The 144,179-nt window shown below is 40.7% G+C and overlaps 1 protein-coding gene across 4 annotated transcripts; it reads left to right on the plus strand.

The window, feature by feature from the left end:
• Positions 1–9,228: 9,228 nt before the first annotated feature.
• LOC148015626 (nuclear pore complex protein NUP58-like) lies at positions 9,229–75,159 on the plus strand. Of its 4 annotated transcripts, none has more exons than XM_087665834.1 (7): positions 9,230–9,508; positions 9,870–9,984; positions 28,488–28,961; positions 29,733–30,237; positions 32,457–32,606; positions 71,937–71,995; positions 74,900–75,159. In XM_087665834.1, the coding sequence occupies exons 1-7, from the start codon at positions 9,297–9,299 to the stop codon at positions 74,945–74,947; spliced, it is 1,563 nt and encodes a 520-aa protein (XP_087521960.1). In that variant the 5' UTR covers positions 9,230–9,296; the 3' UTR covers positions 74,948–75,159. The 4 variants fall into 4 exon arrangements, 3 of the variants coding, with proteins under 3 accessions (XP_087521959.1, XP_087521960.1, XP_087521961.1); XM_087665835.1 differs by having other exon boundaries at positions 9,231–9,508; positions 74,903–75,159; XM_087665833.1 differs by lacking the exon at positions 71,937–71,995 and having other exon boundaries at positions 9,229–9,508; positions 74,903–75,159.
• The last annotated feature ends 69,020 nt before the right edge of the window (positions 75,160–144,179 follow it).

Genomic DNA, 144,179 nt, shown 5'->3' on the forward strand with positions numbered 1-144,179 from the left:
TTCTTTATTAATAGATTTCTCTATCTTTTCTCATCTCTTTATGGTTAATTTATGATACTTCTTTTGTGAATGTTTCTTAGTGTCTAGTATTTATTTAATATATCTTTGTCTTTTCTTTTATTTTTTTGTAATCAAGTGACTACCCTAATGGTAAGCCACTTGTTTTTATTAACCCACTGACTCGGGTTCAATTCTCACTATTGTAACACCTGCACAAAATGACTTTGTGGGATGTAGGAGTTGAACTGAAGACCTTCTAGTCAACTTGTTCAACTTGACCAACTGAGATATAGCCATTTGGGTGTGTGTGTGTGTGTGTGTGTGTGTGTGTGTGTGTGTGTGTGTGTGTGTGTGTGTGTGTGTGTGTGTGTGTGTGTGTGTGTGTGTGTGTGTGTGTGTGTGTGTGTGTGTGTTTGTTTGTCTTTTGTAGTCACATAAGCCTTGTTGTTCTCGTGTTTCGATCATGTCTAATGCCTATTGTATGTCTCTTTACAGTTGAAAAACTTCATTTAGCTCAACCTTTGTAGCTTCTTTTACACCTCATTAACTACTTAGCAAAACGTAGGCACACATTGTTACATAACAACAATTTTGTGATATATATCTTCAAGTTACAGCTTTATAGACACACAAAACCTCATGCACACTTGTTACTTATCTTGCTTCTTAATAATGTGATTTAATTATTAATGGGTCCATTCAGGTAGGCAAACCTTTTTATTAATGCAAATAAATGATAATTGAAATATTTGTAAGCATCACTTAGGATGCATTGAGCATTTTACCCTAAATGCCCTATCTTATATCCAAATCCTTTCTTCATCAAAGACCTAAGAATTGTTAAGACCCCCTATCTATCATTATTGCATTTCCTTATTCGAGAAAACTCTATTCCTTATTCTTCCAAATAGGCCTAATTGCAATAATCCTTATCACATTCCACAAATTTTAGAGATTCATCATGGAGATTTTTATTGTCATCAATGAACCTATTTTGAGAGTGATATAAGCTCTCACATTTGTAACTTGAACACATTTATTTATCCTTCTCGATTATCCTTATGATGCTAAGCACAATGCCATAAGGCCATAAGCCATGATAGATATTTTCCTTCTTTTTGAGGCACATAGGGAACCCCGATGATACTCACATGAACTTGGCTAAATAATCATTAGTACTCAACTTCTTAGCAAAACCACCTTCCATAATAGGAAATTCAGCCTTAATGAAGGGGTGCTATATGAAGCTCTTTTCATCCTACACTTCCATGTTCTCAATTGGTATTCGAATATAGGACTTCCCATTCCACCTTGGCCTTCATAAAGATATAATATTTCATGGGTTCAAAGTCTTTCTTCCCTTTCAATGTTAGGGCCTTCTTGCCCTTAGGATTGATAAGTGACTTGAGTGGTTCACTTAGGTTTATGGTTGCAGAAGTGGGTTGGTGGTTGGTTAATAGAGTGATGCAACACATCCTACATTTATCTACCTTCAACATCATCTAGGTCATGGCTTGGATATCATTGACTTCACTTCCATCCACTAAGCTTCGTGAAAGGTAGAGTTCGAGTGGAAGCACAGAAGTGAAAGTAAGAGCAAAGCAAGAGCTATACACACACACACACACACACACACACACACACACACACACATATATATATATATATATATATATATATATATATATATATATGGAGAGAGAGAGAGAGAGAGAGAGAGAGAGGAAACTCCAACAGTCACTATGTGTGATTTGCCTTTCCTTATTCAATCGTGATGGGCACTGCCACCTACATGTATGGGTGCACGGTGTGTGTGAAGTAAATATAAGATAGTATAGGCACATGTGCCTTTACCCCCAACAACCTCCCATTTAAGGGTGAATGTGCCTCTAATGAGGAGAGAACAAGAAAAAATGTGACAAAGTACAAATATACACAAAGTATAATTGGATGAGGAATAGATGTCATCTCATCCTACACCCATAATTTCTCTAAGGCAAAATGTTATGCTAAGAGACTTTTAGTGAGGAGATCTACGAGATTCTTGTCAATCAAGATCTTGACAATCTCAATAGACTTGTCATCTACCACCTCCTTGATGAAGTGATAGCGCACCTCAATGTACTTTATCTTTGTATTAGTGTAGGAGTAATAGTAATATCAAGGTCTACCACTAGGGGGCCTAACCATAAGGCTTCCTTGCAAGACTTAGTGGCTACAACATACTCAGCCTCAATTTGGATAAGACCATGCATTTCTATACCTTGGATATCCAAGAAACAACACCTCCAACAAAAGTGAAGACATACCCAAAGGTGGACTTCCTACTATTTGCATGTCTTGCATAGTTGGAGTTTGTATAATCCATGAATATAGTATCCTAACCACCATGGCAAATGCTCATATTTGCAGTGCCTTTCAAGTACCTCATGGTACCCTTTACAATGTCCCAATGTCATTAGCCAAGTGTAGCCATATAGCGGGCCACAACTCCCACTGCAAATGTTCCATAAGGGTGAGTGGCTGTCATGGCATACATTAAACTGCCCACTAGAGATGTATCAAGGATATTGGCCATTTTAGCCTTCTGCTCATCTGACAAGGAATAATTAGTTTGATTGACCTTCACATGGAAAGGAAAAGGACAAGCAATCAATAGGTTTAACATCCTACATAGGGAATTGCTCAAGCATCTTATGTACACTTGTTATGACAGGTAAAGGAGCCCCTTAAAGCGATCGTGCATGATGCGCATCCCAAGAACACGTGAGGCATGTCCCATGTCCTTCATCTCAAAGCTTTTCTTGAGTTGAGTTTTCAAAGCATCCAGCTCATCATGAGCTACCCTAGTAATCAACATATCATTCACATAAAGTACCGATATAATAAGACTACCATCACGAGCCTTCTTTGTGTAGAGACACATATTCGTATCACTATGGGAGCAAGATTGCGATTGCATAAATGCATCGAACTTATAATATCGTTCCCTGAGTATTTACTTAAGACCATAAAGGCTCTTTCTCAAATTGCATACTAGGTGCTCTCTACCCTTTTCTTGAAAGCCCTTAGGCTCTTGCATATAAATCCCATCATGCAAGTTCCCATGTAAGAAACCATCTTAACATCTATCTGATAGATATCTAGATCTAACTAAGCAACCAAGGCCAACACCAAGTACGGGATAGTCATCTTGACTATAAGAGAAAAGACCTCATCAAATTCGACACCATGCTTCTACTTAAAATCATCAGCAACCAATCAAGCCTTAATATACTAGCTGGGGCATCCAAGGGTACTCTTCAACTTATACACCCACTTGCACAATAATGCATATTTCCCATTGGGCAAAGAAACCAAATCCCATGTATGGTTTTTTTATAATGAATCAAACTCAAACTACATGACCCTCCCCCAAGAGTGACCAACACCTTTGCACATAGCCTCCTCATAAGTAAGAGGCTCACCATAATCTATCACCGTAACGTAGTCCATGGAGGGTGCAAACCAATCAAGCTAACACCTATCTCTCTAGTAGAAGGCTATGGGGCCTGTACATCCTGTCCAACATCATGATCATGGGCCACTAGAACATCAGTAGCAGACTGCCTAGTTGGACGTATGGTTACAAGAGGCTTTTCTAAAAATATCGCCATGTGTACCTCAACTATGTGATCAAGCTACTTATGCATCTTCTCCTCATGAAAAACAACACCTTTGCTATGAATGATCTTCCTAGCCTACGGATTCCATAAGCAATAGCCCATCTCACCTATATTCCCATAACTAAGAAAGATAACATTTCACTAATTCAGGAGCTACCTTATTGTGTTTGTCCTTGAAAACATGGCAAAAAGCCTCGCATCCAAATATACATAAATAAGCATATGGTGGAGGTTTTCCAAACCATACCTCCTCTACAACTTGACAACTAATAACAATGCATGGGGATATGTTTATCAAATGTATCACAGTAGTAACCGCCTCAATCCAAAAATGATGCGATTAGCTTGCATGGCTAAGCATAGTATAGACTCTCTCTTGAATTGTCATGTTCATTCGCTTTGCAACACCATTCTAGGGTGGGGTGTAAGGGGTGGTCAACTAGCACCCAATATCTTGCTCATTGTAAAACTGCTCAAATGCTCTAAAGACATATTTACCCCCATTATCTCACCTTAGGCATTTTAGCTTGTACCCAGACTAGTTCTCAATAAGGGCAAGCCAATGTTAAAAGGTAGCCAATACAAATGCTTTAAAGACATATTTACCCCCATTATCTTACATTAGGCATTTTAGCTTGTACCCAGACTAGTTCTCAATAAGGGCAAGCCAATGTTAAAAGGTAGCCAATACATCTAATTTCTGCTTTATGGGATATGTCTAGACCTTATGCAAATAATCATCAATGAGAGTCACATAATATTTCACACCACCTAGTGACTCATAAGGCATGGGACCTCATACATTAGGATGAACAAGAGCAAGAGGCTCACCATGCATGTAATGCAAGATGTCTAACGAGAATTGCATATTTGCTTGCTAAATAAAGATAGTGATAACATGAATCAAAACTTTTGTAGTGAAGGGGTGAAAGATATTGCAAATGAGAAAGTATTTTCATTCATTTTAAGGATATGTGCTTAAGGCAATGATACCATAAAGATACGTGTGGTATGTCAACCATAGCCAAAGCATGGTCAATAGGCCCAGATACAGGCAACGGATAGAGGCTACCAACCTTGGCACCTTGTGCAAAGACAAGATTCCTAAAGGTAATCTTCCAAGTAGAATCTCCAAAAGATACATGATATCCTGCATCATCCAACTGTCTAGCATAAATTAGTCAAAGTCAAAACATGGTAGATATAATGAAAAAAAAAGCGCTATCTAAAGAAATCTATATTCTAATATCACAAATGCCAATAATATCCAATGGCAAGTCATTTCCTAGTCTCACAAAACTCGTCACACTCTGATAGGAATAGAACCAATCCCTATGCGAGGTAACATGAAAAGAAGCCTTTGAATCGAGCAAACAATAGTGAGAAAAAGTAGACGAGGTATCAATCAGTTGGTTAGCATCAAGAGAAAAGGTTGCAGGATGTAATCATCATCAGGTTTAAGCTCTAAGACATTTATCTTCTTAATTTTCATGTTGGACTTACTAGGAACAATGTTGCAATTATCAGACTTATTCTGCACTTTGCCCTCACCCTTTCTTCTTATGCTTATCATCGTGCATCTTATGGCATTGTGGCCTAATATGACCTTACTTTCCACAGTAATGGCATGTAAGAGAGGCCTTATGACTGCGTGACTTACTACAAGACAACCTGCAAGACTGAGATCTCTGTGTCTCTTCCACGGCGGTCATTATTCCTCTTACCATCATGTCTGCAGCTAATAGTCAATGCATGAGAAGTAGGGCTATATCCATATTCATTCTATTTATCTCCTCTATGAGTAAGGCACCCTCAACATCCTAGGGTTTCAAACCATCCTTAGGCATATTAGTATGATGGTCATATAGAAAGTGTCCCATGACTCAAGAAGTGGCAAAAGTAAGAACAAGGGAGGGAGTTTATCCTTGAACTTAATGCCATGTAAAGTCAACTAGCTAAAGATAGAACGAAATTCATTCAAATGCATAGACACACTAGTCCCTTTCTTCATGCGAAGGTCCATGAACTATTTCAACCAGTACATTTGTGAAGTACGACTTTGCTTGTCATAATAAAGATTGCAATCTTTTTCCATAATTGGCAATCATTATCCCTAGGTGTCACAGCACTAAAAGAAACTTGTTTTGACAATACAATATAAGAGTGGATTTACATAGCTCATCCTACTCATCCCAAGTATCCTAATCAATGCCTTCGGGCTTTACACTCTTGTTTTTCCAACACCTAACCTACTTCTTTTGAACTAGCATCTATCATATTTGCATCTTCCAATATGTGAAATTTGATCGTTAAGCTTTTTAAAATTGATAATAACATTATCATTTGAAGAATTAGCCATAATGATAGTTCACCAACGTAAAATCCAAGAGAATGGACTATTGTAAATGATTGCAAATCAGCCCCCAAAACTCAGTCAAAACAAGAGCAAAACAAGAGGGAATATTGAAGTATAGAGTTATCCACCAATTGCAAGCAATAGACTACAAGTATAATGTCTACTCTCCAAGACAATGTTGAAAACTGTAATTACAACAATATTGAAATAAAGACAATAGCATGTCAATCCAACTATGGGAAAATAGCCAAGAAAGCGAGTTCCCATTGCTAGGAATATCTGAGTAGCAATCGGGATACAATGAATACAACTAGCAGTGACTACGCATAGACCACTGGTACCAAAGACTAATGTGAACTCAAAGTGTGATAAACCATATATTCCATAAGCATATATATAACTAACAAAATGCTAATAGATGTAAGTGCTAGTGTCCAAAGCATATGGAGTCAAATCAATCCACAACTGGATATAGCTATGTCCAATGGCATATAAGAGAGCATATACATGAACCAAGAGTCCCACTATCTCAAAGAACCAAGCCTTGCCAAGTAAGTATAAGCTTCTCTCACTAAAAGCAAATCCAAAACACAAAGTGAGCAAGCAAAGCTCAAGACATATACATCAAAGCATCTGGGAAGCCCAAGCACATCACAAATATATTTGGGAGCCTAAGTCTCCAATGAAGCTTCATATATCCATAAGTGAGTAAGCATGGAAGCTTGAAGCAACTAACCAAAGCCCAAGTATATCAAATGTAGCTCAAATCCAAGTGTCAAAGCATATCATAACTATATTAGGGCACGTACATCAATATAGACATAATTGTAGACATGCAACATACCTGAAATACCATGTAGACATAACATGCATTCAAAGTGTGAAGCTCACTGCTATATGCTTGTTGTCCAAATTATTATACAAATAATGAAATTTTACAAATTTAAGCTAATCAAGATCTAAAAAATCCTATTAAAATCTCAAAGCATAACCATACCATTTGAGGACCAAAATAGCATCCCCGAGACATTAAATATGCATAATGGAGCTCACTGTTTATTATCCAAACCAAAACTGTTCTATTTTACATGAAATAAATAATTGAAAACTACATAGATTCAACTCCATCAGTACTCAAATCTATAGCTCTCATGACGCTCTTCTTTTCAGCTATAGAACACCTGAATCCGATATCATATGCAAAAGTTATGGCTAAAATACAAAAGCACTATCAAGTTGCCATAACTATCCACGACTTCTACATCATTCTATGTATCCACTCAAAATTGGTAGGATGGTTGCTTCTTAGCTCAATAAGCACTTAATGAGAATTACCTAAGCCTTGGGAAGCTTCTTAACAAGCTTGGAGCAAGCTAAAACAAGCCGGGAGAAGAGAAAACTCAATGCATACCTTGGGAGGAAGAAATAATGGTTGCCATGAAACCTTGAGCTAAAGCTTTGAATCCAGGCTAAAGCAAAGGATGAAGAAGCTCCTCAAATACTAAGTTTGATGCCTATTGAAAGGTAGAGCCCGATTAGAAGCACAAGTGGAAGTAAGAGCTATGGTAGATGGAGTGAGAAAGCAAAAGAAAGACACCATACGTGGGAACCTCAATAGTCACTATATGTGATTGGCCTTCCCTTATTCAATATTCAATGAAAGAATAAAAAATAAAGTGACAGTGATGCCCCCCTGGCCCCCCCCCCCCCCCCCCCCCCCCCCCCAAATACATGGTTGCATATGCATAGGTGCCTTTACTCCTAACATTTCATAGTGGTGCGCCTTAAACAACTTCCAATGATAGCCACTTTGTGGGGGATACTATCTCAAATTGCAATTGATGATAGCTAGATGCTCATTGCTAGCGAGACATCACCACCTCTAGGCCTATTCTTCATGCATTTAAATCGAGCGAGCATTGATTTCCAACTCTTCAAGATGCTATTTGCTATATTTGAATTTGGTATTTTGAAGATAATCTACCCAAAGTACACCTTAGACCATCTATCTTTAATAGATCATACCTTCACTATCCATTGCCTCATTATGGTGGCCCAAGGAACACCTAATTGAAGTTGATGGAGCAAATTGAAGAGAAACCTTGAAGCTTTATCTACCAATGGGTTAACACCCATGCCACAATTATCTTTGCTTTCACATAGGATATCCTATGTGATTTTGTACGAGTTCTTGGTATTAGCATATTCCCAAAACAAACTCTTTAAATTTCTTATTCAATGCACAACAATTAGCTATAGTAAATTGACAAATTGTCATAACAGAGGCAATTAATAATGGTATTCAACATGACAATCTTGCCACTTAGCGCTTGATGGTCAAGGCGATGCCCATAGAGAATCCAAGGAATTTGAATATCCACACGAGATGGTTTAGCCAACGTTGGAAGCTCGATGTTCATTTAATTGGGCAATTTAGAGACGAAACCCATACTGAGTAATCATGAGATAATGTGTCTTTTCGCTAAAATCAAAGGGTCCATGGTAGGACACACATGCAATTCCCTTAAAAACCCATAAAGATGTAAGGGTCCAATCCCTCTCTTGCCTAAATCCATCTAGGGAAAATAAAGAACCCCCTTCCAACAAACTTAAATTACTGGAGGGTGGCTTTATAATAGAATACATAAATAAAAACCATCTCTCGGATTCATCTTTTGTAGGAATTCTATCCATGAAATTAAAAACATATTAGTAGATGAAAAATCAATGGACCACTACTTGATGCGTTAAAGCAAGAAGGCCACATGTGTTTGATAGACTCTCTTCGGGTCTTCGACTAGTCCCCCCCATTTTTTTGAGGAGGCCTTGAGCTTATTACGAAGCTCTTTAATGCCCATATAGTCCATCCATATCCAAAAAGTCACCATGCTTTGTGATGTTGCTCGCTTGCTCTTACTGTAACATCTCCCTGTTCCCTTACCTCTTCCCAAAGATGGTAACTTGCATGCGTAGGAGGCCCCTTTATTTCACTAGTCATATATATGGAGTAAATTGGCTTAATGGTATTAAATGTAATAAAGGGCCTTAATAGCCCCTATGCTGGCGTAGGGTATCTGCCCATCTTGAGGTACGAACCTTGAGCTCCAAGGCTTGAACCCAAGACCTCCCAAAATCCAGACGCGTTTATTGATAGTTAATATTATAATTAATATTGTATTTTAGTGTTATATTATTTACACAAACTTTTCTGATTGTGTTTTGACAGCCCGAGGCTCGAAATACAAATCAACCGAAAGCTTGGAGGGAAGGCAGCTATGGCGTTCGGGCTGGGCTCTAGTCCTTTCACGCCTCAACAACAGTCGAGCGTTTCCTTCTTGAACCCGCAACAGCAGCAGCTTTTGCTGCAGCAGCAGCAGCAGCAGCAGCAGCAGATCCATCTCCTCACTAAAGAGAAGACGCCTGTCACTTACCACACAAAATGGGCCGACCTCCACCCTGAGAGTCAGAACCTGTTACTTCAAGTAGAGTAAGCTTCTCAAAATTTCCATTTGTTCATATTCCTGCGGAGCGTCAGTTGTTTCCTCAAGGCAGTATACTCTTTCAGCGGATATAAATGGCTGCCTTACAATTGCAACGGAATTCTTGCGATGAGAATCAATGCAAATCTTCCTAAATACTTAACCATGCATGTACTGAGAAGGAATTTTGAGCCAGTGTTTTCGTCATGTTAAAAAAGAACAAAAAAAACTTGGGTGTTTTTGAATTGGCTAATTTCCTATCCTAGATCAATTTGAAAAATGATGTTTTTTGGGGCAAATTGAACACACTATCATATTTTCTCAAATCCCGAATGAATGTTCACTCGTAGTATGATTGCCTGTTGTCAGGACGAGAATATTGGAGTACAGGGATGAAAGCAGGCGGCTGGATCAGTGCGAGCGGCTGTTCAACTCACTTGCTTTAAATGAAGGGTTTGAGGCTGATGCTGCTCAAATATCTCAGGTAGGGATTCTACAATCCATAGTGGTTATTTGCATTTACTCTCCTTTAGACTAAGTACTGCTAAGACGTTCCAGTTGGATATGTCCATGTATGTGAATCGTTGTATTGTGTGGATTAGAAAGTCTATTTGAAGGCAAAAATATGCTGCTTGTGATATAGATTTAGCCCCCAAGTAAATGTAATCCAAGTGTTAGAGCAATGAAATACAACCGCTTACTTTTGGTTGTACTTCATGGTAAAGTAGGTGGCATGAAATGTAATATTAAAAGAAAATAGTAAGCTAAAGATAACAACTTAATTATCCAGCTAGTGCTTGATGAAAAAGGGGACAAGTGGATACACTTGTTATACAAGCTTACAATGTTCCATCACTTGTTCCACTTTCCAATGTGTGGTTAGATAGTTGTCCCATTTGGCCTTACTTACAAGAAGCTTTATTTTCCTATAGACAATAGTAAGCTAAAGATAACAACTTAATTATCCAGCTAGTGCTTGATGAAAAGGGGGACAAGTGGATACACTTGTCATACAAGCTTACAATGTTCCATCACTTGTTCCACTTTACTTGTTCCACTTTCCAATGTGTGGTTAGACAGTTGTCCCGTTTGGCCTTACTTACAAGAAGCTTTATTTTCCTATAGACAATAGTAAGCTAAAGATAACAACTTAATTATCCAGCTAGTGCTTGATGAAAAAGGGGACAAGTAGATACACTTATCATACAAGCTTACAATGTTCCATCACTTGTTCCACTTTCCAATGTGTGGTTGGACAGTTGCCCCATTTGGCCTTACTTACAAGAAGCTTTATTTTCCTATAGACAACAACCCCTCTCTCTTTATTTATACACAATCCATTTGTTGAAATAATTATTTTCCTCTTGCAAATATTCACATAAGTTTAAACAAGTTTAAACCAAAACTGCATGCATGTAATGGCTGTGAGTTTATTGGGTTCGCGTCGAGTAGCATGCTGTCTCCTTTGCTGTTGTAGCATTTCTAGAGCGGACCTTGGGGAACACTGTTTGGATAGGTGTGTCTAAGGCAAGCTGTAATGCAGCTGGGCACGACTCATATACATGTGCTCATATGTTTGATAGGCGATGAGACGAGGTTGGATGACGTGATAGGAGAGCCATGTGGATAGAGGGATTGCATGAGAGGTGGAAGGCATGTGTAGCACTAGTGAAACATGGTGAAACAGGTCACGGATGGTGTGTCAGGCTAGGCAATGTATTGTGTGGAAATGACACAAAAAAACATGATGTTTTTACATTAATGCCTTTTGATAATGTGGCATTCAGTACATTGGACAATTTTATGTATTAAAAGTGATAAAACAAATTGTTGGGTTGCATTGTTCCCCGCATCATTCCTTGGAAGTGCTGGGCGGCGTCTTCTAGATATATATCTCAATGGACTGCTAAGACGTGTCCCGCGAATTGAGGAGCGGGCATGTTACAATAGATCTCCAACTTTCTCACGAATCACAAATTTGTTGAAGTATGTGTGCAAGGGGGAAAATGGGTTACTTGGTTACACTAGACGGCTCAATGATCATGCATTCAAAGTATTTACAACTTGCCGAGCAACCATAAAAAAATATCATGATGTGATCGCTGCACACCAACTTCATATACAAAAGCTCATAGGATAAGTGGTATAGCTAAATGACACTATAATTCAACAAAACAATCAAATTATTTCAATGTAGGACATTATCCATGACATTGGTATCTCATATGAGGAGGCAAAGGCACAACTAGACAACTTGAGAAAGATCAACATCAAGCTAACACAAGAGCGCAAATGAAAGAAGAAGCCAATCAATGAGTGAATTGTGAATAGCGGCCAGGAAAAGCAAGTTAGTTGCATGTCTTTGGAAGTTGGAATAAGAATAGATTGCTGGCAGCTGAAATAAGGATCATTGTAGGGTGGAACGTGATCAACAAATGCGTCTTCTACTTCGGTCTTCACCTTTTGTTCATGCCTATTGTGAGGATTAGCAAATAAAAGTCTAGTCGGTGAACTAGAGCGTTTGTGAGATTGGCAATCCGGAGTGTTTGTGTTAAATTGTAGTTGAAGAGTGATCAAGAATGGGCATGTGACGCATAAGAGCTAGCCTAGATTGGATAGTGAGGCAACTTCAGGGAATTGAATTGTAGAGTGTTGGTTTAAGCTTGGGCTATTGGAGCCAATACTTGGACAAATCTTAGTTGATTGTTGTAATATAGACTAGAGATTTGTAAAGAGTGTTGGGATGTGCATAGTGCTTGATTGTGCTAGTGCCTGCTGATTGAACTCGTGACTAGAGAATAAATGAATCAAGAGAGTGAGGAGGAATATGTATTGACTCTCAAATGTAGGAGTTACTTAGAGATAGGCACATGCGTGTGCACATAAACACATAGAAAGTTGTATTAATGTCTAGATAAGGTCAAATGGCAAATTAGCTTATGAGACAAAAATAGATACATTTGTAAGTTCGAAGAATTGTCATGTTGCTTGAGTAGAATAAAGAAACCATATTTTTAAAGGGAAAAATCTAGCTTGGAAACAACAAATAACTAAAAATACTAAAACTAATATGGGGATCAATACCATCCCAAGATATCTCTCATGGCTCCATCATTAGTCCAATATAGATAAGCTAAAGCGTTGAGCGAGAGTTGCTTGATGATGTGCCGGTATTGTTTTGTATCCTCTTGTGGTGCCACAGTAGGGATGTGGTCTGACAAGCTACGGGAAATGTGCTTTGCATCTCTTGTTGGCTTTAAGGGTGCATCTTAAGCTTAAAAACATGCATTCACCTTAATTACCTCATTTTAGAGAGCCCCAAAACTCAAAATGCTACAAAGTGCCCAAGCACTTAACCCATCCCCTGTTGCAAATTTTCTCTCCATTAGCTGGCACCTTGTTTCCACTGCTGTCTACACCCCTCATGGAGGTCATCTCAGTTTGTGAAGTGCATTTCCAGCCTATTCTAGCTGAGGTGTCATGGGGGCAGTTGTCGCCCATCATCAATTCATCATCTTAGAGGTGTTACTCTGCATTGATATGTGCATTTTGGTATATAGCTATCGCCCAATTGATCGGAGCTAACTCTTGTCTAAAGATGATGTACCAGCGAGACAATAGGGTTTGCGGGGAGGAACACGGAGTGAACTCGGCAAACATGGAGAAGAGAAGAGAAGAGAGAAAAAACTCTGATGAATGGAATGATGAAGTTCTGAATCATGGAGTGAATGTGATACAAGGGAACAAGGGTGCCGTAGCACAAGGAAGATAATGAAGACAGCCACGAACCACAAACCACAATGTCCTCTTGAAGGGGTGTGAGGGTAAGGGAGAGGCTGGAGAGAAGAGGTGACGGATTGAATGAATCAACTGTGAAGAATGAGTGAGAGAGTGGCCTATAAATAGACACAGCCAGTCTAGGATGGCGCCTCTTTTTGGGGATGCAAACCCTAAACGCAAAACGCAGAAACGCAAAAATGCAAACTTCAAGTGAAGGGTTTCTCAATAACTCTTGCTTGTTCCAGTCAAGCAGGAGCTGCATTTTCTCTCTTGCTGCCACTCAACAAACTAGCCATCCCTAGGAGTAGTTGCCTCTCATTTGGGATTGACAACTGCATTTTGAGAGCTAGGATTGTGTTTCGGAGTACTTGTCTTGTGTTTTTCACTCTATGTAGGCTGCCCCATTGCTTGTAAAGATAAATAATACATAGAAGACAAACACAATCATACGACAAATCAATGATAATGGAATCGAGTAGGGTTAGGGTAACTCAGAGACAATGAACACAGGTGATGAATGATGAATGAATAAATACAACACTTAATGCAATACACATAGTGCACACTATACATACATACACTATATAGAGTGAATACAAAACCTATGCTCGTGTCCCTAAAGGATGAGGGTAGAGAGGATGAGCTGGAGAGTAGTAGGCAGCCTCAAAAATGCGATCAGCAGCTGCAAACATAGATTTGGAGAGTTTGGATCAGGCTGAAAATGCCTAGAGGAGCTTGAATAGTGGGCAGTAGAGTGTAGAATGTCAGAAAGAAGTAGGTGATTGTTGAAACAATAAACACAGCTATAGACATGCTTTTGGAAGACTAGCATTAGGTGAAAGACTCCTTTTGCGAATTGCGGATATTAGGTTGCAGTAAATGCAAGCAACAAGGGCATCTCAAATTGATGGTGATGGTTGGAAACTGTTGCTTGTAGGTTGAAAGACAACTGCCAATAGTTAACACAAGTCTTGAGGGCTGGAGATTGATCGCCAAGTGTTGATGAAGGCTAGTCACCATTATGAATTGAGATATCCACTAAGAAGGGGTGTAGACAATAGTGGAGTGAGATAGGTTCAATGGATAGGCTGCCTCCTATTTATAGATGAGTAGATCCTTCCAAATTAGGGTTTGGCTTATGGGACACAGACACTCTCTAAGAAAGTTTAATTTAATGAAACTTTGGTAATTAAGCATTTTTGGGGCTATAATAAAGAGCTAGTTTGTAATGCATTAAGGCATCCCATCCCAAGGCAGCTAGGGTAGTGGACAAGGGGTGCACGTTAGCTACCCAATGGCCTACTAAGACTATAAAGGTGATTATTATCTTGCCTTGGGAGCCCAAAGGGTCACCCTAGGGAGACCAAGGCATTAGACAAAGACTGCTTATTGGTTGCCCAATGGCCAACGAGGACCTACAAAGGTGACGGAAAAACGAAAAATACTTTATTTGTTTGTTTGTTTGTTTTGTGTGCCCTAGGGGGAAAGAAAAGGAATGGTTAGATTTAACACATTAGAAAACAGAAAGCAATTTTGTCTACTTGCGTGTTGGCGAAGAAGATAGTATGGGGAGCATGTGTGGATGCTACCATAGAGACTGCCGTGGGAGATTGCCATGTGAGCTGGTTCGAATATGGTGGATCTAGAGTTTCACCGAAAAGGGATAAATATGTACATATGCTTGTTTGCAAGAACAGAACGCAAATGCAAGAACTCACGTCAAGGAGGGTTCATGGCCCTATTGATCATCGCAAGAACTCGTTTAACATCATCCTCCATTTGCTAAATCAAAAGATGTTGAAGTAAAGGTTGAATCAAAAGCAGGGCTATTAGGATGCCTCCAAGCAACCTCTCTTTAATGAACGAACAGTTTTAAACATCAGAAACAAGGGATATCCAACCAAGACCTTGCTTGATCTATAGGTGGTGCCATAGTTCATTGCATGCTTTAAGTAGTTTAGCACCCATGTTCTTGCTCTCCAATGGTTCTCTTGTGGCTCATTTGAGAACCTACCCAGGGCTTCAATTGCATAACTAAGATCTGGCCTACTATTGCATAAAAATAGAAGGCTTTCAACGAACTTTTGATATTGGTTGATTTCTTTAAGTGGTTATGCATCTTCTAAGGTGAGTTTTGCATTTATTTTTATTGGTTAAACGGTAAATCACTACCTTACACTTAGTTATCCTAATGCCTTGAAAATCTCCCTCACATAATCTTCATTGAGAATGAAGGTTTTCTAGGTTCATTAGACATCTCAATGTCCAAGCAGAAATGCATGAGCTCCAAGCCTGTCATTCAAATTCAGAGCTTGACATCTCTCTAGTTTTGTAAAGCACATACTCATGATCTCTTGTGATGTCAAGTCATCTACATACAAAACAACCTCTATATATGTGCCATCTCACCTATACACATACAAGTTAGCATCAAAAGCACTTCTAGTAAACTTAATGATTGTGAAAAATCCATCTAATTGCCATTTAATACAGCTTTCTCTCTCATCTCCCAGCCATTTCACAGCCTTGCTCCGAAGATCTTAGCATTTGCACCCTTGGAGACTGAGAAATTGCAAATTTCTTTGCTGTAAACCCTAATTTACAGTTGAAATTAGAGTTTAGCAACAGCCTCGGGAAATGTGCCAAAAATTGGAAGCTCCAAGACTTGGATTTTTAAGGGTTGAAGGTGAATTTCAGCTAAATTCAGGTGGAGAACTAGCTAGCCATTGAATTTGGGGCATTTCCATTGTCTATGAAGTGGATGAAGGCCAATTAAATGCCCGAATCAAGGGGCAAATCAGATTGAGGGCTTGCTGGTCACTTTGGAAAGCAAGGGGAGTTTCGATTGCGAAGGGGATTGGGAGAATCCCATGGTAAATCAACTTCTTCTTCAATAAAGCTAAATAAATACCGAAAGGGGCGCCAATTTTGGGGCCAATCGGGTGTGCATCGTCTAAGATCAGTAGGTAAATTTGTATTTTCAGATTTGCATTAATTGTTTGTTGCTATAATTAAGTTGTAATTAGGGATTTACCACCCTATCTGAGGAGGAAGGCTGGTTTCATGGTTCCATTGCCGGGATACCATTAAATCCTTTGAATCGGTGGGCCCGTGGTACTTGATTGCAACTTGGGACTATTGCATTATTGCTGAAATTGTTCTCAGCAGTGAATTACAGCAAGCATGTCTTCACATGGTGATATTGGATCAAGTAGAGAGGATGCATCACTCCTTGGTCAATCACGTGGTGAAGGGGGAAATGTAATGATTGATTTTGGGCATGGTTCTCTGCATGGACAGCATGCTGAAAATGTGGGAAATGACCCAAATGTTGGCACTTCAATGCATAGAGAGGCTGATGGTGCAAGGGGTTGAAGAATTTGATGATAGCTTCAAGGATTGAATGCACACAACAACAAATCTTTTTGTTGAATTGGCAAAGGATCCCCAATTTACTCGATTCTTGAATTTCCCAAAGAAGGACAATAAAGGCAAATAGAAGAAGACACCTTCTACAGCTTCGAGACAGCCACAAGAACCAAAGGAAATGCCTAAGCCTTCTTTAGAAGAGCCCAAAATGCCCGATGAGCACAAACAATTGGTATCCATGGGATAGCAAGTGCAAATGCATGGCCAACTTGGTAGTGCTAATCCATGGGAACATGGGCAGCAAGGCAATTATGCACATGCAAGCATGGGACAGCAAGGATACTTTGGTGGTGGTACCATTTTTCATGCTATGGTTGGACAGGCACCACATATGGGAATGTACGGCACAAATCCCTATGGTATGCAATAGCCAATGCATGGCTCACAACACCCAATGTATTCGGGTAATGCAAGTGGAATGCCTAACCCCATGTATGGCAGCATAGGCATGATGGCTGGGGCACAAAACGGGCCATATGAATATGTATCGGCACCCCCAGGGACTATTGGAACACAAGGATTTGGTGTTTCAGATAGTGCTGGTTTTTATGCAAATACAGCCAATGCACCCTTTTTGCAGCAGCCCGTTTATGATAACTTGACTCCCATTGGTCCATCGAAGGACTATGATGAAGGTGGAAAAAGTGTGAAGTTTGAGCCTTTCAGTGGTGCACAAGATAGGGTGAAAGCACTCATTTTTATTCAATAGTTTGATGTAGCCTATTCTGGAGGCAACTTCACAGAGGCATCTAAGATACGCAAGGCAGCCACATTTTTAAAGGGAAATGCATTGTAGTGGAGGACTACACTTCTTATTCAAGGGAAGTCACCTACCACTTGGGTCTAGTTCAAGCAAATGTTTGCTTCAAATTGGTTGACAAGTATCTTTGAAGTAGACATTATGACAACTTGGAATTAGTTGAATTCCAAAGATTGCAAGAACTTGGATCAGTACAATAAGAAGTTTTGGGATGCATTGTTGCCAGTTACTTTATCGCACAATATCCTTTCATGAGCAGGTGGAGAAGTATATTTGTTGTTTGCCAAAGGGTATTCAGGACCACTGTTTCCAGCATGTCTTAGCTTATAGAAATTGCTACTACAGCCGACACATTGCTGCGCGGAAAGGATGCAAGATTCCAAGATGATGATGCCAAGTCACATGTCAAAGAGGCAAAGACTGAGAAAAAGGGTAAATCTGAAAATAAAGCTGAAAATCAAGGAAGATCTGAAAATAGGGCTAGAAAGAGGAACAGATCGTAGAGAAAGATGAAGGGCAAAGAGCGATTGTATCCAAAGCTGTCTATGAGATACTATGGGCCATTTCAAGTGTTGGAGAGGATTAGTGATACATGTTATAGGCTGAAATTGCCTTCACATTGGCGGATACACAATGCCTTTCATGTGAGCTTTCTTAGACCTTTTCATGGAGATGTGCTAGAGGATGTATCTGCTGAAATTCAACCGAAGGTTGAAGAGCTCGATGAAATACTGGTACCAGAGTAGATTTTGGCACACAAAGAGAGGAAGATCAGGGGTAAGGGTTCCAGAAGATACTTAGTGAAGTTTCAGAATTATTCACCAATGGATGCCAAATGGATGGAGGAGGATGACTTGGCAGACTATCCTCAGTTGTTGCAGCTTTACCTTGATGCTTTCCAGCCCGAGCTCTAGTTCGGGCTCAATCAGGTTCAATAGAGCAGAGGTCCAGAGTATTACCTGATGCTTGTGAGGGAGCTAGCACCTCCGCTCCTTAGTAATGGACAGCTCTAGAAGTAGTGAATCTTGAATGTATTCAACATACATTCAAAGTACTGTAGCTTAATAGTGTGTTTTTCAGGAGATCACTATTCAATGTACTAGTCACTATGTTTGGTATGCAAATCAGTATGATTTTCATTGCAGCTCTGAAACTGTACATTTGCTTCCGTTATGCTCGGTGTGTAATTAGTTATGCTTGGTATGGCATTGGTTATGCTTGGTGTAGCATCAGTTAATGATCATTAGCGGCTGATTATTGAATGTTGGTTTTCAGCGTATGATCATTAATATTCAATGGTATTTAGCTGGTTTTGTGGACAGCAACATGTCTTATGATGCCATTGATGTTTCAGCCATGGTTTATACCTGGTTTTCGCTATACAATGGTTTGGTTTTGCCAGATGAGTTGAGTTCATGAGAAATGAACATGTCACATGATAATCTGACAATGTTTTTGAGATTCTTTGTGAGTCTTATGTTATGATTGCAAGGATTTCAAGCAAGAGGGTTGTCACGAGGACATGTATTTTTGAAACCTCACTTAACATGTGGATTAATTTTTAATCACATGGTTCGGTAAATGTTGCACATGTGATGTGTAATTTGGGTTAGAGTAAATTTATGAGTCCGAGACTCCAGAAAATCACGAAATGTTAGAGGTAAAAGTTGCTATAAGTTATGTTGCATAGGTATTTGGTGGTATTTGGTCTCAATTGTTGGCCAAGGTTATTCATTTGGCCATAAGTGTCAGTTGGTGACACTAGAGATGTGGTGTTTAATGGTACCTAACATGGATCTAATGGTCAAAGATGGCATAGAGAGACTCGGGAGTGAAAGATGCCTAGCCAATTTAATTATTGGCCAGTCAGATTATTTTTCTAGGCACCGAAATAATTATTAGATTGATTTTTTACAATTAAAGGCTGAAAAGTAATATTCAATGATGGATAATGTTAGAAAAACCATTTGGGAAGGCTGTCACTTGGCAAACTCGCCTATATAGGCTAGTAAAAGGCTAAAGAAGAGGAAGAATGAGATCATTCTTGTTGAGGCAAAGGTGGGAGAGTTGTGAGTAGCCACGGCTAACCTATTTTCAGCCATTGCAACTAGCTACGAGTGAGTTTTGAGGGGGCAATTGCAGATTCGGATCCTCCACAACTGGGTTGAGCGATCACATCCAGGTACAAGGTGACAGTTGATTTGGATGTCTTAGCTGTAGGTGACAACATTTAGTGCTGTTGTGGTAGGGCAGCAGCTGCATTTGAGTGATTTTCAGTCATTCTTTGCAACAAAACTCTGAAGTTTCTCTCTCAATAGCTTTCTCTCTCATCTCCCAACCATTTCACAGCCTTGCTCCGAAGATCTCAGCATTTGGACCCTTGGAGGTTGAGAAATTGCAAATTTCTTTTTTGTAAACCCTAATTTACAGTAGAAATTAGGGTTTAGCAGCAGCCTTGAGAAACGTGCCAAAAATTGGAAGCTCCAAGACTTGGATTTTTCAGGGTTGAAGGTGAATTCCAACTAAATTCAGGTGGAGGACTAGCCAACCATTGAATTTGGGGCATTTCTATCATCTATGAAGTGGGTGAAGGTCAATTAAGTGCTCGAATCAAGGAGCAAATTCGATTGAGAACTTACTGGTCTCTTTGGAAAGCAAGGGGAGTTTGTGTTGAGGTAAAATATGCATTACTTGCTGATTAGCCTCTTCAACAACCCCAAAACACACTAAAAATGCTATTTTAGAGTAAAACCCTAAAACGGGAAGCGGTTCGAGAGAGTTGAGTGGAAACCCTAAAACGGGGAGCGGTTCGAGAGAGTTTAGTGGAAACCCTAATTTTTGGGGTGCCCTTCACATCTATAAATAGACAGGCTGTCCCCATTCAGCCATTATCCTTATTTGCAAGTTACAACAGTCCACACACCCTCTGTTGCTGTTGGCGCCCAGTTTCCAGCTTGCAACCTATCTCCATTCGCTGTCCAGCCATCATCGACAGCAGCCACATTATCTTCAGCCGGTCCATTGCTGTAGGTGACAGCTCTCAGCTGCTGGTGATTGCTCCAGATTGTCCCATACTGCTGTTCAGCTTGCTGTCCATCATCTCCAGGGTCAGCCAGCTTGCGTTTTCAGCATTGCAGGCCTTGACACTCTCAGACACTGTTTCAGCTTGTTGTTTAGAGCAAATTGTGCACAGTTTTCAGCCTCCAATCGGTGGTTCATTGCTGCGTTTACCAGTTTCTAGCCTCCAGATTGCTGCATTTTGGTGACCAACCTGCTGCCATTCACTATTCAGCACTCCTACACTCCGACTGGTGGTTACAGACTTGGGATTTGTCTTCTGTGGACGTCACACTCCGACATTGCTCTGCCCTTGAGCACACTATACACTCTTACATTCATTTACAACATTCATTCACTTCAGAGCTGTGTTCTCTCTCTTCCTTTTTCTATTTGTGTTTGAGTTTTGAGTTTTGCATTTAGGGTTTGAGTTTTTGAGTTTTGCGTTTAGGGTTTGAGTTTTGCCCTCTGTGTCTATGTCTGTCTCTTTGTGTTTCTGTTGTGGTCGTTCACTCTGTGTGTCCTCAGTGCAAACCCTAGCAATTTCCTTCATATGGTATGAGAGCCGGTGCACTTGTAAAGAGTATCTTGTGAATATTGTGGAGAGCTAGTCTTTGTGCGAGGCACACAATATGACTCCTAACCAAATAACAATGTCCCAGACACCTTCTTCTCCATTTCCTATGATGTCTTATCAGGCTTCTCCATCATTGGAGGCCTTGAGACAGCATTATGGACTCAGTGAGGAGGACGACACTCCACCCTCACCAGATTTCACGAACATGATAGAGGACTTTGAGGAGTACTATTGCAACATGTATGGTGATGTCTACATCCCTCCTACCAGTTTTGCTACCACATTTAGACCGTTGGCGATCCATCATCATCATATAGCCAGGTCCAATGTCAGGTCTGTTCAATTCTTTTGTGTTGCATGAGTCTAAATCCTCGCTTGTTTTTTCTGTTGAGGTACAGGATCCGGATGGCTTTGCGTATGTGAACTTCAATAGAGGAGACTCATGAAGCAGACGAAATTCTGGTATATCTACAGCTTCTGTTTCATTTGAGCATATCACACACACTTCTCACTTCCCTTCCATTCCACCCTCTTCTATATCACACCTCTCATTATCTTTACAAAACCTTGGATTATACTCCACATCTGCATCACACACCCTAGGGGTTGGATCTTTAATCTCCGCTCCTAGCACCTTTTCCTTCTCCACCCCATTCTGTAGCTCTTTGCACCATGGTACTTCATTAGGGGGAATGCCACCCTTTAACATAATGCCTCTCACCTTTCAGCACATGAGCACACCCATAACTCCTGGGATGATTGTGATGGGCATCCCTCTCACTATCCCCAGTTTCACATCTCCCATGACCACTCATACGTAGGGGTTTCCATCCTTAGCTTATGGTGCATCTTCACACTCTCCTTGGGTTACACCTACGCAGGGATTCCCATCTTCTGCTCACCGTGTTTCCGTCCCATCTCCTTGGGTTCCTCATGTGGCTACCATGCCTATGCTTAGTCAACCCATCCCTACCTATGGATCCACCCTTGCACACTACACGCATGCTTGGTGAGCACTATGGGGCCCATTCCCAAGTGTATTCCACTTCCCCATCCTACCCACACTATACTTTTTCACACTATCTATCTCCAAGCACTACCACTCCTGTTGCAACGGCCAAGAATGCCTTCACGGATAAGATACGTTTTAACGGGTCAAATTTCACCACTTGGTTAAATTTCATGCAACAAGTGCTTGAGTCTCAAGGTGTTTGGGATCTCGTCATTGGTCTAGAGTCTATGCCGGACCCTCGTCTAGCTCACCCTGATTACATTCGTCAATGGAGAGCTCGCAATGCCACAGCCAATGTTGAACTGATGCAGGGATTGCTTCCTGAGTTTCACTCTCAGTTGTAGCACTTCTCGCTCGCGTCAGAGCATTGGAGTCATCTTCTTGACCGCTATGCGGCTCGTGATCGTACTCGATGCATCAATCTTGACTTTGAGCTTCAAGAGTTCTCTCTTAAGAAAGGGGATGATCTGAAAGTCAAGCTTGCTGACTATAGGCGGTTACTTGTTGAGTTCGCTACTACTGGCTCTCCAAAGTTAGATGACGATCAGGTTACATTCTTCTTGAATAAGTTGCCTGACAAGTACTTCAATTTCATTCAATACATCATCTCCCAACCTAGATTGCCAACCTTCTAGGAGTTTGAGTGCTAGTTCTTACATTACACGAGGCTGTTTGATCAAGTCCACAAAAAATCCTCATCATAGCCTTATTCAGAGCAGAGGCGGTTGGTTGTCTCTTCTTCGGGAGGGACAACCACTAGTGGAAAGAACTCGCTAGTTCCGACGACAAGCCAATCAAAGGGTGACTTCTCTTCCTTAGATAGAACCAAAGAGTCTAGACCTATCTGGTAGCAACTCCCTAAGAAAAATCAGTTTTGCACACATTGCCAAAGACTAGGCCATGTGGACGAGGAGTGTCGCTCCAAAGCCCAAGGTCTTCCATCTAAAAAGCCTTAGCAAACCGTTGCGATTGCACAGTCCAGTGGAGCTACGCCCTCCGCTCTTGCTTCATCTGCTCCTTCAACACCCCTTGTTGCTGCTGTTGGAAATGTGGCTCGAGTCCAGCCTCAACGGCCCATCTCTTTCACTACCCTTGACGGATTGGTTGATTGGTTTGCAAGTTCCGATCCCGTTGCACTTCATGTATCCTCTCACCTTCCTCTCCACCTCGTCAGGTGTTCTCTTGGCAAAGCCCTGCTACTGGACATCCACGATGGTAGCCACCTTCTTCGACTCGCATGCCTCTAGGTCCTTTCGGATATCCTAGGTCAGTCTAGCATTCATTTTTTGCACTCTTAGAGTCGGGCCCATAGATTCATTATTCTTAGTTTTTACTTTTTTTTTTTTGTCTTTCGTTGCATTTCCTTACACACATAGACATTCATTGCAATTATTTTGAGTTAGATTTTCTTTCTGTTTTGCTTTGCTTTGGAGCATCTAACCACTAATCTTTGTGTTTGTAGATTCTCATCTCTTTTGCAGGTTTTTGTCTTTCAGTATAGGGCTAACTTGCAAATTGCTTTGGTTTTCCTTGGGCTAGAGACGTGGGGATGCGCACCGTTCCTTTCATGGTTTCATTATCTTAGGAGTGCTTGCTGTTCTTCTAGTATGGCGGTTTTCCCTCCTGAGGTGGATTGTGCAGCATCTCTCTCGATGCTGTCATGGCGGTGACTTCTACGTTACTCTCCTAGCGGGGTGCTTTATTCACTTCATCCACTTCATCTTCTTTCATTCCTTATGGTTTTCGGCACCATATGAAGACTGACATCAGGCTCCTTTTCCTTATGCGGCATCTATATCCAAGTTGAGAGGGGGTTTCTATCCTTCTTGGTATTCTACAGGCTTCAGCACTTTGTCTTCGACATCGGCTTCTCCCCCCTGTTGTACCTTACCCTTTGCATTGCATGATTACATCATCCTTGTACTATGGCGCTTGGGCAAGTGAACAATTTTTCCACGAGGGACACTGTCCAAGTGGCACCTGCTGCATGAGCATTATTTAGCATGTAGCATACTTTGCATCTCATTGTGCAGAGCACCACTTGCGCGGATCCTAAGCTGTTTCCACCGACGGCTGTTGTTAGCACATCACTCTCCTTCATCACATGGATATCTCATCACCTATTTTTCCTCGTCATCGACACCTTGAGTGGATGGGTTAGCTTTTACTGTTTTGTGATGTGTTGGGTGTACCCTCCCTACTCACGTTTTCTAGGTCACTTTTGTTCAATCGGCCGTATCCCATCAAATTTACTTCACTTATTAAAAAAAAAAAACATTCCATGTAGTTCCATCCGCCTTTGTAGGGCTTGGTAGGCCATTGGGCAGCTGACGTGTACCCTTTGTCTGATGCCTTGTCCTCTCTAGGGTGACTACTTGGATTTCCTTGGTACGATAACCATTGTCTCTGTAGTCTTGGTAGGCCACTGGGCAGCCGACGTGCACCCTTTGTCCAATGCCTTGGCTGCTTTGGGGTGGGATGTCTTGGGGTACATAAACATCACAATGGTTGGCCTAACCTTTCAGCTCAGTTTTGGTCCTGAGAGGAGGTGTTGAGCTAAGATATGCATTACTTGTTGATTAGCCTCTTAAACAATCCCGAAACACACTAAAAATGCTCTTTTAGAGTAAAACCCTAAAACGGGGAGCAGTTCGAGAGAGTTCAGTGGAAACTCTAAAACATGGAGCGGTTCGAGAGAGTTTAGTGGAAACCCTAATTTTGGGGCCGTGGTTCCACATCTATAAATAGATAGGCTGTCCCCATTCAGCCATTATCCTTGTTTGCAGGTTACACCAACCCACACATTCTCTGTTGTTGTTGGCCCCTAGTTTCCAGTCTGCGGCCCTCCTCCATCTACTGTCCAACCATCATCTATTGCAGCCACATTATCTTCAGCCTGTCCATTGCTGTAGGTGATAGCTCTCAGTTGCTGGCGACTGCTCCAAACTGTCCTAGACTGTTGTTTAGCTTGCTGTCCATCATCTCCAGGGTCAGCCAGCCTGCGTTTTCAGCATTGCAGGCCTTGACACTCTCAGACACTGTTTCAGCCTGTTGTTTACAGCAGAATGTGCACAGTTTCCAACCTCCGATCGATGGTAAACTGCTGTGTTTGCCGGTTTCTAGCCTCTAGATTGCTGCGTTTTGGTGACCAGCTTACTGCCATTCACTATTCAGCACTACTACACTCCGACTGGTGGTCACAGACTTGGGATCCGTCTTTGGTGGACGTCACACTCCGACATTGCTCTGCCCTTGAGCACACTGTATACTCTTACATTCATTTACAGCATTCAAGTTGTGTTTTCTCTCTCTCTTTTTCTGTTTGTGTTTGAGTTTTGAGTTTTGCGTCTAGGGTTTGAGTTTTTGAGTTTTGCGTTTAGGGTTTAGTTTTGCCCTCTGTGTCTGTGTCTGTCTCTCTGTGTTTCTGTCGTGGTCGTACACTCTGTGTGTTCTCAGTGTAAACCCTAGCAGTTTCCTTCACAGTTTGGATTGCGAAGGGGATCGGGAGAATCCTATCGTAAATCAACTTGTTCTTCAATAAAGCTAAATAAATACCGAAAGGGGCGCTAGGGCAGCAGCTTCATTTGAGTGATTTTCAGTTATTCTTCGTGACAAAACTATGAATTTTCTCTCTCTTTAGCTTTCTCTTTCATCTCCCAGTCATTTCACAACCTTGCTCCGAAGATCTCAGCATTTGGACCCTTGGAGGTTGAGAAATTCCAAATTTCTCTGATGTAAACGCTAATTTACAACAAAAATTAGGTTTCAGCAGTAGTCTCGCGAACTGTGCCAGAAATTAGAAGCTCCAAGACTTGGATTTTTTGGGTTTGAAGGTGAGTTTTTCAATAGCTGTATGGGATCGATTGAATATTGGAGCTTGCTCTCTTCTCCTTTTGAGTTGTATAGATTCTATGCTTGTGCCTGTTAGACATCTCTGCACAGGTGCAGAGATTTGGAGGAGATTGGCATCTCTCTTTCGGATCCAAACATTTGGGCATCACTTATCTTTTGAGTTGAAGCTACGACAACTCTTTATCACAAATTCTCCTATGATGAGGGATCACATCCACAAGATGGAGGAGATTCGGGATGAGTTTTCAATCCTTGTGGTACAGACATTTCTTTGGAGGACCTAGTTGTGACACTTCTCTCACATCTTTTGTCATCGACATATGATGTGTCCTACGCCAGTCTTCTCACTTCTTGTTGTCGGGAGACTCACTTGGGAGGAGCTAGTCCCATTGGTACTTGAGTAGGATGCGCATCATGGTGAGCTGGTTTGTTGCGAAGCGCGTGCACATAGCCGTGCTTATGCATTTTTCTCTACAGGATAAGTTAAGTAGAAGAAATGGAAGAGGAAGAAGTTGGAGTCATCTTTCGACTTTGATATAGCTTTTGTGGGAAAGCATAGAGGATATTCCATGTGTCCTCATTATGGGAAGACCTCTACCTTGAGGAGAATTGCTGGAAGATATACCCTCACCTTCATTCGGGAGCAAAGGGTGGATTTATAGCGGAGCCTTCGTCTACCTCTACTTCATCACTCAGTATTTCCACTAAGTCAATGTTTCTACACATTTATTAGGTGGAGGAGCCTTCTTTGACTGTCTTTTCCTTTGAGTAGCATTGGCTCATTGCTAGTGGTTCCTTGAATCTATGACTCCACAAGGCGTTTTGTTGTAGGATCTCTGTCCATCAGAGGGTATTGTCACTATTGGTGACATTTCTTTGGTGCCTATTAGTGATGTTGGTACCTTGCCTCTATTGTCTGACCGTCCATCGAGCATTGTTTCAGAGGCTCTTTATGTCCTTGACTTGGGCTTCCCTCTCCTCTAAGGTTATGGCCCTCCTCTTCCAATTCGCGTTGTCTTCATCAAGCTAGTCATCTTTGTTGGGGATTCTTCTATCGAAGCCACTTTTGTGACTAGTTGGCTAGAGCAGGGGCTATCTATGCTCCCTTCCCCTTCCATTGTGTAGGGTGCTTCGATGTATCTTTCTATAGTCCCACCCGTTCTTGATTGTGCACCATCTATTCCAAAGGTTCCATCCCATCCCCCACCATCTCCTTTAGTGGTTCCCTTGTACCTCCCATTATCTCTCTCCTGCATTCTCTCTTTGTCTCCTTCTCTTCGTGTTCACTTTCCTCTTTCCATTGCGCATTGTCACACAAAGATGTTATCCTTACTTTGCAAAACATGGGGCACTTTCTTGCCGCCCTCTGCAACTTCAAATGGAGCCTTACCAGTGAAACTATGCATTGTATTAGCACTTCAAGAGATCTAGGACTGTGGAGTTTGCCTCTTCGGACTGACCATCTATTTGGGGATGGAAGGACGAAGAAAATTTTAGTGTGGTACCCATGTTCTCAAACAATCCCTTCCAAAACAGACCGGTTAGCGGTAGATCTTGATCACACTAATGATCTCCTTTGGCATGCCATGATACTTAAAACACATGCTGCATGGTTTAATGTGCATGTCTCCTGTTGTTATGCCTCCAGCCATAGGAAACTTGTTTAATGTCTATGGCATCAACTATCTGAGGTATTTTATAATTGTCAATTTTGCAAGGTCAAAACAATTCTAGGTGGTTTTGGCCACAGATGGAAGCAGTTCAGATTTCAGCTTCCAGATTTACTTTTGTTTTGATTATGGTGTTTTCTAGTCTTGCTTTTAGCAAAAGGCATGTTCAGAGGAGGAAGAAGCATACATTAGCTGGGAAAGCAAAAGAATGACGAGCAAATCAAACTTGAAAACTGAAAATTAAAAGCAAAACTCTGATTTGTAAAAAGGTATGTGTCATTGGTTGAAGATATTGCATGTTAGTTAACTGTTGAAACTGAATATCCAATTGGTCCTTTCCAGCCTACAGACCTTTGCTATCTAATCCCTCTGCTCTATATAATCTCACTTTCACTTCTAGGTGTCCAATTTGTGTCATTGTTACTCCCAGCTGCTCCAGGACTCATTGTTGGTTTACGCTGCGCACAGCCCACTAGATAATCTTGTCATTGATCCAGGCTGCCACTGTAGGCATCAGAATGCTTGCAGAGTTGTCCTAGAATACATTTGGAATTCCAGAAATGTTTTGTTTCACTGCTGTCAAGACAAACTGAAGTCCTGCTGGTTATCAAGGGTACGTTGTCCATATGTAGAAAGGACCAGAGTGTTGTTTTCTTGTTTCCATGTCTGAGAACCTAGGCTTTGCAAGCCCGGCATCCTCTTGTAAATTTTTTTTCTTCAATCTTGAAAGAAGCCCATCCCCCACTCAATGCTGGTACCTATCCCAACAACATTTTATTTGCAGTTGCTCTTCTTATTTAAGTTGTGTGAAAGAGTGATGATTTAAGTCGTGGCCTGTTCTGTTGGACAGGAACTTGGACAGATCACTACTGCAATGGATCGGGAGAAAATCTCTCTTCAAGAGCTCATGAAAAATGCTAAGGAAATGATGAGAAATGCAGAGGTTGCAGTTAGATCATTCATGATGTTACGGTCACGGTTTGTACGAACAGTAGCTCCAGTGACTGTAAGCAGTAACACACTTGCACTGGTTCCGTCTTCAGGAACTGGAACTCCTGGGATTACTCAGGCTGTGGCTTCTTCTTTACCAATTGTGGACTTTTATAGTGGTGTACCTACAAAACCATCAGCCTTCTTGCAACAAACTGTTCACAGATTTGAACATGAACTTCAGGAATATAGACAGTGGATCGAAGAGCTTGAAAGGTTATTGTTTGTAGGATCTGAGGAGAATGAAAAGGATAATCATCGGTTGTCCCTTGTGCAGTCCCTGCCAGCAGTCATGATGAATATTCATGACTTCCTTATTTATGTTGCTGCAAAGGTAATTGAAGCTTCTTGTCCTTTGTTTGTGTTTTTCAGAAAAGTTCAAAGTGATATAACATTTTTTTGTACCTTTTCGCCAGCTTCATTTAGATGATTTATTGTGTCTGCTATGGTAAGATTGGATTCATTTTTGCTGTAAAGTTTCTTTTCTTTTATTTAATTTTTATTTTTGTACTGTATTTACCTCTAGACAACATAATCTTTTTATTTTGAAAAGCTTTATATGTATATTAGTTAGCACTTCTTCTAGCTATTCCATGCCCTCTGATTGGGCAATTTCATAGCTTGTGTACTATGCAAATTAATATGTTATGTGAAAGAGTCACATTTTCTATAAATCCACTCTCAAGATGCAGTGGTCCTTTCTATCAGAGAATGTCCGATTATTTTAATTGAAAAGAATGTTAAGCTGTGCTGCGGGAATCAGTGGTTGTAAGACTTTTTATTGACTTTTTCAAAATATTAGACCCTAGACATTGCATCTTGTTTTCATTTTAACTAGGATCTGGATGCATGGGAAACTAGTACTGATAGCCAGCCCATGGGAGCTGTAGGCTTGAATAAAATTGCTAGATCTGCTTCATCATCGTGCCTCTGCACTCAAAAGGTCTCTTTGAATATAGGGAACTTCCTTCATTTGCTTTGAATGATTTGTGATGTAGTTTTTGTTCCTTTCCGAATAGAACCATTCTTACTTAACTTTGAGCTCTATTGATATGTCATAATGTTCTCTATTGATATGCCATGGTGATGCTGTGGTGTTTTGCAGGTTGAAACATTGCACCAGCAGATTGGTTCATTGCGTGTTGCCTATTTGGCACATCAAAAGAGACGAGGAGATGATAATAATCCTTTTCTTGAGGCTGATAGGCGTGAGATTGCAAAAAGAGAAGCAGCTGCAAGGCGAGTGCATCCAACTCTGCAACCTTCAACAGCTAGTCAGCCAATGACTCAGCCAGTAGGCTTGCTAACAAGTGTCACACCAGCTACAGCCTCTAATCCCCAGTCTTCTGTGCTCTCTGGAACATCACCCTTTCCTGCATTTGGCACTTCTTCACCATCTTCCACCAGCTCAACAATTTTGGGAACTCCATCAACTACTGTACCGACCTTGAATCTATTTGGATCCTCATCTACCTCTGGGTCCTCTATTTTTGGCTCTTCTGGAGCATCAACAGCTCCATCATTGTCAGGTCCAGGGACTTCACCATCCATATTTGGATCTGTTCCTGCCAGTGGCAGTTCTTCTTTGTTCTCATCAACATTTGCAGGAGGTACTAAATGAGAATTGACAGAGAGGGTACCTAATAAGAATACGTCAAATGCTGACGTGGAGACTGGAGTATGACTTTTTACACTTGCTTTGTGTGCTTTACTGCCCTATTGGGATTTGACAGATTGTAATAGTATTCAACTGATCAAATTATTTTAAACATATTGGTGTACATAGATGTGCATTTTGCACTTGCCTTGAGATTCTTGATCCTTATGTTTTATCAGATTTTGAACATGCTTTTTTAAGTATGTCTGAATACCATGAACCCAGAATGATGAATTTTCTTTGTTGTTTCTCTTCCTAAGCATATGAATAATTGAGAGTGGTGGCTCTCTTTATGATTCTTAGGGCCAGGCTCAAAGGAAAACTACAAAAATTGATTATGTATGACTTGTTCTTCATCTTTTGTTGAGGGATGGCTAGTTGTGAAGCATTCCCTTTATAAAGCTTAAAACTAGTCTTTATGGACTGGCAAGAACCAAAGTAACTGGTAAGTCTGTTGGTACATCAAGTATTGGAATACTTCCAAGGGCTTGTATAGGGTATGGAGCATATGGACTGCTTATGTGCTGTTGGCTCAGAGCTCTCTGTGTGCGTGAGCTTCATGCTGATACATCAATGTCAACTTCTATGGTAAAAACTGTCATAGAAAGGCCTCCAAATTTCAAAAGCGTTTGCATACATATATTCAACTTGTAAGCATCTTGAGATTGGAAGTTGATTGAGTCTTCTAGACCTATGAGAAAGATTGCACCTGTTTGCAGCATCCTCAGTATTAAAGAGTGCTTTTGAAGATGTTCAATGCGAAGATTCCAGGTGGAGTTAAGTATGTCCCACAATATACCTGAAACAACTGAGTTGCACCTGGCCCATGAATCTGGAAGCTTTAATTAGTTTAGTTTGCACTGCAAACTTCACCTCGTTATACTGTAGAGAAACCATGTTCTAGCGGGTTCGAGGCTGTGTTTCATTGACAGTACACAGAATGGTTGTCAGTCTCTTGATCACTTTCCTCCAGATATCACTCTTTTCTTGTGAATCTAACGAATAGTGAATGCTACCTATTCCAGTGTTTCTGAATTTACAAAACCAGATATTTGACAAACAAATTTAAGCATGCATTTTGTATAATTGTCAGATCTCTACCACATTCTGTATGTTAGACTCCTCATTGCAAGCACACAAGGTTAAAATTGGAAACCTTGACTTCTTAAGGCAAGGAAGGAACCACTGCATCCCTCACATATTGTGCTGAGATTAGCAGCAAGGTCTCAATTCTGCGATGCTTTTATCCCTCTTTGCATATGCACATAAAAAAATTCTATAGCATTTACAATTGTTCAGTGGGCTTTAGAGTTTCAAGCCAGGCACTCAAGTAGACTGAAGCCAGTGCCAAATGCTCTGTTTCTCTGCCTTGAGGGCTTTGGGAGTAATTGCCTCCTCCTGATGTTGAGGTTTTGTCTTTGGTTATTAATGGTTTGCTACCTGCACTTGGGTTTGCAATTATCACACTATTTACTGAGTCCTCTTTTGAAGTTTTTGTACCATCTGTATTTTGGTCTAGATGTATTGTTCTTACTCTGTAAGTAAGGTCATTAACCATTTTGTTCATAAAATGGTGTCTTATCCTTCAGTTTTTCTTGCACATTGTTTTGTGATTTCTATTCCTATGGCATGAAGATCAAGTCCTGTAATCTAGGAGATTAGCTTCATGGTATCTGGATTTGAATTTAAATCCATAAGGACTTCATCCATAAAACAAGGCATTGTTCTGTAGGAAAGGACACACTTATGTTTACAGCTGGTTACAAGTGGCTGTGAAGACTGATACATCATTTGCTAACAAGGATCCATTAAGTTCCTTAAAATAGCCTCTGCTTTCAGCCTCAATTGCTGAACCTTGCAGGAATGCCATCTTTGTGAAAATCAGACAATACACTTAATTTTGATACCTGAAAGTCACTGTTTTAACATCTTCAAATCATGTGAATCATGCTTGGATTCAATCTCTCTTTTGTAAAGAGAGGACAGTTATCTAAGCTAGTCATAAAAGTCAGTAGATGTAACTCTTGTATTACAAAGATAGTAAGGTTTTTGGATGATAGTGTAGCTTAAGAAAAGTGAATACAAATTTTTTGTTAATTTTACCTTTCTTGGTTTCAGCTTGATGAGTGAGTTAACTAGACTGTTGTCTTTTCCTTGTCATGTGGTTGGCAGCTTCTGGTGCAAGTACCTTGCCAGGTTTATTTGGTACAACATCTGCAAGCTCTGGTGGATTGTTTGGGAGCTCTGTGTCGCCTTCTGGGGGGATTTTCGGTGGGGGCCAAACAGCTGGAAATCTATTTGGAACTCCAGCACAACCATTGGGTATGATTAAAAACTTTGCACCTTTATCAGAGTGTTTTCAATGTTTATATTATAAGTTTTGGTCATTTTATTGTTTGCTTTGTGTGCGGGAACTCCCCGAAGATTGCCCTCAATTTTAACCTTAGCTTTGACATGACCATACCCATACTATAGTCCGTGTTAGTGGAGAGTTTAAAGTCCATTTTCCTGGTTTGGTGGAAGAATATACGGGTGTTTGTGGGAATGTAGAGTAACAATGGTACTTTAATTTAAAAATTCAAGACAAATTATGAACATGATGTATATTATTATTGTGTTAATTGCATGCTTATTTTCTTCTTACTTTACTCTCTCTTCATAGTGACACTATTTTAGATATTTTAGATAGTAGGAGAATCCGGAGCTCTTGCACACATACATGAGACTACTTTCTTCTTTTTGATTTTTAGCAGTAAGGAGGGGGTGGAAGCATGTGTTTTGAAATTTACATCTAGTTAAGTGAAGTTTTGTCCCATTTTTCCATGCAAAAAAATATGTTTTTTATGGCCTTCTTCTCAGCTGCAGCACACCCCATCCTATATCTATGAATCTCTATTGATACCTATTTTCTCTGCAGCGAACGATTAATAACAAACATGAATTTACTTCACTGTTCATGTCCTATGTCTATGAATCTCTATTGGTCCCAATTTTCTCTGCAGCGAACAATGAAAAACAAACACGAACTTCTTCATTGTTCTGTCAGGCCATAGACTTCTGTCAGATCATGTGAAGTTGGGTTTGCTTTGGTTTGCTCTATGTGGATGCAGCACTTCCACCCTGCAGTTTGCACAAGGCTCTTCATCTCATTGAAGTTAGTGCGAACTCTTCCCCACCCTTCTCTTCTCTATGTCCCCCTTTGTTGTGCATGTGCGTGTGCACACACACAGAGCACCAACTTCTTTTTATTGAATTATAACCATGGGCATCGAGTACCTAAACCATATACAAAATGGCTGATTTGCTGCAATTTTGAAAATTAGGGTTTTAAAACCCTAATTTTTGCAAACTTTGAGCAACAAACTAATTTTTTTCTGTAGTGCTTGGATTATATTAATTGTATTAGATTAAGCTAAGTAGAAAGTGCTTCTTGGATGAGAGATATATAGGAGAGTACAAAGCGTGTGGCTGAAATTTTAGCACGAGAGCTTATTCCAAATTAAGAGAGAGACCTCTAATATATAGGTGTGGGGCTCGGGTGCTCAAAAGTGAAAAGTAGAGGCTACAAACGACTATTGTCTGTTGAAAATGACAAGTCTAGGGACACATGTCTCTTTAAAATGACACATGTCAAATTCTCGATATCACATGTCACTTTTCTAGAGAAAGAAGCTTCTTAATCTTCTATTCTAAAAATCTCTTAAATGGTTAAGAATTTGAGATAATTATTGCAGGTAAAATTGTTTCTTGTAAAATCTTGGATTCTTTGATGCGAACAAAATCTTCATTTGAGCGACTTTCAAAAATAGGAATCTCCTAAATTTTAGGAGTCTTCAAATTTAGATTATAAAGCGCTTCATTATATAGGTTCACCGGTTTGTGATTTATTTCTTTGATCATGAGCATTTGGTTTTACTTTTTGAAACCACTCATTATATAAGCTTCTAGTCAATTTGATTATCTGAGTGTAAAATTCTTAGTCATCTGAGCATTTTTGTTAATTTGATCGCTTGACTAAACTTATAATTTCTCTTGGGTATCTTGTCAATGATGACCCAATATAATTATAGGGGTTCTAGTCATTGGCGACTATTATATAGAAAGATGAGCATTTAATCATATTTTAAAACACTTAAATAATACAAATTGCCTTTCAAAGTACATGAGCATAAATTTATTTTGAATCATTCAGTCAATATATCTTGGTAACGATTGATATACAAAAGGTTTGTTACATTTTCTCTCTTTCTCAATCCGTTTTATTCTCAAGACATTACTTGAAGTATTTTTAATCCTATAACTTTTTCATAAGCTGTAAGTATTTTTGGATAGTCTTTAAAATACTCTTTTGGTATCCATTTAGGATTTAAATGAGAGTAATTGTTAAATTTTAAAAGAAAAATTTTAGAAATATTTTACCTTGTTTCTTAATCATATGAAAGACTATTTGTTTTGATTCAAGTATCTCATTCTGTTCATCTACTTTAGGTCAATACTCTATTCAAGGTTCTAATAATGGAGGTCCTTTATAAGGCTTCAAAAGATGGATATAAAAAGCATTGTGAATTTTCCAATGCTTTGGAAGTTGTAACTTGTAATAAACATCATGAATCTTTTCAGTGACTTGAAATGATCCATAATTTCTTACTACGAGCTTAGTGACTTGGAATAAAGGCTTGTTAGAGCTTCTTAGACGAGCTTTGTCAAATTTCAGCCGCACTCAATCTCTTTCTTGTAAAATGAAGTGCCTTCGATGCTTATCTGGTGCTTTCTTTTGTTTTTCTTGAGATCTTTGGATAGCTCGTTTGACTTGGGCAAAAGCTGTATTCATTTTATGCACGAACTTATCAGCATAAACTATCTCATTGTTTCTTTTGAGAATAGGCAATAAGAGTGGTTTTTACAATGAAAATTTGATAAGGATTCATTTTATTCATGTCAAAATATAATGGGGACTTAGAAGGGTCATTCTGTTTGGTCATACAATTTTTGGCTTTTAGCCATGGAATATCTATCATACTATATGTAGGTGGCTCTTTAAAGATGTCAAGAATTTGATGTGGATATATAAGTTTAAGAATTTTTCTTTTAGTAATGTGCATATCAAGTATGTGAGAGACATGCTTCATGTCCTTTATCTCTAAGCTCTTCTTGAGCTAAGTCTATCTTGTTTGTTTAATGTTTAATATTCAATATTCTAACATTTTTCTATCTCTTTCTCTCCCTTCTCTTCATATTCAGTATCTATGATCAGTGGATGCATATACTTTTGTATGCACCGATCACATCACTACATTATGATGTGGTATTAGAGCAAGTTCGGAGTTGATAAAGCATAGATAGATCTAAAGTTGGAGAGCTTTATTATATAGGTTCACTGATTCATGGCTTGTTTCTTTAATCATGAGCATTTGATTTCACTTTTTGAAACCACTCACTATATGGGCTTCTAGTTAATGTGACTATGTGAGTACAAAAGTCTTAGTCATCTTCTAGTTAATCTTACTGCCCAACTAAACTTTTAATTTCTCTTGGATATCTCGTCATTGACGATCCAATATTATTATAGGAATTTTAGGCATTGACCACCCTTAAATAGAAAGATGAGCATTTAATCATATTTTGAAATACTTAAATAATACAAATCGCCTTTCAAAGTACATGAGTATCAATTTAATTTGAATCATTGAGTTAATATATCTTGGTAACAATTGATATACAAAGGGTTGGTTAGAGTCACAAAATGCAAGAATAGTTGCATCCATTTATGCAGGTTATCATCTTGCAAAGGTGGACTTCAAGGTTTTTCAGATTACTTTTCTTATCCCATTGAGAGGGCAATAATGCATCCATCATCAACGGAATGAAAAAAGCTTTTATGGGCAGCTGTTTTTCTTCAATGTGGACCATGCAATGTGGAAGAAGGGAAAGAACTCATTATTATCTCTTTTTTTGGCCGTATAAGATCCTTTAGATTTGGGATGATTGCATTTCACATTTGTACAGAATATACCATGTAATTCTTAGGCAATGAAGCACCATGAACATCTAAATGGGAGACAATACGTTGAAGCTCAATTTTAGTTTTCAATTTCTTGATAAAACGACATTCAGGCTACTTCCATTAATAAAAATATTGAAGATCATTGGATTGTTAAGCTAAAAAATGCATTCTAAACTAACTAGCTCTTTAAAACAGTCCCAAAATATGATTATTACCAAAAGTGTCTTAAGTGAGTGCTTTCCTAGAGACTATCTGTGTTTCATAAGCCAAACACTAATTTGGGAGGATCCACTTATTTATAAATACACAAATTGCCTACCACTTAGTCTCATTCCTTGTTTTGCAAGCTATCCTAGTTTTTCCTAGCCTCCATTCATCAGGTGCCTCATTCAGCCATGGTCTTGATTTGGAGGATAACGCATCTACTAACCTTTGTTCTAGGGATCATTCATAGAGATCTAGCTTTGTTGTGTCTCATATGTGTTCACAAGGTATATCTCAGTTGAAGCACTCTGTTGACAAGAGTGAGCATCTCTTAGTTCAAGAAAGACTATCCACTCAGGCGTTTAAACTCTTCACAAGCCGAGTGGTGGTAGGTTCGTACAATCCATTTTTGTGTGAGTCTTATGACGTTTATATTGCTCGTTCATGTTATGTAGAAAGTAAGTCACCTAGGAGATTCAGTTCGGTATTAGTATAGATTAGGAAAAAAAAATCTATGATCAGACATGTTTCACATGGATCCATAGTACCCCATTTTTTGTTTCATTTGAGTTTGAGTCTAGTGTTTCACATTCACCTCCATATTTCTTGTCATTTTCTTCAACTTTCACTTTACTTAGATTCATCTCCCTTTTTTTAGACTTAGTCGTGCTTTTACTTTTCAAGTCTTCTGCTACACACTTCATTACCTTTCATTCACTTTCGACATATCTAACACTCAGCTTTTTCTTTTGCTAAACATAGTATCCAAAGTATCTCAATATGAACCATCTCTTTTGTAGGTTTTTTTAAAAATACTTTCATGCAAGGCTTTGTATTTTAGTTAAGGACTAATATTGTAGATTCTACTTGGGTTGAAGGTTTGTTTTTCAGTTCTTGCCTTGGTGAGTATTGTTTTCATTAGTATGGAGATGGAGACAATATCTTCTCTCTCGTGATTAGGTCTTGGGCATGTTTTTTCTCTTGGCATTCGTTTGAAAGGTGGAGCAAGAGTGAGAGCACAAATGGTAGCAAGAGCTATGGAAGTTCAAGCAAGAAAGAGCAAGCTGATGTGTGGAAACTCCAACAGTCACAATGTGTGACTTGCCTTTCTTTATTCTATTATCATAGAAAGAATAAAGAATAAAGTGATACTGATTGGTGGCTACCACCTGCAGTGTGTAGGTGTGCGGGTACTGTGTATAGGGGGCTAGGCACAAGTGGCCTTTAATTCCCAACAACCTCCTACTTAAAGGCAAATGTGCTTGAGTGTGGAGAGAACAAAAAAAGAGTGACAAAGTACAATGTGTATATATATGTACAACCAGGATGAGGAATAGGCCGCATCTTATCGTACGCCCATTAACTTTCTAAGGAAGATATATATAATAGTGATTTATCCATGTAGTAGTATCTATGTGAATTGTAACATACACTTGACTTGAAGTGATTTATACGTACATCTTACACATTTCAGGAACATACTTTGTGGATACACTCCTTTCTTAGAGTGATTGCGCATAATGCACACAGCAAGTATGTGAGAGGCATGCCCCATGTCTTTAATCTCAAAGCTCTTTTTGAGTTGAGTTTTCAAAGCATCCAGCTTAGCGTGAGCACTCCTAGCAATCAATATATCATCAATATATAGCACTAAAATGATAAGACCACCATCACAGGCCTTCTTTTGTAAAGATATAGATTAATAGTGTTGCGGGAATAATCTTGCGAATACATAAAAGCATCAAACTTGTAGTACCATTTCCTAGGTGTATACTTAAGTCCATAGAGACTTTTTCTCAATCTGCACACTAGGTGTTCCTTGTGCTTTTTCACAAACCCTTAGGTTGTTGCATATAAATGTCCTAATGCAGGTCCCCATGTAAGGAAGCCGTTTTCATATCCATTCAATAAAATTCCATCCCTAACTATGCAACCAAGGCTATAGGGTAGTCATTTTGACCATAGGGTAGAGTATCTCATCAAAGTCAACTTCCTTTTTGTATTTAAAACCCTTTGTAACCAAACGAGCATTGTATGTTGGCTTAAGGCGACCAAGGGTAATCTGCAATGCATGTTTATCATTTGTCAAGGAAGCCAAGTTCCACGTATAATTTTTTTTGTGTGAATCAACCTCAGATTACATGGTCCTCTTCCAAGAGTGACTATCACCTTTGCGCATAGTTTTCTTTTAAGTAGGGGGCTATCACCTTTACACATGGCCTCCTCATAAGTAAGAGACTCATCAAAATTTGTCACCAAGACATAATGTATAGAGGACTTAAAACAATCACAAGGATGTGAGGTTATGGGAAAGCATCTTAAAAATGGCTTTGGGGCATGTATTGTCTGTTCTTTCTATTTAACATCATGATCTTGCACAACAGGTGGGCTCAAAACGATTAGGAGGATGTGAGGCTTTGATAGAGTGTCTCAAAACCGGATGTGGGGCACGTATTGTTTGTTCTATCTATCTAATATCACAATCTTGCACAACGGGTGGATCCTAGGCCACTATATCATTTGCAGTTGTAGGTTGTGTAATTGGGATGGATTGTATTGTAATAGGAGAGTACTCCTGAAAGATCACTCTGCGTACCTCAATCACCTACTTTGGTCTCATATGCATCTTATCCTCATGAAACATAACATCATGGCTGTAGATAACCTTCCAAGCCTGTGGATTTCAAAGGTGATAGCTCATCTCACTTGTATCACCATATCCAAGATCGATGCATTTGATGGACTTCGGATCCAACGTGTTGCGTTTGTCTTTGGAAATATGGTAGAAAGCCTCATATCCAAAGATTCGTAAGTATGCATGTGAGGGAGGTTTACTAGACCATCTTTCTTGTGCAACTCTACCACCAAGAGCAAGGCACGGGGAAATCAAATGAATTATAGTAGTAACTACGTCAATCCAAAAAGGTTGTGATAAGCTTGCTTGACTAAGCATATTGTAGGACTCTTTCCTAAATAGTCTTGCTCATGCACTTTGCAACACTATTTTGGGGTGGGGTATCAAAGGCGGTCAACTGATGCTTAATATTCCTCATCACAAAATTTAGAGACATATTCACTCCCATTCTCAAATTGTAGGCTTTTTACCCTATGCCCAGATTGGTTCTCAACCATAGCAAGAAAGCATTGAAATATAGGCAAAACTTTTGCCTTTTGCTTTATGAGATTGGCCATCTTAATGCACAAGAGCCAGTGGCTCATCCACGTGCGTAGAACTGGACTGTATTGTTCGATACGTATTTATATGGACCCATATGATAAACATGCTTGCTTTCTACCGCCACGTCTAGCATGTTCTTGCATGGCGTAAAGGTGTTTCGACTTCTTGTTGGATGTTCCGTGTTATCCTGTGTGGCTCTTTAGGGAGGTGGGAAGCCTTGGATACTTCAGTCCACCCCCTTTTCCAGCTATGCACTCCTCCCCCAGTCCCCTTGGATTCCATCCAGCCCTCTTTGATTGTTTGACCCTTCTTGGATCCCTCTTTTCTTCCATACTCCTCTCTGATCTACAAAAGGTGCTCCTCTCCTCTATGCTTCTACACCAATTCAGCAAGCATTTGTCATTCTCATGTCCCTCTCTTGGATCTTGATTCTTGGTGGTGTTTCGTGAAGCTCTTACTCTCTCCATTTACTCACACCCCCTCTCTCTTCAAGTATCAATCTATCGAGGCTCAAGGCTCAAGTCTCTCCCATCCTCTCTCTCTCTCACTCTTGCTCTTTCAAGTTCACCCAAAACCTCTTCCTCTCTTTTAACTTTCAAGAGTTGAGTATCTTACTCTTCCTCCCTTTGTCTCACTCTCCCTCAGTATCATGATGCGTGAGAAGTACAAGGCCTTCAATTTGCATGCCATCCATGTGGAGAGGAACACAAAGAAGTTCAACTTCTACCATTGGATGGGATAAGTATTGTGGGAAGCGCTATACAAGTGGTGTGACCCAACTTCTTCAACATCTTTCCAAGATGCGCATTGGGGGGGGGGGGGGTGTTACTCCATGCAATAAAATCCCTTAAAACATTGTGGATGAGATTCTTGCCAAGATGAGAGGGGGATCCACTAGAGAAGGAGAAAGTGGCATATTGGTACCAACTCCTTGTTGAGCTAAAATATGCATTACTTGCTGATTAGCCTCTTAAACAGCCTCAAAACACACTAAAAATGCTATTTTAGAGTAAAACCCTAAAACGGGGAGCGGTTCGAGAGAGTTCAGTGGAAACCCTAAAAAGGGGAGCGGTTCGAGAAAGTTTAGTGGAAACCCTAATTTTTGGGGCACCCTTCTACATCTATAAATAGACAAGCTGCCCCCATTCAGCCATTATCCTTGTTTTGCAGGTTACACCAGCCAACATACCCTCTGCTGTTGTTGGCGCCTAGTTTCCAGCCTGCAGCCTGCCTCCATCTGCTGTCCAGCCATCATCGACTATAGCCACATCATCTTCAGTCTGTCCATTGTTGTAGGCGACAGTTATCAGCTGCTGGCGATTGCTCCAAACTGTCCCAGATTGCTGTTCAACCTGCTATCCATCATCTCTAGGGTTAGCGAGTCTGCGTTTTCAGCATTGCAGGCCCTGACACTCTCAAACACTGTTTCAGCCTGCTGTTTACAGCAGACTGTGCACAGTTTCCAGCCCCCGATCGGTGGTACCACTGTTGCATTTACTAGTTTCCAGCCTCCAGACTGCTGTCTTTTGGTGACCAGCCTGCTGCCATTCACTATTCAGCACTCCTACACTCCAATTGGTGGTCACAGACCTGGGATCCGTCTTCCGTGGACGTCACACTCTGACTTTGCTTTGCCCTTGAGCACACTATACACTCTTACATTCATTTACAGCATTCATTCACTTTAGAGTTGTGTTCTCTCTCTCCCTTCTTCTGTTTGTGTTTGAGTTTCTATGTTTGAGTTTTGAGTTTTGCGTTTAGGGTTTGAGTTTTGCCCTCTGTGTCTGTGTCTGTGTCTTTGTGTTTTTGTCGTGGTCGTACACTCTGTGTGTCCTCAGTGCAAACCCTAGCAGTCATCTTAACATGGTATCAGAGCTGGTGCTCTTGTAAAGAGTATCTTGCGGATGTTGTTGAGAGCTAGTCTTTGTGCGAGGCACACAATACGACTTGTAACCGAATCACAATGTCCCAGACACCTTCTTCTCTAGTTCTTATGATGTCTTATCAGGCTTCTCCATCATTGGAGGCCCTGAGACGGCATTATGGACTCGGTGAGGAGGATGACACTCCACCTTCACCAGATTTCACTAACATGACAGAGGAGGACTTTGAGGAGTACTATCATACCAAGTACGGTGATGTTTACACCTCTCCTACCAATTTTGCTACCACATCCGGACCGGTTGGTGAGGCTGGCTACCTCTCCGATCATGGAGGACATACGGCATTTGGAACGTTTGGTGATCCATCATCATCATCTCAGCCAAGTCCAATGTCAGATTTGTACAATTCTTTTGTGTTGCATGAATCAAAACCCTCGTCTGTTTCTTCTTTTGAGGTACAGGATCCGGATGGTTTTGCGTATGTGAACTTCAATAGAGGGGGCTCACAAAGCATACGGAATTCAGGTACATCTACAGCTTCTGTTTCATTTGAGTATATTACACACACTTCTCACTTCCCTCCCATCCCACCCTCTTCTATATCACACCTTGATCATCTCTCATCATCTTTTCAAAATCTTGGATTGCACTCCACATCTGCTTCACACATCCTAGGGGTTGGATCTTCCATCTCCGCTCCTAGCACCTTTTCCTTCTCCACCCCATTCTCTACCTCTTTGCACCATGGTACTTCGTTAGGGGGAATGCCACCCTTTAACACAGTGCCTCTCACCTTTCAGCAAATGAACACACCCATAACTTCCAGGTTGACTGTGATGGGCATTCGCTCACTATCCCTAGCTTCATATCTCCCATGACTACTCATACGCAGGGGTTTCTATCCTCAGTTTATGGTGCATCTTCACACTCTCCTTGGATTACACCTACGCAGGGATTCCCATCGTCTGCTCACTGTGTTCCCGTCCCACCTGCTTGGTTTCCTCATGTGGTTACCATGCCCATGCTTAGTCAACCCATCCCTACCTATGGATCCACCTTGCACACTACACGCATGCCTGGTGAGCACTATGGGGCCCATTTCCAAGTGTACTCCACTCCCCCATCCTACCCACACTATACTTTTTCACACTGTCTATCTCCAAGCACTACGACTCCTGTTGTAATGGCTAAGAATGCCTTCACGGATAAAACATGTTTTAATGGGTCAAATTTTACCACTTGGTTTAATGTCATGCAACAAGTGCTTGAGTGTCAAGATGTTTGGGACCTCGTCATTGGTCTAGAGGCTATGTTGGACCCTCGACTAGCTTACCCTGATTACATTTGTCAATGGAGAGCTTGCAATGCCACAGCCAATGTTGAATTGATGCAGGGATTGCTTCCTGAGTTTCACTCTCAGTTGTAGCACTTCCCGCTCGCGTTAGAGCGTTGGAGTCACCTTCTTGACCGCTATGCGGCTCGTGATCATACTCGGCGCATCAATCTTGACTTTGAGCTTCAAGAGTTCTCTCTTAAGGAAGGGGATGATCTGAAAGTCAAGCTGGCTGACTATAGGAGGTTAGTTGCTGAGTTTGCCACTATTGGCTCTCCAAAGTCAGATGACGATCATGTTACATTCTTCTTGAATAAGTTGCCCGCAAAATACTTCAATTTCATTGAAGACATCATCTCCCAACCTCAATTGCCAACCTTCTGCGAGTTTGAGTGCCAGTTCTTGCGTTACTCTTGCGTTACGCAAGGCTACATGATCAAGTCCACAAGAAATCCTCATCATAGCCTTATTCAGAGTAGAGAGGGTTGGTTGCCTCTGCTTCGGGAGGGAAAACCACTAGTGGCAAGAACTTGCTAGATGCGAAGGCAAGCCAATCAAAGGGTGACTCCTCTTCCTCAGATGGAACCAAATAATCAAGACCTCTCTGGCAGCAACTCCCTAAGAAAAACCGGTTTTGCACATACTGCCATAGAGCAGGCCATGTGGACAAGGAGTGTCGCTCTAAGACCCAAGTTCTTCCACGTAAAAAGCCTCAGTAGACCGCTGGGACTCCACAGTCTAGTGGGGCTACGCCTTCTGCTTCTACTTCATTTGCTCCTTCAGCACTTGTTGCTGCTGTTGAACATGTGGCTCGAGTACAGCCTCAGCAGCCCATCTCTTTCACTACCCTTGAGGGATTTGTTGACTAATCTGCAGGTTCCGATTCCGTTGCACTTCATGTATCTATCTCACTTTCCTCCCCACTTTGTTAGGTGTTCCCTTGCAGAGCACTGCTACTGGACGTATGCGATGGTGGCCATATTCTTAGACTAGCATATCTCTAGGTGCTTTCGGATACCCTAGGTCAGTCTAGTATTCATTTTTCGCACTCTTAGAGTCGGGCCCATAGGATTTTTGTCTCTACATTTTAAGTCTTCCGCTGTATTTACTCACACGCACATACACATTTGCATCTTTGCACTTGTTTCTTTAGTTAGCTTTACATTTTAGTTTAGTTTTGTTTTTGGAGCATCTCACTATTGACCTCTGTGATTGTAGACTTTGATCTCCTTTGTAGGTTTTGTTTTAAGTGTAGGGCTAACATGCAGGTTTGCCCAGTCCTACTTGGATTGGCGACTTGGGATGCGCACCGTTCCTTCATGGTTTTATCATCCTTGGAGTTTTGCTCTTCTATCAGTATGGAGGCTTCCCCTCCCGAGGCGGATTGTGCAGCATCTCTCTTGATGCTATCATGGCGGTGACTTCTACCCAGCTCTTCCAGCTGGGATGCTTCCTCCTCCTTTTCATTCCTTATGGTTCTCGGCACCACACGACGACCGACATCAGGCTCCTTTTCCTTCTTCGGCATCTACATCCAGGTTGAGAGGGGATTCCTACCCTTCTTGGTATTCTACAGGCTTCAGCACTTTGTCTTCGATATCAACTTCTCCCCCCTGTTGTGCCTTACCCTTTGCATTGCATGATTTCATCATCTTTGTACTAGGGCACTTGGGCAAGTGAACAATTTCCCCATGAGGGACATTGCCCAAGTGGCACCTGCTGCATGAGCATTCTTCAGCATGTAGCATACTTTGCATCTCGTTATGCAGAGCACCATTGGAGCGGATCCTAGGTTGTTTCCATCGGCGGCTGTTGTTACCACATCACCGTCCTTCTTCATCACATGGATACCTCATCGCCTATGTTTCATCGTCATCGACACCCTGAGTGACTGGGTTAGCTTGTACTGTTTTGTGATGTGTTGGGTGTATCCTCCTTACTCTCGTCTTCTGGGTCACTATTCCTCGATCGGCCGTATCCCATAAAATTTACCACACTTATTCAAAAAAAAAAGAAACACACACACACAAAGATTCCATGTAGTTCCATCCGCCTTTTGTAGGGCTTGGTAGGCCACTGGGCAGCCGACGTACACTCTTTGTCCGATGCCGTGTCCTCTCTGGGGTGACTACTTGGATTCTCTTGGTAAGATAACCATCGCCTCTGTAGTCTTGGTAGGCCATTGGGTAGCCGACGTGCACCCTTTGTCCGATACCTTGGCTGCTTTGGGGTGGGATGCCTTGGGGTACATAAACATCACCATGGCTGGCCTAACCTTTCGGCTCAGTTTTGGGCCTGAGAGGGGGTGTTGAGCTAAAATATGCATTACTTGCTGATTAGCCTCTTAAACAGTCCCAAAACACACTAAAAATGCTATTTTAGAGTAAAACCCTAAAACGGGGAGTAGTTCGAGAGAGTTCAGTGGAAACCCTAAAATGGGGAGCGGTTCGAGAAAGTTTAGTGGAAACCCTAATTTTTGGGGTGCCCTTCCACATCTATAAATAGACAGGCTGCCCCCATTCAGCCATTATCCTTGTTTTGTAGGTTACACCAGGCCACACACTCTCTGCTGCTGTTGGCACCGAGTTTCCAGGCTGCAGCCTGCCTCCATCTGCTGTCCAGCCATCATCGACTATAGCCACATCATCTTCAGCCTGTCCATTGCTGTAGGCGATAGTTCTCAGCTGCTGGCGATTGCTCCAAACTGTCCCAGACTGCTGTTCAACTTGCTGTCCATCATCTCCAGGGTTAGCCAGCCTGCGTTTTCAGCATTGCAGGCCCTGACACTCTCAAACACTGTTTCAGCCTGCTGTTTACAGCAGACTGTGCACAGTTTACAGCCCCGGATCGGTGGTACATTGTTGCATTTACGAGTTTCCAGCCTCTAGACTGCTGCCTTTTGGTGACCAGCCTGCTGCTATTCACTATTCAGCACTCCTACACTCCGACTGGTGGTCATAGACCTGGGATCCGTCTTCGGTGGATGTCACACTCCGACATTGCTCTGCCCTTGAGCACATTGTACACTCTTACATTCATTTACAGCATTCATTCACTTCAGAGTTGTGTTCTCTCTTTCCCTTCTTCTGTTTGTGTTTGAGTTTTGAGTTTTGCGTTTAGGGTTTGAGTTTTGCCCTTTGTGTCTGCGTCTATGTCTTTGTGTTTTTGTTGTGGTCGTACACTTTGTGTGTTCTCAGTGCAAACCCCAACAGTCTTCTTAACACTCCTATGTCTACTAATGAGAAAGTATCGAATGTGGATCTATCTTTAACTGTTGTGGGTGAGGCCTCCAGCATTGGTGATAGGGGTTTCACAATATCCGGCTCTGGCAAAAGACAGAGTGGAGGCTCATGCTGCACCGAAGAGGCAATCCTTTCTTAAGCTCCTAGTTATGTGCGTGGATTGATTGTCTTTTCTAGAGAAAGGAAATGAATTACAAACATTGAAATTGCACACACTTGGTGGTTGAGTGCAATCTCGCATTCAATGTCCTAAAGCAAGAGCAATGGAAGATAGTAAAAGCCATTGCCAATGTGGGTCCATGTGAAGGATGGACCGGTGTCACATACAATGACATAAGGACGAAAAATATTGATGGAGAGAAGGACAAGATTGATAGAGCTCTCGATTCTATTTGGGCCTCATGGACAAAATATGGTCACTTTATTCTTACCATTGGATGGAGTAATGGTGAGAAACGGGCCATCATCAATATGCTTATCTTATGTTCACTTAGCACTTATTTTTTTGTGGGCCGTAGACACCGGCAAGAGGGAAAGAAAAATAACGGATGCAGTCATCTATCGCCACATTTAGTAAGCTATCATTGAGGTACACATTGTCTTTTAAATTTTTTTCTTTCATTATTCATAATTTTGAGTTTGATATTGTAAATTATACTTTAATGATTATGATTCGTGAACTTTGAAGCCTCTCTCTCTGTCTCGATTTTCTCTTTTTCCCAAGTCTCTCACTTGATTCTTGAAAGTTGAATCTTTCGAGGCTCAACTCTCTCTCTCTCTCTCTCTCTCTCTCTCTCTCTCTCTTTCTCTCTCTAAGTATTGTAATTTGTGGTTGTAGGTCGGCCCCTCGAATGTGCGTGTAAGTTGTTATCGACAATGCATTGAATTGTCGGCGCACGGGCCATTTGCTTGAGGTCGAGTTTTCCACAATTGTGTGGATTCCATATGCAAGTCATTGTTTGGACTTGCTTATGGAGGACATCGGGAAGCTCAAGTGGGTGAAGAGGATGGTTCACAAAGCTATCTCATTTGTCACCTTCTTCACGGTAAAGGTGAAGGTGCTTGCGATGTATCACGAGCATAGCACACTCGAGTTGAAGAAGCCTTCTTCAATTTAACTCGGTTTTCTTATATGTAGTTGTTACTTGAGTGCCTTTATGAAGTGTGGTCTGCTAGACAATGGTGTCCACTCTATGGAGTGAGTGGGATGAGCATGAGACATGCGAAAGCCATACAACGCTTATGCCTTAACGAGGAGTTTTGGTAGTAAGTGTTGAGCTAAAATATGCATTACTTGTTGATTAGCCTCTTAAACAGCCCCAAAACACACTAAAAATGCTATTTTAGAGTAAAACCCTAAAACGGGAAGCGGTTCGAGAGAGTTTAGTGGAAGCCCTAATTTTGGGGTGCCCTTCCACATCTATAAATTGACAGGCTGCCCCCATTCAGCCATCATCCTTGTTTGCAGGTTAGACCAGCCCACACACCCTCTGCTGCTATTGGCGCCCAGTTTCCAGAGTGCAGCCCGCCTCCATTTGTTGTCCAGCCATCATTGACTGCAGCCACATTATCTTCAGCCTGTCCATTGCTGTAGGTGACAGCTCTCAGCTACTGCTGGCGACTGCTTCAGACTGTTGTTCAGCCTGTTGTCCATCATCTCCAGGGTCAGCCAGCCTGCGTTTTCAGCATTGCAAGCCTTGACACTCTCAGACACTGTTTCACCCTGCTGTTGCTGTTTACAGCAGACTGTGCACAATTTCCAGCCAGTGATCGGTGGTACACTGCTGCGTTTACTAGTTTTCAGCCTCCAAACTGCTGCGTTTTGGTGACCATCTTGCTGCCATTCACTATTCAGCACTCCTACACTCCGACTGGTGGTCACAGACTTGGGATCCGTCTTTGGTGGACATCACACTATGACATTGCTCTGCCCTTGAGCACACTGTACACTCTTACATTCATTTACAGCATTCATTCACTTCAGAGTTGTGTTCTCTCTCTCCCTTATTCTGTTTGTGTTTGAGTTTTGAGTTTTGCATTTAGGGTTTGAGTTTTTGAGTTTTGTGTTTAGGGTTTGAGTTTTGCCGTCTATGTCTGTGTCTGTCTCTTTGTTTTTCTATCGTGGTCGTACACTTTGTGTGTCCTCAGTGCAAACCCTAGCAGTTTCCTTTACAGAAAGTCTGTGCCATTGTCATTGTCGTGAGTCCCTTTTATAGAGTGTTATGCATGAGTGATTGCGAGCGGTCCATCATGGGCCTTCTTGTTCATTTCTTTAGAGCCGTATTGGTGGAGGCACGTGCTTGCACAGTGATTGTAGAGATACAACATGCATATGTTTTAGAGATAGCAGAGAGGAGATAAGTATGGATGCTTAAGTCTATCGATGGTTTTGTAGCATTGGTACATTTGGCCTACGAGTCTTCGGCGGTCATGAACGATAGAGAGCTCGATTTAGATCAACTTGCATATTTGACTCATGTGGTCCTTGTGGATGGTCACAATGCAGTGCTAGAGGACCTAGAATGCTATGCAGATCAGAGAGGGCATGTGGCATTTGCTTCTCCCACTTGTTGGAGAAGAGAGTCACTTGTGAAGTCTCTATTTTGGTGGCAAAACTTTGGATACGTGCTAATAGACCCTTCTGTCCTTAGCCATGAGAGTCCTTGCTTAGGATTGCTCTTCAGGTGCATGTGAGAGAAAATGAAGTGTCTATTTTCTCATTCACATGAAGATTCACAATTGGCTTAGAGCACAACAATTAGAGCAGCTAGTCTATTACTGTACTAACTTACACATGATGAGGGCTATGATGAGCATGGGTAGTCTAAAGTAGGTAAACACTTAACTATAAAATTTAAAATTTTTTGGTTTTAACTTTAAAGTTTATACTTTACAATTTAGACTTAAGTATTTACAATCTTGTGTGCATTATGTAGGTGAATGTTGATACATTCAAGTTGATAGCGATACTCTTTTGAGTGTATATTAAGAGGTGAATGAGGAGGAGCATATGAACTTTACAGAGACCTATAAAGAGCTTATAGCGGCAAATACTTCTGACACTTACAGTCAGTGTGCTCATGGGCGAGGAGTTCGAGTAGGTGGTGGCAGGGGTATGGTCATTCGGCACCCTTAGACATTGAGGAGGGTTGGTTTGAGTGGTTTGCAGACATATGTGAGGCGGAGCTCTACTAGCTCCTATCTCGTGCCTCGTGATGATGACATCCCCCCCCTTGCCTACATAGTTGGCGCCTAGGGAGCCATTATTTGATGATGATGGTAACCTCATTAGCGAGGATGAGTATGAGAGTATCTCATCATCCGATGTCGAGGAGTCATTCTTAGACTCTCTTGATGAACACTCAGATGGTTTAAATGATGATGATGATATCATGATAGTGATGCCTCATCATAGGCCTCCTCTTTTTTTGTATATATTGTCTATCAGAATGTGCCAATTTCGGGTAGTATTCATGTAATTTGTGTGGTGTGGACACTTATTAAAGTGTCAATGTAGTGTGTGTATATCTAGTATCTCAGAACATTAAAGTAGTGACACTAAGGTCTAGAGTAAATAAACCTAACTTAGTTAGTTAGTGGAAGGCTGGTTAGGTCAATCTATGACCTAAACTGGAGTTGCACTTTCACTCTTTCTTTCAGTTTAGCAAGTATACTCTACTCTCTTGCTTCAGCTCACTCATTGTTACTGTCTCTTGTTTCTCTCGCCTCCATAGCTGGTGCCATTTCTTGCATTCAATATCAGACCAGATTTTGTGCATAGGTTTTGCTCATCCACCATCAGGTGGTGTGCTCCGCCAGAGGTCTTGTTGCCACCAGCTTTCGTATATGTGAGGAAGAAAAGGAGATGTGAGCTGCTCAGCTCAACTGAGTTTTTGTTGCTGCTTCCGTCTCCACAGCCTACAACCATCAGGGCACCAACGACGCTACTATTGCCTGACACCACTGGCAGTCTTGCCCAGTCTACCTAGACCACTTGCAACATTGCCAGCCACCAATGCTCAACCTTTGCTGCTAGTTCGGCCACCTGCGACTCCTCTAGCTTTGCTTCCACTTTCTGCGTCTGTTTCGCCAGCATGTTGTTGCCTTGTCAGGTGCAACTGCTACCCTATAGTCATTGCCACCTCTTGCATCAGGTCTGCCATTGCTCAGACTATTTGCTGTCCTGTTGCGCCTTCTGTCCACCTCCTCCAGTTGCTGTGCCACCACCATGACTGCCCGAAGGTCCTGAATAAATTTGGGTCTTTTTGGTCTATAGGATCCAATGTGTATCATGAAGCGGATTACAATTGCTAGTTCCTGATGGCATGCGTTGTGAGGCAACATTTTGGCAAGTTTTGAGACTTTCTTTAAAAATTTGGGGCTCTTGTTTGACACACATTCCAAGGCAAACAATAGGTGTTTCAGCAGCATTCTTGCTGTGTCAATGAGATTTGGCAGAGAATATTGGGGATTTTTAGTGAACTTTGGAGAGATTCAGCATTAGATTGCTGTGAATTGTCTTTTGGCACACATTTTGAGACAAGTGCGCTACAATAGTGTATCCTTGTAAATTGTAGGGTGAGTACTAATTTATGCAACCTTGGGCACATTTGTCAAGTATTGTGACTATTTGGTACTTGCATTCTAATCCCATGTGGGGATTTTTGGTACTCAATAGAGTACATTCTATAATTCAACATGGAGTATTTGATTGCTGATTTTTGTGCATCATTGGCAGTATGGCATATCAAGGGCATAATGACGAGAGCAACATCCTTGGTGTCCTCACTCAAGAGGACAAGCTCAATGGCACCAACTACCCTCTATGGAGTTTTATGATGCGTAATCTTCTTGTGGCAAAGGATTTGTTGGACTATGTCATTGGTGATTTGCAACGACTAGGAGGTCTTGCATCTTAGATACCTTAGCCTAAAGCTAGAGGACAAGCTGCTAGTGTCGGTGCTACTACACCCCCTCCCCCTCCTATAGAGGATCGGCCGAGGTAGGACTCCAAGGATGCACAAGCCCTATCTTTGATTGCCTTGTTAGTAAAAGAGCTATTATTCTGCATATTTGGTCTTGTAGGACCTTAAAAGTAGCTTGAGATATGGTAGAACATATGTTTGCAACACGTAATGAAGCTAGGATATCTTATCTATAGAGAGAGTTGGCTTATGTAAACATGGATGAGGGTGACGATTTGAGATCACCTTACACATAAAGGATTTGCATGGGCGGTTGCTTAATGTTGATGAGGTCATTTAGGATGTAGAATTGGTAAATATCACATTGAACTCACTTCTTGAGTCGTATCTTGGGTTCCACACCTCGTTGATGTTGTCTTTTTTTTGGGGCCCGGGGGGGGGGAAACAACAGCCCCTTACATTTTTGGAATTGGAAATCCTCTTGCTATAAGAGGAACAAACTCGGAGAAATATCGCATTGCGTTCAGGTGATGTGACTATGCTCTCAAAGTACAAAGGCAAAGGAAAAGTCAAGTAGAGTGTGAAAAATCAGCAAAAGGCTGATGTGGGGCAGCCATTGAATAAAGCTTCCCAAGACACAGAATAGTCCAAGAAAAGGGGAAATGCCAATATTGCAAAAAGCCGAGTCATTATATTGATGAATGTAGGAAGCGATTGGCCACCTTCTTGTTTTACCAATTTGATAGTTGGAGAGAAGACGTAAGGATATAGAGCTTGCAATGATGAGGTTGAAGAAGAAAGCTAGGATAAAGAAATAAAGATAGATTTGATAAAAAGGATAGACTTTATGTCTGAGAGCCATGGAAGGAGATTGGATGCTCATATATGATATTAGCTTGAATAGTCATCATAGAACCATCAAGAAGGTTTTGAAGAGATGGTTTGATCCTTACATTGGGGGTCATGTATATGACAATGCTACCTATTCTCATTGCAAGCTTGATACGATAGAGTTGAATTCCTATAGTAAGAGAAGAAAAAAGACTCCGGTTTTGGTTTTCTAGGAGACATCACCTTGCAGATCTTCTGATAGTGATGCTTAAGCCAACTTTGTGGAGGAGGACTATGCATTTCTTACATGTAGTTTTGATTCTCTTTTCATCTTTGCATTTCGCCTCTACAGGGGAGCATGTTACATGTGCGAACAACAAGAGTTGTGATGTATGTGGCATTGGTTTAGTCATGATTACTATTGCAGATGGTTCAGATTTCATGTTTCTAGATGTTTTTGTTTGTGCTTGGAATCACAAAAAATACGTTTTCCATATTTATTTTCAATAAGCATGGCTTTTAGGCTATCTGGCACCATGTACGAAACACGCACAAAGAAAGTATTTGTCATTCGGGATGTTATATTTGCTGAAAATGCTGCATTTTCACATGATTAGTTTGAGATGCAAGCCACCCAAGACATTGGTGATGTCTTTGTGGGTCTTCTACCACTTTCTTTGGAGTCGGTGCTTGCTATAAATCGCCAGACAGACATATTACAGCAAGTTGCTGTTGCATCACATGCTCTTGAACAATAGGCACTTGACCTTAGATTGCCTCATGTAGTGGGAGATACAATACAGCATGAAAGGTGAAACCAGCCTTCATTCTTGGAAAGTGTGGTAATTCCTTGATCAAGCACATAATTACAACAATCAACAAATAAACATAAATTGAAATGCACAATTTACCTTAATGATCTTGGACAATAGACACCTTGTTGGTCCCAAGATTGTCTTTAACTTCAATTGCCAATGGATGTATTAGAAGTTGAGATTTCACAATGTCCTTGGCTGATCCAAAAGCCCCTTGTTGATCCAACAATTAGCAAATAAATTGGGCAATTTGCCTCTTGATTTTTACCCAAGACTTGCTCTAATTGGACTCCAACTACCCAAATGCTGTCCCAAATTTACAATGGATGGTTGGGTATCTGAACTTCTTGACAATACAACAAATTGCAGGTGTTGATTTTAGTGTATGAAGCCTTATCCTATTAGCTCGGGTTCCGAGATGGTTGGCAAACACTAATTTTTACAAAAATTTAGGGTTTACAACAAAGATCTCTTTGTTGTCCATCAAATTTGGTTGAGATCTACTCAAAATGGTTGAGAAATGCTGACATTTCCTGAGAATGGATTGGAGAAGAAGAGAGAAATCCAAGATGAGAGAGAAGTCTAATTTTCTTCGCGAGAAAACCCTACAATCTATTTGTTACCTACTTCAGCTTGCATTTAATGTAGCCACCTATTGCCATGCACCTCCAAAATGTTGTCACCTGATCAGTAATGCTGTTGCCAACCCCTAGAAGGTGTCTCCTTGCTATCCCATGCTTGCTGATTTCCTCGGATGGTTTTCTTCTGCAACAAATTGTTATTCCTTGATTAAAAAACAAACTAGTAGCTCCCTCTCTCTCTCTCTCTCAGGCTGTAAATTGACTTAATGGTTGAGAATCAGCCCCCAAAAGCATTTTCTCGGTTTACATGGACATTTTTGCCAAGTGGCAGCTTTCTAAATCCATTTTTCAGCATTATCCACCCATTTAATTAAATTTTAGAATTAAATAATCTTGAAAATTAATTTCAACCCTTTTGACTTTGCCCAAAATCAAATGTGTCCATCAATAATTAAATTGGCTAGGCCATTTGCAACTTGGAGTGGTTCCCAACCTTTGTTGACACTTAGATTGTCATTAATTAATTCATTAATGCTAGTCCCTAGTGTCACCACTGCCACTTAAAATGGGCTTTCTTCATTTAAGATTATGGTGAGGCCATTTTCTTTTCTCACCACCATAGATACATCACCTAACCCAAAAATCACCATATTTATTATATCAATCTCATTTTTTGCAAAAAAATATAAAAGTAATGCCTTTCATTATCTTGTCATAAAACTCTAATAAACGAGTAATAACCCAAGAAAGGAGACATGTAGTCTATGCCTCCACATATAGCTAACATAAACATACATGTCTAGTATGGCTGAATTATCTATCAACTTATCATATAAAGTCCAAAAAAGGGGTGAGTTTCTTTGATCCTATTGACTATATTGTTTCCCATAGAGTCTATCATGAAACACACAAGCATTATCACAACTTTTGCCTTTGATAGTCATTGCATCCTTGGGGTCCTTGACCTGTTATTATAATTGCCATGTGCATCACATGTGCTAAACAACCTTGCATATTTGATTAATAACTTAATCAAATATTATCGGCAAGATTAAAGTATCTCAAAGTTTCACACCCTTGTGGTGACAAACCTCCCCTTGAAATCCTTGCAATTGTCCTCGATTGCATTGCATTGGGCCAAAGGAAAATACTGAACTGGAATTTTCATAAGGCATCACAATCACAACATTGGCCATTGTTGTCTAACCATACCATATGCCCCAAACGTTGCTGAAAATTTCAAGCTCATATAAATACCATATAATATTGAGAAATAGTCTAGAACTGTTGCTAGAAACCCATTGGATGCATCCATAACTCGCGTGTCTCAACTGTTCTGACTTCACAACCATAGTACAACATATATTCAGTATAAACCATGGCTGAAATTGTCAATGGCATTCACTAACATGTTGTTGTCCATGGAACTAGCTACAAGCCGTTGAAACTGGGCATAAACTAATCACTTGTTGATTTGAGAACTGATCACAAATTGCTGCAAATTGAATCCCAAAGTGATCATAAACTCATTGTAAAAATTGATTAGTAGTTAATGCAAAAACTGATGCAAAACTAATCCCAAAGTGACCATACATGGTTCTCAAATTGATCAAAAGTTGAATTGAAACTAATAAGAATTTGATATTAAAACTGAGGCAAAAGCTCATGCCCAAGTGATCCCAAAGTGATATGAAACTGAAGCAAAAGTATAATCTCAGAGCCACGGCAACAACCATACTCGTATGCATATATCTCATAGTGGCTAGTACACTGAATAGTGACCGCATGGTAGACATACTGTAAGCACAATACCTTATATACATGCGAACTGTCCACAACTAGAGGACTGGAAGTACTACCTCCCCTTGAAGCATTAGGCAATACTTTGGACCCCTGCTCTATTGAACGTGATTGAGATTGAATTGCAGTTGACTCTAATTGAAAGGCATCTCGGTAAATCTGCAACAATTGAGGATGGTGTGCCAAGTCATCCTCTTCCATCCACTTTGCATCTATTGGTGAAACAATGCTTAAGCTTCACCAAGAAGCATATGGAAACTTTACCTTAGACTTTACTTGCCTCGAAACCTCCACTAGGTTGTAGGCCTTTCTTCCCTTTACACATTGCGATGCTTTATACTTTCATATTGTTGCAATTCTAACTTTAACTAATATGCAACATTGCATGCAATTGACTCGCTTCTCATGTGTAACTAATATGCTAGGAGCACCAAATGCATTAGGAAACATTCTTGTTTGCATACTTTGGACCATTGGAATGTGACTGTGCATGGGAATTTGCATACTACCAGCCATACCAAGATACATTTTCCCATACATTGCATGGATGAATAGCTGTATTTTTTCTCATGACCAACACTATGTGGAGCATTTGCATGATTGGCATTAATACCATGAGTCCCAAACACAGTGGGTTGCATATATAGATTGCCAAACTTGCCACTTTGTGTCCCAACATCATGCCCCCATTGTTGTACATGGGGTTATGCATATTACCAGCCATATCCGGATATGTTGGGCTTTGCACACGACATATTAGTTGCTACATATGATAAGGAGTTGTATCATGCATTTCTTTATGTAGTCCCTAATCCACCATAGTTTGGAAACTAGTGCCACCACCAAAGTAACTTGGCTGCCCCATAATTGCATGCGCATGCCTTGATATCAAAATAAACATTGGATTGGCACATCCAAGTTGGCCTTGTATACGCATCAATTGCTCCACTAGCATCATTTGCTTATGCTAATTACCCACGTTTGGAATATCATGCTGCTATATTGGCTCTTCCTTGATTGTATATTGTTGTTTCGAAGTTGCCTTTAAAGTGTGGCAATAAAGCGTAGTAGTAGGATGCCGTAGTAAAACACGACAGTAAAATGCAGTAGTAGGATGCTGTAGTAGAGGAGCAGACAAGGTGATGGTAGTAGTTGTGAAAGCTAGACTGCCACGTGGTAGGAGATTGATCGTTGAGATTTGCACACAAGGGTGAGAAACTTGCACGGAAGAGAAAAGATTGAATGGTGGGCAGTGTGTCTATTTGTAGGCATTGAAGGGTGCCCCAAAAATTAGGTTTTTGGGGGATGACTGCAACTCTCTCGAACCGCGTATCAGAGTTGAGTTTCTCATTAATTATGTTTTGAGGCTATTTAAAAATGCTAATCAATTGTAAAACATGTTTTAGCTTAACATCCCTCTCTTAGGCCCAAAACTAAGTCTAAAAGGGAAGGCCAACAATGTTTACCCCAAGGCGTCTCACCCCAAAGTAGCTAGGGTATCGCCCCAAAGTAGCTAGGGCATTGGACAAAGGGTGCACGTTGGTTGCTCAGTGGTCCACCAAGACTATAGAGGTGATGATTATCTTACCAAGGGAGTCCAAGTAGTCACCTTAGAGAGGATAGGGCATCGGATAAAGGTTGCTCGTTGATTGCCCAATGGCCTACTAAGCCCTACAAAGGCGGATGGAACCACATTGAACTTTTTTTTTTTTTGGTATTTGAAAGTTAATTTTAGGGGTGGTGGCCGATTACGTAACAGTAACCTAGAAGACGGGAGTAGGGATGGTACATCAAACACATCACAAAATAGTACAAGCTTACCCAACTACTTGAGAATGTCGATGATGAGAGAAAGGGTGATGAAGTATCATGTCAAGAAGGATGGTGGTGTAATGCGTCGGTGGAAACAACTTAGGATCTGTCCAATGGTGCTCTGCACAATCGGATGCATAGTAAGCTACATGTTGAAGAATGCTCATGCAATAGGTGCCACTTGAACAGTGTCCCTTGTGGAAAAATGGTTCACTTGGCCAAGTATCCTAGTACAAAGATGATGAAATTATGCTATGCATAGGGGAAGGTACAATAGGGGGTGGAGGGCCGATGTCGAGGACAAGTGCCCAAACCTATAGAATACCAATAAGAGTAGAAACCCCCTCTTAATCTAGGAGCTTGAAGATGGCGGTCTTCATGTGGTGTCGAGAACCGTGTGGATGAAGTATCCCTATTGGAAGAGCAAGGATAGAAGTCACTACCATGATAGCATCAAGAGAGATATTACATGATCCACTATGGTGGGGGAAGCCTCCATGCTGGTAAAAGAGCAAAACTCCGAGTAGATGGAACTATGAAAGGAACGACATACACCTCCTCTCCCTAGCTTAGAAAGGACTAGTGCACTCCAGCATGTTAGCCCTACAGTGAAATACAAAACCCTACAAAAGAGAGAAAAATCTCTAAGCATAGAGGTGAGTAGTGAGATGCTCCAAAAACAAACTGAAAATAAAAAAAGCAAAGCTAAGTGCAATGCAATGTATTTAAGTGTGCAATAGAAGTCTAAAAAGGGAAAGGCTAAGTGTGGGGCTATCATTGCATATGTCGAGGCGGGGAAGAGATCCTAGAAGATACAGTGGATGTGTAACTAGCCTTTCTCCTCGGATAGGGTGGTAAATAACCTGATTAAGCACTATTTACAACAATTAACAAATTCACAAAACTCAAAAGTAAACTTTATCATATAATCTTGGACATTGGACACCTTGTTAGCCCCCAAAATTGGCGCCCCTTTCGGTATTTATTTAACTTAATTGAAGAAGAAGTTGATGTACAATGGGATTCTCCCAATCCCTTTCGGTATTCCAACTCCCCTTGTTGTTCAAAATGGCCATCAAGTTTTTAATTTGATTTGCCCCTTGATTCGGGTAATCAATTGGCCTTCACCTACTTTGATGGAGATGGAAAATGCCCTAAATTCAATTATTTGTTGGTCCCTCCACTTGAACAGGCTAAAAACAGCTTCAGCCCTGTTGAATCCAAGTCTTGGAGCTTCCAACTTTTGGCATGCTTCCCGAGGCTGTTGCTAAACCCTAATTTCTGCTGTTGCCGATTAGAGTTTACAGCAGAGCATCTGAAATTTCTCAGTCTTTGGTGATTTCAATGCTGCAATATTTGGAGCAAGGCTATAGAAAGGCTAGGAGATGAGAGAATATACTGAGGAGAGAGAAAATTCAGACTTTCTTTGTAAAGAATTGAAGAAAATCTATCATTTATTGTTGCTGCCCTGTCTTAATAGCTTGTAGATGCAAAGAACTAAAGAAAATTAGTCATTTACTGTTGTTGCTCTGTCTCAACAGCCTGTAGATGCTGTCACTTGCTATTGATTGGTCTTCTCCTATCCATGGCTGCCTTAGAAGGTCCTCCAATGGCTGCAAATCAGACCAGTAACATCTCCTCCCTCTCTCTTGCAAGCTAAATGCACTAAAAATACCTCTCTTTAGCCTCTAAAGACGTTTTCAGTCTTGCATGGACATTTTTGATAAGTGGCAACCTCGCCAAATGGTTTTTTCAACATTATCCATAATTAAATACTAAATTTTAGTATTTAAATATTGAAAATTAATCCAATAATTGTTTTGGTACTCTGAAAAATAATCTGACTGGCCAATAATTAAATTGGCTAGGCAACTTCCATTCCCAAGTGTCTTTGCACTATCTTTGACCATCAGATTGGTATCAGGTACCGTTAAACGTCACTTCTCTAGTATCACCAACTGACACTTATGGCCAAATGAATGATCTAGGCCATTAACTGGCACCAGATATCACCAAGTACTTGTGCGGCATAACTTACAACAACTTTTGCCTTTGACATCCCGTGATTTCCTCCAATCCTGGGCTCGTAGATTTAGTTTAACCCTAGTTACATCTCACATGTGCAACATTTACTTAACCATGTGATTAAAAATTAATCCACATGTTAAGTGAGTTTTCAAAAATACATGTCCTCATGAAAGCCCTCCCCCTTAAAATCCTTGCAATCGTTCTCGATTGTACTGCCAAATGCATCAAAAGCAAAATAGTGGACTGGAATTTTCACAAGGCATCATAGTTAACACAACATTGCGCACTGTTGCTCAACCATTCCATATATCCAACACATGCTGAAAATTGCTAGCCAATCATAACATACCATAAGAATCACAAAGAATCTTAAAAAAAAAAAACATTGCCAGATTATCATGTGACATGTCGATTTCTCATGAGCTCAACTCATCTGGCAAAACCAAACCATAGCATAGCATAACCAAGCATAAACCATGGCTAAAACATCAATGGCATCATAACATATGCTGTTGTCCATGGAACTAGATATAAACCATTGAAAACTAAGCATAATCTGATCACAAACTGATCACTTGCTGATCTAAGAATTGATCACAAACTGTTGCAAATGTGACCCCAAACTAGTCACAAACTCATTGCAAAAGTTGACTAGCAATCAATGCAAAAACTGATCCAAAAAGTGACCATAAACGATTTTCAAGGTGATGAAAAACTGAGCTGAAACTGATGAGAATTTGTCTCAAAATTGAGGTAAAATTCATGCCAAATTAATCATAAGCTGATGCAAAAGTATAGTTCCTGTGCTCGGATGAAACTCATACTCATCTGCATACATCTCATAGTGACCAGTACACTAAGTAGTGACCTCATGGCAAACATACTATCAGCGCAGTACCTTGGATGCATGCTGAATACATCCGAGTTGTCCATAATTGGAGGAGTGAAAGTGCTACCTCCCCCTTGCGCATTAGGCAATACTCCAAACCCTTGCTTTGCTAAACCTAACGGAGCTGGAGAACTAAAGTTGGCTCTAACTATAAGGCATCTAGGTAAAGGTGCAACAACTGAGGATGGTCTTCCAAGTCATTCTCTTCCATCCATTTGGCATCCATTGGTGAATAATTCTGAAATTTCACCAAGTATCTCTTGGAAACTTTACCTTTAACCTTTCTTTCCTTATGTGCCAAAGTTTGCTCAGGTACCAAAATCTCATCTAGCTCCTCAACCTCAGGTTGAATTTCAGCAAACATATCCTTTGGGACATCACCATGAAAAGGCCTCAGTAAACTAACATGAAAGGTATTGTGTATCTGCCAATGTGGAGATAATTTCAGCCAATATGCCACGTCACCGATCATCTCCAACACTTGGAAGGGCCCATAGTATCTCATACTCAACTTTGGATACAATCTTTCTCTTCCTTTTATCTTTTTCAGCCTTGTCTTTTCAAAACGCAGCAATACATAATCACCCTTTGCAAACTGTAAAGCACGTCTATGACGATCGGTTGCTCTCTTTTGGTTTTCTTGCGATGTCTGAAGTGCATATTTTATGTTTGCACAGGCTATATCCAAGTTTTCCACATAACGATTAGCCTCAAAGATCTTATCCTTAGTTTGTAGAATAGGTGGTACCTTGCCACTCTCAACCACCTCAAATGGAGCTTTGCCCATAGAACTATGCACTGTGTTGTTGTAAATAAACTCAACTAAGGTCAAATATTGCTCCCACTGTGTCTTGTGGTTTGAAACATAGCACCTCAAAAGATCTAACATTGTGGAATTTGTTTCCTCAGATTGACTATCTGTCTACGGATGGAAGGATGATGAGAATTTCAGCGTGGTACCCATATTCTCAAACAACCCCTTCCAAAATAAACTGATCATCTGGGGGCTCTGTCACTAATGATCGACTCTGGCATACCATGATACTTAAAGATGTACTGCAAAAACAATCGTGCCATATGATCAACCTTTATTTTCTTCCTCACCGGAATGAAATGGGCTTGTTTGCTAAACGTGCAAATGATTGTCCATATCCCATCATTTCCTGTAGGTGTCTTAGGAAGCTAAAAAATAAAGTCCATTGCAATGCCCTGCCAAGGCCTATTTGGAATAGGCAAGGGTTGCAACAAACCTGGCATCTTTTGCCTATCATGCTTTACCTTCTGACATAGGATGCATACATTGGGCCAGCTTTAAGGCATGATAAGATCTTTTATTGGCCAGCTTTAAGGCATATTTCCAGCCATACACGAATACATTGGGCCTTGCACACCATGCATTGGTTGCTGCATACCTTAGGGATTTGTGCCATACATTTCCATATGCGGTTCTTGTCCAATTATAGCATGAAAAATCGTGCTTCCACCAAAGTATCTCGGCTACCCCATCATAGCATGCATGCTCGGCTGTCCAAAATCCATTGGATTGGCACTTCCATGATGGCCTTGCATTTGCATTCCTTGCCCTGTAGATACCAATTGTTTTATTTCATTAGCATCTTTTGGAGCTTCAAATGAAGGGTTTGGCATTATCTTCAGTGCATCTTGTTGTCCTGAAGGTATAGAAGGCGTCTTCTTCTTCTTGCCTTTGCCGTCCTTCTTTGGAGCATTCAAAAATCGGGTAAATTGAGGATCCTTTGCCAATTTAGCAAAGAGATTTGCTGCTCTTCTCATCTGATTCTTGAACTGGTCATCAAATTTCTCTTCACTTTGTTGGTCATTAGCCTCCTTATACCCTAAAGACCGTGCATCTTGCCCAACAACAACATTTTCAGCTTGTTGTCCATGGTCTGAGCCTTGTTCAAGGTCAACATTGCATTTCCTTCATTCCCATGTGAATGTTCACACTAAGGGGCATCATCATTGCTTAAGTCCATCTCATTGTATGGAGACATATTGCTGTAATTTCTCAGCTGAGAGTAAAAATCAGCACTAGCACAAAGCTTTGGCTTGCAATCAGGTGCCTTGGGCCCACCAAATCAAGGGATTGAGTGGTGTCTCGGCAACGGAACCATGTAACCAGTCTTCCTCCTCGGATAGGGTGGTAAATAACCTGATTAAGCACTATTTACAGCAATTAATAAATTCACAAAACTAAAAAGTACACTTTACCATATAATCTTGGACATTGGACACCCTACTGGCCCCCAAAATTGGCACCCCTTTCGGTATTTATTTAACTTAATTGAAGAAGAAGTTGATGTACAATGGGATTCTCCCAATCCCTTTCGGTATTCCAACTCCTCTTGTTGTTTAAAATGGCCAGTAAGTCTTTAATCTGATTTGCCCTTTAATTCGGGCAATCAATTGGTCTTCACCCGCTTTGATGGAGATGGAAAATGCCCCAAATTGAATTATTTGTTGGTCCTTGTACTTAAACAGGCTAAAAATAACTTCAGCCTTGTTGAATCCAAGTCTTGGAGCTTCCAATTTTTGGCATGCTTTTCGAGGTCGTTGCTAAACCCTAATTTCAGTGTTGTGGACTAGGGTTTACAGCAAAGAAATCTGAAATTTCTCAACCTTTGGTGATCTCAATGCTGCAATCTTTGAAGTAAGACTGTAGAAAGGCTAGGAGATGAGAGAGTATGTTGAGAAGAGAGAAAATTTAGACTTTCTTTGCGAAGAATTGAAGAAATTTGTCATTTACTGCTGTTATCCTATCTCAATAGCTTGTAGATGCAAATAACTAATGAAAATTAGTCATTTACTGCTGCTGCCCTGCCTCAACAGCCTGTAGATGCTGTCACTTGCCATTGATTGGTCTTCTCTTGTCCCTGGCTGCCTTAGAAGGTCCTCCAATGGCTGCAAATTAGACCAACAGCATCTCCTCCCTCTCTTTTGCAGGCTGAATATACTAAAAATGCCTCTCTAGCCTCTATAGACGTTTTTCAGTCTTGCACGGGCATTTTTGATAAGTGGCAGTCTCCCCAAATGGTTTTTTCAGCATTATTCATAATTAAATATTATTTTTTAGTCTTTAAATATTAAAAATTAATCTAATAATTATTTTGGTGCTTTGAAAAATAATCTAACTGGCCAATAATTAAATTGGCTAGGCAACTTCCATTCCTAAGTGTCTTTGCACCATGTTTGACCATCAGATTAGCATTAGGTACCATTAAACGTGACTTCTTTAGTGTCACCAATTGACACTTATGGCCAAATGAATGACCTAGGCCATTAATTAGCACCAGATACTACCAAGTACTTGTGCAGTATAGCTTATAGCAACTTTTGCCTTTGACATCCTATGATTTTTTCGGATCTCGAGCTCGTAAATTTACTCTAACCCCAGTTATACCTCACATGTGTAACATTTATTTAACCATGTGATTAAAAATTAATCCATATGTTAAGTGAGGTTTCAAAAATACATGTCCTCATGATAGGATGCCCTAGGAATGAATGCATAAGATGCAATAGGTGAGCCATTAGCAGACCAATCAGCCAATCCTTCAAGAGTAGTGAAGGAGATATGTTGTTGAGAGTGTCTGCGTGCCACACTGGATTGGCCAGCTGGAGTGGAGGTAGTCGCAGCAGTCTGTGGTGGGTTTCTAGGAGAAGGACCTTGGGCTTGAGTATGACACAATACGCTCGTCGTCCACATGGCCCGACCTTTGGTAGTGTGGGCAAAACCTGTTTTTTCTAGGAATTTGCTGCCAAAGGGGTTGTGTTTATTTGGTTTGGTTGGAGGAATAGTGTCATCCTTGTTTTGGCTTGCCTTTGCATCTTAGTGTTGGTTTTCTTTCCTGAAGAAGAGGCCACCAACCCTTGCCCCTCTGAATGAATGTGTGTGGAGGGCTCCTTGTAGACTTGATCATGCAACCTTGCGTAATACAAGAACTAGCAGTGAAACTCGTAGAAGGTCGGCAATCTAGATAGTGAGATAATGTGCTGGATGAAATGGAAGTATTTGTTAGGCAAGTTATTCAAGAAGAACGTAACCTGTCGTCGTTTGACTTCGGGGAGCCAATAGTGGTGAACTCGGCAAGTAACCACCGATATTTGGCTAACTTGACTTTTAGATCATCCCCTTTGTTAATGGAAAACTCCCGAAGCACAAAATGAGATTGATACTTCGAGTGCGATCTTGAGCCGCATAGCGGTCAATGAGATGACTCCAATGCTCAGACGCGAGTGGAAAATGCTGTAATTGAGAGTGGAACTCGGGAAGCTATCCTCGTATGAACTCAACATTGGCTGTGGCATTGCGGGCTCTCCATTGATGGATGTGATGAGGGTGAGCTAATCGAGGGGGCACAGGCTCGGTACCAACGAGAGGTTTCAAAGTCCTTGAGATTCAAGCACTTGTTGCACAAAGTTTGACCAAGTGGTGAAATTTGACTTGTTAAAACGAGTCTTATTTGTGAAGGCATTTTTGGCTGTTGCAGCAAGAGTGGTAGTACTAGGAGATGGTGAAGGTGTGTAAGCAGGGTAGGGTGAATAGGGGGGATAGGGTGGGGGAGCAGAGTACATTGAGGAAGGAATCGTAGAGTGCGCCTACCATGCATATGAGAAGTGTGCACAATGGCTCGAAAGGTGGGTATGGGTGTACTAGGTATGGGTATGGTAACTGCATGAGGAGCCCAAGGTAGAGGGATAGGGACACGAGCAAAAGATGAAAATTCCTGTGTAGGAGTGACCCAAGGGATGCGTGATGACAATCCATAAGCAGAGGATGGATATCCTTGCGTCTAAAAGATCGTGTGGGGGGTTTGCGAATGTTCCGGGGTAGTGAGGGGATATCCATCACAACCATCCCAAAGTGAAAGGATGTGGTAAAGTGGGGGTAGGTGGAAGTTACAATGTTAAATGGTGGCATTCTCCCTAATGATGTACCAAGAGGTGGAGTGAATGGAGGGGAGGTAGATAGTGGGATGGAGAAATAGAAAGTGCTAGGAGGAGAGATGAGAGATCCAACTCCTAGTGTGCTTTGAGTGAAAGTGGAATGTAATCCGAGATTTTGAAATGAAGATGTGAGTAGATTGGAATGTGGAGAAGATAGTGGTGGAATGGGAGAGAGTTAGAAAGTATGGTTTACTTGCTCAAATGAACATATGGTTGAGATGTACCTGATAAATAATATTTGCTTCAAGAGCCTCCTCTATTAAAGTTAACATACTGAAAATCATCTAGATCTTGTATAACAAAAGAAAAACAGGAGAGGGTTTTGGCTCGTTCGACTCAAAAGGGCTATACAAACTTGACATAAGGCTTAGCTGAGATAAAAGAGATGGATCACTAGATGCGCCGAATGTCTTGGTCTCTCCAAGATTAGAGAGATGGTAGTCTTACGAATTGGTTTAAACAGAGTAGTAGCACTTGTTGGAGGGGTGTAAACCTGACTGCATGTGATGTGCAAGTACTTCTCAAATTCTTCATTTGTAAGATGACCAAAATGAGAAGAAGAAGATGGTAAAGGTGAAGGTGTGTCTATCTCCTCCTTGAGACTATAATGCCTTCTCAGAGCTTCAATGGAGGAGAATCTTAATAGGGTGTCATAGGATCCCTAGAAGAGAGTGCCTGAGACATTATGAGTCAAAAATCGAGTCATGTGGGAGTCTTGCACAAAGACTAGCCTCCACAATCACTATAGGATACTCCTTAGAAGAGCACCGACTTTGATATCATGTGAAGATATGCTAGGGTTTGCATTGAGGAAACATAGCACGTATGACCAAGAGTAAAACACAAAGACTTAGACAAAGTTAAGCAAAATTGAAGCCCTAAATGCAAAACTCAAACGCAAAACTCAAAACTCAAACATAGAGGCAAACACAAAGAGAAGAAACTTTGAAGTGATGAATGTTGTAAATAAATGTAAGAGTGTACAGAATGCCCAAGGACAGAGCAATGAAGTGTCGGAGAGCGACGTCCATTGGAGACGGATTCCAAGTGATGTGACCATTAGTCGGAGTGATGGAGTAAGAGAAATACTAAATGTTGATCACTTGAGTGTGACAAGACTGAGGCGGTTGCAGAGGATGATGCTTGATGATGTGGGCGAAGCAACAAAACACAGCAGTAGAATGCCGCAATATAATATAGCAGCAGGATGACGCAGTAGAATGTGGCAGTAAACCTCAATAGTAGAATGCTGGAGTAAAATGCGACAGTAATACGCAGCAGTATAGGAGTAGATAAGGTGATGGCAGCAATCGTGAAGGCTAGACCGCCACGTGGTGGGAGATTGATGGTGGAGATTTGCACTCAAGGGTGAGAAACCTACATGAAAGAGAGAAGATTGAATGATGGGCAGCATGCCTATTTATAGATGTTAAAGGGTGCCCCAAAAATTAGGGTTTTGGGGGACCATTGAAACTCTCTCAAATGGTGCATCAAATTTGTGTTTTTCATTAATTAAGTGTGTCTTGGGATTGTTTAAAAATGCTAATCAGCTGTTGTAAAGCATGTTTTAGCTCAACATTGTGTACCTTGTCCAAGATTAGGCATTGCATTTCCTTCTTCTCCATGTGAGTGTCCATACTAAGAGGCATCATTACTTCTTGTTTCCACTTGATTCTATCTCATTGTATGAAGGTATATTGTTGTAATTTCTTAGCTGAGAGCAAAAATCAGTGCTACACAAAGCTTTGGCTTGCAATCAGGTGCCTCAGGCCTACCAAATTAAAGGATTGAGTGGTATCTTGGCAATGGAACCATGAAACTAGCCTTCCTTGTTGAATAGGGTGGTAAAACCAGATCAAGCATTTAATTATAGCAATTAATAATTGAGCATAAATTGAAACGCACACATTACCTTGATAATCTTGGTCAATAGACACCCTTGGCACCAAAACTGACACCCTTTTCGATATTTCTTTAACTTCAATTGCCAACGGATGTATTATAAGTTGAGATTCCACGATCTCCGTGGCTGATTCAAAAGCCCCTTGTTGATCCAACAATCAGCAAATAAATTGGGTAATTTGCCTCTTGATTTTTACCCAAGACTTGCTTTGACTGGATCCCAATTGGCCAAATATTGCCCCAAGTTTACAATGAATGGTTGGGCATCTAAAATCCTTGATAGTACAACAACTTGTAGGTGCCAATTTCAGTGTGCAATGCCTTATCCTATTGGCATGGGTCTCGAGGTGGTTGCTACACCCTAATTTTTGGAGAAATTTCCTTCTTGGATAGGGTGGTAAAACTTGATCAAGCACTTAATTATAGTAATTAATACTTGAGCATAAACTGAAATGCACACATTACCTTAATAATCTTGGATAGTTGATATCCTCTTGGCACCAAAATTGACGCCCCTTTTGGTATTTCTTTAACTTCCATTGGCAATGGATATATTACAAGCCGAGATTTCACGATCTCCTTGGTGCATTCAAAAGCCTTTTGTTGATACGATAATTAGCAAATAAATTGGGCAATTTGCCCCTTGATTTTCAACCAGGACTTGCTCTAATTGGATCCCAATTGGCCAGATAGTGCCCCAAATTTACAATAGATGGCTCGGCATTTGAAATCCTTGACAATACAACAAATTGTAGGTGCTCGTTTGAGTGCACGATACCTTATCTTGTTGGCATGGGCTTGAGGTGGCTGCGAAACCCTAATTTTTGCAGAAATTTTAGGTTTATAGCAGAGATTCCTTTGTTATTCATCAAATTTGGATGAGATCTGCTCAAAATGGTTGAGAAATGGTGAGATATCTTGAGAATGGATTGGAGAGGGAGAGAGAAAGCCAAGATGAGAGAAATCTACTTTTCTTCATGAGAAAACCCTAAAATTTGTCCGTTGCCTGCTCCAGCTTGCATTTAATGCAACCACCTATTGCCACGTACCTCCAAAATGCTGTCACCTAATCAATACTGTTGTTTCCAGTCCCTAGAATGTTCCTCCATACTGTCCCTTGCTTATTGAGATCCCTAAACAGCTGTTGTTTGCGCAAATTGTTGTTCTTTGATTATAAAATGGGCTAGTAGCTCTCTCTCCCTCTCTCTCTCCTAGGCTGTAAATTGATTGAATGGCTAAGACCTAGTCCCCAAAAACAATGTCTTAGTTTGCATGGGCATTTTTGCTAAGTGGTGGCATTCTAAACAACATTATCTCGCATACTTAGTGTGAAAGTACAGAGCGTTGAGAGCAGTAGAGTGAGAGAGTGAGCAAGACACAATGGGTATTCGGTACAATGAAGAATGTACCACATTTTTAGGTTTTGAATATATATAAAGTACAAAGTGTAAGGGTGCATTCACACCCGAACACAATAAATAAAAGGCACGGTGAGCCTTTATTTCCAACAACCTCCCACCTAAAGGCAACAATGCTTGAAGGTAGAGGAAAGAATCAACTAAGTGTATATATGTACAAAGCTGAAAGACACATATACTATCCAACCCCCATCATCTGGCGGCAATGAGCAAACCGATCAGCTGGGAGACCTTTCGTGAGAAGGTTTGTAGGATTATCATCTGTATGTACCTTGACAAGCTCAATGTCTTTACTGTTAAGTACATCCCTGATGAAGTGATACTTCACCTATATGTGCTTTGTCTTTGCATGAAAGACAAGATTTCGTGCTAGCATGATAGCACTTTGACTGCCATAGTGGAGGATAGGAACCTTTATAATCCCAAGCTCTCTCACCAGACGTAACCATTTAATCAATTTTCAAAATTAAATAATCTTGAAAATTAATTTCAGCCCTTTTGACATTGTCTAAAATTAAATGTGCCCATCCATAATTGAATTGGCTAGTCCATTGGCAACTTGGATTGATCTCCAACCTTTGATGATTCTTGGGAGTGACATTAATTAATTAATTAATGCTAGTCCCTAGTGTCATCACTGACACTTATTAGCCAAACAACCGACCAACTGGCCACCAAAACTTAGTTGGCATAACTTATCACAACTTACCTTTGACACCCGTTGCATCCTTAGGGTTCTTGGCTTGTTACCATGAAATAACTACCATGTGTATCACATATGCTAAGCAACCTTACATATTTGATTAATTACTTATTAAAATGTTATAAGCGAGATTAAAGTATATTAAAATTTCAAGTTTCTGTGACAAAAGGGTTGTTGTAAAATTTAAATGTAGCTAAAAACGCCCCTATATGGTTGTTAAAAACTCTCTAGCAGTGTAGGATGGATATTGCCTTACTTTAGCGCACTGTTGCAAGGGGGCATATTTGGCTGATTTGGGGATCTAGATGAGGATGTTTATGTTTCACAACCTCTAGGTTTGTGGGTTAAGGAAAAAGAGCACATGGTCTATAAGTTGCATAAGGCTCTTTATGGTCTCAAACAGGCTTCTCGTGCATGTTACTAAAAAATTGATGCTTATTTTTCTAGTAAAGGGTTCAACTACTCCTACTCTATACATTAAGAATGAAGGGGGGGACTTGATGATCATTCTTTATGTGGATGACATGCTGCTCCTCTGATGTTGCTCATTGGACCTAAAGAGGATCAGATTGTAGATTTCAAGGCTGAATTGAAACATGCATTTGCTATGTCAAATATGGGTTGCTTACACTACTATTTGGGGATTCAATTCACCCAAAATTAGCATGGCATCATCATGTCACAGTCATATTATGTAGACAAGCTTTGACATAGGTTTAACATGCAAGATTGCAAACCTATGTGCACTCCTATGGAGCCAGGCTTAAAGTTGTCTATGCATGATGGTGAAGAGATACCTGATGTTGCAATTCACATCTAGATTGTCTTGTTTATCTTTGCAACACAAGCCTTGATATTTAGTATGTAGTATCTCAAGTGAGCAAGTATATGCACAGCACACGAACTGTACATTGGCAAGCTGTTAAGCATATCTTTAGATATTTGCAAGGTACTCTATGACATGCATTATTAATTTCCAGGGGAGATACTTACACCTATAGGCTTATAATGATTCAAACACTAGGCAGTCTACTATTGAACATTGTTTCTTTCTGGACCACTCATGTATTTTATGGCCAAGTAAAAAACAGCTTATAGTGGCTACCTCGTCATGTGAGACAGAGTACAAGGCAGCTTTCGTAGCAAGAGTGGAATGTGTATGGTTGTGCAGATTGTTGGCTAATCTACATGTACTATTAAAGGGTCCTATGCCCATTCTTTCTGACAGTCAAAGTGCTATTGTAGTAGCACAAAATCATACGCTTCATGCTTGCACGAAACACATTGAGGTGCATTACCACTATATTAGAGAGAGATGCTATGTAGGAGATATTGGCTTGATGTATGTTCCCATATAGGAAAATATTGCAAACATTTTCAGCAAAGCATTACCATGTGAGAAGTTTGGGGCTTTTTGAAAGTCCTTCAACTAATTACCCTTTGGTGATTGATCATCCTTGTATTTCATCACATTGGCATTGCATGGGGCTGTTGGAGTTTGCCAATTTTGGGCAATGCCCATGTAATTCGTGTGGCATGGACACTTATCAAAGTGTCAATGTAGTGTGTGTACACCTAGTATCTTAGAACATTAAAGTAGTGATACTAGGGCATAGAGTAAGTAAACCTAACTCTAGTTAGTTGGTGGAAGATTGGTTAGGTTAACCTATGAGCTAACTTAACTCTATGGTTGAGGGCTCGACACGTATTGCTCCCCCTTGTTCCTCACTCACTATGAACCAAGTACGGCATTGATATGCTTCGGGTTAAGTTGACTTGCAATTGCAATGGCTAAAGGACTGACACTAGTTAAGATGATAGGTGATCTTAGCGTCGAATTAGGAACCCGGATTCAAGTCAATCCTTATGGGTTATGGTTGAAACCTTTTGTTGTGGAGTGGAGAGCACCTAGGTCACAAACCTTCGTGTTATTCTAAGGAGTACTAGGTGACGTTGCTTGGAAAGTCTCTTGATAGACCACTAAATCGTGCTGTTGAGAGCTCCTTAGGCGGGCATGTTATAGCACGTCTTTTTGCTCAAGTACTATAGGACTGAGCAGAGTTCAATAAACCTGAGGGTAAGATAGTAGTAGATCTCACTCTCAGATATGTCCAGAAACACATACATGCATATGCAACTCTTGGAGCCAAATGGGTTTTAGAGAGCTGAAGGATTAAGAGAGGGAATGAGTCTGCATCTTTTTGATCTTTAAGAGCTTCGCTCCAGCTTTGTGTCATATTCGAAAGTATGGAGATAAAAAAGGGGTGACTTTTTTTTGTCAAAAGGGATGTGGAGGTGCGTGCAGTTACAAAGCTACTGCTGCTTATCACAGCACACAGAGAGAGAGAGAGAGAGAGAGAGAGAGAGAGAGAGAGAGAGAGAGAGAGAGTTGAAATGTTATGTAGAAATGGTGGGAAATGAACATAGGGACTTCTTTGGGTTGATGTTTCCTGTGTGTGCTTGCTGTGCTGCCTTGAGATGTGAACATTTTCTTGAACTTCTCTTGCCCACACAATGTTAGGGTTTTTGTATACAACTGTACAAAGACTGTATTTTAGAATGTTGCATAACCTTGCGAAGGCATGCATTGGTAAATGCCTTTTGGCAGTCACAATGATATTAACTAACTAAATCGATAAGCCCCTGCTTGCCTGTTGTCTTGTGCTAGGTAATTGCTCACCAATTATAACCTGAAGCACAGTCACACATACACTATTCTAGTAGTCTAATGCCTGCAGTCCATGATCCATCTACTCTTTTATTGGTTGGATGTTTTGAACAATTTTATGGCTGACAGAATCCAACAATCGTTGGAGATTGATGATTGACAGATGGATAATGAGCATCATCTGTTCTCTTGTCACTATTCAGACATGGAAGTCTACTGCTTCCTCTTATTGAGGAAATCTCTGTACATTTAAAAACAGGTGTGCTAGGAAGAATGATGTGTACATGCTACCACTCCTGTTGAATATGGCTGTCAACTGATGAGATTAGTTTCTGAGTGTCTGGTAGATCACCTGTCTGTCTTGCAAAAAATGAAAAGCTAGTCTCTCATTCCTGCAATTGTTTGTTATTTTAATTTGCAGTTGCTTTAGCTTTTTATTAGCAAGCATAATGAAGTGTTTGATGCATACAGGTGGCACTAGCATTTTGGGCACAGGAGCTGCTGCTTTTGGTATTGGAACAGCTCAAGGAGTAAGTTGAGTTGGGCTTTACAATTCAGAAGATTGATGTAGCTTTGGCTAGTACATTAGAGCATTGTGTGCAGCTTTTTCTTCGAATCCCTACAGCAGCTGAAAATTAAAAATAGTGATGCACTTACGGGCATTGAATCTTCCAGTCGCTGAGAGGCTTGCATATTTTTTTGTGTTGATAATGACTATGCAGATGATATGTTGTCTTGTAAGATTTAAATCAGTAGAAGAGAGCATCCATAGAGAACAGACTAAAGTATCATGTGCAGTTACACCAGAGAGACTACACAAAGAGCAGAGTGTAGTTTCACGTGCAGTTACGTTGACCTTGGCAAATAAGTTGCTGCCCCAGGTGCAGATAATCCTCATCATCAAAAGGTCCTCAAGAACCTATGTTTATATACCTTGGTCACAGGAATGTCTATTTCGAGGCTATGAAGTGTGCAAGAGTATGAGAGACTGTCTTGTGTCATAAAAGATGAGTAACTAAAAGTCTGAACAGTCTATGATGTTAATGAAGAAGATCAGGCAAATAACTGGGGCTTCTGTTGCACAAGGGTGTTTCTGTCACCTTCAAGAGGCCAAGGACTAGTATTGAAGAAAAGGTCGAACAATGTCTATTTGGCTAGCAAAATTCTAGTATGTGTCACGAGGATGTGAAATTCTATTGCTTTCCTTAGCATTTGATTAAAAGTTAATCAAATGTGTAAATGGGACTTACGCATGTGAGGTGCAAGCTACTTATTTCACAATGTGGGACCCAAGACCTCGAAATGTTAGTTCATGCCAAAGGCAAAAGTTGTAATAAGTTATGTTTGACAGATACTTGCTATTAGATTTGGACCTAGATCAATTTATTGGTTACTAATGTTAGTGGTGACATTAGAGACTAAGCATTAATTAATTAATGCTAGTCTGAGGGTCAATAATTATTCAAGGATACTTTGAAGATAATTGCCCTAGCCAATTTAATTATTGGTTGGTAAAATTAATATTTGAAGCACTAGAATAATGGTTAAATTAAATATTTTGAAAATTAATTTAATAAGTTAGCTAATGTTAAAAGTGCGATTAGAAGGCTGACACTTTGCAAAACTTGCCCATGCAAGTGGAAAAACGTTTTTGGGGGTTGTGGCAAGTCTATTCCAGTCATTGTGAAAGAGGAGGAGGCTCTTAGACAATAAGGAGATGTTGTTGATGTGATTCGCAATCACCAGGGACCAAATTTTACAGTAGGTGACAACAGTTTGGAGCCCTCTAGGAGCAGGTGATGATAACCCAAGGTCCTTCTAGTGCAGGTGACAGCATATAGAAGGAGACAATAGACTTTTCGGTGGTCTTAAGTTGTAGGTGACAACTTCCATGGTTGTTTAAGTAAGGCAACAGTAGTTTCAGCTTTTCTCTCGATGAAACTTTGAAATTTCTCTTTAAAGCATTCTCTCTCTTCTCTTCCCCTAGCCATCTCTCAAGTTATCTTAGTATAATCCAATTGTTTGAGTCATCAGAGGTGGATATATTGGAAAATCTATATTGTAAACCTTGGTTTACAATAGAAATCGGGGTTTGACAGCCACCTTGGAATGTGTAATTAGAATTGAGGGCTTAGGATTTGAATTTTAGCAAATGAAATTGAGGAATTTCAAGAAAATTCAAAAAGCCAGGCTGCTCATATTAGATTTTGGGTTGAATTTATCTTTCAAGGATTAGGGTGAAGGCCTATCTCTAAGTAAATTAAGGGGCGAATTGGTTTGGAAGCTTGTTGGTCAGTTTTGATAGCAAGTGGCAGTTGGATTAGTGGAGGAGGTCAGAGGATCTAAGTTGTATCCCATCCATTTGCAATAAGAGAGAAAAAAATACTGCAAGGGGCGATAGTTTTGGGGCCAATCGGCTATCTATGTCCCGGAATAGATTGTATGTTGAATAACAGGCGGATAGTGCCCAAAGAAATGGGGGCAACTCGACAAGATACATGTAAAGTGATATTGGTCACATTTCATGCATAACCAACAGCAACAGCAACAACTTAATGGCTAGTTATCTGGAGAAACTAAATATTTCTGCTAGCACAGTCCCTAACTACAGCCACACCTACCGATGCATAATGTGCAGGGTCATGCACACATCTGCTGCTTCTCGTTATGTCCACTGTACAGACCCAAAAAGATCATTGCTTGGGTCTCTTATATGCAAGATTATTGAGCATCTATTCACCTGCATGCGTTGCTCCCTTTGCTCGTCACGACTTTTTATGTTAAGTTTGTGCTGCTCAGTTTTGTGTTGAATTCCACCTCTTTGATCCCACATGGTTGGGGCCTATCTTTTTTCTGCAGAGGTCCATATATACTGACACTAGCAGGAGCTGAGTCTAGCTTTGAGGCTTAGAATTTTTTGACAATGTAGTCCACTTAGCCTATGGTTATGGTTTGGCTAAATGCTGTGCAAAGTTGAATGAAAGAAAAAAAACAAAAAATTCTGCCTCAACTTGGGATTTTGATTTTTTCAATGCCTCTACCCAAGTCTTTTTTGGCCCCTGAGGAGGCCTGATGCTGCTCTCCCTGACACTATAGAAACAGATTCTTTCGAAGAAATGCAGGACAGCATTGTTGATAAGTAGCACACTAGAAGAGAAGGTTCTACTCCTTAATCTTGTTGACGTGAGCTCTCAGACCTTTTTTTTGGTTGCCAAAAAGCAATATGCTCAGGTAATAAACTACTGATAACTGTTTAAACACGTTGCAGATGTTTGTTTTGATTTATCAAACTTCTTTTGTATAGAAATTTGGCTCCTTTCATTCTGTAATAGTGTTATTGCAGTAGAAATTGCTTTTCTGTCTCTGATTTTTTAAAAAAATGGGCCTCATGAAAAGCATAAAACCACATTTCTAATCATTTTGTTTTTCTTTAGCAGGCAAACACTTCAAAGCCCAAGCCGCGGACAGCAAGACGGAAGTGATGGCAAATTTCTACATTTCCTGGGAGCTTGTAGATGCTACTGGCACACACTGTTTTGCCCATGCAAACTTACAATGTATATTGGTATGCCTGTCACAGAAGTGGAGTTAAATGTTGAGGCGGCAGAACCAGTGAAGCGGGAAATGCCCCTCCTCGGGAGGACCCGAAACGCCGAAACGCAAACGTTTTGTTTAAGTGTTTCGTTTTAGTGTCTCTCGACTCGCCTTAATGTTTTTAATAGGGAAACGTTTTTATTGTTTCGTTTTAAGTAGTGTTGTGTTTAAATTTTACGCGGGACTTTGTGGGCTGTGTGGCACAACCCAACTCCACATGGCGGGATCTGATTTGAAGCTGTCTATAGCTCGATAAGTCACTTCTTTTTTGCATTATGCACTAAGTTAAAATTGTTCCTTTCCAATTAGCATATGAATTATGTTTCAAAATCCTTGTATGCATCAAAAAGCTCCTTTGAGCTATTAATAGCCTTTGCAGAACTCTCTTAAAAACTTGGAAATTAAAAAGCCTTGAATTTGAGTATGAAACTTGTAATCTATGCTTTAACTTCTAAGCACCTAGGTTTTAACCTCTCTCCCCCTTGATGATGTGGCCTTTTCGTTTGCCCCTCCTTAAAAATTGTTGTTTTCATTTTTGTTTCTATGTTTCCCTTAGCTATGGGTAGAACACTATTCTCTTTACTAGCATTGTTATCTCATGTTTGACAAAATGAAGATCTAAGGGAGCATTAGATCCAAAGATGACTTATGAGTAGTTAGCAAAGTGCAACTCAATGTTGGTTAGAATAGTTCACATTCTTGGTCCAATGTTTTTGCATGTTGTGGACTAGGTCTAACTGATCTTGTTGCTTTGTAAGCATTCGAGTAAAGATAACTTTGCAAATTGGCTCTCACAGTATATTTGAATTAATATTGTGGAAGAAGTAACATTTTTGAAGTCTAAGTTGCTAATGCATACATATGTGTAGAAATTTATAACCATGCAATACAGAGTAGTTGTCATAAATGTATATATGCATGTATTTATGTAGGTATGCATGTGTAATGTATGTACATAACACTACAATGCAAGGAAATTACAAATGGGTGTGTAGATATTCATGAACATGCAATGGAAGCTAGTTATCATAAATGGGATATGTGTATGCATGGATTGATGTTCGTATATGTACTATTGTATGCATGTGAGTAATTGAATAGTTATTAAGGTGTAGATATTACAAAGGTTTGTGTAGGTGGAGTTAAAAATGTTAAGACTTGTATTGAGGACTAGAAGGATTCCTACATGACTAAAAAATTTATGCACTATTCAAAAATTTGTACTTAAGACTTGTTTTCGTTCATGAAAATATGCTATTTTTGATGTGTCATAATGGCGATGATGAATTGATGCACAAACTTTTGTTGCCTAGGAATGGGAACATTAACTTTGTAAATTCATAGCCCACAAGAGCACAATTTGATGGGCTTCGTTTGGATGTTGCCACTTGCTTATCATTTTGCATGTTACATTTGGATAAGCCATTATGTTTGGGCTTTATTATATTGTTTGGCTAGGGTAGATGCTAGATGATTGTTTACATGTTTAACCAACCATCTTATATGGTTTTTGATCTATAATTTCAAGGTGATTGGGACATGTACATGTACATCTAATACATGTGATATTAGAGAAAAAATAAGCTAACCTTTGTAAAAGTTATGGAAAGAAATACATGGGATTGTTAATGCATATGCTTTTGGATGTGTATGATGGGGTCTAAGGCGAAATACATAAAACTTTATACGTTGATTGATCCACAAGCACATGGTATGTAATAATAATGATAGTTCATAGTGGTCTCTTATTGTTAAATATGCGTGTACATACAAATGTGATCTCGGACAAGTTATGGAAATAAATTACATGGGATCGCTGGTGCATATGCTTTTGAATGTGTATGATGGAGTCTAAAGCTAAATATACCTAATCCATAGGCACATGGTATGCAAAAATAATGATAGTTTATATTGGCCCCTTATTGTTAAATGAATGATAGAAATTACAAGGCAAGGTGAATATGCTTCAAAATAGTCAAAGTATATCATCTAGTGGGACTTCTTGTTGGGTTTCATTTGCCTTAAAGTGAGTTTTCTTTTAATGGAGAGGAAGAAAGTGATGTTGTAATTGATGAAACATGGTTAGGTTGATGTTTCTCTTGCTTACATGGGATATTAACACCTTTAGATGTTGCAGTGGCCTTGAAAACATTTAAAGTATGACCAAAAGTTATTTTCTTGCAATTTTAATATATAATTTGAGCATGATAATTTGATTTAAAGAGGTCTTGGCACATTTCAATGCCATAGTAACATTCAAAGCATTGTTAAGCATTGGCCTACCTTTAAATAAACCCTCAATGAAAGGTTTTATAAATTCTCAAGAAAAGGGTTCAATCAATTGGTTAAAGCCTTAGCTCAAATCTCATGGAGATATAGAGCACTAGTGGCCAAGCTTTGTATCATATTGTTGTCAAGGTACAAACATGATGATCCTTTTCTTTCATGCATCTAGAATGTGGTTGAAATGTCAATGCTTATAAATCAAAAGATGATAGGATACTTAAAATCCTCAATAGTATTTCATCATTAGTTTGATAGTGACACCATCAAAGCCACATAAATTTTGTTGAAAAAGTAAGGCCAGATTAGGGATCATCAAAATTATGTGAGCTCTTTACGAACCTTTGTCTTTTAGCATGGTAGCACTCAATGATGTGATTAGTGGTGTATATTGTTAAAGGTTATCAAGTGAGATTATAACTTAAAGAAGACCTATATAAAGGTACATGGTGAATGCATTTGTATTGTGTATTTTTATCAAGCCTCTACTATTTTATCTTATGGCATTATATCTAATTGATTTCAAGTAATTTCTTGTATGGTATTAAAGCTTAATTCTCCCTCTTGCCTCCTCTAGTCTCATTAGCTCTCAAATTAGGGTTTCTACCTCTATCCACCATGGCTAGAGTCCTCAGACATAGCTTCCATCCCCAAACTTAACTCCTAAAAGTCATTAGATTAATTAGCATCATAGATTTAGCATGCAATTTTAACTCCATGATGGCTACAACCACCTTATGCTTTAAATCAAGATCTACATTATCCATTGAAGTTTTCTTGGGTAGCGTAGCCATCTCCAATGAACGCAACACGTGTGTCAACATTATTAACTAGGTAGGATGTAGTTACACATTCTTTTCTTAAGGTGCCAACTTGTAACCAAGGAAATTGCTCACCTAAAGTAATTTGCAAAAAACTCATACATGCTTTATCCATGCAAATAGAGTGATCGTGTCAAAACTTCCAAAGTCAAAGGAGTTGCACAAAGGGGTCATTTTATCCTCTAATCAAGGTTGTTATAAAGATACATGTTTCACAACCAAAAACGCTCTTCTCAAAGTTAGGGTCTTTTGTATTTCTACTAGGATTTGATATTTGAACCTCATTTCTTAATTAAATCACCTAAGACTTGAGAAAGTTTTCATCACCAAGATATCTTATCATGACACCTCCCTCATATACTTTAAACTCCTCACTAAACTTGAAAATCATTGATATGCTCATACTAATCGAAGAATCATCCACCAATTGCAAACTTCTAAATATAATCAATCCTTGTAAGCATATATATGAACATATGAATTTTCTATAGGAATAAAAATTGAGTGATTTCCCCAAGCAATTGTGTGGTTTTCTATAGTCAATTTAGTGACCATATAATTTAATAAAGGCATAAACACTACTAGTTCCATGTACAACCAATAAAGCATCTCTATTCATGGAGTAGCGACTACATACATTCTCTTTACTTGCATGGTTCAAAAGTATGCCAAGTAAAATATGCCCTTCTATGTGAGTTCTACTTGGTTGATTATGTAAGTAACTATACAACCAAAAATAATATTGTGGAGCAACTACAAAGACCACAAATCAAATGGTTTGTCAACTCCAATAAAGTAAAGGATCTTAAAACCACAATCAAGAGCAATGTTTACTTTCCATTTATCGATGTGATGAGAAATGCCTTAATTTTGGTGATATGCCATGGGAAGAGCTACACCAATGAAGCATGCACCATATCAAGACAAATTTTTGAAAAATTTCCTAGATCCATTGCCATCTTTTCATAGATCTTGTGGCCTAAAAATAGTGAAGGGACCCATCTCAAACTAGGTAGAGCAACACAACATTAGAGAGCTACAACACAATAGGATACAATTGTAGGAAACCCTACATATCAATTGCATTTAAGGGGTTTAAAGAAAACTTTACTTACTTGTTGTAATATGATAAATTACCCTTCTTGCTTAAGAAACGTACATGTTTTCTTTTAAAGTGTAATTAATCATGCAAATTTAAATGGATTTTATTAGATGGGATACCCCTCCTAGTGAAGTGACATGATATTTTTGTGTTTTTTGAGGTGCACATGTTGCAAACTTAGAAATCTTTGCGAGTTTGCAAAAGCTTAACCTTGAATAATGGTTTGCCTTTGAAGACATCATGTTGCTGAAAAGGCAAAAATCAATGATCAACATGCTATGTTAATGGGAGATCCAAGCACATGTAAGACATTCACCTTGCTCTTGATAGTGCAAGGGTTTCTTAGGCACTATGGGCCACCAACGTATCAACCTCCCCATCTGTGGATACACAAGGAACGCCACATACAACATTGGTGGCATAACACTACACTTTGATCTACACCTATTGTTACTCACAAGCATGCATACCTCCATGCCTTCAAAAAAATGAGATAGACTAATTGCACACTATAAGAACATGAGGCTCATTATCACTAGCAAGACATGGCTTGTTGAGTAGAACCAATTCTAATTAGTTAAAATAGAGTTGAGGGAAATGTACCATAACCATAACAAGCCATTTAGAGGTGGTCAATGTAATCTTGGAGGGGTGACTCATAAATATATAAGTCTATTGAACACATTCACTTGAAGCCTTTCTTAGAAGCTTTTTATATACCGAGGGATATTATGTAATGGTGATATTTAGTGGTTAAATAGGAACATGGTATATTTTCTTGATGTTATATTTATGTATAAATTAGGACTTGAGTGCCCGCCATAGTAAGGGTTTATATACAGGGGTCCCCTTGAGAACGTAATCTAGGATGAACATCATGAGGACTTCACAAAACACCTTCCCTCGAACACAGTTTTATGGGCGAGGGAACGGAGGCGTGCTTTCATAGTCTTGTCACAAACAATGACGATGACCATCCATACAAAGCCCGATTATCGATTGTGGACAACTAGTCCGTACCGACGCCGACGTGGCCTCTACTGAAAACAAACAAACATAAAATCACTAAGCGCAATGTCTGTATACAAAAAGCACGCAGTCGCTCGCGTATCAGGGAAGTAAATCAACTACTTACTTGCCTACCACATGGCACGTTCCTAACAAGTGGTTATTTCGTTTATCCCCTTCCCTTCTCTTTCCTTTGTGTGCTCCATGTCCTCTTGTTGGTGTCAACAACTTGAGGTGCTTCATCGTGTTCTTCATAAACACTTGGCTTGGGAAACCGATCTAATAGTTTCTTCTTGTCACAAGGAGCAATGTAGGAAAAATGCCTCAAGTTGCTTTGGGTCCTTGCATGCACTTGGCCGCAACACAAGGTCCTTTGCAGAAGGGAGTCTTCTGCTTTAGCGCTTCCGGATTTTCCACCTTTGTTCGTTTTAGGGTTAACATTACCCCCCTCCTAGACGAGTGCCAGTCCCATGGCACTCACCGTCGTAGGTAGCAAGCTTTAGCATGCACTGAAGACGTGGATGGCAAGGACATCAGTGGTTGCTGTGGAGGAGTGTTGGTAGTGGTGGGGAGGAAGGTCGCTGGGGGCACGTTGGTGGCCTAGGTGGCTGGTGGTAGGGCTATTAAAGCTGATGGTAGGGCTATTCTTGGTGGGGATTGCACTGATGGAGTACAAGTGGCGGTTTGTTGGGGATTCTGCACATGACGATTCTTGGTGGGCTTGCAAGATGATAAATGATAAGAATTCAGAGTTGGGTGTCGATGAAGAGCGAATGACACTTTCGTGGGAGTCTTCAATACCTGCAATTGAAAACCTCTCATAGGTGGTCTCTTCCTAGGGGTAGTGCTAGTCTTCTCTATCGTGCACAAGATATAATTTAATTAGTTTGGGAGACAGGTCGAACTCTAAGCAAGCTGAGAGTATTGTCCTGCACTTGAGGACCCAAACTGTGTATATATTTTGGTGCAGATATTATGTGAGTGATCGTGCATACTTAGATATTACATAGTTAGAAGACCGCGGGCTGGTTTCTCATAACGATGTGTGGATGAAGCAAAGTTGTCCATGTTGAGAAGAAGTACACGTGAAGGTGTCTGCGACATCCTTTGCAATGTGACTGCACGACGTAACATAATTGAACACAGTGACACTACACGATCGGTAGCTGGTAGCTATTGGACCTACGTGATGAGGAAAGTGTACTTTTCATGGCCATTTGTGCGGTGCTTACCACAATTGATTGCAATGGTATTAAGGCAGAGTGCAAGAGGGAATCGTGTGAATGGGTTAGGGTGACAAGTCTAACCATAGGCGAGACAAGCTCTCTAGGTATGTCCTGCCCTTGGTGTGCCTTGAACAATTGTGGGTACTGCTAAGAGGCTAGGGGACTAGGGACGGAGCCAGCCAACCAAGGTCACTGGATGCACCTAATTTGAGGACCCCTAGGTGCTGTGCTGTGATTGTGGGTGCTTTATCTTTTCGTTTTTCTTTTTTTTTCCTTTTTTTTTCATTTTCTATTTTCTTTTTTTGTTTCTTTTTCTTATGCTTTTTTCTTTCTTTCTCTTCTCTTTTTTTTTTTTGACTTGCCTGAGTACAACCATTGCAATATGTTGAGGCTATCAGCTTTTCAATGGGTTGGGAAATGTCAAGCTTCTAAGGCTCATGAAATAGATATTACAGTGATGATTGTGCCCTAGCCTCGTTATTAGAGAAGCAGTTGTTGAGATGGGGAGATACACTTGAGATATTGCAAACCTCTTTACGATATACGATGTCGGTACAATTGAGGTAACAACTATCGTGAGCCAACTATAGAGCTTGACCCAGAAAGAGAGTGTAGCCCATGACTATGCTTTGGGCCATGCGATGTGGGCACTCGGAAGGGTGATTTTTGCTTTCGGCAGTGTAGCTTTGTCGCGGTTGTTTGTGAGGTTGGTGATTTTGCGGTGACTTGGGCATTGAACACGTTCGCACGAAACCCTGTGTCAGCCTGCATTCACTTGTCGCTTCATGAGAGTATATGCAAGTCGCATGCGTCAAGTACAACGAACAAATGCAATCATGTCAAGATATTACTTTATCAAAATCCTATGATGCTGATTGTGATGCCTATGCCGGTGCTTATTAAAGACGTGGCATATATTAGCAATAGGTGAGGAAAGTGTGTACATGTGGGGAGCCTGCCCCTTTAACCATCAAAAGACAAAAAGTTATGGTAGGATGACCTTTGTTAAGTTGCTTGTATAGCATAGGGGCTACTCTATTTGCACAAGGCGGGGTGAGTCCAGGTGGTCATGTGATTGAGGCTCTCCTGGTGAGGGGCTCATGTGAAGTTGGGCAGGGAAGATGTCGGCCGGGACTTGAATGGTGTAGTCTTTGGCCGCAACCGTTTCCAAAATGCTTTTGAACAATGCATTGAATTCTTCCTTGTCTCGAGCTACCCTCTCCGCTTTCGAGCACCTGGTGCCCGAGCGTCTGTTGGGGGCCCACACATCCGGTGTTGCCACACCTTGTGTGCTCCCTTGAGCTTCTATTCCCCTGGCCTAAGGATTTTTCGGCCTATGTCTGAGGTGGTGTCGCTTGGGGCCTTGTTTCTTTGCATACCTTTTGAGGCTAGGCACATAGCGCACCAGCGGAGGAGCTTGTGCTGCATGCTCCCTTCGACGACAGAGAGCATCTTTGCACGCCAGCTGCATTGGGTGCTCCATGCCTGCTACGTAGGGGGACCTGCAAAATGTGAACCAAGAATTAGGCCTTAAGACAGGATAAAACCATTCCATGGAAGGGATTATACAGCTAATCAAGGGCATAAAACGAGGAGGGGAGAGGTGAGGCATGCGGTAGTTGTAGTAGAGGGATGGCCCCTATGATGATGTTCGTTTGGCCTCCAGCCATTAGCAGATCTTGGCTTATGCTAAGTTGCGTGGATTGTCAGGGAGCGGGGCAGGGCTCATACTTGGAAGGATAGACCGTAAAGGGGAAAGGTGTATAGGAAGGGATGGTATCCTGTCCACACCCTTAGAGATGTTGGTCAGAGCTTCCTATGGTGGTGATGAGGGTTGCATGCCCTCCATCTGGAGGCGAGAATGATCACACAACTTCTAAATGTGTGGTGAGAGGAGGACCTGAGGAGCTTAGCCTGTTGAACCCAACTCCTCTCCTTGCGCTTGACTATCATTGCTTGTGTGTGTTGACATTGTCTATACAAGGTCACAAAAGTCATTGTTTATTTATATACATATCTACGAATCCATGTCACTTCACGAGGATAAAAGACAATTGTAGAACTTCGGATTGTACTGGAGCATGGCACACACATCTAGTACTTATGGCAGCTTACTTTATAGTGATAGATATTTTGCAACATCGAGTAGCATGGAACCTTGCCCGAGTCTATTGGCAACATGTAACTCCTCCTCAGTGAGAACCTTATCAGACAGAGAGTTCTCTTGGCTAGTTTCAGCTAAGTCCGTACCCCGAATGGCAGTCAGCACTCGAAAGGAAATTGGTGCCACATAGGTTGGGTTTCTTTGAGACTGCCATTTGGCCAATCGCTCCTCTGAGACTGTCATGATCTGGGCTCCTAGTTCGGCCATTGCAACGCGGTTTTCACACCAACATTGTTCAAATTGACTTCAATCTTCTGATAGTTGCTTTAGTTGCTCTATCTTTAAGAGATTTGGTTAGCAGAGCACATCATTGAATGTGATAGTTAAGCGTAGTTCGTCGACTTCCTCGTCAGAGATGAGTCGCATGCATTCATATAGGAGCTTGTTATAGTGCTCGTCAAGATGTTCTTGCTCTTCCCAAGATAAGAAAAATTGCAAGTATTCTTCAAGCTGCTCTTTAGGAAATGTGCCCATGTCTGCCAGGACATAGATATGTGCGAACACTCTGAGCTTAGCATTCAAGTTGATTAAGCATTCTGTGACACTTCTATGTTCAACGAGGGCTTGCTCGGTTACCATCTCATGCAAGGTTCTAGAAGTTTGCTTGGGCTTTAGCATAGCTGGGGGCTCAGGCCTAGACGAGCAAGATTGGCCAACGCTAGGATTTCTTATGCTCTTGGGGTTTCCATGTTTCTCCTGAGGCTTCGTTATTGCATCATGGTTCTCCTTGGATGTGACTGGTATAAATTTATCACCCCGTTGTGACAGCGTTGTATCCACTCTTGATTGGTCAATGCGAGTTCTATCGTCAGTGGATCAAGTGTTGCAAGCAACCATTGATGGTAGCGGTTGCTTCGATTTTTTAGAGCACATGGATGTGTCTGAGGTTTCACCGCTATTAGGAGAGACATCAATGGGTTCATTGGTGGATGGTCTCGATGCTTTATTCCTCAGCTCTCCAGCACTCTTGGTCTCGATGTTCTTGGAGTCCACAACCACCTGTAATTGCTATTGTTTTCACTGTTTTCTCCTCTTTTTCTTGGTCAGTGAAGGTGCATCACTCAACGACTCAGGACCTTGGACTAGGTCAAATGTTGATGTGCTTGGTTGGGCCTTAGCATTCTCTTTCTCTAGTGTGTCCTTATGGGACGTAGCCGTGGCCTGCTGAATAGCCTTGCTAGGTTGTGAGGGTACAACTGCCTCCCTTTTTAGAGAGTCTAACTCTTTAGCCAATTCCCTTGTGTTTAACTCCTCCAACCTAGGCTTTAGGCACTTTGGAAGTGCTGGAGTTGTCAAGGAAGTTGGTTGCGACACCTCCTCCACAGGTAAATTACTAAGGACATGTTCCGCAAGGGGCATTGTCATGGCCAAGGACTGTGATTGCTGTGATTCCTGATTGGAAGTAGTAGCGGCTAGTCCAGTGTGTTGGCTGCTCTTGGTGGATTGCGGTGTCAAGTCCCTAGGGCGATCGGAAGTGGTCGTGTCTTTTGTTGCCCTTTGAGCATTCATCTGTGTAGATCGAGCATGAGTTGAGCTAGTCACAATAGGTTGCACAGGCATATCCTTGGGCCGAGAGCTACGGATGGTGTCATGTCCCACCTCTTGGCCATTTGGAAGCTTAGATGGAGATAGAGATTGGGATTGAGAAACTGCACTTGATGACTGCTGTTGTGCTTCCTATGTCCATTTGGAAAAAGAGGTTATAGGAGATCTAGGACTCTTAGGTGGACGTGGTACTAGCTGAATGATTTGCTTGAGGCTATTAGGCGATTGTGCCATTTTCTTTGTTGAGTAATCAGCCTTCTCACGAGCAGCGTTGTGCCTCTGGTGCTCATTATCCTCTTGAGAGGTCAAAAGCTCCTTGAGCACTAGTGGTCTTTGTGCACGCTCAATGGTTACATATGACATCTGCTTATTAAGCATGCTAGGCTGAGGCTCTTTCTTTCGAACACTCATGTTTGGTTTCTTGCCTCGAGACCTGGAGTTTCTCTTAGATTTCCTCCTATGCTTCGTTGCTTTTGATGCAATCTGGCCTTCAGCTGATAGAGGTGGTTTAGTAGGGGGTTTTGGTATCCAAATCCATCGGTTATTTGTATAATACCCTTGAGCACGTAGCAATGCTTTGGATATCCATCTCAGCGTTGTGCTAACCCTCCATCAATGCCTTCGTCTATAAGGATTGGGCTTCTTTTGGGGTCTTCTACAATATTTGTAAGTCCAAAGCCCGTCCTTGACATTGTCTCTTGACCTTCTTGTTTCAGGCATGGCCTCACTCACTGGTTCTCGTTGTTTGACCTGTGCTTGTATCAACTCTTCCAACAAGCCCTTGCTCTCGTTAGCAGGCTTGACAGTTATGTCAGCACCCTCTTTACCTTTCCCTCGAGGGTTCGATGAGGTCACCCTTGCTAAAGGTTGTGACTAGCCTCACCCCTGGTAGTGTCAGGTGTATCCTCTGTGCTACATAGTCGGCCTCACACTTGGTCGCCCTTTTGAGGGGTCTTCCTAGGAGGGTTTCTTTCCTGCAGCTAGCACTATTTGGAGGAACATGAAATAGGATAGGCAAGCTTTCAGTTTCAATTGTCACAAGGATTTTGCACTTCCCCATGAGCGCTCGTGGGTGTCCCCCATAAGGGCTAAGAGTCGCATTAATCGGTGTGAGCTCTGGTTGGCCTAGTAGGGTCCATGCTTCACAGGTCAAGGTATTAAAATCTGATCCTTCATCAATCAAAGCATTGATAGTGTGCTCTCTTTTCACGGTGAGTTTGATCCTAAGATAAGAAGGTGGTACTATGTCTTTGTCTTCCGGGTCTTGGCTTGTAAATTTAAGCCTTCTGACAAATGCCCTTGAGTCCCCAACTACATGATCAGATGTGGATTCTCCACTGATGTCTTGGATCGTCAGTGCAGTGCTATTCAAGGAGCATCTATCATCAGGATTGTCATATCTAGTCATTTTTGATGTTGTAGCTTGATGTTGCATTTTGCTCTGACTAGACATGGTCCGAACACAATGTCTTTGTATTCTCATGGTCTGGCCTTTTTGCCTTTGATGGCTAGATTGGCCTGTTGCGGTTCTAGGGTCTCTTTTTGTCTTTGTTTGGGTGTGGGCTTCTGTTTGCTGCTTTGTAAGTGAAGATCTATGCTTGTGTAGAGCCATTATTATACTAGGGCCTAATCCGGAGGACCTGTCACGATGCACATTTTCTCTCCAACCTACTCGGGGGAGATGCGGAGGGGGTAGAGCCCCCTCTGCGGGGGTCCGGGAGGGGCAATCCCCCCGGCCTACAAGGCCGTTACGATAAATACCATGCGCAATTTGGAGGACCGTTTATAGCCAAATTTTGAACTAATTGCTCTAAGTTTCAGCCCAGTGATGGATCTGTGATGTGCTTTTAGCTCTATGTAGCCTTTGGGGTCAATTTCGGGGTTTAGATGCGTCAAAATTTGTGTTCTAAATACCTGTTTGATTTTGACAGTTTTCTATCCGATTCTCAGATGTCCAATTTTTAGGAGTCCGATTATCAGAACCGGACGTCCAATTTTGGTTGGTCCGATCGGCCCAGTGGTTTGATTTTGGTCATGTCCGATTTCTAGAATCGGACGTTCGATTTTCGTGTATCCAATTCTCAGGGTCTGAGTGTCCGATCATACAGGCAAAGGTGGTCCGATTCTGGGACTGGTTCGATTTTGGGAATTAGATCGAAAAAGTGGTCTGATTTTAGTCGGACGGTTCGACTCCAGAGATTGGGCAATCTATTCTTGGACTCGGACGAACTGGTCCAACGGCGCGGACGACGGCCCGTGAGTTGCACGTGATGCCTCTAGGTCAACATCTACTCCACCGAATCGTGCCGTACCTTTCAAATAGATGTAAAGCAACAGAGGGAACCTCCTGGCCTACCTGGAAACGGGGTGGCGCTTGAATTGATCAGCCCTTCAACAGTCTCCCTGTTGCTTTCTCTCTCTCACTCTCTCCCTGGCTCTCAAGCTCACTCTTCTTCTCAGAAAGCATGATGTCAAATGTGGTGTTTCATGGTTCCCTGGGCCTCTTATTGCCCCATTCCAGCCGGCTGTGACCTCAGAAGTTGGTCCCTCATACTCTTCCAACCAGAATTCTGAATCTATGCCCCTATTTTCCTGTTTCAGCCTGTTATACAACAATAGAAAACCCTACTGTTTGCTCCAATGTTCTACTCCTATCCTTCCTAAATGCAAGAACAAATTATAAGAAGAATACCTACACTACTCCATCATGCTTTCCCAAGTCCAAAACAACAAAAACCTACTTGCTAAGGAGATCAAATACCTCTTCAAACTCCCTCGCTTCCTACCTATCTAGCTCAAGCACTGGTTCGGGGAAAACCCTACTTCAATGCTCGATTCGAAGTGCGCAAATGCTCAAGGCTTGAATCCGTTGGTCTCGGCAACGGGACCAAAATGTGGGAGCTTTCGCTCAACTGCCAAGACCCACGGACCACTTATTGTTTCAAGCATTCCAAGCCGAGTACTAATGGCTACCTCTTACATAGCCAATGTGCCATCCATATCTACGGGTGTAGTGAGCTTACCTCCATGCTGATCGAGTCACCTCCTCTCCCGTGCACTCTGGTAGCTCCACGATCCAAGTGTAAGATTCAAGAACGCTCCATCCTCAAGCTCCACGCTCCAAGCTCCATTGCCGCGAGCAAGAGAAGAGAAGAGAAGAGAAGAGAAGAGAAGAGAAGAGAAGAGAAGAAGAGAGGAGAAGATGGAGAGCTTCTCCTCCTCGGTCCCTCACCATCACACACTCACTCCCTCACACTCTCACACTCCCTCTCTCAAGCACAAGCTCAAGCAAGCAAGAAAAAGAAGAAAAAGAAGAGGAAGAGGAGAGCCACTTTTGGCCACACACAAAAATGAGCTTCTCATTCACTTTTCAACTTTATATACAAAACTCTAAATCCCTTTTGGGCGGTCATCCCCTTATCCCCTTTTTTACATGGCCGGCCGTGGTTTAGGCCCTTTTTCCCATTGTCCTTCTATCTTCCTAGCTTCCTTTCCACCGCCCGTCTACATTTACAAATTGCACGGGTGAGAGCTCGGCGCTCCTTGAATTAGACCATGATGCACTTGCACTCTTTTACAAAAGTATTGACTTGCGCTTTTCCTTGTGCACCTTTCTCCTTTATTTAGGACTTTTCTCCCTGTGCGTCTTTGTCTTCCTTTCACTTTGCCTTGGCCTTTGTCTTCTGCTTTAGCTTTTTTGGATTTTCCACCTTTGTTCGTTTGAGGGTTAACAGCCATGTACCAGCTCTCACAAAGAGTCTTATCTCTATAGCGCCCTGGATGGATAATGTAAGCTATATTGTCTCTTTGGGTGATTCCTCATAGAAGATTACCCATGCAAATCTTATTATTGCATGTGGTGCTAAGTCCAGTATCCTCTATCATTTCCTTGTATCTGGATCAGTTGACCATGTTTTGGTTGTGGTTGCAATTTCACATGTATCTCTTTGGCATCATTGCTTTGGGCACATATCTTTGAAAGAAATGAAAATGCTTACTAGCTTGTAGTATCTTCTGCTCCTAGACTATAAGTGCTTTTGAGTCTTGTGATCATTGTTTATATGAGTACGCATAAGAAGTTTGGCATGAATCACATGGGTGAGCCTCTAGTTCTTGTTCATTCAGATGTATGCGATCCCATGCCATGTCAGTCGCTAGGTGGTGAGAAGTACTTTGTCACATTCATTGATGATTACTCATATAAGGTCTAGGCTTACTCTATTAAGTAGAAATCGGATGTCTTATCTACCTTTCAACATTGGCTTACTCTATTAAGTAGAAGTCGCTAGGTGGTGAGAAGTACTTTGTCACATTACAAATGCAATAAGTTGGACCTTAAGTCTGTGAAATGCATATTTATTGGTTATGGGGATGTAGGTGAGATGGGCTATCACATATGGGATCTACATGATCACAAGGTTATTTGCAACCATGATGTCATTTTCCATGAGAAAAAGAAGCATAAGTAGCTTGAGTAGGTGATTACGGTATGCATGGTGATTTTTCAAGAGGAGCCTCTTACTCTAGTACGACCACCTAAATAGCCTACAACAACTAATGCTCTAGTGGCTCAGGCCCTTGCCTATTGTGTAGGATCAATTTGTTTTGAGATGCTCTACTAGAGCCAAACATTAGCCCACCAAGCGCTTTTTACGCCTTCTTTGGATTATGTTATGGTGACAGATGTAGGTGAGTCTCTCTCTTATGATAATTCCATGTACAAAGATGATAGTCACTCATGGGATAGGACTATGCAGTTCGAGTATGACTCCTTGTAGACTAACCATACATGGGATTTGGTTATTTTTCCTAGCGGTAAGAAGGCATTTTTAGTGGAAGTTGTGGCATGCTATTTGGCTATACCTAGCAGACGGCAATGGGATGTCATTAAGGGTATCATGAGATACCTGAAGTATATAGTAGCTATGTGCATATGTTATGGTGGCTAGGATATAGCGGTCGTGGGATACATTGACTCTGATTATGCAAGACATGTAGACAATAGGAAGTCACCCTCTAGCTATGTCTTCAACTTTGCTGGAGATGTTATTTTTTGGATGTCATGAGTGCAGAAATGCATGGTCCTCTCTACTATTGAGGTCGAGTATGTTGCACCCATCCAACCACTGAGGCTTGTAAGGAGGCTCTCTGATTAGGACACAGACCTTGGCTTGATTGATGTGGTCCCTACATTGTATTCAAATTCTATGAGTGCTATCTAGTTAGCTAAGAATCAAGTCTTTTATGCAAAGACAAAATGCATTGAGATGCATTACCACTTTATCAAAGAGATCATTGAGGATAGGTCTATCAACCTTGCCAATATCTCAACTGACCAAAATCTTACAGATCTGCTTGCAAAAATCCTCTTAGCAGAGTGCTTTGTCTTCCTTAGGAAGTTGATAGGCATTGTGTGCCAACCTCTTGGCTACTCAACAGTATCCCCTTGGTACCTCCACCCATGAGAAGAAGAAGCTTACGTTGGAATCTGCCCCTTACAACCCTATTAGGTGGTGCTCTATACAAGAGAGGCAAAGATGAAGTACTGAGAAGATGTATTGCAAGAGACAAGATTGGCATCGTTCTGAAAGCATATCATGATGAGCCCTATGGAGGTCACTTCACAGAAGAAGCGACAACCAAAAAAGGCCTTACTCGCACGATATTGGTAGTCGACCCTCCACGAGGATGCCTATGACTACTGCAAACATTGTGATGCTTGTCAACGGATGGGAAAGCCTACCAAATCTAGCACTACGCCACTATAGCCCATCCTATCCCTAAAGCCATTTGAGAAGTGGAGAATTGACTTTGTTGGCCCATTGATCCACCAACTAGAAGGAAGCCAAAGCTCTAAAGCCAACATTTTGGTTTGTACAAACTACGTGATGAAGTGATGTGAAGCCAAAGCTCTGAAGCGAGATGATGGCAACAACGTGGGCCCTATTTCTATACGAGAACACAACCAAACTAGTATGAGCAATCATGTCTTGCTTGAATTATATGATTTGATTGATATACATTATTGGAGATAAAAGAAAGTAAGTGAAGAGATGGTGATGGAGGTAGAGATAGAGTAGCTAGATGTGAGACAAGTAGCTTGTATTTTGGAGTGTTGAAGCATTTGTTTGAGCATATGTAAGAGTAGTGCCTTCTCTGTATGCAAATGTAATATGAACTAGTCTTTAGAGTGTGGAGAGATGTGCTGATGAGTTGGAAGGATAAGGATCAAATGGAATCCAATGCAATGTATCCAATGTACTCATGTGCTTGTTCCAAGAGGCAAGCTCATGCAATAGAATGTATGTGGTTGACTTTGCTTTCCCAAATTCATGGCTTACCTTGCCTATGATCCTCCATGAATCTCTTTATGTTTTCTGTTGTGGTGTCAGAGATAATGACCCCTCTCCTCCTAAAATCCCTTACAATTATCCATATTCCATTGTAACTCTAAATTCCCCAAACTTCCTTATTCATTATTATGGGAAGTATCGACGATTTCCAAAGATAGAAATCTGTGAGCAACAACAAATTATAGGGATAGCTTGCAAATGCAATAATAGCATCAAGATTTGCAAGATAGATTTAAGGAAAGGAAGGGTAGTTACTATAGCTCTATGATCCTCTGTGGAGGTAGGTTCTCAAGGGGTTGAAAATAAAATAAAAAAGCTTGGGCCATGGAAAGCAGGAGGAGTTATATTTGATGAAGAGCTTGAAGAAGCTGATCACAATGTATTAAAGAGGAAGCTAATCATAGCAAAAGAGATGCATTACATGGCCACTAAGAACCAATATGAGCTGAACAAGAAGAAGATTAAGTTGGAGCAAAACAAGATGAAGTGGGAGTTGAGAATGGCACCATTACTTTGGTCCTCTTGTCCTTCACAAATCAATGCAATGCAAGTCAACATAGCCTCACAACTTGTTGACATCCACACATGCCACAAATAGTGTCACCCTACTTCACACTTTCATTTATTTATTTCTTATCTTCTTTCAAGCTAAAGGTTAATAGCTTAGTATCAAGTATACCCCTTTCACACTACTCACCTCTCAAACTAGTTTTTTTCTAGGCCTTGTTTAGCTTGTAGAGTGAGGACTCTATCTCTTTTTGAGTTGGTTAAAGTGGCCTTGCCTTTTCTAGAATGGTTGATTCATCTTGTTGATGAAGACACCTTGATCAATGCAAAGATGTTTGCATATCCAAAATTAAACGCCTCTATGATGTCAAGCATTAAGTCTTATACCATTTTACTAATCCATCCAATATGAAGTATTGTAACAAGCCAAAAGCCATAATTTAGCCAAACCTGAAATTATATGTATGACAAGTCCAAACACATCTAGCTAACATATAAATAAGCAATATATGAATTGCAAAAATGAATGCTACAAAGATTCATCTCAAATGAAAGATAAGAATAACAAGAAGACCAAAATCTAAGCAAAGCTCAAGACAAGGAGGAAGGCCAAATAAAGCAACCATAGAGAGGAACACCCACACAAGATGAAGACAAAATAGATCAAGGAAAATAAAGAATAAGAAGATGGAGAAAAGGAAGAAGATACAAAAGATAGAGCCTAACCACCCACTAGTAGTAGCCATAGAATGCACCTAGTAAGGGGGGACAATCAATCTTTGTAAAATCGGTCATGTAACCACATGAACACCTAATAGTAGCTGAACAAGGCACAAAGAGGGGGTGTTGAAACATTTGTTTGAGTGTAAGAGTGTCTTCTTTATATGAAAATGTAATATGAACTAGTCTTTAGAGTGTCGAGAGATGAGGATGATGAGTTGGAAGGATAAGGATTTGAGGTGGCAAGTAAAACTCAACCCATGCAATGTATCCAATGTACTCATGTGCTTATTTAAGGAGGCAAGCTCATGCAATAGAATGTATGTGGCTTTTTTTTGCTTTCCCAAATTCATGGCACCTTGTCTCTATGATCCTCAATGAATCTCTTTATGTTTTCACACAGAGAAGCCTTTAAAAATGTGGGTGGTATTAGCATTGAGCTTGTGTGCCTTAAGATACCCTATAATGACTCATCTATACCTTGAGCTTAGCATCCCATATCATTGATATTTATAACTCCATAGTAAGAACATTAGGTTCCAAAAAAATGATAAGAGAAGTAGGCCCTCTTGGTAATGAATGTGTCAAGAGAGGACCATGTCCCATTGATAAGAGAAGTAGGCTCTCCCAATAATGAATATTTCGAGAGAGAAGACCATGTCTTATTGATATAGGATTGCAATAAGAAGAGCTCTTCCACTTCAACTTCTTGGAGACCCTTTCACTTTAGCTTACTAGATGTACTATTCCACATTAGCATCATATATGGTGTGACCCTTGGTATGCATGCCCCAAAGCCCAAGGATTATTCCCCTTAGGATCCAACCTTCTACAAAAAAGGGCTTGGCCTCCTAGAACATGGCATACGTCTCTTCATTACACTCTTTTGATATGAAAATAAGGGATTATATATAATACATTATTAAGTGACACTAACTCCATCAAGTCATATAGAGAAAAGGAAACTACTTTGGAGAAAAAGAGGGGCAAGAACACACAAGATATTAGATAGAGAACACTCGTCTTGGGAGGAGTTGATCTTTGACATTGGAGGCCAGGATCCTTCGATTTCAATTGAGTTTGGCTGATCCACAGTTTACCTAAGTTCTTCTGCAGAAAGAGAGAGCAGTGGGAGCCAGCATAATATCTAAGATTGACAGGCTATATGTAAACAATTGGGCCTATCATAAATAAGGTCTTTTGAAGGTTGTTGAGGAGTACATATATATATATATATATATATATATATATATATATATATAGAGAGAGAGAGAGAGAGAGAGAGAGAGAGAGAGAGAGAGAGAGAGAGAGAGAGAGAGAGAGAGAGAGAGAGTGAGAGAGAGAGAGAGAGAGAGAGAGAGAGAGAGAGCGCTTAGAGCCACTGGGGAACTTTTGCAGGGCATTTCATGGCTGAATGTCTAGAAAAGACCACTCTTGTGGAGGGGGTTTGACTGCACTAGTCTATGATATTCCTATGGTCAATGGCCGTCAAGCAAATGAGGGCCCACTAAAGTACAACATACAATGAGGTTCATTATGATGTAGAATCATATCATCAACAAGGTTTACTAATCATATGCAATGAGAGAAATCCTCCAACGAGTAGAAGAAAAGTGAAGACCCAAATCTGTAAATGTGCAAGGAAAATAGGGCTCCATAACTTTTCTTGGAGAGCTCCTCTGATTTGTGCAAATGACATCTATTAATGAAGTAGATACCATGCAGCATCTATGTATACAATGAAACCCAATTTTTGATGAAATTATAGCAATATAATTTACTATAGAATTTTTTTATAGTGAGTTGCCATGTTCAAAGGACTCAAGTTTTCTCTTGCAAAAGCCAAGAAAAAGAGTCAACATATGAAGATGCCTACCATGTAGACTATTCCATAGATAAGCCATACCATTTGATGAGGTACTCTAGCAAGATTCTATTTCTTAACACCTTTTGCTCTTCCAACAATTATTTTTGGCTCATATAAGTATGGGTGTGGATAACATAACTTGGCTTCATCATTCCTTGGTTAGAGTTTGAAGCACATTTCTAATTTTCTAATTCATTTTTCTAGATCAGTGGGCGCTGGATTCTTTCCCTTGAAGTTGGTAATGATGATCTTGTATTTATATTCTTTGGCATAATAATATTGTCTACCATAATAAGATTGTCCAAACGAATGTTACCCATGAATATTATCCCATATGAGTGTTGTCCATAAGAACAACAACAAGAAAAATGCTTATCTTAATATCTCCTTTCTCTATCTCTACCATGAAAAGAATAATGGCCTTGTTGATTTGCCTTGTTGGGCTGGGATTTTCCATAATTAGAAGTTTTCTCATGAATGGGTTAATCATGAATCTCCACTCTTTGAGGTATATGGGTGGGTTAAGAATAAAATGCCTTGTAAAATGGATTGCAACCATGGGGTCCTTCTTCTCTAGAAAGGTGGTGAGAATCTTCACGGTGCTTTTGACTCTTGGGGAGGAAATTGTGGTGTACCACTCATAGCATACATCGAATGTGGATGTACATCCTGATTTCTATCTCTTGATTTAAAATTTTCCCCAATCTCATAAGTACATGGAATATAATGATTAGATTTCTTCATAAAGTTATACCATTTGTGGGTTGAACAATAGATGACTTCTCGCTCAAGTTTTTGATCGCTACAATCATTTGGTCAAACTTGGCTTCCATTGTTTGATTGAGTTGAATACCAACATTGATACATCTTACATAATGAGAAATGCATCTCATTGACAAATCCTTAGATAGAATATCAAAATCATGGCTTAAATCAAGGGAACACATACTTGTCGGCTTAGGCCTTATAAAAAAATACTTTCCTATAAGTATACTTACCATATTGCTTGTCACATAAGAAAGAATGTTTGAAATATTTGTGAATTCTAAGAAATAATTTCTTCAATGTAGGTTAACACTTGGATGTGTGCATAAGACCTTCCCCAAGGTTTATTGTACTATCTTTTCACAAAGAAGTTGGATTACCACTCTGAATACAAGAATCGGCACTAGACATGATAGGTCTCTTTGTAGGGACTTGTTGTTAGCTAGGAGAGGTGCCAAGGAACTAGGGGACCATGTTGTAATTCCTTTGGCATACTAGGATTAGCATAACCCAAATGAGGCTAAGGTGGATATCTCAAAAGGCTCAATGCTAGTAGCTAAGGGTGGACTTGGTGGTTTTTAGTGTTTGGGTGGGGTCTTGATATGGATTGAATAAAATTATTGTAATAAGAATAAAGACAATGGATTTGCATAAATATTTTTTTCGTGTAATGTAGAAAATTTTAGCTTATTTTAGCTTGGGATATGGACATTCTTGGAATAAACACTTTAGAAGTCCACCTTGACATGGGTTTGTACATGTCCCACCATGGTATAGAGGCGGGTTTCTTGCCCCATCTTAGCATGAGCTAAGTTCCATGTTGTAGCTTGTCATTGATTCTTAGCAAGGCTATGGCTTCTCTTTTCATGTATTCAAACTTTCTTGGACATTTTCTTCATATATGTGATAGTAAAGGCTATGGCTTCTAACATTCCATGTATTTCATGTGTATTTCATACTTGTGAGATGCTACCTTTATTACATTGGTATCACAACATAGATTTTGATACTATTACAGAGTCATTTTTATGTCAACATTTGGTTGTAGATATTGAAGACATGGAACTATAGTTAGATCTTGGTCATAGGGTATGATCACATCATAATTATGACTAGATAGACTTTACCATTCCCGTCAATGATCATTTTTGGAGGCCACTAACAAGTTCTTGGAAGAAATGGTAGTTGGGAAACTATTTTAGCAAGTCATCATCGAATCTGGAAGGTCTTTTGACAAAGGAGGGCTATAGGAGGCTAGAGGAATCAAAAGTTCCACTACTTTTTGGGAAATAGGGTTTCCTTCTTTCTCTTCAAGCATTTGTTCATGCTTTCATGGAGCTTTTCTCACAATTCCCTTCATATCTCTCTTAAATTTGATGATCTTGCATCTAGGCTTCCACCATGGGATCTTATGCATCAAGAGCTTGAAGATGGACACCATTTTGGAAGGAAGAATGCCCAAGTGAGATGCTTGTAGATTTTATTTCTTCAAGAAGACTCCATTAATCATTGGCTTGAAGCTTTGAGACGTTATTTATTGCTTGCCACTCCCTATTGCAACTACTTTTTGTAAAATATTTCATTTATTCCATAGGCTTCAACCTTAAAGTTGAACCCAGACAGTAGGCCTTCAATCACATTTCTTCTTTAACTTTAGGTATGAGCTACATTGTATGTGCAACAAGAATAAGGGGAAGGCTTGAAATGGTTTTAAGAAGTTTTTGGTACACAATCCTATAGAGCTTGATTTGTTGATGGCACATAATAAGAAACTCTATGCTAAGATGAAACACAATTGTATCCACATTGAAAAGAAAGTCAATTGTGGAGCACTCAACTTAACATATTTGTGAGACAGATGTTTATGCAAGGTTGTGCAGCTAGGAGGATGAGTAGAGTAAAGTTGTTACTTGTCTTAACAACTAGAGAGAGTGCAAAGCTCATATTTCCTTTTAAGTTAACAATGATGAGAAGAAAGCTATACAATAGGCCTTCATCCAAGCTCTACATGCACCATTATAAATGCTATTCTTAGCAAAAGAAGAAGCAACAAGAGTTTAAGCATAAAAAAGAAGATGATGAGAGCAATACTGTAGGCCAATTGTGATTGACAATAAAGTTGCAAAGATAGAGATGTTTGCATTCTTTCTATTCACATGATCCTCTCATTCCATATCTCTCTCTTGTCATAGACACACCCTACTCTCTATCTTGCAATGGCATAAGGAGAAATTAGAAAGCTTCAAGATCAGTCGTGCAAATTCCAGATCGTAGTGTTAGAGTGCAGGATGCTGCACTAGCTTCATTGATTAAATCGTTGCTAATTGTGATATGAACCTCTATGATTGTAGATAGCTCTGTAGCTTTCAACTCATTTAGCTTGCTAGCAATAGTTGTAGCAAGGGAGAGAAGCATGATTGGTTCCAAGAAAACTAGAGAGCTTTTAATGGCAACCTTCCAAGGCTTGCAAGCTCTTGCCTCAATCGCCTACTCATATGTTTCCTGGAGCTTGTCTATGATCAATGATGCTTAGCCTTCAATTTCATTGTAGAACCTTTAGGATTTGATTTGAGGTATTCATCATTCGATATTCTCAAATGAAGGCTTGGTATTAACACACATAAGATGAGACAAATGATAGCAAAATCTTTTTAAATTCGAGCATAGCACTCAAGAGTGAGATTCCAATGGAGAATGCTTCAGTTTGGAGATGAAGGATAATGCCTCACAATAGCATGCTTCTTTGTGGAAAATTTATGTGTTTGCAAAAGATTGATGCAACTCCAAATTCTAACATAAGCTTTGTATCTCTAATGGAATTAATTGATGGATGTCTTGTACATGGATAGTTTATAACTTCTTGCTTATCTTCTTTGCAACATCCTTGTCCACTAGTTGCAATGATGTGAATCTTCACACGCCCATTGAGGTTGAATATAATTCTTGGATAGAAATCTATGACCTTAAATAGGCATGCTGACAACTTGATGTATGCTCTTTCCTCCCTTATGATTTGCTTCAATCAATTTATAGAGGAGGATCAAAGAGGATAGTTTGAGACTACATACATGCCTTCACCATATCTAGTATTGTGTTGGCATTCTTTAGATATTAGAGACTATACATTGGTGGCAACAATTTGAAGACAATATTCTCAACTTTGGCTTTCCAAACCTTCTTGTACACTTGGCATTGTTTTAAAAGTATAGAAAATTGGATGCTTTATGCCACTATCTACTTCTTCACAAAGTTGAAGATTCACATTATGTGCTTTATGGTTTAAGTAATGATTAGCAATTCATAACCAATTTTGGAGGAGTTGAAGATGCTAGGGAGGCTAATTCCATTTGGAAGCTTGAGAATTTAGCACTGAAGTTGGAAATTCTTGGATTGATCTCTGCCTTACAAAAATGCATGATTTGGAGGCTCAACACTAGCATTATTACCTACATCAGCATTGGCAACAACCAAGTCTTCTTTCTCACTTTATTGAAGCTGGCCTACGACTAGAAAACCTAACAACTTGCAATTGTTTAGATTTGATACAATTATCAGCTATAGCGATAGAAAATGACTTTACAAAGATTGGAAGTGGAAGTTAAATGATGATCATTGATCTACTTAGATTGACATGTTCAAAGTTTGACAAGGATCTATATCTTTATTGAATTTCCATGGTATATTTGTCTTTGGATAGTGATAGATATGCAGGTGTAAGGGCAACTAGTTTCTTCGTGCTCATTTTTGTTGGGCTTGCAACATTACCACTTTAGTTGCAAGTCAAAGATAATTTAATTTCACATGAATAATCTCCTCTTCTACATAAGAAGCAACATCATTTGGATTTGAAGGACCATCAAGAAATGACAATGGGATATTAGGGATAGAACTACATATATTTGGAAGAAGCTCACAGCTTTGGTAGACACTCACATCATGGGCTGCCTCTTCCTACACTGTATAGTAGTGAAGTGCATTGTGATCAAGATCTCTCATAGCTCATAATTGATGTTATAACATTGCTATATGATTTTCACATGCTGGCTAGAGCTCATTTTCCCTTAGGGATGCAAACATGTTACAAATGGAATCATTATTAATAGCAGAAATAGATGCCACATCTTAATATCTTCACAAACCTCAACATGAAGAATTGCATTACGAACATGAGCATCCCACCTCTACATGGACAACATCACCATGATTATGGATACAAACATTGGTATGAACATCAACATGCATACGATCATGATCATAGATATGGGCAACATTATGCTAGTGCATATGGACCTAATTTTGGACATGGTCATCATTTTGATAGTGAATATGACTAGCCATGTAGGCATGCTAGTTCTTTTAAGTGACATGCATACCATGCACAATGTCATGAGGATGAAGGCATGAGCACATTAAATGCTCAAAGAAATCATAAAGAGGATGAAGCAATGCATGTGTCTCGAGCATCCAATGATTACCAACAATTATTCAAAGAAATAAATGGCATGAATGTAGGGATTCTTGGGAGAATACACTTACTGAATAAGTCAATGGAAAGTAGGCTTGATGAGATTATTATTGTCATAAAAGGTTTGGGTAGCAAAATACAAGAACCTCAACCTACTCTGCCGGCCTTATCCCACACCCACATAATCCATTTCCAAATCCACTATAAGATGAAGATCAAGACGAAGAAGAACAAGAAGCTAAAGATGAGGAAGACCAAGAAGATGTAGATGATGAAGATGGACAAGAAGAGAAGGACAATGAGGGGCTGATGATGCCAAGAAGAAGAGCAAGCTCAAGAGTTGCATGTTTCTCATGAGACTCAAGTGGATCATGTTGAAATTGCATATTTTGAAGACATTGGGTCATCACATGATGGTGCATATGATGGTCTACATCAGCCCATGTAGAACCATGGTATGCAACAACCAAGAGAAGGAATTCATTTGGATGCATATGAGGATACATATGATCCATATGAGTTTCTTGATGGGGATGCATATGGACATTATGCTTGGAATACATATGCATCTGAAATGGATGATAGGGAGGATGACAATGACACTATGTTTCTTTATAATCAAGGGGATTTTGGATATGATTATGGGATGATGCATTATACCCATTTGATATGGATGGCTTGGTACTTCTACTTGATGACAGTTTTCTTATGGTTGATGGCTATCATGTTGGTATTCCCTTTGATCCAAGTGGCTTTATTCTAGGGAAATTAGCTTGCAATAAGTCATTCCATACTCTATAATTGATGCTACTTGGTCGTCATTGTTTATTCGTTTTCTTGAGAGAAAGAAGGTTGGGAAAAGATGGGTTTCTGACATAATACAACTTATCGTATTAAATTACCATCATTAAATAAAATGACTTGTCATCATCAAAGTCATGGTTTTCTCCTTGGATATGATAGACTTCTATGTCATTTTTGATATGACATCTCATTTTCCCGATTTGAAGACATCTACCACAAGTTATGGCTCTTTTTTCCTAATTGCCATATTATGACATGTAGGAAACTCATTGCAATTCTCTCACTTGAGCTTCATTGGATATGCAATCGTCTTTATCACATGGATCTATGATTTCTAAATTCAATCCTTTGTATTTTTCCTTCTAAGCTTTGAGGAAAAAGGTTTTTCAAGAGGGGATGGCTTGTAATGTAGAAAAAATTAGCCTATTTTAGCCTAGGATATGAGGAGTTAAGGTTTGCTATAAATAAGACCAATTGGTCAAATGAAGGGATCATCTTATCATTTTTTCATTATTGGAACAAACACTTCTCAAGGACCTTCATGGCTTCTTCCACCTTGACATGGGGCATGTACATGTCCCACCATGGCGTAGAGGTGAGTTTCTTGCACCAAATCTATGCTATAGCTCATCATTGGTACTCAACAAGGCAATGGGTTCTCTTTTCACATATTCAAACTTTCTTAGACATTTTTTTCATATATGTGATAGTGAGGGATATGGATTTTAGCATTCCATGTATTTCACGCTTGTGAGATGCTGCCTTTATTACATTTCCAAAGGGATTTTCCCTTGTATGCATATTTGCACTTAAACTTACATGATAGAATACTATTTAATGGGTGAATTCTTAAATTTGGCTTTTATATATCAAAATAAAATATGTTAGGTTAATTAGAAACTAAAAACTTCTCCCTGGGGGAAGCATGTGGTTACGTCGCAATGGATCTTTCCTATATCGGTTGGTTTCAATTAGCAAAGAGGCTCATTTTAGGGGATCAAAGTGGAGACTATATCTTATGGATCAAAGGGAAAGATGCGGGGCATTTTAAAAAATTGAGTCTTTCATTTGGAGTTTTTGAGACTACCTTTAATGATTTCATGAGAAATTCAAGGATTTTGGAGTACTTTGGCATTATTTTGGAGCTTGGTAGAGAGGATTTAGAGATATAAATATGTGATGATCTAAAATCAAATGACATGAATTTTTTTGGATGGGTGCATCAAGGATCTACTGCACAAAAGGCCCTTTATTAATAGCAATAAACCATGTGAATTGAATCAAAACAAAACTTTTCATAGTTTGTGATAACAAGCCATGCAAATCTTACTTGTCATGTAAGACTTCATGACATATGGTGAGCATTTTTTACATAAAGAGGTGGTTATTTTATTGCATCTATTCAATCTCATTGACATCCAAAATGGCTAGCACCATCCAAAACTTGGGTATGCCAATGTCTTATCATGGACTCTACACCTGTTTGATCATGTCCTCATTAGAGATAGTTATCACACTGAAGCTACATATATACTCAAGTACTGTGGGCATAGGTATCTCCAATAGATCTAGTTAAGCCATAGTTAGATTCATCCCTACATTGAATTGTTTCACTAAAAAAATGGTTTTTGTAGCTCTATGGTTAAAGTTTTTAATGTTTGGTGCATGTACATTTAAATTGAGATGTCTCATTGATGTAGATGGTTGAGAGGCCTCTTATCAAATGGAGCCATTGCATCCTTCCTCCTCTATTAGAGGAGTGGCTAGACCTTCATAGTGACAATTGCATGTTTTCCAAGATAGTGCTAGAGTAGGGATTAACACCATAGAAGTCCCATGAGTGCCCATGGTCAGTGGAGTATCCACTGGGTGGTATATCCATGCAAGAGATTGTTTGGGAAAGTAAGTATGAGTACATCATGTACTAGTTTCCTACCGCATTGAGTGATGGTGTTGTGGCTATGCATTAACAAATGTATTGATTATTTATTGAAGGATTCAAACCAAAGATACGCCAACACATCATGCCTCAAGACACCACAAGGCTCACCAACCTAGATAAGGGTGCTAATGCACCAAAGGTGCATAGTGTAAAGAATGTCCATGGAAAAGGTGGATGTTTTCTTTTCTGAGGGATGCATGGTGTAAAGAAGGTTCATGGAAAAGGTGGATGTTTGCATAGACAATATGTTGTAAAAACTTAATCTAGGATGGCTATTTTCTAGCAATAGTAACAATTGTATTTTGCTCCAATAGAAGGTCAATCATTGAATATTAAAACAACAAGTGCAGTGCTAGTGTGTAGCATTATGTGAGAGATAGAGATTGCTAAAGGTAGTTAAAGATGCATCTGGACTAGGTTTGTGGTTCTTTTGCATTGTTTATAAGTAATAATTTGATGCACGGCAGGAAATGGTAATGATATCATGACCCTGCTGAAGACAAAGAGGGGGCTACATCAGTCACACAATTGCAACAAAATCCATTCAAATACATCATGCTAAGAGTGACGAATGAGCAAACATAGCAACATCTCACAACTACATTTAGATATATTTTATTGATTGATTTTGTGTTTACAATGTAGGCAAAAAAAAAAGCCACAATAATTATAGCCATGGGGGTACATAACAAGTCACGACTACAAACTCCATCACATGATTGCTCTTTGGTATTCTTAACAACCATGCCATATGAGGAGTCCACAGCCAAGTGAAAAACATGTGTTGTTAGATTCCTTATAGATAATAAACTTCTGAGACAAAATACAACACTTTGAAAAGCACAATAACTAGTCGTGACTAATACAAAAGTTATTTTATGAAAGGCTTCCAATACTAAACTATTGTTGATGCATTGCTTGTTCACGTACATGCATTGATTGCATTTGCATGGGATGAGTGTGACAATCTTTCTCTCTTTTCTTAGTGTTATGTGAAATTACCATACATGATACCTATTAGAGATGCGCATTGTCAATACAGCATTTTGCACTTCATGGAGAGCAATATGTGTGACATGTACTACCACGAGAAGGTGCCCTCCTTTGAGGTGGCATGCCTCCTCTTTGTTGATTTCCCTACATCCTTGCTTATTGCAGAGATGGAGGGGCAAGGTTGTCATAATTCTTGGACTTTAAATTTATGCTTCATTTGATGTAATTAAAAGTCATTATAAGATAAAATTAAACAATATGCCTCTTGCATTGAGATGTATTGAAGTGTTCTTGAGTGAAACAACGTTTCTATAAAGCTATCGAAATTATGGATCTAGCCCATAAGTTTTTGGTTACACTATGTTTGGCATAACACTTTGAAAAAGTGCTAAAGACTGCTCAAAGTGTGGGCTTGAAGCTTCATTGCACTTGGAGACTCATGTGTAATTGTAGTTGCAAGCATCTAGCCACTCGCGAGGAAGTAAGCTCGATAGTTTTTTGTTGCCTATGCACGATAGTGTTTTTGAGTTGTGTTATATTCAAATTCGCAATGGATACCTATTCACAAGTCATAGACTTGACTGCTGGGTTGTTCTATCAAGGAGAGGTTCCTGCTCCTATGTATGATTGTTGAGGAGGGAGAGAAAGTGGGACCATACGAGTGCCCTGCCACTCAGAGATTCCTCCTAGAGTGAAATACATTTGAGTGTATAAACATGGATGGAGCCCTTTGCAAGGGTGGAGCAAAATGGGCATAAAAAAATTTTAAGTAGGTGTGTTGCCTCCATTTCTGTGTAAATCCATTGGTCCATAATGGGTGTTGCTAGCAACTTTCACCATGGAGATAGATTATGTCTTGGATATTTGCGTAGGCTATGGAGGGCTAGGAAAAGCATGTGCAATTTTGCATCGCTACTATATGTGTCTAGAGGAGGGAAACTTCCGTGTGTATAACTAGTACCTAGTATATGGACCATGCTAGCCACCCTTAGATCACAGCGTTGATGAGTAGTGCTATAATAATTGTTTAATGATATATAAATTGATACATGTTGGAAAAAATATGTTTCAAGGTGTTATTTTATGTAAATAACCTCTTTAACATTAATTCTTTGTTAATCATTGTCTTGGTTGTTAATTTTGCAAGTCCAAAATGACATGGTAATGTATGGTTCTTATATATAAATGTAGCGAATTAGGAGGGTGCTCTTAAAAAAAAAGGAATATGAAATTAAGTTATACATATTATAAAAGTATGTGGCATCCATGATACTCCCCAAAAACTCTAAATTTGAATGTAAAAACTCCAATGTTCAATGTATCCATAATACTCCCAACAAGAAGCTACAAAAAGAGTTGCAAAAACTCCAAATTAAGGGCTCACAAAATAAATTCCCTTAGTGGTGCATATCACCCCCTTGTTTTGTAGAAATTACATGACACAATAGAAAGAATTTGAGCAAGGAGTAGAGAACACACAACAAATATGAGAAGAATAGAAATTGCTTTAATCTCAAACGAACTAATACAAAGATGGCTTTGTCCACTCATAGGCTTCCATTGTGAAGCTTAGATGGCGATCCATATAGATGATAGGTAGAGAGCTTAAGGGTAGCTAGAAGAACTTTGACTAGATGAATGATAAATTGATTATAGCTTTGGAGGGGTCTTCATTTTATAGCTTGGGAAGGTAGTCTAGTTGGCCAGTCAGACCATATTATGAATCTTTCCTAGTTGACTAGGGAATTTTCCATGGACCCCAAAATAGGGATCCCTGATAACTCCCACAAGCCCCAACTCAATGCATTGTGCCTCAAGTTGCTACGACATAACTATTCTACCTAACCCAAAATTCTAGATCCACAAAGGTCACCTTTTTGCCATCCAATCACTTAGACCTCATCAAACATACAAGTCAAGACCCAACCAATATCCATTGCACTCACACATGGCTTCTCCTCATAATGGGGGCTTTACAACTTAGAGCACCATAGATCATTTGTGGCATGTTACGAGGGTGGGGCATTGAGTATATCTAACACGTTTCTCACTCTCTTTGAACAAAATGCAGTGTTGGTCTACTTCAGTTTGGGGGATGACAGCAAAGTGGTTATCTCAAGCTGATGTTTGATAATGTCAATAGGAAACCATAATAAACATTTAGCTCCTACTTCATATTGATCCTCATGGGGTTGAGGGGGAGATTCCCCTGTGAGGTAGGCTCAAGTAGCTCTAGGTTATAGGGTTTGATTATTCCAAGGGAATTCTGAATAAAAGTTACTTGATTACCTCTTGATAGATTGTTGAAAATTTGTGCCATTAAAATTCATAAGATAGGCACATTATACTTGGTATTCGAGTCAAAGAGAATTTTAGATGTGAACTTAGATGTTCTTTTCAAATCATCAAAATTAGATAAGATAAAATTAAAAGAAATTCTTTACGATGCATTTTTCCACTAATGCTTAATGATTGTATGAGAAAGATGAAGCTTGGGAGTATCTCCTAGTATTCTAAGCTATGTTTACTTCGGTTAAGCATTCTCTAGATTTTCAATAGAGTGATCGATTTATGCACACCTTAGATTGACTTTATGATCCTTCTTCATTGTATGGTGAAAGGTGTTGGATGACCAATGGCATGCATTACTTCATCAATCGAACCAAGCTTAAGAAGATACATAAAAGTTGTCAAAACATTTATCTTTGAGGAATCTAGGTGTATACTATTCTTTTCATAGGGGGTAGAAGTTTGCAAATTATTATATGAAGTAACTAAAGTGATCCCAACCAATAGAGTTGCTATCCTAGGCGGCTTTCACCACCAAAATTATTATAAATAAGTTTATCCATACATTTTTTAATACAAACTCTTAGAAATTTTTATCAAACCTCCATTCTACCACACTACTGATGTGTCTAATTTCGATAGGTAGATCTTTATAATAGGATTCTTATCATGGGGTAATGCCTCTTAGCTATTGGATTTTTTTAAAAAAAGATGTTTCTTTCTCTTTTACTTACGTAGGTCAATAACTCTTTAAAATCTTACATTGAAACTTTGAGAAGTTTTATATGGAACCTTCATAGCATATATTAAAATAGTTCTTTGCAAGTCATAAAACAAGACATTCTAGTTGACATTAATCTTATTGAGTTACAAGGTAAGAAATCATTTGTTAAACAAATAGACCCCCACAAGTTTGATTGGAAGGGTAAGGATGTAAAGACAAGTACCAATGTCTAGATCAAATACATGGAGATTTATTATTGAGCCACAAAGACATTCCTAACCAAGCTCTATTAGTTAAGTTGAAATTAATAGGGAAAGTGTATCTCTAGTGGAAGAAGTCGTATTGAGAATCTACAGTCTCGAAGGCTACTATTACTTGGAAGCTAATAAAGAAAGTTGTGCATGGAATGTATCTTCCACCTTCCTATGATAACTTGAAGATAAATGAGTTCTTTGAACTCCCCTAGTTAGGGTTGAGGTTAGATGGTTACTACTCTTAGTTTGTGACCCTCAAGAAGTATGCCTCACCCATAGATATTGTTCAGTAGGTGGCCAAGATTTGTCGAGGCTTAGATCCTCCCTTGGATACTCAATTGGAAGCTATGTGACCCAATATCTTCAAGACACTTTGATAAGAGCTAAACAACTTAACCTCCAAGTAAAATCAAGGAACATAAGATATTGGGATCAAGGGTCAACCAATAAAGGATCTCTTTCCTTCATAAAGAGAGCACAAGGGAAACAACAAATTGTTGTAAGAAAGAGGGCGAAGGTCAATACAACAATATATTGATGCAAGAAAGAGGGCCAAGGTGACTACAAAAATTGCGAAATTGTCCGCTTAGATCGAAGTAATGGTACTCAAAGGTATTTACACTATAATGAGCCATGACATTATAAAAGAAAATGTCCTAAACTCAATCAACATTCTCAAGAAGGACAATTTGGTGGGCAAAATAGAGGTGCAACAAGAAGAGGAAGAGAAAAGGCTAGTGTAGTGACCATTGTAGAAGAACTTCTTGTTCTTCTTGTTCTTCTTGTTCTTGTTCTTGTTCTTGTTCTCTCTAAAGAAGAAGAAGAAGAAGAAGAAGAAGAAGAAGAAGAAGAAGAAGAAGAAGAAGAAGAAGAAGAAGAGCACATAATGGAAGCTGAAATGGAAGAAGAAGAATAAGAATAAGAAGAAGAAGAAGAAGAGAAGCACATAATGGAAGCTGAAATGGAAAGAGGATTGGTGCACGGTGCTCTCAATAAGAAGAGACTGGACCACTAGTCCTTGGTGATTCAAACACTGGCAAACAACCAAGGTAAACCCTTCAAGATTTTGATAAATTATTGTCAAAGTACTCATTTATTTATTTCTTTAAAGTGTGTACATAAACTAGGCATAGAGATTGCATCAATGTTCAAATATTTGGTAGAGATAGCAAATGGAAAGGAAATTGTATAACCACAAATAACTAGGAATGTGGACTTTGATCTAGGTAATGACCCCATTAGTATAAGATTCTACACCATGAACTTGGGTGCCTATGAATGCTTGTTAGAAATGGACCAACTAATCCCCAATGATGCTCACATCCATTGTGGAAGAGGCCAAGTCTCATTCTAGAACCTAGAAGGACATGGGAAAGCTGGTAAGCCAAAAATCTACTTAGCCAAAGCTTCACAAATGGTGCAAAGGCTAAGAAAAGGATTGCTTATATACTTAATTAAACTCAATAGAATTATTCACTCAAGATAAGGAGTTAGAAGAGGAGCCTTCTTGGATTAAGGAGTGTGTAGACATTTTTCCCTCAAGAGCTAATTGAACTTTCACCTCAAAGAGAAGTTGACAACAAATTCAAGCTAGTATTAGGAGTTACTTCATTTGCAAAAAGGCCTTATTGAATGTCCATCTCTGAGGTTATTGAGTTGAAAGAACAACTCAAGCAATTATTGGATTAGGATACATTAGGCCAAGCAATTAGCCATGGAGAGTCCTAATCTTATTTCACAAAAAGAAAAATGGAACCCTTCATGTATTCATTGATTACCATGGGCTAAACCATGTCATAGTTAAAAGCAAGGAGCAAAGATATTTTCAAAGATTTACTTGAGGTCAGGATACTATTAACCAAAAATAAAAGAATGATATATCCCTAAAAGTGCCTTTCATATAAGTTATGGTTGCTATGAGTTCATTGTTATATCTTTTGAACTAACCAATGCTCTTGAACCTTCAACGAATTAATATAAGACAGCTTCTAACCTTAGCTTGATTATGTTTTTCTAATATTTTTTAGTGATATTTTGACCTATTCCAAGAAAGAAGAGGAACGTGAATCACAACTCCCCTTTGTTTTTGAAACAATGAGGATACCTAAGCTTCAAGCTAAAAAAAGGAAGTGTGTGTTCTTCAAAACCTATATTGAGTATCTTGGATTTATAGTGTTAGAAGAAGGGATTGCGATAGACCTTCCCAAGGTTAAGGATGTAAAAGAATGGTTGCTCCCAATGACAACTAAGAAAGTGCGCAAATTCTTAGGATTGACTAGATGATACTAAGTCTTTATTATCAAGGATTATGCCTTGATTGCCACACCCCTCACCAACTTGATAAAGAAATATATTTACATTGTATGGACACCAATTAAACAATCTAGCTTTGAAAGACTCCATCAAATTTTAATAACAATCTCCATTCTGAAGATTCCCAAGCTAAACCAATTGAGGTTGTGATAGATGCAAGCTCTCTCCCAACAAATTGTATACTTATGCAAGAGGGATATCCTATTGCTTATTCCTCAAAGAATCTAAAGATACATGAAACAAAATTTGTTACTCATGACTTATAATTATTGGTTGTGATCCCCCTCAAGTTTTGGAGACATTACTTACTTGGAAAGAAATTCACCCTGGTAATAGATTATAAATAAGAGTCTCAAATGGATCTTTACCCAACTGGATCTAAACATATGACAACAAAGGCGGATTGAAGTCTTACAAGAGTATAGATTTGAGATTAAATATAGGCTAGGCAAGGATAATGTAGTTGTCGATACTTTAAGTCACAAGGCATTCCTCAATGCTCTCATTGTAGAAGAACCCTTAAGGGTAGAATCATTAGTTGCTATGGTATTAATGCCAAGTAACCCCATCATCTAAATGATAAAAGGAGGAGTTGCAAAGGACCCTAAATATCAACACTTAAGAATGGATCTTCAACTTAAGTATCAATATCCTAAGTTGCAATTTAAGTGCCAAGACTTCTCCATTAAGGAAGAACTAGTGTACTTTAAGAAAAGATTATGCATTCCTTCTAGTTGTCACATTAGGAAGAAGATACTTTAGGATGTGTATGACTCTTCATTTTCAAGACTCCTAGCTATCTAAATGAGATCGGGTACAAGCAAACTTTCACAAATGCATAAATCAACATGGAAAATCCTCCAATATGACAAATTCATAAAAAACTGTATGCAATCCAAAGTTGAGAGTAATTTGAGAGCCTCCTATACGAACTAGTCTTTGTCAACTAATGTTTAAACCTTATAGAAAGGTTTCTATAATAAAATATATATCCTATACATTCTAGATAATGAAAAAATATGGAAAATAGCATGAATAATTAAACTGTATCCATACAGGTTATTTTTAACATAAATAGTCTCTTGGAGTATCGAGATCAATAGTGCAACTCATAGACATCACTATCTTGGTAGTAGGATAACTCATAGACATCATTATCTCAATATCAAATAATCAAGTGTCTCTCTCTTTCTATTTCTCTATTTGTCCCAAGAGAGACACTAGGAAAATGGGGTCTGTACTACAAGAAAATCTATCTTGTATAATCAACAAACATCTTTTTCATATTTGATATGTCCTCAACAATGAAAAGAACACCAGGAACAAGAAATCTTCACACAACTTCATAGAAACAATTCTCCCACGGCTTTAACTTGAACAAAATTGGTCATGCTCTTCATATTCTTCATAGAATTCTTTGATAGACCACAAAAAAATAAGATAATACACCACTTTAAATGGAAAGATATCACATATTATTCATCTTTAAAGGTTCCATAGCTTTTTCTCACAATCTCTCACTCATAGATACATTGTTTGGCACAGAATTGGCTATCTCTCTCTCACTCACTTACTCACTCACTTACTCACTCTCACTCTCTCTCACTCTCTCTCTTTCTCTCAATAGTACATCATATCCTCACTACAATACTCAATAATCACCCACAATAACCCTTATTTGGTCGTGAATACCCCTCCCAAGAGGTATGCTTGATATGAAAGGTCACTAGAGCCACTACAGTGACTCTCCATAGCTCATCACTATCACTTCACTCTAGACTTCACTTGAGCCTTCAGTAGTTACTTCTTCCACTTCTTTTATGTAATATCTCTGCACAATAAAAGTTAGTTGGTTAGTTTGAAAGTTAGTTAGTCAATTAATAAGTTAGTAAGGTTACTAACTAAAGACTAATTAAGGTAAAAACTAATTAAAATTAATAATTAAGGACTTTTATTTAATTAAAAATATTTTATTTAGAAAAATCGAGAGTCGTAAATCTGATATTTTTCTCGGATTGACAAGGACCGTACCCACCCTTCATGTAAGTTACAACGTGAACGAGACTTACGAGCTATATTAATCACTAGTATTAATGTGCATAGTTTGAATGGTCCAAAAATATTAGATTCTTCGAGAGGGGGGGGAGGGGGGAACTATTATATTTTAGATATTATCCTAAAAAGATAGAACTAAAAGTCATTTAAAAGAAAAGACAAGTGATGTTTTAGTTAGTTTTGGAGATTTTATAAAAGGAAAAAATAAAGAAAAGTGACTGGCGAAATCGCGCGCGCTGTGATCACAGTCTACAGGCAGTAGACAGCACTTCGAACAGAGAAAAGAAGAAGGAGTGAACTAAGAGCTTTCTAACTAAGTGTCTTGGGGTTTTACCCTCCTTTTGGAGCCAATGCAACCATCAGATTTATGATCTGAGCATCAGATCACTGAGTCTTCTAAGAGCCCCTCCACTCTTGTTCTCAGACTTATCCCCTCCTCTCTAATTCATTATAAATATGAGGCATGGGGAGGCACAAGAGAGCATAAGGAGACCCTAAAAGGCTGCAAGAGAGAGGGAGAGAGAGAGAGTATATCCCTCCAAGAGATTGTGAGAGAGAGCTTGAGAGAGAGAGAGAGAGAGAGAGAGAGAGAGAGAGAGAGAGAGAGAGAGAGAGAGAGAGAGAGAGAAGAGTTACCCCGAGAGGCTGCACAAGTTTTCTCTATCTCGATCCTCTATTTAACCATCTTCTCTTTCGATTTCCCATCTCGAATCTATTCCACCTTCTTAATCTCTTGAGTCTACTTGCGGACGATGGCCCCCAAGCGGGGAATGTCGCGTGCAGATGACAATCCTATAACTAGCAACGAAGCTTTGAGCGAAGGCATCATCGTCAATCCAATTGTGGTACCGGTCGTGAGTAATGTATTTCCAAATTGATAGATGCTTGTTTTGATTCTCGTATGAGATATGTTAGGCCCATACTATGATGCACGAGTATAGATCATTTCATCTCACATATTTGTAAGATGGAGCTTGCGAAGCGCATATATTAAAGAAAAGTTAATTGCACCTAGTTGCATGTGGCTTATTCGTTGATAGAGCAATTACAAGGAAGAATTGGGCAAGGGTTATGAATGGCATAATCATGACATTAAAAATTGTGCATACAAGTGTTAAGTCAATTTTATATAGAATCACTCGTTGATCCTAAGGGGGAGAGCAAATATACGATGGAAATGTTATATCATCTATTGTTGCATTGGTTGGAAAGAATGCAATTGGTTTTGTTGGTTAATCGAACAACATCCTAAATACCTTTACATTCAATTGGTTGTTAGTTGTTGTTTGGATGATTATTCCAAGTGCTTGCGATTTATGGTAAATGCATGGCAAGGGTTTGTGATGACAAGTCACCATGGAAATAAAGGAATGTTTTCTTGGAAAATGATATTAGGGCTGAATGCCTTGTTTGTGCTTGATTCTTAAAGGATTTAATTAAGGAAGGATATATTGCACGGGTGGATCACCTCCATGATCGCACCACGGATCAACCCGAGAGGGCACTGCTCGATTCATGGGCCGAAGGTCGAGTGGTGAAAAGGCCAACCATGAGAATGATGTTTCGCTCCTAGATAGCTTGCGGGTCAGTTGGAGCTTTGGACACCCCTTGCTAGATCTAGAATGGAGTTGAAGACCTCCGTGAGTCCAACATCTGGGATGTTGGAAGATCCTATTCTAGATAAAGGATGGAAATTTTGGTGCCATGAGATTTGGACCGGGTACTTTTGTTGGATAGAAGGGATACATAATTCTCCTGTATGGGTAGGAGATAAAGATTAACTTAAAGATAAGTTAAGGAACTTGTTTGATAAAAGGACTGCTTGTTTTGTTTTTGTGTATGTGTTGTAAATTACGTGAACAAAATCTGTGCCCTAAAAGGCTTAATTAATGAAGCTAATTTTAAATGTCACACATAAATGTGGTAGAACCTAATTAGACAACTAAAGCTATCAAGGGAAGCAGGTGGATGAAATCTCCCGACGGGTCTGTCCTACGGCTGGGTGGTCCCAGAGAATTGGGAGGCTTCTCACAAGGATTTACCATCGAATGACTTTAGGTATTGTTAAGTTAGAACCTGATTCATACTGTTTTAGGGGACCAGAATGGGACTATGCCCTACGGGCAGAGAAGTCGAGTGATGCATCCCTCTCGTTTCCCATTCTCTTTGAACCAAGTGCGGTATGAGTCTGCTTGGGTCCAGTTGTATCTATGCAAAGTGGAGCGACTGTAGTCCGACGTTAGAAGGCTGTTAGGAAGACTCAACTGCTAAGAACCCGGATTTAGGTCGATCCTAGTGGAAACGGTTGGATAAGTTCCATTGCGGGGCAGACTCGAGAGACCCTAGTTGGCAAACCCCGTGTCATTCCTTGGGAGTGTCGGGCGGCGTCTTCTAGATTGATCTCTCAATGGGCTGCTAAGACGTGTCCCATGATTTGAGGGGCGGGCACGTTACATTTGAGCTCTTTTGAACTTGCATTCATCTCTTTCCAAGGCTAGAAAACTTTTCCATACACCCTCATTCAACAGAACACATATAGTACAAAGGATTTACAAAAGCTCAACAGAGGGTTATAGAAGGTCAACAAAAAGCATCTAGATCAACTAAAACCAATCAAAACCATCAAAAACCATTCAATGAGATTTAAAAAAAACCTCAAACTTTATCAATCATTACTCCATCCTTTTATATAAAAGAAAAATAAAAGCTATCAGAACCAATCAGACATTATTAGGACATCAACAAAACATAATAGAACTTCATATCTCTACTGAAAAACATCATAAGCTTATCAAAACCATTCCACCCTATCAAAAAAACTCTTAAAACACTTCCAAACAATCGATCATCAGGTAAAATCAACCATTCAATCTACAAAAACAACAAAAATCAGCCAAAAAATAGGTCATTTCAGCAAGGAGTCAGTTAGGAGGGAGGGAAGGAGGGGATGGGGGGTGATGGGAGAAAGGAGTCACTAGGGGGGATGGAAATGGGGTGGGGGGTGTCAAAAGATGATGTACCAGCGAGATAACAGGGTTGGCGGGGAGGAACACGGAGTGAACTCGTCAAACATGGAGAAGAGAAGAGAGAAGAAACTCTCATGAATGAAATGATGAAGTTATGAATCATGGAGTGAATGTGATATAAGGGAACAAGGGTGTCGTAGCACAAGGAAGATGATGAAGACAGCCATGAATCACGAACCGCAATGTCCTCCCGAAGGGGTGTGAGGGTAGTGGAGAGGCTGGAGAGAAGAGGTGATGGATTGAATGAATCACTCGTAAGGAATGAATGAGAGAGTGGCCTATAAATAGGCACAGTTAGTCTAGGATGGCGCCCCTTTTTGGGGATGCAAACCCTAAACACAAAACGTAGAAATACAAACATGCAAACTACGGGTGAAGGGTTTCTCAACACCCCCTCTCAGACCCAAAAAGGGGAACAAGAGAAGAGTGAGGTGGAGATGCAATGCTACATGTTGAAGAATGCTCATGTAGCAGGTGCCACTTGGATAGTGTCCCTCGTGGAAAAATTGTTCACTTGCCCAAGTGTCCTAGTACAAAGATGATGAGAACATGTAATGCATAGGAGGAATGTTGGACTTTGTGTGGTGTTGAGAACCATAAGGATATTCCCGTACTTGATCTTGGGAGGTGACTCCATGATGACCAAGTGACCAAGGCAAGAAGAAGAGGAGGAAGAAGATGTAGAGGATCCCTAAGATCCAAGATTTCCACCTAAAAAGAAACATGTAGTAAAGAACAGTAGACAGAGTGAACTGGAGAACACGAAACTCAACCTCGGGAGAGAAGCCACTAGCTCCAGGCATCCATGCTGGAAGGAATTTGAAGGCCTCGTCACCAAGTTGCAGTTGAACCTCCGAGGTCCTGATCTAGATTGTACCTGAAGATCTTGGGTATCAGTAGAAGAGATGACTGGACGAAGATAGCCACCCCAAGAAAGTAGAGGATGGGTGAAGAACTTCATGTGGAGTAGGTTCCTCGTCTGAGGTGGGAGCTGAAGGGGACCCTGCTGAAGTCGAAGAAGAAGGAGATGCCCCCTTTGAGGGAAAAGAAATAACATCCCCCTCTGAACTAGATAGGGAATCCAAAAACTCGCGGATCACGGATGCTGAAATGTCTGATGACGAAGGACGTGCCACCAGTCGTGTCAAAGAAGGAATCTGGGGTGCCGAAGAGCTCCCAGAGGTGGCCTCTCGAACCTGAGTAGTCGAGGGTGGGGAAAGGTGGGGCTCAGAATGAGAAAGAGGCGAGCAACATTTGTTGTCTCTCAGTGGAGCAGACTGGGTAGCCAAAGAAGAGGAAGGAGTCGAGCAGCCACTACCTCTCGAAGGAGCGAACTGACGAGGAGACAGTATCAAACAATCATTGTCACTTGATGGAGCGGATTGCAGAACCGTGGGCCGTGGTAGCCACTGTATCCAAAAATAGGTGGGTGAAGACAGCCGCTGGCATTGCAACAATCTCCAAGAGGTCGTACCACCAATTGATCCTCCCTATGCTCGAAAGGACTTAGTGCGCATCAGATGCGTCTTATTGCCTTGAGCATAGTACTCTGATAGCCGATGCAAAACGATCTCTGTGGCCTAGAAAGGAGAGGTGGCACAAGGAGTGCTTGGTGAAAGATGCATATACTCCGGAGGGGTGGGGAGCAAAGGTTGAAGTCAACAGTCTTCGGTGGGATGACTGTTCGTGCTACAGTAGGAACACCTAGTAGACTGGCAATCTGTCGGTGGAGATGCCATGTAGCAGTGTGGCAAAAATAAAGAAGAAAGAGGTCAGCCACCATGAACCACGAACCGCAATGTCCGCCTCAAGGGGTGGGAGGGAAGTGGAAGTGCTGGAAGTGAGCTGCCATTGGAAGGAGGATGCGATCAGTAGTAAGAGGTTGCAACCAACAGAAAAACATAGATGAGGAGAGAGAAATACTAAAAATGCAGGCAAGATAGCCTATAGGAGAGAGAAAAACTAAAAACACAGGCATGACAGCCTACAAGAGAGAGAAAGAAAAAAAACGCAAGCAGTAGGAGAGAGAAATACTAAAAACGCAGGCATGACAGCTTGTAGGAGAGAAAAAGACTAAAAACGATGGTAGTAGGACTGTGATGATGTGGCAGGCTGTACGATAGGAGGTCTGTATAGGAACAACAGATTCTTAGCTGAAATCAGCTCCAAACTGCATGAAGAGGGCTAGAAAATCAAGTGCCAACTGATGGAGACAGTAATGGACAGCTTTGGCTGAGATGTCCTTCGCGAACGGGGTGTGGGCAGCAAGCTAAAACACTTGAAATCTGCAAAAACAAGATTTTGATGCAGTGGAAGAAGAAGAGAAGTGGATGCCAAACCCGCCATTGATATTTTCCTTCATAAGAGTGGAGGATCTTTGCTGCTAAGTGAGCAGATCCAACTCTGATACCATGTCAAAAGATGACGTACCGGCAAGACAATAGGGTTGACGGGAGGAACATGCAATGAACTTGGCAAACATGGAGAAGAGAATAGAAGAGTGAAGAGACTCTCATGAATGGAATGATGAAGTTCTGAATCATGGAGTGAATGTGATATAAGGGAAGAAGGGTGATGTAGCACAAGCAAGATGATGAAGACAACCACGAACCATGAACTGCAATGTTCTCCTGAAGGGGTGCGAGGGTAGTGGAGAGGCTGGAGAGAAGAGGTGACAGATTGAATGACTCAATTGTAAGAAATGAATGAGAGAGTGGCCTATAAATAGGCATAGCTAGTCTAGGATAGCGCCCCTTTTTGGGGCTGCAAACCCTAAACGCAAAACACAAACTACGGGTGAAGGGTTTCGGGGGGCATAGGACATCTGGAAGGGGGGCACTAGGGGGGCCCATAGGGGAGGGTTGGGGGGGGGGGGGGTTTGGAAATGGGGGGAGGGGTTGGAAATGGGGGGAGGGGTGGAAATAGGGAGGGCAAGAGAATGGAAATGGGGGGTAGGGTGGAAATAGGGGAGGGTAGAAGAAGGGGGGTGGTCATAGGATAGGGGGGCTATGAGGGAGGGGGGACATTTAGGAGGGTGGGCCATAGTAACAGGAGGGGGGGGGGGGGGGGGTCGTCATAGGGAGGGGGGGGAGACATGTGTGGGGTCTTTGTGTGTTTTGTTTGTTTGTTTGTTTTTTTAAGGGAAAAAAAAAAGGACCATCGACCCCCTCGTCTCGCACGTGTGCACGAGGCAAGGGTTAAAAAAAAAGGGTGCCTAGGATGGAAAGAGCGTGTGGGCACACGCGTGGGTGGAGAATGGTAGGACGAATGTATTGACACATCTTAGAAGCCCTAATCGGGGATGTTTGCATGCAAACACGTGCAAACATGCTTGTCAGATGAGAATGTAGGTTTGATAGGGATAGGACGTCTTCACATGGGAAAAATAAAAAAAAACACCTGAAATTGGAAAGAAAAATTAATATAGAGAGATTTGTTGGGCAAAACCCAGTGAGGTGAAAATAAAAAATGTCCACACAAAGATGTCAGACATGATAAGAAGGGTCGAATGCGGTTTTGGGGACAGGAGAGTGCGTTTGCATGGAAAAATGGCAAAAATACTAATAAAAATAGTCAAAAATTAATACAAAAAAATATGTGCATTGGAACAGAGGGCATCAAAAAGAAAAAATGTCAGGGGAAACCTGTGGGACAAGGTTGTCAAGTCAAAACACAACTCTAATGGCACCATGGGATGTTCACATGGGAAAAGGAAGAAAAGGGAGCATAAAAATGCACAGAAAAAATAATAAAGCAAAATTAATAGACCGGATTAGAATTTGGAAAAAATGAAAATCGTGTAGGGGACCAAGCTAGACATGGTTATTCAATCAAAATTAAATTCAAAGGTGGCGAAGGCAAGTTCACATGGAAAAATAATAAAAAGTGTACACGAGAATACTCGAAGTTACGGAGAAAGTAATATCGGACAAACTGGACAGCAGAATAATGGGTAGGCAAAAGAAAAAAATGTCAAGGGGAAGGCGTAGGTTAGGGCGGTCACATCAAATCGCTGTTTCAAAGTGAAAAATGTGCATTCATATGGAAACACATTAAATGAGCAAAAAATTCTTCAAAAATTAATAACTCATGATCTTTTACTTAGAAAAAAGGGATATATAAAGGAAAATTGGTAATTTGAATGGACAAACATGGTTGTAAGGTCAAATTTTATTTTTGGTGAACGTAGGATTCATTCTCATGGAAAAGCAGTAAAACAAAGGAGAAAGGCAAACAGACTAGAAACAACCTCAAGACAGGTTGAAAAGAGGATGGGTGGGTGTAGAAGGGATCCCATTAGGGCAGGACCAGGACTTGGTATACTTAAGTTATCCGATAAGGATGTGTCCATGAGGGTATGCAAAGTAGACGCGCAGGGACATGTCCCATACTTAAGACCTTAATTGATTAGATTGACAATGCGACAGGGTCCTAACACAGGATCATAACCCATACATATATGTCTCCATACTTAAAACATGACTGACTCTTGAAATCAAAAGAGGTAGGGTTAGAAAAACTTGGCCCAAATCGTAGATGATTGAGGGAAATCATCATTGACTTGTGAAGAGTGATGATTGTCGATGGTAGGAGATAGCAAAGATCACCATGTCGCACTCATCCAACATGGCAAGGACCACGCAATAGCACTCAGAGAGGTAGCTTTGTTGGTTAGGTTGTCAATGGCGAGGTATACAACACTGAATCTCGACAATCACTCATATTGAAATGATAGATCGGTCACTCACCCCATGGTGCATGTCACTTGAAGAATAATGATGGAAACCCATAGCTCACATCCAGTTTAGAAATGACATAGGGAATGGTTCAAAGGGGGTATGCCAATGTGCACCAAGGGAGCCTCCAAAGACGCATTTATTGGGGTTGAAAGAAATCCCATGCTCTCGACATTTGTCAAAGCACTACTCTAGGTGTCCCCAATGTTCACAGATTAGGCTATAGACACAGAAGTCATCTAGGTATACCTCAATGAAGTCACGCAAATGGTTTTGGAATGTGGCCATCATCACTCATTGGAATGCGGCTGCGAGGGCATTATAGAGCCCAAACAACATCACTCTATAAGCATAGGTTCCCCATTTTGTTGTGAAGGTCGTTTTGGATTGATCTTCTTCTGTGATTTGGACTTGGTTATATCCATTGAATCCATCCAAGAGAGAATAAAGCTCATAGCCTGCCACTGTGTCCAATAGTTGGTCTGTGAAAGGGATAGGGAAAAGATCCTTCTTCGTCTTGGAATTCAGCTTCCGAAAGTTTACACATATTTGTAGCTTTTCATTCTTCTTAGACACTACTACAATGGGTGAAACTTGTTCACTATTGGCCACTGGATAGATAAAATCAGCTTCAAGGAGCTTTAACAATTCATTCTTCACTAGGGTGAAGTAATTTGGATTCATGCACCTCTATCTTTGCCTCACATGCTTGGCATTAGGCTCTAAATCGATGTGGTGTTGGCATAATGTGGGATCAATCCCCTTTAGATCTTTGTATGACCATGGAAACACATCTATGTTCTCTTTTAGTAGGTCATGCAGGACCAATAGTTCTTCTTCTAGAAGATTTATACCCACCTTTAGGTGACATTCAGTACCTTTAGCATCCATGAAAGTTAATTGCTTTTCACCTTCCACTTCACAAATGAATGTCCCATGGATGGCTTCTAGGTATAGATCCAACTCCTTCAAGGGAGTAGTCTCCTCCTCTAATGATTCACAGGAACCAACTTTCTCTTTCAGTAGAGGCTTAGCTCACTCTTTAGGAAGCTAAAAGGGTATCATTGTGGTTTTGGGTTTGGTTTGGGGATGAGTTATTTCTTGGCTCAAGGACTCGTCTTTCAAGGATGCATCCAAAAACATCACATAATAGGAACCTTCTGAGTTCCGTTTAAGCTGCCAACTGGTGGTTGTTGGCAAGGTGCATCATCATCACCTTCTTGTGAGAGGGATGGATTAGGGTGACAAGAGCCACTATTGGTAGGAAGGCTTATTCTTCTTAATCCATTTCTTATGGATATGTTGCACATGATGTGACTCATTAGTTAGTCAAAAGGGTACTAGAGTCATTTTGTCAAACATCATTGGATCTTCCGCTTCTAAAGCTTCTGGAACTTCTTCCTCATTTGTGCCTTCTGCGAATAAGATAGACTCTTCTAGTTTGCTTTTATAGTCTTCTTCTACATTGTCATTTTCATCCTCTTCAGACTCTGTTTCTACCTCTGTGGGGGCTCTATAAGAGAAAAATAGACTCTCTGTTATGTCCTCTACTTCTACTTTTGTATTTGTGTTTTTCTCTATTTCTGTATGTGTCTTTGGCTTTGCTATGGCCATGTAACAGGGAGAACAATACATCCATGCTTCTATCTTGTTGTCAGAGGTGACTTCAGAAGTCAATTCGGATTCAGACAGGAGGTATTCGCCCATTGACAAAGACTTTGCTTCTTTCGGAAGTTGGCTTGTAATGCACACTGTTAGGAACTGTGCCTTTGTTTTCTTAGGAAAGTTTTGTTTGATGGCTTCTTCATCTTTTATTGGAAGAGTGTGTTACGATGTCGATGGAAGTGGATCCATTGCCTTTTTGTGATCCATACAACTTCAGCACCACCTTGTTGGCTTCTCTGCCTAGGGTTAGGATTCCTTTGAACCAATCCATCTATGCCCTTGCTTTAAATAGCCAAGGTCTTCCCAGCAATAGAGGATATGAGGTCCCATTCAAATTTCTTCGGAAGCTAAACTTCACAGTGGTTTTGGATTTTTCATAAAATTTTCAAGGTGTCGGATTGAAGTAGGAAAAGTCCCAAGTAGTTCAAGTCTTCAAGACGGACACATAAATTTTTGAAATTGGAATCGGGTACTGGATGTGGGAGAAGCTGGAGATCGGACACTTGGGGGGTCAAATTGGCTTGGAGGTTGGAAAGGGCACGATCCTTAGGCTTGACAACCAAAATTTTTGACTAATTGAGGAGCGGGGGCAGTGTTTTTCCAATAGGTGTGGTGAAAAAAAAAGGGTGCCATCTTCCTGCACGTCAATTCTCCATGGGGAGGGGGGGGGGGGGTGCGCTATGGGGCTAAAAAGCACCCAACCACCTTGATCATACAAGCCTACTCCACAATTTTTTCACTCTACAATGCCGGCCTCCATGCAAGAAATGGTAGACTGATCAGAGAGAATATAAATTAGTCTTTCTCTCTCTTCCCTCTCTCCTCTTGGAGGTGGTTCGTGTGCAAGTAAATGGAAATAGATTGGAATGAATACTAATTGTCTGCCTTATATTAGATTGTGACATGATCATGTTTATGCTGAGGAATGATGACCAACATGGTTTGAGGATCAATGATAGGTTATGTGGCTTCCCAAAATTAATTCTCGAAACTCGAGAAAAGGTGATAAGCCATTTTTAATGAAAACTCGAATATTTTTTTGGTAATTTATGATGCAATTCTCGTTTTTATGCAATAGAAATTTGTTTGATGCTTGGTTGCAATATGTTTGAGGATTATGTATCATGAAATTTAGAAATTTCTCTCATAATCATGAGTTATTAATTTTTGAACTCCCATATTTTTAAAGAAAATTTGTATTTTCATCATTTTGGGGCATCAAATTGTGTTCATGTGGGGTAAAATTAAATGTCAAGATGGATTAGAGTGTTCACTCAAAAAAACTAGAAAAAATATAGCAATTTTTTTAAAATAAATCAAGAAAATGGGGGTTTATAAAAAAAACATAGCTTTTATGCGTAAAAAAGTATAAAAATTCATAAATGTGTTTGTGGATGTATGATGGGCCTAAGGCATGAGGTTTAGCCTTAACTTATCCACATTTCCATGTTATAGTGCATGATTTATTGCTTTCTAGACAAGAAAATAACATGAAAACTTTCTCTACATGTACCATCGCAAGCATAGCATTAAACAGTAGGGAGAGGGACCCCAATTCATGAGTGCTGATTATGGTATTAAATCTAATTTATTTTTTGCACTTTACATATAGGGATCGATTATTTTAAGTGTTAAAAGGGACAGTGGCATGGAATACTCTAACACTGCCTTAGCATCACAACAAATACAGTAGTAGCAAAAAATCATGAAAAGAATTGGTTGTGCACATCCATGATGATGCTAATTCAATTAGGTAAATGTTTGTGCACTTAAGGGCATTCATCTTTGCATTTCATTACATACATATATGGTATTAGAAAAACAAATCTTGGATGCATTACACTTGATTGTTATAATCATTGACCCGCGTTGAAAGCGTAAGGAGTCCCTTGTTGTAGGATAGTATGTTCGTTCTATTTGGGCCTTGATTTGGTAAGGATTGAATTATCTCCTGGAAGAAATATTAAAAGAGTGGACTATGTTTTGCATGTGTTATAAGTTTGAACGGCTCATCTTGGGGCCAATCCCCGAGGTATAGGAGGAGAGCGATAGTGGAGCCATAAGAATTAGCTGGGAGGTGTTCCATGTGTGTGTGATACAATCTATTTGGGAACTCCAATTGCTTGGAGTTGGGAAGGGATCCATTAGACTATGAATAGTAAAAACAAGTGTTTAAGTTAGATTAGCCTCTAGATTCTCTTGGTCACCAGACTATGGGGTGTTTTGATTCAGCGTAGAGGCCTCTGGCTAAAGCCCTCGAGTCGGTGTTGGGCCCATTTTTGGTCCTGACAGGTGGTGCATTTTTCTAGAGTCGCTAATAAGTGCCAGTTTCCAAATCTTGGTTAATAGGGACTAGTTGTTTAGTGTATGACAAAAGACAGTGAAATAGATCTAAAATATCATCAAGCTAAGATCCAAAAGTAAGAAAGAGCTGAGAGGGCTAGATGATGGGTTGAAATCATTAGGAGATATTCCCCTCAATGGAGTAGCCCGATATTCCCACGAGGAATGGGTATGACCCTAGTTCTATGAGCAGTTCTTTAGGAGGAGAAGGAAGCTCGAGTACTTCCTTTCTCCCAGTAGGTTAGCCCACTTTGAGTGGGATAGTAGTTCCACTAGTTCAGAGACCTTTAGTAAATCCAGTTGTCATCATGGTGCAATCTATTGCGATTCCTATAGGGACATTGGATCTTCCAACCGCCTTAGGATTCCCTCTACCCATTTTCAATAGGTTAGTAGAGAAAGATGTGGAGCTTCACATTAGTGAGTTTCAAAAGTTAATATTCAATTGTCAAATTCAAGATGATGGACATCTAACGATGTTCTTTAATATGACTTTGAAAGGAAGAGTTGCAGTATAGTATCATAGCCTAGAAGCTGGAACCATAAGTACAATTGATCTATTTTTTGCATCCTTCTAAAGAGAGTTTGCCCCTTAGAGAGGTAGTCAGTATTGGGTATGTGTTCTCAATGTAATATGTCTAGAATCTCATGAGAACGTTTGAGTGTATGCCAAGAAATTGAGATAATTATTTTACATATTACAAACCTATATTTCCATCCTAGCTCTATTGCTCAATTGCAATACTTCTTGCATAGGTTAGAATTTAATATCTAGGTGCAGTTAAGTAGTGTTGCTCTTGTTGACATTGATACTGCTATTACATGAGTAGAGGAGGTAGAGTTGTGATTACAGGTAGTCTACACATCTAGGGAAAAGTTGAATTCAAGTCTCGGCCTTGGAAATAATTTGACATTGACCAGTGGAAGTTAAGGGGCACCCATGACCAATTTAAATGGGAGAGGAAGCATAATGCAGGGCGTGCCCATGCTGCCAGCTCCTTCTAATGTGACCATATCGATAGCTAGCTAGATGGATCCACTAAATAATGGAAGACAAATGAAAAACCCTAATGTTGTTCCAATTAATCAGCGGTAGCTGTCCCTAATCAATTGGTTAGACCAACTAAATGACAAGCAGATGGTCACGGTTATGAGTCTAGTGCATCAAATGTTCTTGGAAAAGTCAAGAATATGATGAAGCATTATATTGATATGATAATGGAACAATATAAACAAATAGTAGTAGATGTTAATTTTCTAAAGAAGAAACCAAACTTAATAGGAACTTGATGCCCTAAAGAGGGTGGTCCATTAAGATTTAGCTGTAAGTGGTGTGGCGGTCAACATTTTTCAAGAAACTTCCCTAATGTCAAATGTGACATATGTGGAAAGTTTGTCCATTTAGCTAGTACTTTGTTGGAGTAAGATTAGCTCTCTTCAACAAGGGAGTAAGTAGTCAAGTCCAATAAATCATCAAGTATAAGGGAATAACCTTTAGTGAGATGAGGGACCAAAACAAATAGTGCAAATAAGAAAAGCTACCATAGAGCAGCTGCCCAATGATAGTGGTACCAGCCTTATCAAAGTTATGCATTCCAATTCGTGAGCCATTACAAGAGGAAAAAAGGTTAAAGAAGGTGATATGGATAATGTAATTCTTGTTGAGATAAACCCTAATTAGGATGATAAGGGGATGCAAGCTCTTAATCCTGATGTGGAAGCAGGTTCTCTAAAAGTTAATGATGGAAAAGCTGACCCCAATAAGGTAAAAGCTAAGAAAGAGGCACCAAAGCCGGTTCAATGCGACCAAGAGAAAGAATGGCTTAGCGAGAGAAGAGAACCATTACTAATTATCATGACTTTGATTTAGCGAGTTTTCTTTGTGAGGTAAAGCTTGATGTGAATCTCTTACAGTTGATCAAGTTATCTCCAAGAGTGCATAAAGAGTTCAAGAAGATTCTTTGCACTTGGTATATCATTGAGTCCTTGGGAATAGCTCGAGTGGGAGATGATTGAACATGCTAAAAAGCATTGCCCAAGGGCAAAAACATACATTGACAACATATTAGTGGATCTTGCCATTGTGAACATGGGATCCTTTGTCAACATTATGAGTTCAAAATTGATAAAAAGGGTAGGATTGAAAATCCAAAAGGATGTCTCCACAATTCTTCGAATGGCTAATGATATTTTAGGGAAACTTGAGGGTCGCATCACCATGTGATTGTTGCTAATGTGGAATGCATTGTGAACTTTAGGGTTATAAGGTTTGCACAACGGCCAAGCTATCAAGTATTGTTAGGAAAGCTATGGATCTTGCAATCAGATTGTTAAGTTGATATACTGAAGCCCCAAGAGAAACACTAAGAAAATGGTGATTTTACTACAAGAAAATCTATCTTGTATCATCAACCAACATGTTCTTTATATTTTATATGACCACAACAAGAAAAACAATACTAATCTTCTCAAATCCTCATGCAACATATTCTCCCATGGCTTTAACTTGAACAAAATTGATTATGCTCTTCATATTCTTCATAGGATTCATCAAAAGACCACAAAAACATAAGAGAATATACTAGTTTGAATGAAAATCATCACATAATATTCATCTTTAATAGCTTTCTCTCACAATCTCTCACTCATCATAGATACATTGTTTTGCATAGATTTGGCTATACACAATCTCTCTTACATGCTCTCTCTCTCAATAGCACAATGGAATCATCAAGAATAATCATCCATAACCCCTCTTTGATCATGGATACCCCTCCCAAGAGGTATGTCTACTATGAAAGGTCACGAGACCTACTATAATGTCCTCTCGTAGCTCAATAGTGTCACTGTCACTTCAATCTTTACTTGAGTTTCATCAACTAATTCTTTCATTTCTTTGAGCTATTTTCAACTTATATTCATCTCTTCCCAAGGTTAGAAAACTTTCCCAAGCTACATATTTATCCCACATAACACTTATAGAGGCATGCAAAACAAAAATAGAGGCTCTACAGATGGTCAACATAGGGTTAACCGAAAGTCATCAAAAAACCTTTAGCTAAACTAAAACCATTCAAAACCATCAAGAACCATTCAATAAGCTTCCAAACACTCTCAAACTTCATCAATAATCATTCTATCCTCTCATACAAAAAGGAAATAGAGCAAAATAGAAGCTCAATAGAATCAATCAACAGGGCATCAATAGAACATGTTAGAACATTATATCTCCATTGAAAACTATTATGAGCTTCTAAAACCTATTTAACCTTATCCAAACACTTCCAAACCAACTAATCATCATATAAAATCCATAAAAAATTAATAATTTAGTCCACAAAAACAATAAAAAGTAGCTAAAAAATCAAGTCCTTTCACCCCTCAACATATATCCCCACACTTGATCAAAAAGTGTCTTCACGACCTTGGAAAAAGAGAATAGAATTTCAAAAGCTCAACTTGATCTTCCACAACATCTTAAAAAAACCATCCAAGTATGACTGCAACTCATAACCTTCATCTAATAAAGAATGCAATGAGAGAAAAACACCTTTATCCATTACACAACTTTGAAATAGAAAAGCATGACAAACTTTTAAAGGATATAAGAGGTTTGTTTTCACCATAAGAATCCATCCATCAGATAGAATCATAAAGCACCATCAATCAACTTCTCAATCACCTCCATCTTCATCTTCAACTCCATGCAAGAATAATAAAACACCACATATACACCATAGAACATATACAAAACTCACATAGACACAAGATATGTAGGATGAATATATTTTTTCTTGAACTTCATACTCAGCTTGAGATATTCCAGACTCTTGTCCTCATCCACAAAATGTGGAGGCACATTCTCGAGAAACTATCAGCAACACATCCTTTCCAATATGATAGTAAACCTAGTAGGAAAAGATTGTGCAAAACAATACAGAACATCCATCTGAGCAATAGTCACATCCTCATTCAGATTAATCATCAAGTTTGGAATACTCTTTCGAGTATTCAAGTGAGACTATTGATGCATAAAAGCAAGATACCAACAAAAATGAGACGGCAAGCATACCGAAGTATACTCAGAACAAGTATGTGCTTTAGTAAATTGAATATAAGAAGTAGAACATTGGGCAGAAGTGTCCCAAGAACTAGGAATGATAGGTCAATTAAACATTGGTCATGTTAAAGAATCATTCAATGTCCACTACCATCGAGGGAGGATATCACTGTTATACCCAGGAGTATCCATCAGTGATTGTGGAGGAAGGTTAATATAGTCAAATGGAGATGGTAAAGGGATAATAGGAGAACAGTGAAGAGGTGGGTAAGATAAATTATAAAATGAAGATATTTAAAGGGATAATGAGGATGGAAAAGAAGGGAAAGAAATCATAAATTTTTGAAAGGATTCTACTAGAAAAATAGAATAAATAGGTGGAACAACAGGAGTAAGTTCAATAGGAGTAGGTGAAGATATAGAATCAAAAATAAATGGACATGTAGTAAAAACTGGAATTTGAGGAAAAATTGCAGGGGTAAAAGATAAGAGAGGGATACTATCTAGATTAGATTGGAGGATAGCAATATACAAGGGTAATCGATGAGAAATTAAGGAATAAGATAGGATATCATGAGGATCATATGGATAGATGGAACATCGAAAATCAAAAGCTGAAAAGAAATCCTTAATGAATAAGGGATTGTTAGCAATATGGTTCAACACTTGGAATCTCAATGGTTAAACATCTGACTTGTAAAAGACACTCCATCGATAGTAAGGATCAAGAACATTATCCTCCAAAGGAGGATGCCCAGCATACAATTTACACCACAATGTCTACTGATGATAGTTCTTTAGGCCATCAACCAAAGTCATTTTAGCAGAATGGACATACATAACTTCCTGCAAAATCACATCTACATGATAAAGATTCATGTCCTCCTCATCATGGATGTGCAGATCTCCTCAGAGATACATTAAAGATAATAGTTGAGCTTCATGAGGAATTAACTCTCATCAACAAATTTATCAAACACTGCTTTGAGTAAATCTACAAACCACATGTTCTACCACCCATCCTTTGGAGGTTGTAAGTCCACATTACTTAAGGATATATACAACACAAAGTACTGTTGTTGATAATGAATCTAGAAGGATGATGGAGGTGACACCAATTCATCATAGTGGATAAAATCTTCATGAACACAATTCATACTCTATTGAAAGCACTCTACCTTGGCAAAAAATCCATCTCACAATTTAGGCTTTTGTTGCAAATGATCTAGCTCTTCCTTAGACAACAAAGAAGACATCATCCGGGCTAGTGGAGGAATAGAAAGAGTAGCAACTTTCTAGTTAAGTTCTTCAATAAACTTCTTTTGCGACTCTACAGTTTCTTAGGGATGGCACAACTAGCCCTCACATATACCAAGCTTACAAGGTGATTCTATCATTTCCTCAAGAGCGGCATTTTTCTCCTTGGTTAAGAACACATTCGCTTCCTCTAAATTGGCAACCTTAGCTTCTAGCTCTTTAATCATGGTTGTCAATGAATCCATCAAAGCTATAACTGTAGTCATTTTATGTATGGGTATCACTCAAAGTAGTATTTTCAGAAGCTAAATCCTCCAGAGCTTTACTAAGCTGACTGGTCAGAGAATCCACCTTGTCTTGCAATGAGATATACAATCCTATATAGATTATTTGAAGACAACAAGTCGTGGACCTCCTATCTAAACTAGGAATAACTTTGAAAATTACCTCCAATTGTGAAATAGAGGCATGGATGTATTGCTCCCCTTGTGACATGGCTACAACATAGCCAGAGTCAAAAGCACAAGCAAATACAGAAGCAAAAGTAGAAGATGCAATAGAGAGCTTGGTTTTCTCTTACTACAGAGTCCCTACAAAGGCAAAGACAGAGTCCAAGGAGGATGATGATAAAAGTCAAGACACAAATAATGAAAGCAATATGGAAGAAGCTATCCAACCAGAAGAGGACACCAATGAGGAGGAAATCCTAGAGACCACAGAAGCGGAAGATCCCATGCTGTTGGATACAATGACTATGGTATCCTTTGGACCGGTAAATGAATCTCATCACAAGGTGGGATCTTATGTCCTCTATTGCTAGGAAGACCATGGCTTTTTGAGTAAGAGCACAGACATATTAGTTTAAGAAAACCCTAACCCTGGGAAAAACACCCAACAAGGTGGTAGTAAAGTTATATGGCTCGCAAAAAGGTAATGGATCAACCTCTACTAAAGTCTTAGCACACTCCTCCAATGAAGTTATAGATGATACATCAATAGATGAAGAACTATTAAATAGATCTTTCCCAAGAAAATAGAGACACAGTCCCAAGTCTCCACAGTGGGTACTATAAGCCAACTCCCAAAAGAAGCAAAGTCATTTGTCGATGGGTGAATACCTATTGCCTGAATTAGGAATGGCTTCTCAAATTACTTTTGACATTGAGATAGAGGCATTGATGTATTATTCTCCTTGTTACATGGCCTTTGCAAAGCCAAAGATATAGAAGCAAAGATAGAGACAGACACAGGATCAAAGACAAAAGCAAAGCTAGAGACAAAAGTAGAAGGAGAAGATACAATAAAGAGTTTGTTTTTCTCCTATAGAGCCTCTATGGAGGCCGAGTAAAAGTATGAACATGACAATGATAAAATTCAAGATGAATATTACGAAAGTGAGGTGGAGAAATCTATTGTACCAGAACAGGATAGGAATGAGGAGGAAGTCTCAAAGGGGTTGCACAAGCTGCACATCTCATGTTGTTGGACCAAATGACTTTTGTATCATTTGGATTAGTAAATGAATCATAGCATATGCAAAACCTCTATAAGAAACGGATTAATTAGAATAAGCCTTTCTTTAGCAATGGCTCTTGTCACCCTATCTTATTCTTCTTAAGAAATGACAATAATGATGCACCTTATCAAAAAACACTAGCCTTGTAGCCCAAGCAAAGATCAGATGATTCTTGTTATGTGACGTTCCTAGAGGCATCTTCAAAGGATGAGTCCTCAATTCAAGAAGTAATTAACTCTCCCATAAAGTCCGATGATACTATTTCAACGTCCCAAAGAACCAATCAAGTCCCCATGGACATAAGACATCACTTCGAGTGGAGCATCAGACAAGGAGGTCACTCCCTTGAAGAAGTCAGATCTATCCCAAAAAGCAATCCATGGAGCCTTCATCCTTGAAGTGGAAGGAAAAAATCACTTAATCTTCGTGGATACATATAGTATTGAATATCACACCTGAAGGTGGGTACCAATCTTCTAGAAGAGGAGCTATCGATCCTATGCACACTATTGAAGGAGAACTCGAACGTGTTTGCATATTTGTATAAATATCTAAAGGGGATTGATCCCACAGTGTGTTAGCATCACATCAACCTTAAGCTTGATTCCAAACTTATGAGGCAAAGATAGAGGTGCATGAATCCAAATTACTCAGCCCTAGTGAAAGTCAATTTGTTGAAGCTCCTTGAAGCTATGTTTATTTATCTAATGGCCAATAGTGAATGGGTTTCACCCATCGTATAGGTACCCAAGAAGAATGGCAAGTTGCAAATATATGTGGACTTTTACAAGTTGAATTCCAAGACAAACAAGGATCATTTTCTTATTCTTTTCACACACCAACTATTAGACATAGTGGTGGGACATGAGCTCTTTTCCCTACATTAGATGGATTTAGTGGGTATAATCAAGTCTAAATAGGAGAAGAATATCAATCCAAAATAAATCAAATGGGGGACCTATGCTTATAGAGTGATATTGTTCAGGCTCTATAAGGCTCACGCTACCATTTAAAGAGTGATGATGACTACATTTCAAAATCATCTCCATGATTTTATTGAGATATACTTATATGAATTTTGTGTTTATAGCCTAATTCATGAGCCTAATTCAAAATCATCGATGCTAAGAATATGGGATCTCTTTCAACCTCGATAAATGCATCTTTAGAGTTGTTTTAGGAGTTCTTCTAGGCCACATTGTCTCTGTACAAAGGATAAAATTAGAGCTTGTCAAGATTGAGAAGATTATAGCTCTAATTGCACCAATCAGCCTCAAATAGTTGAGGAGATTTCTTGGCCATGTGGGCTAGTATAGGTAGTTCATCGTACATTTTGCAACAAATGAGGCATAAGACCTTAGGGAAAAGATGCAGAGTTTACTTGGACCATTGATTGTGAAGAAGCCTTCAACACTCTGAAGCAATGCTTGATTGAAGCACCCATCTGCCAACCTCCTAATTGGACAAAGGAATTCTATCTAGACATTGATGTATGTGTAGAAGGGCTAGGTATATTCTTATGTCAAAAAGGTTGCTATGCCCCTACAACCCATCCTTCCCGTAAAGCCATTTGAGAAGCGGGGCATCAATTTTGTGGGCCCTATCAAACCTCCAATTAGAAGGAAGAAGAACCAGTATATCATGGTATGCACGGACTATGTGACAAAGTGGTGTAAATCCAAAGCTCTCAAACAAGATGATGGCAATAGCATGGCCTAAATTTTGTACGAGAATATCATCACTTACTTTGACACTCGCTCAAAGCTGGTCAGTGATAGAGACACTCACTTTCTAAACAAGATTATGGAAGAGTGTACTAAGCTTTACCAAATATGCCATCTCAAGTCCACATCCTACTATCCTAGAGCCAATAGCCAAGTCAAAGTTATCAATCACATCCTTTGCTTGATCTTGACAAGGAGAATTGCTACACATCACGGTCATTGAAGCAATCAAGTTATAGAGGCCCTCTAGATGTACATAATCTCTTATATGACTGTTATAGGATAGACATATTTCCAGCTAGAGTATGATACAAAAGTCATCTTTTTTGTTGAGTTAGAACTCCTCTCTTTGCGAGTGGCTATCACTAAGCGCTTGGGAGATGCCGATGAGCCACTTCAGTGCCACCTCCTACACTTAGAATGTTTGGATGAAATACAACATATGACCTTACAGTGCATAAAAACTACATAGGCTCAGTAGAAGGCTTACCATGACAGCTTCATCAATCATAAAGAATTCAAGGAAGGTGATCTCATCCTTGCCTATGACTCACTCTTTGGTAAGTTTTCAAGAAAGCTCCAACAACATTGGATGGGCTTCTACAAGTGTTAACCCCAACACGAAGAAAGCAAAAGGAAGTGGAAAAGATGCAGGGCAAAGGCGGAAAAAAGGTAGCCCGACTGAAGAAAGAAAAGGAGAAAAGGCCAAAAGCGCAAGGGCAACCTTAAAAGTCCAAGGCAAAGGCAAAAGGGGAAAGGCGCATTTTAAAATAAAAAGGCGCACCTTGAAATCTTGTAAAAGAGCGCCGGGCTCTCACCCGTGCAATTTGTAAATGTAGACGGGCGGTGGACAGGAAGCTGGGAAGATAGAAGGACAATGGGAAAAAGGGCCTAAGCTATGGCCGGCCATGTAAAAAGGGGAAAAGGGGATGACCGCCCAAAAGGGATTTAGGGTTTTGTATATAAAGTTGAAAAGTGAATGAGAAGCTCATTATTGTGTGTGGCCAAAAGTAGCTCTCCTCTTCTTCTTCTTCTCCTTCTTCTTGCTTGCTTGAGCTTGTGCTTGAGAGAGGGAGTGTGAGAGTGTGAGGGAGTGAGTGTGTGAGGGTGAGGGACCGAGGAGGAGAAGCTCTCCATCTTCTCCTCTCTTCTTCTCTTCTCTTCTCTTCTCTTGTCTTGCTCGCGGACATGGAGCTTGGAGTGTGGAGCTTGAGGATGGAGCTTGCTTGAAGCTTGCACTTGGATCGTGGAGCTACCGGAGTGTGCGGGAGAGGAGCTAACTCGAACGGCACGGAGGTAAGCTCACTACACCCGTAAGGTATGCATTGCGCGTCGGCTATGTGAGAGGTAGCCATTAGTGCTCGGCTTGGAACGCTTGAATCAATAAGCAGTCCGTGGGTCTTGGCGGTTGAGTGAAAGCTCCCATATTTTGGTTCCGTTGCCGGGACCTACGGATTCAAGCCTTGAGCGCTTGTGCGCTTCGAATCGAGCATTGGAGTAGGGTTTTCCCCGAACCGGTGCTTGAGGTAGATAGGTAGGAAGCGAGGGGGTTGAAGAGGGTATTCGATCTCCTTGGCAAGTAGGTTTTTTGCTTTCTGAGATTTATGTTGTGGAATGGAGTAGTATAGGTATTTATTTTGTGATTTGATGCATTTAGGGTAGGAAAAAACAAAGAAAAAGAAGAAAAAACAAGCAAACAGTAGGGTTTTCTGTTGCTGTATAACAGGCTAAAACAGGGAAACAGGGGACCAGATTCGAGTTTCTGGGAAGATAGGGACATCGAACTAGCTGTGAGGTTCTGCAGTGTTGGGAAAGGACCTTAAGAGGCCTGGGAGGCCAGGATAGACCTCATTTCCTTGGTTTTCCTTGTGTGTGTGAGAGAGAGAGGGAACTTCTGGTTCACAGGATGAGGAAGCGCTACCGCGATTCCTAGGCATCGGTGATTCGTGCTGCTCCAGGTGAGTCTGGTGTTTTCCAACAAGTGCCCTGATCGGATCTAGAAAGTCTGTGGTGATTGTGTGCACCAGACAGTGAGGAGGGGTCAAACGCGCGGGAATCGCGCCCGCCGCCGATGCACTCGGACCAACTCGCTGTGGTCCGATTCCCGGAATCGGACCACCCGAGTTCGGGAGTCGGACCGTCCGAGTCCCAGAATCGGACCGCCCGATTGAGAGTGAGTCGGACCAGTCTGGTCTGATTCCCAGAATCGGACTAGCCCGATCGGACGTGCCACGTGGCACTCGGACCACTCAGACTCGGACCAACCTGTCCGATTTTGAGAATTGGACGCTCGGACCAACCTGTCCGACTCGAACACTTGGACACTCAGACCAATCCATAATCGGACCACTGGGAATCGGACCAGGCCATCCGAGTCCCAGAATCGGACCACTCAGAATTGAACCTGCCAGAATCAGACCCCCCGGTCCGATCCGATTCCTAGAATCGGACCACTTTGAAAATCGGACCACTTTTTCAATCCGACTCCCAGAATTGGACGTGACCAAAATTGGATCACTAGGCCGATCGGACCAACCCAAAATCGGACGTCTGATTCTGATAATCGGACTCCTGAAAATCGGACATCTGAGAATCGGACAAAAAAGTGTCAAAATCGGACAGGTATCTAGAACACAAATTTTGACACATCTAAACCCCAAGATTGACCCCAAAGACCATGTAGAGCTAAAGGCACATCACAGATCCATCACTGGGCTGAAACTTAGAGCATATAGTTCAAAATTTGGCTATAAATGGTCCTCCAAATTGCATATGGCGTCTACCGTAATGGCCCTGCGGGTCGGGGGGGACTGCCCCCCCCCCCCCCCCCCCCCCGCGGACCCCCGCAGAGGGGGCTCTGCCCCCTCTGCACCTCCCCCGTGTAGGTTGGAGAGAAAATGCGCGCTGTGACAGGACCTCCAAATTGGACCCTAGTGTAGCAATGGCTCTACACGAGCATGGATGCTCACTTGCAAAAGAGCAACCAAAAGCCCGTACCCGAATAGAGACAAACAGAGACCCTAGAACTTCAATGGGCCCATCTAGCCAACAAGGGCAAAAAGGCCACACCATGAGAACACAAAGACATTGTGTTCATACCATGTCTAGTCAAAGTGAAGTGCAACATTAGCAAGCTACAAATGCCAAGATGACTAGACATGACACTCTTGACAAGAGATGTACCTTGAATAGCACTGCACTGATGATCCAAGACATCAGTGGGGAATCCACATCTGGTCGTGCAGTCGAGAACTCAAGGGCATCTGTCAGAAGGCTTAAATTTACAAGCCAAGACCCGGAAGATGAAGACATAGTATCACTAGCTTATCTTAGGGTCAAACTCACCGCAAAAAGAGAACATATTATCGATGCTCTAATTGACGAAGGAGTAGATTTAAACATCTTGACCTATGAATCATGGACCCTACTAGGACAACCAGAGCTCATACCGACTAGTGCAACTCTTAGCCCTTATGGGGGACACCCACAAGCACTCATGGGGAAGTGCAAAATCCTTGCGACAATTGAAATGGAAAGCTTGCCTATCCTATTTCATGTTCCTCCAAAAAGTGCTAGCTGCAGGAAAGAAACCCTCCTAGGAAGACCCTTCAAAAGGGCGACCAAGTGTGAGGCTGACTATGTAGCACAGAGGATACACCTGACACCACCGGGTGTGAGGATAGTCACCACCTTTAGCAAGGGTGACCTCATCAAACCTCAAGGGAAAGGCAAGGAAGGTGATGACATAACAGTCAAGCCTACAAATGAGGGCAAGGACTTGTTGGAAGAGTTGATGCAAGCACAGGTCGAACAACGAGAACCAGTGAGTGAGGCCAGGCCTGAAACAAGAAGGTCAAGAGACAATGCCAAGGACGGGCTTTGGACTTACAAATATCGTAGAAGACCCCAAAAGAAGCCCAAGCCTTATAGACGAAGGCATGGATGGAGAGTCAGCACAACACCGCGATGGATATCCAAAGCATTGCTACGTGCTCAAGGATACTACGTAGGTAACCAATGGATTTGGGTACCAAAATCCCCTACTAAACCGCCTCCATCAGCTGAAGGCCAGAGTGCCTCAAAAGCATGGCACAGGAGGAAATCTAAGAGAAACTCTAGGTCTCAAGGCAAGAAACCAGACATGACTGTTCGAAGGAAAGAGCCTCAGCCTAGCATGCTAAATAGACAGATGTCATATGTAGCCATTGAGCAGGCACAAAAATCGTTAGCACCTAAGGATCCTTTGATTCCCCAAGGGGAGAACAAGCATCATAGGCACAACATTGCTCAAGGCAAGGCTGATCGCTCAACAAAGCAAATGGCACAATCGTCTAGTAACCTCGAGCAGATCATTCAGCGAGTGCCAAGTCCACCTAAGAGTCCTAGATCTCCTACGCCCTCTTCTTCCAAACAGACATAGGAAGCACCACAGCAATTGTCGAGGGCGACTGCTCAATTCCAATTTCTACCTCCATCTAAGCTTCCAACCATCAAAGAGATGGGACATGATGCCATCTGTACCTCTCGACCTAGGGATATGCTTGAGCCACCTAATGCGACTAGATCAGCTCATGTTCGATCTACAAAAATGAGTGCTCAAAGGCCAACGAAAGACACAGCCACTTCTGATCGCCCTAGGGACTTGACACCACAATCCACCAAGGGTAGCCAGCCCACTGAACTAGTTGCTACTACTTCCAATCAGGGATCACAGCAATCACAGCCCTTGGCTGTGACAATGCCCCTTGTGGAACGTGTCCTTAGTAGTTTACCTGTGGAGGAGGTGTCGCAACCAAATCCCTCAACAACTCCAGCACTTTCAAAGTGCCTAAAGCCTAGGACGGAGGAGTTAAACGCAAGGGAGTTGGTTGAAAATCTAGACTCTTCGAAAAGAGCGGCAGTTGTGCCCTCACAACTGGGCAAGGCTATTCAGCAAACCATGGCTATGTCCCATAAGGACACATTAGAGAAGGGAAATGCTGAGGCCCGACCAAGCACATCAACGGTCGATATAGCCCAGGGTCCTAAGTTGTTGAGAGAGGCACCTTCATTGACCAAGAAAAAGAGGAGAAAGAAGAGAAAACAACAACAGATGCAGGTGGTTGTGGACCAAAAGAACATTGAGACGAAGGGCGCTGGAGAGCTGATGAATGAAGCATCGAGTCCATCCACCAATGAACCCACTGATGCCTCTCCTAATAGCGGTGAAACCTCAGACACATCTGTGTGCTCTGACAAACCAAAGCAACAGTTGCCATCAACAGTTGCTTGCAACACTCTATCCACTGACAATAGAACTCATATTGATCAATCAAGAGTGGATACAACGCTGTCACAATAGGGTGACAAATCTATACCAGTCACATCTGAGAAGAACCATGACGAAATAACAGCAAAACCTTAGGAGAAACGTGAGAACCCCAAGAGCATAAGAAAACCTAGCGTTGACCAATCTTGCTCATCTAGGCCTGAGCCCCCAGCCATGCTAAAGCCTAAGGAAACTCTTAGAACTTTGCATAAGATAGCAACCGAGCAAGCCCTCGTTGAACATAGAAGTGTTGCTGAATGCTTAACTGAGTTGGAGGCTAAGCTCAAAGTGGTCGCGCATGTCTACGTCCTTGCGGACATGGGCACGATCCCCAAGGAGCAGCTTGGAGATTACTTGACCTTTCCTCTATCATGGGAAGAACAAGAACATCTTAACGGGCACTACGACAGGCTCCTGCATGAACACATGCGACTCATCCCTGACGAGGAGGCCGACGAACTGTCACGTTCAATGAAGTGCTCTGCCGACCGAATCTCGTAGACATAGAGCTACTAAAGCGACTATCAGCATGCCAAAGTCAATTTGAGCAGCGTTGGTGCGAGAGCCACGTTGTAATGGCCGGACTAGGGGCTCAGATCATGACGGTCTCAGAAGAGCGATTGGCCAAATGGCGGTCTCAGAGAGACCTAACCTATGTGGCACCGACTTCCCTTCGAGTGCTGTCTGACATTCAGGGTACGGACTTAGCTGGAACTAGGCTACAGGGCCCTTTAATTGATAAGGTTCTCACTGAGGAGGAGTTACATATTGCCAGTAGACTCGGTCAAGGTTCCATGCTACTCGACGTGGCAAAATATCTATCAGTATTAAGTCAGCTGCCACGAATACTAGATGCGTGTGCCACGCTCCGGTACAACCCCGAGTTCTACACTTGGTTCTTATCCTCGTGATGTGACATGGATTCATAGATATATATATAAATAAACACTGATTTTTGTGTCACCATGTATAAACAATATCAACACACACAAGCAATGATAGTCAAGCGCAGGGAGAAGAGTCGGGTTGGACAGGCTAAGCTCCTTAGGTCCTCCTCTCATCACACTTTTGAAAGTCATGTGACCAGCCCCACCTCCAAGTGAAGGGCATGCAACCCATATCGTCGCCATAGGAGGCCTCGACCAACAACTCTGATGGTGTAGATAGGGTGTAGTCCCTTCCTATGCACCTTCTTCCCTTTTTGGTCTATCCTTCCGAGGATGTACCCTGTCCCACTCCCCGACAACTAGTCCATGCGTCTTAGCATAAACTAATATCCGCTAATGACCAGAGGAAACGCGAACATCAGCATGGGGACCATTCCTCTACAACAATCACCGCATGCCTCACCCCTCCCCTTCTTGTCATATGCGCTTCATAAACCATACTAAAATCCCTTCCATGCAAACGGTTGTATCATGTATCAAGGTCTAAACCCTTGGATTGCGTCTTGCAGGTTTTCTTTTGCGGCGGAACGCATGGAGGATCATGGAGATCTAGCATGCAAAGACGCTTTGCGCACAAGGCGGGAGCATGTGGCACGCGCCCCTCCATCGGAGCGCTATGTGCCCACCATCAAGAGGTATGCCAAGAAGCGAGGCCCTAAGCGACATTGCCCAGGGCGAAGGCCGAAGAATCCTCGAGTCAAGAAAGTCGAGACTCGAAACGCGCAACAGGTGGCAGCACTAGTGGTGCGTACTCCCAGCTCCCGCTCGGGCACCAGATGCTCAAGGGAAGAAAGGGTAGCTCGGGAAAGAGAAGAATTTAATGAGTTATTTAAAGATATTCTGGAGACGGTAGCGGGCCGGGATTACACCATTCATGTCCCGGCCGACATGTTCCCTGCTCACCCCCACGGGAGCCCCACACCAGCAGAGCCCCAATCACCCGGCCATCCAGACTCGCCCCGCCTCGTACAAATCGAGTAGCCCATAATGCATAAAGGGCTTATCAAATGATAACTGGCCAGGACTTTTTGTTTTTAAATGGTTAAGTGTTCCCGACTTGTTAAGTGTTGACATGTTCCTGACTTGTATGAACTTATCATATCTGTGTTTAATATATGCTACGCCTTTAGCAAAAGAAAAAGCTAATCAAGCGCAGGTGATAAATGTCTAGTCAACACCATAGAATTCAAATAAGTGATGTCTCCTTGCATTGCACTGGTTTATTATAGTTGCGGCATACACAATGCGTATTCTCTCATGAAGCGACAAGTGGATGCAGGATAATACAGGTCCTTGTGCGAAAATGTTCAATGCCCAATCACCGCAACACCCACAACCCCACGACGAGCCGCGGCAAAGCCACGTTGCCGAAAGCACCCTTGCCAACCGCCCACATTGCATGGCCCACAAAACATTCTTGGGCCATGCCCCCTTTCTGGGTCAAGCTCTATAGTTGGCTCACGGCAGTCGTTACCTCAATTGTACCCACATCGCATGTGCCGCAAGGATCATAGCCTCAACATATTGTAATGGTTGTACTCAGGCAAAAAAAAAAAGAGAAGAAAAGAAAAGAAAAAAAAATGAATGGAAAAATAAGAAGCACCCACGATCATAGCACAGCACCTAGGGGTCCTCAAATTAGGTACGTCCGGTGACCTTGGTCGACCGGCTTCGTCCCTAGTCCCCTAGCCCCTTACAATCACCCACAATTGTTCAGGGCACATCACGGGCAGGACATACCTGGGGAGCTTGTCTCGCCTAGGGTTAGACCTGTCACCCTGACCCACTTGCACAATTTTCTTTTGCACTCTGCCTTAGTACCATTGCAATCAGTGGTGATAAGCACCGTACGATTGGCCATGAAAAGTACACTGTACTCATCAAGCAAATCCAATAGTTTCCAGCTATTGAAAGTGCGGTGTCCTTGTATTCCATTATGCTACATCGTGCAGTCACAATGCAAAGGATGTCTCATATGCCTTCACGCGTACTCCTTCTCCACATGGACAACTTTGCTTCATCCACGAATTGTTATGAGAAACTAGCCCACGGTCTTCTAACTATGTAATATCTAAGTATGCACGAGCACTCACATAATATTTGCACCGAAGTATATCCACAGTTTGGGTCCTCAAGTGCAGGACAATACTCTAGGCTTGCTTAGCGTTCGGCCTGTCTCCCAAACTAATCAAAATATGTCCTGTGCACGATGAGAAGCCTAGCACTACCCCTTAAGGAGAGATCATAGGTGAGGTTTTCCAATTGCAGGTATAAGGTGTTGTTTGCTCTTCATCAACACTCAACTTTGATACTTGTTCCTTACCATCCAACAAGCCCGCAAAGAATCGTCATGTGCAGAATCCCCAACAAACCAACACTTGTGCTGGCCATCAATGCAATCCCCAACACAGCATAGCCCTACCATCAACTCCAACAACCTTCCACCAACCACCTTGGCCACCAACAGGCCCCCAGAACCTTCTGCCACACCCCCACCAACACTCCTCCAAGAAACCAGAGGCGTCCTTGTCACCCACGTCTTCGGTGCATACTACAGTCTGCTACCTACAACGGTGAGTGCCATGGGACTGGCACTCGGCTAGGAGGGGGGTAATGTTAACCCCAACACGAAGAAAGCAAAAGGAAGTGGAAAAGCCGCAGGGCAAAGGCAGAAAAAAGGTAGCCCGACTGAAGAAAGAAAAGGAGAAAATGCCAAAAGCGCAAGGGCAACCTTAAAAGTCCAAGACAAAGGCAAAAGGGGAAAGGCACATTTTAAAATAAAAAGGCGCACCTTGAAATCTTGTAAAAGAGTGCCCGGCTCTCACCCGCGCAATTTGTAAATGTAGACGAGCGGTGGACAGGAAGCTAGGAAGATAGAAGGACAATGGGAAAAAGGGCCTAAGCTATGGCCGGCCATGTAAAAAGGGGAAAAGGGGATGACCGCCCAAAAGGGATTTAGGGTTTTGTATATAAAGTTGAAAAGTGAATGAGAAGCTCATTCTTGTGTGTGGCCAAAAGTAGCTCTCCTCTTCTTCTTCTTCTCCTTTTTCTTGCTTGCTTGAGCTTGTGCTTGAGAGAGGGAGTGTGAGAGTGTGAGGGAGTGAGTGTGTGAGGGTGAGGGACCGAGGAGGAGAAGCTCTCCATCTTCTCCTCTCTTCTTCTCTTCTCTTCTCTTCTCTTGTCTTGCTCGCGGACATGGAGCTTGGAGTGTGGAGCTTGAGGATGGAGCTTGCTTGAAGCCTGCACTTGGATCGTGGAGCTACCGGAGTGTGCGGGAGAGGAGGTAACTCGAATGGCACGGAGGTAAGCTCACTACACCCGTAAGGTATGCATTGCGCGTCGGCTATGTGAGAGGTAGCCATTAGTGCTTGGCTTGGAACGCTTGAATCAATAAGCAGTCCGTGGGTCTTGGCGGTTGAGTGAAAGCTCCCACAACAAGAGGTGCTCACTGTCAACCCTAGCATCTCTGTCGAAGCACAAGTCATTAATACCTTTGATGGTCCCTCCTTGATTAATGGTTACTGCCACATGAAGAAGTATTATCTGTTGGGGGTAAAGGTGCCTCCGCCGTGCCGCCCCGTGTATTACTACACTGACAGTACCCGCCACTGCATATTGCAGGTGGCGGGCGTCCGTCACGTCACTTTATTCTTTATTCTTTTAGTGACAGTTTGAATAAAGGAAGGCCCGGTCACACATTGTGACTGTTGGAGTTCCCATTTCTTGTCTCTCTCTTTCTTGCTCTTGCTCTCCCGCCATAGCTCGCGTGCAAGCTTCGATACTTCTCACCTTTCAATTGGTATCAGAGCTTGGCATTCTCTTGCTCGAACTCGACTCGGTGCTTCCCGACCTTCGCATCGACTCGCTTCATGCATTGGGTCTCCATCCCGGCAGCCATAGCCGACCTCTTGAGCTATCGACTCTCCCCGGCTTCCCGAGTTCCATCCCGGCCTTCTTGAGCTTCATCAGGGCCTTTTCCTTGAGGTATTGCTTCAGCATTTGCAGGCATTTGAGTGTATTCTCAGTTTGAAACAGGGCAGGAACAAAGGGCAACCACTCTTCTTGAGCTTCATAGCTCATATCTTCCCTCCCCTTTGCATTGGGCCTTCATGGCTTGGTATGTGCCTACCTTGGGCCATCATTGAGCCCCCCCACACTCAACATTCAGCCACGTGATTAAAGCAGCACTCCAGGCCTCAACATGCTGAATATGGCTCCCATTTTCAGACTTTGACCTCCACGTTTTACATCTGAATGCTTTGTTGCTCATGGAGCACTCATCATTGGCCTATTTGGAGGGCATTTGAGCCATTTTTGGATGTCATTTTGATGCTTTGGCTTGACATTGAGGTTGGGAGCTGATCATTCTCAGTTTTGAAACTGTCATTCACTGCATAACAGTGCTGGAAACAGGGCAGCACCCCTGACACTGACATTTGTTGCTTATGCCTCATTCCATTGGAGCTATTTGATGCTTGTATGCGGTCTACTTCCTACCCGGATGTATTGCGGAGGTATGCATTTGGTTTGACCATGATTTTGGCTTGAATTCGGGGCTGAAATATACTGTTTAGAAAAGTAAATACATGCTGGAATAACAGTGGGCTGAAGGTACTTTACATGCTTTGGCACTTACCTACCGATACCGGATGTATGCTTTGAGCTTTGGCATGATGTCTCTGACATTTGGGGACAACTTGGAGCGATTTTGGCTTGAATATGCGGCTGAAATCTACTGTTTAGAATAGTAAATACATGTTGGAATAACAGTGGGCTGAAGGTACTTTACATGCTTTGGCACTTACCTACCGATACCGGATATATGCTTTGAGCTTTGGCATGATGTCTCTCACATTTGGGGACGACTTGGAGCATATGTATGAGATTATAGGATGCTTTTGAGCTTCGCATTAGCTCCGTCTTCACTGGCATTTGGACCGACTTGGCATGCTCGTGGACTGCCTATGCCTCATGTCTCTGCTTGACAGTTAGGCTTTTGCATTACATGCTTTGGTTCGTAACATATGCTATTTGGTTCGTGTATGCCATACCGACATTTGGAGCTTGGATTTGGATGTATTTGAGCATTCCCAGCTTATTTGATCTCACTAATCTTGGTTGCTATTTGGATGTCATTGAGTTGACCGAGAGCTTATTTAGGCTTATGTATTGCTTCATGGTTAATATGACCGGTGCTTCATGTATGTCATGCTCTCTTGGATGCACTTGATGCATTGACAGGGTCACTTATCACTGGTGCTTTCTCTTGGGTTGTTTGAGCTTCTGAGCTCGCTTTGTACGCCTTTTGTGCCAGTGGGAGCATTTTACATGCTTGCTTGACCTTTGACAGTTGCATGCTATTGGAGCACTTACATGTATTTGGAGCAGTTTATGTCAGCTACATACGCATTGAGACTTTGGGATCATACTTCGATCTTTATGGATATGCATTGATGTACTCTTGGTTCATAGGATGCTTATGAGCTAAGTCTCATATTTGGATCTTTCCTTTTGAGCAGACACCTATTTGTGTCAGGTTTTGGCAGTTACAAGAACACTTTGCCTAGAGTGTCTGGGGGTGTGCCTTTCACTGGCAGATGTTATTTTGACATGCTTCGGTGTTGAGCTCATGTTCTTTTCACTGTCATTGGCCTTGCTTATGTCCGTTTCATGCCGGCTTTGGACCTAGCATTGTTTGCTTGACATTGGATCCTATTTTGGGACAGTTTGCTCTCTAGACTGCATACCTGCAATTTATTACAGCAAGCAATTATTGGTGGACTGAGGTGTACTTTTCATGCTGAAATATCCTGATTTGGTGTACCGCACCTAGTACTAAGTGGGCACACTTTGCTCGCCTTTGGACCCCATTTTGGTCATTTTTGGGCAGTTTCTGCAGTAAAACAGCAAGCAGTTTTGGACTGTTTGGGCATTTCCAACCTGCATAATGGCGTCATCTTCGCATGATAGTGCCATCTTTAACATTACAAAGTTGGATGGTACCAACTACTCTTACTGGAAGAGTCAAATATGGCAGGTTTTGGTGCATAAATCTCAGATTAAGCCACTTCGGTTGAGTGGGGAGCAGCCTGAAACTATGGACAATGACGACTGGCTTGAACTTGATGAGCTATGCAAGTCCACGATTGTATTGTCTCTCACTGAACAGGTACATTATAATGTATTTGAGGAAGCACAGAGTGCATGGGATCTATGGAATAAGATCAAGAATCTTTATGATAAGAAAAGTCCGGCAAGTCAGATGTACTGGTTGAAGTAGCTTATGGATCTGCGCATGAAGGATAATGCGACTATGTCTGCTCACTTGAGCCAGTTCC

The sequence above is a fragment of the Lygodium microphyllum genome, chromosome 24 (genome assembly GCF_053477565.2).
Source record: "Lygodium microphyllum isolate KBCC chromosome 24, Lygodium_microphyllum_v1.1.10, whole genome shotgun sequence".
Lineage (NCBI taxonomy): Eukaryota > Viridiplantae > Streptophyta > Polypodiopsida > Schizaeales > Lygodiaceae > Lygodium > Lygodium microphyllum.

Bases quoted from the DNA above. Each gene is read 5' to 3' on its own strand.
- LOC148015626 (XM_087665833.1), top strand. From the start codon at position 9,297: ATGGCGTTCGGGCTGGGCTCTAGTCCTTTCACGCCTCAACAACAGTCG. The intron at 28,962-29,732 runs GTAATTGAAGCT...GGTGTTTTGCAG, and splicing joins TTATTTATGTTGCTGCAAAG to GTTGAAACATTGCACCAGCA. The intron at 30,238-32,456 runs GTACTAAATGAG...TGTGGTTGGCAG, and splicing joins CTCATCAACATTTGCAGGAG to CTTCTGGTGCAAGTACCTTG.